We start from the raw sequence: 144,179 nt of genomic DNA on the forward strand, positions 1-144,179 counted from the left end.
CATTCCTCTCTTTCTCTAGAGTTTTCAAATTTCTCTTTCCTCTTTCCCTACCACTACCGCTACCGAAGTTCCAGAAGCCACGACCCTTGGAGCCTACTTTACTTGTTCAAACGTCAGGCTGTTCTAGTTCAGTCATGTTGGATCGCGATCGATCTCCAATTGTCTACATAGTAGAGACAGGCGGCAATGGGCTTGTCTCCGACCATAGGTATTGTTGGGAAGTATTTTGTGAATGACAACACGTGGCAAAAGTGACGCAAATTGTCAACTGAGGTGCCATGTGGCTTGTTCACACTGCCAAGATGATCTCGGCTAGGCCGAAGTATCTGCGGAGATGCCATAATCTGAGATAAGCAGATAAGGGACAAGAGTCCTAGAACAGGGGAGAACCTCAGTCTGGATAAAGATAAGGATCAAGAAGAGTTTATCTCTATCTAGCTGAAGGTCCAGGATGAGTATTGAGCCTAAGTCCATTGAAGTAAGGCTTCTAAAGGGATCAAGTCACTGCTAGTTATAAAAGCAAGGCACTCTCGTGGGTCGAAGGGAAGTTATTTCTTTTGAGTTTAAGAACAATTTGCTATCTTTGAGAGATATCGATTACTAACTTGATCGTTGGAGTGTCCCCGGGTAGACGAACTACCCCCGGATTCTCATCTTCTTCTGCAGGTTGTTGGGTTTAATCTATTCTGCCGATACTCTCCAGCTAAGTTCCCTCTTTGGTTGCGTGGTCGAGAATCAACACCCACAATTTGGCGCCATCTGTGGGAACTTGAGGAGAATAGATGGCCAATGACGGATAGGAAGAAAAGATTGGGGATGACATTAACAGTGGGAGTTGTGAACATGTAGAGTGGGAGTTGTGAACATGCAGATCCAAACGTCGGGAAAGAAAACCGTAATGAAGAAGCACAAGATCCAAATCCTGGGAAGAAGGATGTTGCAAAGAGGGGAATGCCCCGAAGAAAACTAGCTGAGATGAGTACTACAACGAAAGTGACCTCTAGGTATGGAAGGATAGGTGCCTGAGGAAGGACGGCGAGATGAAAGGAATGGCGTCGGTTGTCAACTTCATGATGTAGAACAATGTGATGCAACCACCATTCCCGTTACAAGACACACTATTACCAGCGGCCAAGATAGACGCCCAAAAAGGGGGGCATCAAATAATCCCAGCAGTCCCGCAGCATGGCAAGGAAAATGAGCGCTCACATCGGCCTTCATGGGATATCGGGTGAACAGAGTCAGTATGAGGTGAGTCACAGAAGACACCACGAACTAAAGAGACCTATGCCAAGGAATCTCAGCATATCCAGGGAAGGGCCTTTGCTTTGATATAATGAATAAGGAGAAGTCCAAGAGGATGCACAATGACACTGGAAACAGCGTACAAAAAAGACTAAAATATGTTGATAGTCGAGCTCCCGGTCGAATGAAGGAGGATCTGAGACACGACCTCCAGAGGAAGTGACCTGATGCCAAGGTCACGTCCCCGGTCAAGCCGAGAATGTCGTTCTCAGTGGATCTAGATAGGTCTGAGGCCCCAAAGAGATTCCACATGCCAAGGTTCCAGATTTATGACGGTAAGTCCGATTCGAACTTTCATGTTTGCTTATATTTAAACTTAATGGCTTTATACAGCGAGCATAAGCATTTATTGTGCAAGGTGTTTCCCTCAACCTTTTGGGAGATCGAGTCGGATTGGTTTCATAAGTTGCTAAAAGGAACTGTGAAAAGTTGAGAGGGCCTAGCCGAGATGTTTGTGGTCAGGTTTGTTACAAACAGGTTACAGCCACTGAGGGTAGACTCCCTACTGGCTCTGAACATTAGTGAGGGTGAAAGCCTTAGCACTCATGCCAAAAGGTATTATAAGATGTTCAACCAAATACTAGCATGTAACAAAGAGTTGGCAGTCGTATCTTTCAAAAACGGCTTGGAGGATGAATGGCCGTTTCGAAAATCACTTGCAAAAGCTTTACCAAAACGTATGGAGGAGCTCATGGCATAAATCGAAAAGTATGCCAAAGCCGAAAAGGACACGCCAGAGGCGAAGGCATCAAAATAAGAATAAAAACGGCTCACCAAAGCGAGGCCTAGGTAATACTTGTTTTAATAGGCAATAAACAGGGTTGAGAGTTGCACAGGCAGTCACCACTGTATTCAGAATCCCGGTCTACAATGTTCTGGGAAGGATCAGGAACTAACCATATTACAGAGCACCAGAGAAGATCCCAGGTGAGTTTATGAGAAGGAGCCTTGGGAAGCATTGTGTTTACCATAATGAAGATGGGCACTTGACTCAAGGATGTAGGGCTCTGAAGACACAATTGGAGGATCTGGTCAGACAAGGACACCTAAGAGACCTAGTAGATGAGGCAAGAGCAAGGGAAGAGCAAGCAAGGCTACCCTAGGCACCGGCAACACCACCTACACCACCGCCACCATAGCAAGCAGATGGACCTCGAGTGATCAATGTGATTCACTCGAAGGTCAATGAGAACGATGTACGTGCGGAAACTTAAAGGATAAATCACCTACAGGATGTGTACCAGGTCCAGCAAAAGAAGCCTAGGACAAATGAGTACTAGGGACCAGTGGTTTTTTTTACTGAGGTAGACTTGGATATGGTGTAGCATCCACACAACAATGCCCTGGTGATAACGCTGAAGATTGGAGAGTGCTAGGTGAGGTGCATACTAGTTGATCAAGCCAGTTCTTGTGACATCCTGTATGTTAGATGTTACAAGGAGTTTAGCCTTCACCCAGATAACCTGGAACAATCCAACAGCACAATGGTTGGATTCAACAGAACGCTGACGTGGCCTCTAGGAGCCACAAATTTGAAGGTGCAGACAGGCACGAAGAAGGTAAGTACGGAGTTTACAGTAATTGATACCCCCTTCCCTTATAATGTTATTTTGGGGAGACCATGGTTGCACGCAATGAGGGATGTTCCCTCAACGCTGCATCGGCTGTTGCGGTTCCCAACCAAGCATGGAATTGAGGAGGTTAGAGGGGATCAGGTGCAGGCAAAAAATTGCGCCATGGCAGTAATGATGTCCACCTGCAATGTACGAGAAGTAGAGAAGATTGAAATTGAGGATGAGGACATGAAGGTTTTACATGATGTCGGCAAAGAACCAACCGACAAGAGTGAGGAGGCTTTGAAGAAGATTTTGGTCCAGGAAGATGATGGAGAACTCTTCTTCCTTCTCGACTCAGGCTTAGCCGAGGAAGAGGAAAGGGAGTCAGAAGATTTCTTGTGAGCAAACATAGAAATATTTGCCTGGACGCCCCATGAGATGCTAGGCGTCGACCCTGACATGTTGGCTAAACCTGTCATCCAGCGGGCAAGGAGGCCGACCTTAGTACATATGGAAGTAGTTGAGGAGGAAGTGGATAAGCAGCTGAAAGCCCAAGCCATCCGAGAAGTACACTATCCAAACTAGTTATCCAACACAGTGGTAGTGAAAAAGAAGACCGGTAAGTGAAAGGTTTGTGTGGACTTCACCAGCCTGAATAGGGCTTGCCCCAAAGACAGTTTCCCGCTGCCTAAGATTGATCAGTTAGTAGATGCCACTTCAGGGCATGGGAGGATGAGTTTCTTGGACGCATACAGAGGCTACTATCATATTACAATGTATGCCTCAGATGAAATGAAGACAACATTCATCACCCCGAAAGGACTCTATTACAGAGTAATGCCTTTCGGGTTAGAAAATGCAGAGCAACCTACCGGCGGTTAGTGACCAAGATGTTTAATCATCTGATTGGGAAGACAATAGAGGTTAACATTGATGACATGGTCGTGAAGACCAAGGAACTTGGGAACCATTTGGCCGATTTGAAGGCAATTTTTGATATCCTAAGAACATATCGGCTCCGACTCAATGCTTTGAAATGTGCAATTTGGAGTCGGGTCCAGTAAGTTCCTGAGATACTTGGTCACCAAGAGGTGCATAGAAGCAAGCCCAGATCAGATCAAGGCTATCCTTGATTTGAAAAGCCCAACTTCTGCGAAGCAAGTCCAGATTTTGATTGGCAGGGCAGCAGCCCTGAATAGATTTATCAGCCAAAGTTCTAATGTAAACCATCTTTTCATTGGTTGAAGAAGGCCACAGAATTCTTATGGACAGAAGAGTGCGAAGTTGCTTTAGTTGACTTGAAAAGGTACTTAACAACAGTTCCAGTTTTGTCAAATCCAATACCTGGGAAGGAATTATTCCTATACTTGGCAGTTTTAGACCACGCAGTGAGTGCAGTGGTAATACGAGAAAAGGATGGAGAACAAAAGGTGGTATACTATGTGAGTAAAACCCTAGCAAGTGCAGAAACCAGGTACCTGTCCTTGGAGAAGTTAACACTAGCCCTGGTGATAACTTTCAAAAAGTTAAATCACTACTTCCAAGCCTGCAAGATTGTGGTGCTAACTCAGCATCCCTTGAAGTCCCTATTGCAGCATGGAAGTCTAACAGGCAGAATAGCCTGATGGGTAGTGGTACTGGGCCAATATGACTTGGAATTCAGACCTAGAATAGTAATCAAGGGCTAGGTTCTGGTCGACTTTGTGGCCAAGTTCACTCCTGGCGCAATCTTAATGCAGGCTCTGGTAAGCCGTGGCATAGGATGTTTGGGAGAACAAGAAGAAACTCAACGAGGGCCAAAGAACCCCACACCAACAACACAGAAGGAGGAGGAGAAACCAAAACCGTGCAACATCTACATCAATGACTCATTTCGCCTGTTTGTTAGTGGAAGTTCAAATTGTCAAGGAGCAGGGGCAGGAGTAGTTCTGGTATTGCCAGAGGGGCGAATGATAGAGCAATCAATCCAGTTAGGATTCAAGGCTTCAAACAACAAAGCAAAGTACGAGGCACTGATTGCTGGACTAAGGCTAGCAGCGGCAACGAAAACCGATGAGGTGGTGGTCTTCTGTAACTCCCAACTTATTATGAATCAAGCCACAGACGAGTATGCCGCTCGCGATAAAAGGATGATAGCCTATGTCAAAGAGGTTGTCAGGCTGCTAGCACTATTCCAGGATTACCGACTACAATAGGTCAGCCAAGATGATAACAGTCATGCCAATGCCTTGGCTAACTTGGCTAGTGCAATAAAGTCGGGAGAACCAAGGACAATCATGATTGATTATTTGACAGGACCAAGTGTAGAATCCCTCATCACATAATACGAAGCAATGTGTGTAAAGATGGGTCCAAGCTGGATGGATGCCATAGTTGTGTTCCTCAGAGATAGCAGGATGCCAACAGACAAGAAGAAAGCACACAAAATAAGACTGAAGTTGGCAAGGTTCTGCTTATCTGCAGAAGGCCATCTCTGCAGAAGGTCCTTCACTGAGCCCCTCTTGAGATGTGTGCATCCATCCAAGGTCGAGGACTTTTTATATGAGATCCATGAAGGAAAATGTGGGAGCCATGCCGGGGGCAGACCACTTGCTCATAGGGCCATAACTCAAGGTTACTAGTGGCCCTACATGTAGAACGCTACTGAAGCTTATGTACAAAAGTGTGGAAAATGTCAAAGGTTTGCACCTTTGATATGCCAGCCAGCTGCTGATTTAAATCCCATCTCCAGCCCGTGGCCGTTTGCCCAGTGGGGCATGGATCTTGTTAGGCAATTACCCCAGGCAACTGGACAAAAGAAGTTTCTACTGGTAGTAACTGACTACTTCACAAGGTGGTTAGAGGCTAAACCCCTTGTAAAGATTTGAGATACTGATGTGAAGAGCTTCATCTGGAAGAACATCATTACCAGGTTTGGGATTCCAAGAGCCATTGTGGCAAACAATGGCACCTAATTTGATAGTATGCAAAGTACAAAATTAAAAACTATTACTCTACCCCAGCTTTCCCCAGAGCAATGGACAGACAGAGGCATCCAACATGACCATCTTGGATGGGATCAAGAAGAGGCTGGAAGCAGCAAAGGAAAAGTGGGTGAAAGAGTTGCCCAATGTGCTCTAGGCATATCGGACTATGCCGAGAAGATCAACTGGGGAGTCTTTTTTTTGCCATGGCATATGGCACTGAAATAGTAATCCTACTAGAGGTCGGCATCCCTGGAATCAGAGCCCTGAGAGTGGAGAATAGAACCAATGAGGCATTCCTGGCCTGAGATATGGACCTCTTGGACAAAACAAGGGAGGGAGCAGCAATTAGGCTGCGGGCCTACCAGCAGCAGCAACTTGCTAGAGCGTACAACAAAAAGGTCAACCCAAGAGAGTTCAAGGTTGGAGACCTTGTCTTAAGGAAAGGTTTCAGCAATAAGAAGGATCCTAGGGAGGGCAAACTTGGCCCAAACTAAGAGGGTCCTTATAGAATCATCTCGGTTGCCAGCAATGGGGCATATCAACTTGAAGACACTGATGGAAAAGAGTTTCCACGACCCTGGAACACTTGCAATCTAAAGTTTTTCTATTATTAGTTTTTGTTTTTTTTAGATTTATGTAATATTAGCCAAAGTTTTAATCAAGTACTAGTTTCTATGAATAAATTGTTAAAGTTTGTGCGATAGGACTGAACAGTCTTATAACGATGTTTCCAATTGAAACATGACAAATAACATAGACTTATCATATGGTAGAGTTGAATTATATTTGTCATACGATAGAGTTGAACTAAGTTGGCGATGTTTCTAAATGCAACATGTTGAATAACTTAGACTTATCATATGGTAGAGTTAAATTATACTTGCCATACGATAGAGTTGAATAAGTTTGCACTAGTCAAATTAATAGACGACACCACGGTAAAAAACCTTGGCTAAGATTTGTTTGAATTTGACTTCTGCAAAAAAAAAACATAGATGCGTGCTTAATGTGAACATAAGTGGTACTTAGGTTCACATTAGGGGGCAAGAAGCAGGAATGAGAATTAGGGTTGACATTTGCTGAAATTTTGACAACAATTTACAAGTTGGAGTCAGCCGAGGTAACCAGATAAGGGGATACTCGACCTATTTGTTACCCGAAATAACCAAACAGTTTGTCAAAACTGGGAAGGGTTAAGAGAATGAAGTACTAATTGAAGACAACAAGTAAAAGTAAAGAAACAACACTTGTAAAAATATTTTTATATTTTTAAGTGTTGGCTGAGGAAAACGGTAAAGGTTTTTATTTGAGGAGATATTTGTCTGAGATATTCCAACCTGAAGTGATTACACAGTGAGGGTATACTTAGAAAAAGTTTTCTAATTATAGAAAGCATACAAAATAGTGAAGACAGATAAAACATAAGGAAACAAACATTCAACACTTAGAGAAAAAAAAGATTTACATTGAAAAATGAAGTTTTGGATTATAGCAGAAGGCACATCAGCCAAACAAAAGCAAGCATTGTTCACAAAACAAAAAAGATAACAAGTAATGAAAGTAGAAAAAGTTCAAAGAGAAAAAGGAAAATATCCTAAGTACAAGAGTCTCTAGCATTTTCCTTAGACTGTCTTGCCTCGGCAATCGATGTTGTTTCAGCCTCAACAGCCAGCTGGGCAAATTTTTCAGCCTGAATCTCATCATCAATTTCTAGCAAGGTCTCGTCAAGGATTTTTTCAACCATATGGACCTTGGGCTTAGATGTTGTCTTCTTAGGGGAGGCACTCTTGGAGACCTCGTCCTCTTCATCCTAAGTCAAGTCCAAGACTTTCTTATTCAGAGTGGGGGACTTGGCCCCAACAGCAGCCTCCTCCTCTTCATCAGCAACATTAGCCTCGGCGTCCTTCTCTTTGGCTTCATTTTCAGAGTCCTTTGAAGAGGGGGGGAAGGGTACACTGATCTGGTTAATGTCTCTGAGTGGGGAGTCCATAGGGATAGACAACTGGTTGAGGGTTGTCGTCCAGCCGAGGTAATAACTTTGCTTGCAAGCCAGATTGACTTGCTCTCTGTACTGATCACGGATAGCAGTTTGGCCTTCTTTAAAAGCCTTTTTGTTGGCCGCCTTGACCTTGGCCTCTTTGAGTCATAAGCCTCCTTGAGCTTGGCCTCTAACTCTACTACCTTGGAATTAGAAGCCTCAACATCGGCCTTGGTAGCTTCAACAATGACCTTGGGAGCTTCGGCTTTAGCCTTGGCTTGGCATTGCGTAGCCTTGGCAGCCTTGGCTTGGTCCAGTAGGTTTTGGTTGCTAGCGTCGGCATGGTTCAATGGTGACAGGAGCTTGGTAGCTTCTTGAGTTTTCTTCACCAACTCCTTCCTCGTCATCTCGGTCTTAACTACATACGAGTGTGCATGCGGGATGGCCTGCAAAAAATGAACAAATTAGTAAAAATTTGGCCAAGTGTTGGAAAGCTTAAAAGAACAAAGTAGGAAACTTACCAAGACTAAGTGCTGCATCATCAAGTTGAAGTACTCATACTCGTGGAGGTCGACTATATGATTCATGTCTATTAGTAGAAGCACGACAGTTGATAGGGCGGCGTTGACCTCAACATTCTCGATCGCACTATCGCACAGCTGTCAAAGGTCGGTCTCCAAACATGACCTCGAGCATCCAGGTCTAATTGTTGGGAAAGATGCCGCTACCCTCTGGGCGATCAGACCTTAGCTTCTTTGGTGGTGGGGCATTAGGTGTAGCGGCCTCGGCTGGCCTCTTCTCGACAGGAGTTGAGTTCTTTTCGATCTCGACCAGCTTAGAGATTGGCACAGTGTCCTTAGAGTCAACCTGCGTCACTGTTGCCTTGGCCCTAGCCTTCTTCACTCTCTTTAGCTTCGATTTGGACTAGGATAGAGAAGATGAGGACTGGACAATCACAACCCCATGAATGTTGGAGAGAAAATCTTCAACAATGGCTAGTTTGCGGCCCATCTTGTTGATTGTTGTAGCGATGGTAACCTTGGTGCCAAAATGAATTGCTGGAAGGGCAATAAGCAGGTTTGAGGGGTCAATCTCCGAAAACGCAAGACCTCGGCGTCTTCTACTTTGAGTTTGGCCAGCAGGGACGTTAACAGGAGCTCGGCATCGATGCTAGTGCTGGGCTGGAGAATTAACTGGGGGGCAGAAGTTGATGGCTGGTTTGTAGGATCAGATGTGAAGGCCTGATCTAGTCTTGGGGATGAAGCAGCCAGAGGAGTTATGGTAGATGGAGGAGACTTGCTTTTTCAAGGGACGTCAGCCAACAGGCTTTGATATGCCGGGATGTAGTTGAGGAGGAGTAGAGCCTTACGGACTTCAATTGGTAAGTCGAGAAGAAAAACCAAATCCTTGCTTGGCACATAGGAATGGTGGAAGTTCTTTTTCTGGCTAGGGAAGAGCTGCAAAGCAAAAAAGAGTACATTAGAATAAAAGAACAGAAAGATTGCTAAGTAAAGCAGTACAGAGGGGACTTTTGGAGGGGGGGGAACTAAGTCCTTACCCTTGTCATCCCTAAAAACTTCATGGTGCAAGGGGAAAAGATGGAGCTTATCATCTGACGCGAACTCTCAATTGCCTGAGACAATCAGGTGGTTGTCGGCCGCGCCCTTAGTGGAGTCTGATATATCAGCTATCAGCTTGTACTGTGTAGATCTCGGCTGGAGATAATATGTGTAGCCAGTGTTGGTTTTGAGGCCACACATAGTGTAGCAATACTGGATATCAGATAGGGTAGTTTGGCATTTTGAAGGCGGGCTAGCTCGGCAATGCCATTGATGATCCTAAAGGAATTTACAGCCAGTTGCATGGGGTTGAGTTTGTAATAATGAAGTACCTCTCCAAAAAGGGTGTCAAGGGGAAACCTAACGCTGTCCTCAATGACAAAAACTACTAGGAATGGCATGTAGTCCTGACCAGGCATAATTGAGTCTTCCACCCCGGCCAATCTGATTTGAACGTCAGCTGGGATAGAGAACACTTGCCTAAAATACTCTAATTTGATCGGGGTATCTGTAGCTCACCTATTTCGCGCCCCCTTTCGGAAGGTTTGAAAAGAAGCCCTACAGTTTGGACTCTCGCGATTCTAAATCAAATCTCACAAGTGCAATGTGAAACTAATAATCACCAAAGAGTTGAAATCCGACAAATCGTTTTGGAAAATTGATTTTGAATCAAAAAGTGCCAAAATTGAACTACTTTGGCAGATACAGAGTCGCCACCTAAATATTTTATTTTGGAAAAATTTAGGAAACCCATGACTCGTGCCAAAGGCCATGTGTCCGTCATCACCAAAATTGCCTGGGCTCGAGAACTTAGGTACGAGAGGGGAAGGTTATGAATTGAGCACCCCCGCTCGCTCGATTGAAGATCGGCCTCTACTAATCATGATATGATTTTTTATAAACATTATGTGCTCTTGTTGATTATTAAGCTAGCTTTACTATGTGATGCGCACAAGCAAGTATAGACTAGTTTGCTTAATTTGGAACAATTCAACTCATGTTTGTTTGCGAAAATGGTTTGAATTTGCCAGCTCAAGTGGGCTTAAAGATTGCGGATTTGCCACCAAACATAGTGGGCTTAAACCGTACATTTGTTGAATCGTTCCAATTCAAACAACAAGCATTCATCCACAAGCATTCAAGCAGTTTAGCATTTAAGCACATAGCCTCATGGCAAGCATGTTAGACATGGCAACATTCACAATTATGCAAGTATCCTTTAGCATAAAAACTCACCTAGTACTTCAGGCCAAGAAAATATGAGTTAGAAAATAATGCATGATTCCTAACTATACAAGATACCTAATGCAACACATGCAACATGGAATTTAATAGGCTCGGCCACTAATATGGCATATGGATCGATTTGAACAACATGTGATTTAAACACGTATTCAAAGAAGTATTGAAATGACAATGCAGTTTGAATGATGTGCCAAGCCTCGATGCATGCAATACGAATGAATGGATGCAAGCATAAGGTATGCTAATTGAAACATGTCCTTAATTTAACCATCAAAAGCGGGTAAATAAAAGGGGTGCAGGGTTGGAAAACATACACACATGCAGACACACTTATTACAACATTATGCCTTCGCGAAGGAGGGTCCGAATGAATAAAAGCTAACTAGCTAGCTAAACTAAACTAATTAAGCTAATTACTTCTAATGAATAACAAGCTTACTCTAGGCTAGTTTATTAAAACAACTAAATAATTAACTATCTAAGCTAATTAAATATTACAAATCAAACTAATTAGCTAAATACTTAACTAATTAATTACAAAGCAACTAAGCTAATTAATTACAACATGAATGAATTAACTAATCTACTTAAATAATTACACCATTACTTATTTAGCTACAACAAATTAACTAAGCAAGTTAACTAAAAGGCCTCGGGAAACGAGAGATGCATGCATGCTCGATTTTTCACCCAAAAGGCCACTGTTTTGCTACTGCAAGCCTCTATTACACAGAAGCACTTATGCTTTCTCCTTCTCCAGATCAACTCTGATTTGCCTCAGGAGCACACTGTTGAATTTGCATTGGTGGCCGACAGGGGGGTCGGTCGGCCACTACTGATGGTCGGTCGTCCAACAATGGTGACCGGTTGGTTACTGATGGTGGCCGGTCGGCTACTGGTGGTGGCCACCACTGGCTTGGACTTGTTTGCTGCAACAAAGAGAAAACAGAGCAAAACAGTGTACTTTTTGAAGGTTTGTTTATACTGTTACCCTCCTTATCATCAAACAAGTTCAAAGGAGTGATACATTTGGCACTCAAACTATCAACCAAGAAATTTTATTGCATGATGGCCAAAGAACCAAGTTTGTACAAGTTTAATGAATGCAAAACAAGACTCAAATGACCATCACCCTGTCATACATGATCAATGGCAATGGAGACCTAGGAAATGGCACATTTCATCACTTTTGAGTATGAAATGTTCCATTTTCCTTGTGTTCAAACTAACATCCAATTTGAACACATGCAATGTAACACAAAAGAATGCTTATCTTGCCTCTTTTACCTGCCAATTTTGTTTACACATTTTAGTTACCAAACCATTCATTAATCAATTTGTCCATTGGTGAGTGTCTTCTAAGGTGAAAGAAGTGTCAACCAAGGGATAATTTAAGACATGAGAGAAGCTTCATGCCGTTGGTAACGAACCCTCAAAGGAGGATTAAATCATTAAGCATGAGCCTCAATCTTAAGATTAACAACCCTAAGGTTGAAACAACCCTCAAAGAAAATGAAAAAGAGAAGAAATGAGGGAGATTGCAGAGATTATAAGTGCTGAAATTAGGTGAGAAAAAGCACTAAAACATGCAATCAACTCAAACCAATGGTGGTTAAAGCCTTAAAACACCAAGCTAATGAAAGGACTTACACTACAACAATGCAATACATGACTCAAAAGACTTAACCAACCAAAAATAGAGTTAAAATAATCCAAAAAATAGCCTAAATCATGCTGGAATTAAGCTACAAATTGCTAGAAAGATAGGCTAACAAATAAAGCTAACTAGGATGCAAACAAGACACAAGGAGGGGAGGCTAACCCCTCCAATTTTGAACTTCAAAACGAGTTTTTTGCCACTGAAAACCTCAGAAATTCAGTGGTTAAAAGGCCTAAAAAAGTTGGTTTGAAAGTGGTGAACAAAGGTAGAGAAGCTTTACAAACTAAGAAGCAAGAAAGGTGAGCCACCCCTTCATTGAAAATGGCCTCAAGCCAACACTTTTAGGCCACAAAAATAGATTTTTTGACAGTTCAAAACTAGCCCCAAAACAGTTGAAAAAGATGGCAAAGCAAGTGTGCAAAACAAGTATAAAAGGAGAGTGTTATACCTCTTGAAGGGAAGACAAAATTTGGCCAACAATCCAAGCCAAAACCTCATTCTAAAGCTCAAAGAGGCTCTCAAGGAACCTCAGTCCAAAGAGAAGCAACTTTGATGAATGGTGTATAGACAAAAGTGTAGAATTTGTGAGCAAATGTGTATAAAATTGCAAGGGAGAGAGAGAAATCTAGAGAGAGAGACATAATTTTGTTCCAAAATTGCTAACCCTCAAAAATGGGGGAGGAACCCCACTATATATAGAAAACACAAGCTTGAGCTTAGAAACATCCTACCATACACGTGTAGGGAGATGCTGTTAAATGTGCCAACAACTGACACAACTGTCAACAAATATCTGGAAGAAAACACTAGAGGCCGTCGGCCACCCGTGGTAGCCGGCCGGCCACCATTGGTGGCCGACCGGCCACACCAATAGCCGACAACCATGAGCCATGGCTGACAGCCTATGGTGGTGGCTGACAGGTCACCACAAGTTCCAAGTTCGAAAGAACAAGGTTTTGGTCCAAAACAAAGCGCAAAATGGACAAGCTTTAAAGGCTCAAAGACGGGACGTTCCACCGAGGACTTCGGGCACCCAAAGCGAACAAATGCAATAATAATCATCGAGTGCACAAGCGATGACGTCTAAGTCTTGAGGTCAGTCAAAAATGGGATGTCAACAGTTGCCCCTCTTTGACAAAACTCGGAAGTCATGAGATGACGGAAGTGAATGTCAAAGCCTAGAGACGACCCATTTTTGACAAGGCCGAAGACTTGGACAAGCAAACAAGCAAGAAAAAAACGGTTACGCCCATAGGCTGCATACGTATCCCTTTGCAAGGAATCAAACCAACGTAGTTCTGGGGCAAGATGCAAATGATATGCACAATGCAAGAACATAACTTATGATCATGCAATGAGACTGAACAATGAAGCATTTAAATGCAAATGTGATGCAATGAAAATGCCACATTCAAACAAACCGAAACAAGGTACAACATCCTAAACATGGAAAGAAATAAGTAAACGAACACGCCACGCATGAAAATCATGAGCCAAACCACATTTCATGCAGAAATGATGTAAGAAAATTATGCAAGCTTAACTACGTGATGCACAAGAAAGAGGAAAAGCAACATAATCGTCGGGCACACCGAAGGTTTCAACCAAGATCCTAACGCGTTTCACGCGAGAAGATAAGGTGAATACGTCCAAACGTGTCTCACGCAAGAGGAGAAAGTGAAAACGTACAAATGGGTCTCACACGGAGGAAAAAGAGAATAAATCCAAACGCACCTCATGCGAGAGGATAAAGTGAATACGTCCAAACGCGTCTCACGCGAGAAAAGAAAGTGAAAACGTCCGAATGCGTCTCACATGAGAGGAGAAAGTGAAAACGTCTAAATGTGTCTCACGCGAAAGGAGAAGGTGAATAAATCCAAATGCGTCTCACGTGAGAAGATAAAATGAATACGTCCAAATGCGTCTCACACTCGAGAAGAAAGTGAAAACGTCCAAACGCGTCTCATGCGAGAGGAGAAAGTGAAAACGTCCAAACGTGTCTCATGCGAGAGGATAAAGTGAATACGTCCAAATGTGTCTCACGCGAGAAAAGAAAGTGAAAACGTCCAAACGCGTCTCACGCAAGAGGATAAGTGAAAACGTCCAAACGTGTCTCACGCGAGTGGAGAAAGTGAATACGTCCAAACGCGTCTCATGTGAAAACACGTCTCATGTGAGAGGAGAAAGTGAAAACGTCCAACCGCGTCTCACGCGAGAGGAGAAAGTGAATACGTCCAAACGCGTCTTATTCAAAACCACGTTGATCGGACGTGTTTCCAACGAGATCTCGAAGCAAGTTAACTGGCTACAAGTGTTATCCCTGAAACTCCACTCCATGCCCACACAATGCAACACATAATTTCCTACACTTCATGTTTCCTATATGCAAACGTCCTCACCAAGCGAAGCGAACCCATTATGGTAAAAACCACTTCCTACGAGCTCAAGGTTTTCAAACTCGGTTAGCTCTGATACCAAGTTGTCACGCCCTCAATTTCACTACTCAGATAATTTACCAATTTCCTTATAAAAGTCTATTTCCAAAAATAGTTATACAAGTAACACTAGCTAAATAGAATAAAAGAGGTTCACTCTCGCATAAATACAATGATACTAAAATGTTCACAACGATATTCACAGTACATGCCAAAAAGGCTCACATAAAAGGTTTCAAAATAAATAATAACATAGAAAGAACCGCCTCAACACAATTGTCCCTTAATCTTTCTTTCACAATTTACGTGAGACAGACTCATAATAAAATAAGTAACCTTTTGATCTTCCAAATGTTGTACCTGACTTTGTCCTTGAAAAATGGTTAAACAACATGAGATGAACACGAGATCCAATAAAGATCTATAGTGATTCTCAACAATAATAATCAATAGATAAATGTGATCATGAATGCTATCAAATGATACATATATAAATAATGTGTCCTTTTATATGCAAAATCAATTTCATATATAGATACTCCTTTCAAAAAATCCCACTTCACATTTCATAGATACCTCTTTTATTAACTCTTTATCTTATCAAAATTCATTCGAATAATTTCCTTAAACCTCGTTTCCTTAGATAAAGGTTTTATGCCGACTAATTATTTACTACTTCTAATTCATATTTCACACTCATTAATTTTGCCACAACTCGCCACCTTACCAATACACACAAAACACCAAACACATATACACCACAATAAATTTCGCAAAATTTGAGTATAAGAGTCAACTCATTAACAACACATTCCACATTATACATTTCAAATTTACATCTAACAGTTTTCAAAATTAGATAACGGGATTATCACAAAATTCTCAATGAGCATCCACATACCAACAACCAACTTCACCAAGCTATACCAACAAACCACATGTTTTACTAGGCGCTACTCTAGAGGGAATATGAAACCTCTATCAAGCGTCACGCTTTACCAGTCAAAGGTTGGAAGGAATGCGAAACCTTATGCTTTATTGGTCACAAGCCAGAAGGAACGCGAAACCTCCACATATCTCAACAGACCACACGCTTTTTCGGGTGCTACTCCGGAAGGAATATAGAACCTTTATTACTCTATGATTTACCAGTCACGAGCCGAAACGGACCCTCATTCCAACATCATAATCCATCAATTTCTCATAACATTCATTAATTGCATTTTATAGTTTAAACCAACAACACTCAATTCCTTAATAATAAAAGTAAAAGTTCATCTTTAGAACGAGCACCATTTATTTCCCACAACATTCTTTACCTTTCAACACCAACACTTCTTATTCAATTATATATATATCACAATTTATATCATACTCTTTGCATAACTCATTAATCCAATTCTTATTATCAATTTCTCCAACTTAGCCTTCTTATGCAATAAGCTTTTTCACTACAATTAATAATCATCATTTATACTCATGTTAACAATCATAAACTTAATTTCATGAATCTAAGGTCAATTAAAAACATTCCACATTTCAAAAATAAACTCCATAACTAGAATTAGACATAAATTAGGGCCTTTTACTAGAAAACACAAAACCATGTTCTAATTACTCAAAACTCTCTTAACCCACTTCAATCTTACATTTAACTCCCTTATTTTTAAAACCCTAACTTCCTTTTCATGCTTTTAAGAAAAATCTCATCCACAAGAGGTTTTTATGTAATACAAATATACCACCAATCTATTTATAAGAAAGCATTAAAGAGAAGCAAGGAAATCCCGACCTCAAGCAAGAAGAGGAAAAACCTAGAAAATCCAAAGTCGATGAAAACACGAGTTGCTCAGATTGGTAGAAATTCCTCCGCGTGGTCTTCGTTTTTATAAAAGGAACATGGGTGACAATCTTACTTTAAGGAGATGAAATCCAAGCTTCTACGAGCTTGGAACTCAACTATGGCTGATAGGAGAGAGATGAGAAAGAAAGAATCTGAGAAAATGAAGAAAAATGGACCAAAAATATCTTTTAAAGATACTGAACCCGAACAGACTGTTCGAACAACCTCTCATGTGAGCGTCAGTGACACCACACCGAGTGTGAGAAACACCACATCACTCAAGCGACCAACCTTGCGCTCGAGCGAACATCAACAGCTCCTAGAATCTTAAACCTGCAAAAGTACTAGAAGCTTCGCAAGACCGCTCGAGTGATCATTCCATCGCTCGAGCGATGAGAAAGAAAAGAAATTTTATGGAGTGCTACAATAATGCTATGTTTGATTCTCCTTAATAAAAGTAAAATGGAATGAAATGCTCGCTCATTAGTCTCTTTGATGAATAACCATTAACTTACAATAGTGAATAATGATTTAATTTGTAATATATTTTTTATTATTTTTTTAGGGATACGGTTCCTCTCCAGTTCATCATCGGACTAGATGATTTTGATGGATTGTGGTGGGCCCTAATCTGGGCCCATTGCGATAATCTAAACTGTTCAATGTGTAGAGATCGTCAAGTATATCATCCTTGTAGAAAATCACGTCAATTAGATATTGATAACCACTTGATCAGATCACGTTTCTATCATATTTTTGTCAATGACAAATATAATTTCCAAAATAAAGTGTGATACAAATATAATCTAATTAAGTGACTATCAATATCCAAAACGGTTTGAATCATTGAGATGGGCTCAGATTAGGGCCCACTACAACCCAATGGAACCGTTTATTTGAAATGAAACTGTGGAGGAGCCTAGGCCCCCCCCCCCTTTTTTTTAGTGAACTAAACATGATAATAGGGGTGATTCTATTTGCACCTAAATAATAATTCAGTACGTCCAATTAAAATTTTAAAATTTTAGTTCTTATTATACCGCAATACACATTAAATCCTAAAATAATATATAAATATATTCATAGTACAACTTAATCACTCATACATATTCTTTATATTCAAAACTCTTCATCTTCTTTCCCAAGTTTTAATGTTTTTCTCTTTATATTATTTCTCACCTCAAAATTCCAATCCACCCCACCAAAACTCAATTTAAATTGATTTCTTAGTGTTTAATCATCATTTTTTCTTGTTCTTATCCTTTACATTGAAGAACTTTGAACCGAAACCAAAAAGATTACCAGAAGGAACATTTAACACTGGACTAATTCAAACACCATTGCCATAAGCTCCATAATGCTTCTTTAATGGATGCCTCTGATAACCATTTGAAGAAGATGAAGATGAAGACTGCGATAGTTTCGATGCTCCAACACAGAATTTTTTGCGAATTTTGTTTCTGCAACAACAATCTCTTCACACTCAAACCAGTCAAATTGCTTTGCGAAAGAAGAGGCAAAGGACATAAGCTTTGTAGGTAACCAAAGCCATTGCAATTCAAACTACTACTTCGCTTGAATCACCCAAACGGCTTTGAGTTCGAGCTTTGTTTTTCCTCCTCCAATTTCTCATTGTTTGAACTTTTCTGAATTTCTTGTTGTTGAATTTGTTTTCAAACGACGATCTTCTTTTTGATTTGATCGGTAGGAACAATTTTTTCGTTGGAGAAAAATATTCTTGATTTTATCTATCTTAAAGACTAAGTTGTAAAAAAAAATGATTGTATTGAGAGTAAATTATAAACTTAAATAATTTAATAGAGAATACTGAGAAATTGAACGTAATTAATAATTTTTTGGGTGTAAATAGAATGATAATAGAAATGATAAATAAAATAATAATTCTATTATATATGAAGCAAACAATACCTAAATATTAAAGGGTGATTCTAAATGCACACCACACAAACTCTTAGTACACACCAATCTCTTTTTTTGGGGTGAATAACACACCAATCTCTTAGTTCACACCACACATGTCAAGACCCGAACCCGCCCCTATGGGTTAAGGACATAACCGGCTAGTAATCTTGAGATTACCTACGGCCTCCAACTTTAACAAACATAACTCATCAGAGTAAAGGGGCCAAACGGAAGCAAAAATTTAAAACTTTGTCCATAGAGCCGTGCTTATATGCACTCAAAACAAACCATGCACATATATGTTAATAACCCACAACAAGTACAATATCACAAAATCCTTTACAGACAGGATCATCCAAACTGAGTCGACCTATATCAAAACTATATACAGATGTACACAAAGTCCTTGCCAACAAGACAAGATATAAATACATAACAAAATGGCATGGATGGGTCTCGTACGTGAGACACAAGGCTGACTCTCCAAGACTCATGTTGTTCCTGGCAGACTTCGCTGGGGCTGAGTTTGGACTTCCCTCAGCTCACCTACAAACACATGAATGCGCGTAAGCGATAGCCCAGTGAATAATATCAGATACACAAGTTACATAAGCAATATGAAGAACAACATGCTCCGAACGGCCTTGGGCCCAATGCATATTTCTGCTTAACATATATACACTTATACAAAATTCAGATCAAATGACTGTAGTTCCAAACATACTGGCCTTTGGCCCAATCAGATTTTCATTCATGTCAAAACGGCTTTCGGCCCATTCATTTTTGCCAAAACGGCCTTCGACCCATTCATTTATGTCAAAACGGCCTTCGGCCCATACATTCGTGTCAAAACGACCTTAGGTCCATTCATTTATGTCAAAACGGCCTTCCGCAAAATGACCTTCGGTCCATTCATTTATATCAAAGCGACCTCCGGTCCATTCATTTCTATCATGTCAAACTTTTGTCCACAATCCCAATTAGCAACTCGTAAAGCTTATAAGGGAAATAAACAATTGGACATTGACAAGCTTTCAAATACCGATATTACTCATAGTGATCGGCTTGTGGATTTGCCCTGAAGCTTGACCCTACACATTTCATGAACACAAAAGGGGTCACTAACAGTTCAATCCGTTCTTTGATTCACATATTCCTCTTTAGGCTTTATTCTTATTTCATTAACTCATTTACAATGCTTAACATATGTCTAAGAGTGCTTACAAGTGAAAGAGAACAGAAAACGAAACACAGAACGAGCATACAAAATTTTAGAGAACAGGGTCCCCGCTCGAGCATCAACTTCCCCGCTGGAGCGGACCCTTAAGGCCTGCAATAGTACTGGTTGCATGAAAAATACGCTCGAGTGTGTAATAGAGCGCTCGAGCGGAAGGCCTGTCTACAAAAACTCCTCGCTCGAGCGGATATCCAACTCTACAAAAAGTGCTGGGAGCACGATTTTCCCGCTCGAGCGGACATAAAAAATCTGGGTTTTCCAGATTGAGTTCTTGAGCTCCAATTCGAATTTCAACCAACAAAACATGCATGTTATGGCTCAAATCTCAAATATAGTTATGCTAACATGCCATAAACACCAAAATACATTACAATGGAATTCACCTGCATGCCCCAATCTCCCATCAACTCATTCTAATACAAACAAAATCATACATTCAAAGCTCATATCTTAATTATTCAAACATGCATGCTAATCTTGATTTCATTTCCATCCCAAACAATGCAAATGGTGTTCATTCTCATGGAATACAACAAAATCATGCTTGCATGTAAGATTTAATACCTTTATTTCCATGTTCAACTCAATACATGCTAGATTATGCATTTCTACAACAATTATATACATGCATGCCTTCATTGACCTTCAATTGAACACAAGCAACTCAATTCCCTTACATTCAAACTAATTCATGCTCTTGACCATCTATTAAACTTGAATTCACAAGATGATGACTATAAATGCATGAATCACTCACCAAAGAGCTTTAATCTTCCCAATTTAGCAATACTTGAGCTTAATCTCCAAAAGGTCTAAGTCTTGAACCACAAATGCACAATTCTCTCCTCTCTCTCTCTCTCTCTCTCTAACAGCCGTCTCTCTCTCAATCTCAATTGTATAACTCAGATTTTGAGTTCAATAGAGTTAAAGGAGAGTGTAGTGCTAACATACAACAAGCCCCATTAACATATTATTTTAATATAAAATAATTGGGCACTCAATTCACCAATTTAATCAGTTTAATCTGACCCGAATAAATTTTCAATTAAATTTCACCGTAGGCTCTAAAAATTACGCTAATCACAATGGCGTAATCGATTTCGGATTCTGTGGCCGATAAGGCCCTCAATTTAATTTCCAAAGCAGATTATTCAAACAGATATTCCTTACGGTAAATAGATAGAATTTCAAAATCACATATATTCACATAATGGCACACAAAATCACATAAAAACATATAATCACATACGTATTAGGGACCAATTAACATATTACAGAACAGGGGTATCACAGTCTCCCCCCCTTTAGGAAGTTTGGTCCTCCAAACTTAGGTTACCTTCGTCGGGAAACAAATGTGGATAGCGTAGTCGCATTTCCTCCTCTTTTTCCCACATGGCATTTGTACCATAGTGTTCCTTCCATTCAACTTTCACCATCGGGATGGTGTTGTTTCTCAACTGTTTCACTTGCCGATCAACAACTCTTTCCGGCCATTCGACATATTCTATATTGTCATCAATAGCTACCCCGTGATAATCAATCACATGGAACGGGTCTCGGAGGTAGCCCCTCAACATCAACACGTGAAACACATTATGAATTTGTTCAAATCCCGATGGCAAGGCAACTCTATAAGCAACTGGACCAAGCCTCTCCAGAATCTGAAATGGCCCAATGTAATGGGGCGACAACTTGCCCTTTTTCCCAAATCTGACTTGGCCTTTCATCGGGGAAACACGGATGAACACATGGTCACCAACCTCGTACTCAAGAGGTCTTCTCCGAACATCTGCATAATTCTTTTGTCGGTCTTGAGCTATTTTGAGCCTTTGCTGAATGGTTTTGATTTTCTCAGAGGTGTCTTGCACAATTTCTGACCCAAGCAAAGCTCTATCCCCGACCTCTGTCCAACAAATAGGTGATCTACATCTTCTACCATACAAAGCCTCGTATGGTGCCATATCGATGCTGGAGTGGAAGCTGTTATTATAAGCAAATTCTGCAAGCGGCAAATAATCTTCCCAACTCCCCTGAAAATCCAAAGCACACATGTGAAGCATATCTTCCAAAGTCTGTATCGTTCGTTCTGACTGCCCATCTGTCTGTGGGTGGAATGCAGTACTGAACCTTAGTTCTGTTCCCATAGCTTCCTGCAAACTTTTCCACAATCTAGATATGAATTTCGGATCTCTATCCGACACAATAGATACCATAACTCCGTGTAAATGGACAATTTCATCAACATAAATAGTAGCCAATCTATAAGCGATAAATGTAGTTTTGACAAGTAGAAAACGTGCAGATTTAGTCAGTCTATCAACTACAACCCAAACAGAATCCATACCTCGAGAAGTTCGAGGTAGGCCAACAACGAAATCCATAGTCACATGTTCCCACTTCCATTCAGGAATAGGGAGAGGTTGAAGTAGACCGCTTGGTTTCTGATGTTCAGCCTTAACTTGCTGACACTGAAGGCACTTGGACACATATTCTGCAATCTCTTTCTTCATGTTAGGCCACCAATAGGTTTGTTTCAAATCCCGATACATTTTGTTGTTACCAGGATGCATAGCAACTACGGATCTGTGGGCTTCATCTAGAACCCTCTTCTTTAGTTCCGGGATATCTGGGACACATACTCGGTTCTGGAATTTCAACATTTCATTCTCAATGCTAAATTCTGCTTTTGGACTTGTCTTAAACTCATCAATCACCTTTCTGAGGAACGCATCCTCTTTCTGTTTCTGCATGATTTCATCAACAATTGTCGGCTCGGCTGTAATAGCGGCTATCAATCCGCCCTGTTCACATACTACTACTTCAATTTCAGACTCCTCAAAGTCTTGCAAAATCTCCATTTGTTCGGTAAGCAACCAAGCCATACTCCCTGTTGATTTTCGGCTCAAAGCATCAGCCACTGTATTAGCTTTCGCGGGGTGATACTGAATCTCTAGATCGTAGTCTTTTGCCTAGTGTTATCTGGGTCCACCTTTTCTTGTAGATGTTGAAACCTCAAACCAACTACATCGCTCACATAATGATGGGCCTTGTTGAACAATTTCATTACCCTATAGCAAGTTCGGTTCAGTAACATATCACATTAAGAGCATAAACATCGAAAGAGAAAAAAAGAAAAGAAAAGAAAAGAACAGAACTGAATATTCATTACTTTAATTAGTGTTTGCCTACTTTTTGAAAATTTAAAAGGTAAACAACCATCTAACTGCGGTCAATGTTTCACTTAACCACTTCATAGGGTTTAAAAAAGTTGATAGTCTTTTGAGAAGAAAAGATAACACAAGGTTTGACTTGAGTATTATTTTATACAAGCTTTTGCTTATAAAAATGTTACACAAGCTAATGTTTTTCTGTTTTAATTTGTAAACTTTTTGTTATTATATATGTTAGAAGTGTTATTAAAGGTGCACCTAGGCATGTGCCTAGGCATAAGGCTCATCAACGGGCAGTCAATGCGCTTCAGAACATTTCAAGCTAGGCGATGTAAAACAAGCCCATAAAGGCACATGAAGCGTGCACTTTAGGCTTAGGCTCAAGGCGCACGACTTGTGCACTTTTTAAAAATGTTTGTCTATTATAATTACAACCCTTGATTTCACTTAATCTCATTATTTTTTGTTTACACGTGGCTACAAGGGATTAAATCCCTAAACATACATTGCAACCCAACACTTTTGAGCCCTAATTATACAAGGATGTTAGTTGGATAGAGCTTTCTCTTCGACTAGACTACCAATTGTCATTATTCTTTTTCATCCCCTCAATCTCCTTCACCTTCTACATCTTGATGCTTATCTTGTTCAACACTTCGATTTTGTCGTTATTTTTAAATGTTTATGATTTATGAGTTAGATGTTTAAGTTTATGTGAATCTTGAATTATTTATCTACTATGATAAAATATTGGTGTTTGTTGGTATTTATGTTATAAAATATTTAATATTTCATTTTACATATATAGAACCTTGAATTATTTGCCTATATTAAGTATCTATTTTTTATTGTCATTGCTCCTAGGTCCTAGAAAACCTTGGCATTTCAGTGTGCCTATTGCCTTTAATAACACTATATGTTAGAATGCCGCTCTATGGACTTCTCATTATTAAAATTCGAGGTGGCTCTTTTTGATTAATCATTGTTATTTGTGTTGAATATGGAGAATACTAAATGTTACACATCAAAAACTAAATGTAATGGTCTATAACTATGAAGCACGGACACACCGGAATAGGTGCTGTAGCGGTGTTGGACACGGGACATGTCGGGGACACGTAATGAACACACCATTTGGCGTGCGCCTTTAGTTTTGTTATTTTTTTGAAAAGGGACACACCTGGGGCATGCCAGGACACACTAAGGACACGTGTGTCCAGAATCAACCCATAAAAAGTGCAGAAATTTGGCCCTAAATCTCAAAATCAGAACATAAAGAGAACAGAAGAAGAAGAAGAAGAAGAAGAAGAAGAAGAAGAAGAAATTGCTTATCTGGTTCGTCGAACACTCCAAAAGATGAACAAGAAGCTCTGGCCTCTCGATTCGGTCAAGTGAGTCTTGCCTCGTCGCCTCTCGCTCTCGTCTCTCTTCTCTCTCTCGCCTTTGACCTCTCTCTCTCTCTCTCTCTCTTCCCTCTTCCCTTTTTTTTTATTTTTTTATTTTTATTTCTGCTTACCGGATTTATACACCTCTCTCTCTCTCTCTCTATATATATATATATATATATATTTATGTATTTTATATTTTATATTTTTCTATTAATTTTTTTCCTTATAAGTTTATATATTTTTCTATATTTATAATTATTTTAATATATTTTTTAATTAATTTATTTATTTTTTTTACCTTTATAAATATAAATGTAGTGATTTATATGTATATATATATATATATTAAATTAATGTAAGTTTTTATTAATTTTCATTGTTTGGTAACATAATATTAATTTACGTAGCAAATATATACAAGTAAAAAATAAAAGAATTGCCGCGTCCCTCACCGTGTCTGTGTCCCAATTTTTTTGAAATCATTGTGTCCATGTCTGTGTCCGTATCCGTATCCGTGTCTATGTCCGTGTCCGTGTCCGTGTCCGTGCTTCATAGGTCTATGGCCCTTTTTAAATGATTACTGAGCTTTCATCTCTTTCTATCTTTGTTGAACTTGTACAAGTACAGATGGTTTCATGGAGTAAATCCAGATGATATTTACACGGGGGTGGCACTGGCATCCATTAATTTTAAAGGTGTTCTCTACTTTATGTGCAAATGGTAACCTTATATGGCAATCTAAATAATTTTGACATATCAATTGATTGAGGCCCTCTGTGAATAATTACTCTTTGCAGTTTATACTTAATTAGGATTTGCAATTTGTAGTTCTATTGTCTTGTCTTTCTTCTCAAATGAATGTAAGGCATATACATTTTGGATCAATGCTTGCTTTCATATTAGGGATTTGTCCATTGTAAATGTTATTAGAGATTTACATCTATTTGAATGCCTTGGATTATTACACTCCCCATCAGTAAACTGTATGGATAGTCCGTACATCAATAAATATTTGTCCAGACTCCAGCCATGAGGTTGGTTGTTTTGTTTCTGTTATCTTGTTCGAAGACACTTTGTCTACACAATCGGCAATTGTTTGTTCATGTGTTGTGGAACTGTCATTTCTTCACTTTTCTGAAAATTTAATAGATGATGAGTTGTATGTTATTTTGTATTTTGTGTAATCCATTCCTTCTTGAATTTTCTTCCGAATTTGTTATATTATATAGCTGATCCCAAACTTATGGACATATCCTTTGACATCAACAACCTTCTCAGTTTTCATTTTTCTGCACTTACAGTTTAGAATTATGGTTCATATATACTTGGCTTGGTGTAACCGTATCAACTTTTATTTTCTATTTTATTCAATTAGGGATGGTCCATTATTGGTGGTTGCATCATGCTGGGATACTATCTCTGTTGCAAGTTGCATAAAACGGTTAGCTCCGGAAAAAGTCTTTGTTGTTCAGGTTTGAGAGGAGAACTTAAATTTGAAAGTATGACTCTCGGCATTATGTATGCTAAATATCAATTTATGTGGCATATACATATAAGTTGGTGTTGTCATGATTACATGATTCTAAAATAACTTTCTTATTGGTTTTTTAGATGCTTGTTGCTTATTACCTCCCGTGTGAGTATTTGAGGCATTAGTCTCGAGTTATAGCTTAGGTTATTGAACCAACTTTCATTTTAAACATTGCAAAGAAATTCCATTTTATATTTACTTGCTACTGTTTGCTTTTTGTAAAAGAATGTAATGTTACTGGGCAATGTTGTAGAATTTTGGCAATAAACTCATTATGGCAAAATCATTTTTACATTTTGTTTATCTGCCATTGATTATTTTATTTATGTATGCAATTATTGGTTCATACAGTTAATTCTTTTGCAATATGTTTAGATACAGCATCCCAGATCACAGCTAAATCAGTTCAATCTGGTGATTACTCCTCGCCATGATTATTACCCATTAACACCTGAAGGACAGGAACAGATCCCATGGTTTCTTCGGAGGTGGATAACTCCTCGCGAACCTCCTGACAGACATGTGGTATGTTTCTCGGCTATAAAACATTTGCCTCAGTGAGTTCACTCATTTAAAAACCCTTGGTGGATGTTAATTGTCATTTACATGCAAGTGCTGCAAACATAGAAGAAGCTTACTGCTTTTAAAAATTGAACCTCAGGTCATCACTGTGGGAGCTCTTCATCAGGCTGACTCTACCGCTTTACAGGTTGCTGCTTGTGCCTGGCATGATGAGTTGGCTCCTTTGCTGAAACCCTTGCTCGTGGTTAACATTGGAGGGCCTACAAGTAATTTGTGCAATTAAAACTTTAATAGTTACGACTCATTTATGATTCTATATAAGAGGCTGATCATGTTAGAACTCTATGCTTCCTGATGTTAAATGATTGACGCTTAATAAATTACGAATTGTAAAATATATAATTATCCAAGCTGGAAACATCTGGTGGAAGGAGATTCGCCACATGCTTATAATATAGGGAAAACTTCATTTTACCCCCTGTGGTTTGGATTATGTGTGGTTTACCCCCCTAAGGTTTGGAAATGACCACATAAACCCCACGTGGTTTGTGGACCAAATTGCACTATTGTAGACATCCCCGAACGCCCCGGGAGGAACGAGCTCCCGTTCCGTTCATTTTGGGGTCACTACAGCTCAGGACTCTCAAATTTGTCACGGTTCTAAGTCTGAACCAAAGAGTCCAAATCCGGCAAATCGTTTTGAGAAAAACAGATTTTTGAAAGAAGTGCCAAACATGGACTGCTTTGCCAGATACAGAGTCGCCACCTATATGTTTTTTTAATGGGAAATTTAGAAAACCCTGACTCGGTGCCAAAGGCCACGTGTCCGTCATCACCAAAGTTGCCTCGGCTCGGGAACTTGGGTACGATTGGGGAAGGTCACTTCGTGAGCACCCCCGTTCGCCCGGTCAGAGACCGGCCTCTACTAACCATGGTATCTATTTTTGAAAACATTGTATGTTCTTATTCCGGTTATTAGCCTAGGTTACTATATGATGCACACAGCATATAAGTATAGACTGAGTCGATTGAATTGGGGCAAAACATTTCGTGTTTGTTTTTGAAAGATGGTTTCCTACTCGCAAGTAGGCTTAAAATATAGATTTTGCCACCCTCAGGTGGGCTTAGTAAAGATGGTTTTGCCACTATCTAGTGGGCTTAAAACTCACAGTCAATGATTTGTTCCAATTTAAACAACCCAACCTTCACCCACAGGCATTCAGGCAGATATATCACATAAGCATTTAGCCTCATGGTAAGCATGCTATTCATGGCAGTCACTCACACGCATGCAAGGATGCTAAAGCATAAAACTTACCGAGTACTCCAAGCCAAAACAGAAGTTTACATTAGAAATCATGCATAATCCTAAGTATACAGAAATGCCTAATGCAACACATGCAAAATGCAACTATAGCAGGCTCGGCTATTCTAAACATGGAATATGGAATGCTACAACTAACATGTATTCAACTTGTAATTGAAATACAAATGCAGTTAGTATGATGCGCCGAGCCCGGTGCATGCAAAACAAATGAATGATGCAAACATGCTGTCATACTGTATGCTAATTGAAATATGCCCTAATCTAACCATCATAAGCAGGTAAATAAAAGGGAGAAAGACGTGGGGTTGGAAGACATACAACACACACACGCACACTTATTACAATTATGCCCTCGCACAGAGGGTCCAAATAAATATACAGTCCCGAATAAAAGAATATTGCAGTCCAAATGTTACAGTCCAAATAATGTACAAATTCCTAATTAATTAATCAAATTGACTAAGAAAGCTGTAAAACTGGCGTGCAAGCCAGGGACTGCCTTGCTCCTGATGAATGATGCATGTCTGGGCTGCCTTGCGCGGAAATCCACTGGGATGCCCCAATTAGCCTCTGTTTTGTGATTTTTCTTGGAAAGCGCGCCAAACTCCGGAAGTTTGCTGATTCTTCATTTGCTGCAACAGAGAGCAGGAAAGAGGCATAGCAATGTATTTTCACAGATATATGCATGTCTCGATCCTTGTGCCACCAATCACGCATCTCGAGGCATGATGGCCGAGGAGTCGAATTGCACAATTTAATATGGGATGAATGCACGTATAAACACAACAAGAACCTAACTCCATCATGGATGATCCGGAGTGTTGGTGACTAGGGAATTGAGACACATTCCGTCACTCGGAGTATGAAATGCACCTCGTTTCCCGTGCCCGGGCTAACTTCTATCCCGAACACGATACAATATGCATGATATGCATGAATGCAACTAAGATACAGCTTAGTATGCACAGTGCTATGAAAATGAGATGTCTCGAAATGCGTGCACACGGGCACGCAAACCGAGAAAATGACAGAATGCGATCTAAGATACAACCTAGTATGCACTATGCTGTAAAAAAGAGATGTCTCGAAATGCGTGCACACTGGCATGCAAATCGAGAAAATAACATATGCAATGCAAATGATATGGAAATGTGATATGGGCTTACACTAACATGAGAGAGCCTCAGCCCCACTCACATAGGATGCTGATGGATAAAAATGAAGTGTCTCGAAATGCGTGCACACGGGCACGCAAACCGAGGCAATGGCATACGCAATACAATACGGCTAAAATGGCATATAGAATGCAACGTGGACTTACACTATCATGAGAGAGCCTCAGCCACACTCACATAAGAGGCCGATGGATGAAAACGAAGTGCCTCGAAACGCGTGCACACGGGCACGCAAATCGAGGCAATGGCATATGTAATGCAATAATGGCTAAAATGGCATATAGAATGCAACATGGACTTATACTAACATGAGAGAGCCTCAGCCGCACTCACATAAGAGGCCGATGGATGAAAATGAAGTGCCTCGAAACGCGTGTACACGGGCACGCAAATCGAGGCAATGGCATATGTAATGCAATAATGGCTAAAATGGCATATAGAATGCAACATGGACTTATACTAACATGAGAGAGCCTCAGCCACACTCACATAAGAGGCCGATGGATGAAAATGAAATGCCTCGAAACGCGTGCACACGGGCACGCAAATCGAGGCAATGGCATATGTAATGCAATAATGGCTAAAATGATATGCAAACATGCTAATGGGATTTCAGCACTGAAATGTGGGGGAAAACAGCCCCGAAATGAGGCGAAAGTACACCCGATGCATGGAATAGTCCCGAAACATGAATTTTGGGACCCGAAATGGCCTATAGCTATACCAAACATGCACAATATGGATATGCAATGAATAGACAGTAGCAAGGAAGACCCAAAATAAGCATTTTACCAGTACAAATCATGGCCAATCAGCAAACACAGATAGGGCAACAATGGCATGCAAAAATGGCCCTAAATATGAGGTTATGAAGCAACTCACAGCTGCTGACCCCAAACAGGTTAGGGCCCTTCAACAACATTGAAGAGGGGCCAAAAATAAGCCACTTTACAGAACTGTAAAAACCTCAAAAACAAACATAGATATGGCTAAGCTCTTATGCAAGAAAATGGGCCAAAAGGTGGCCAAAGAAGCAAGTGGTATATGCAAAGCCCAAACTAAAAAATGTCCTTCTACAACATTGAAGAGGGACCAAAAATATGACTATTTTCAGTGCTGTAAAATGACCAAAAACAGAAGCACAATGGGCTGCCAAAGCATGCAATAAAAGGGGACCAAAGGGGGATACAACATGAAGTAGCGTATGGAGGTCCCAAACCATGAAAGGCCCTTAATAAAACATGAAGAATGGACCAAAATAAGACTATTTTCAGTGCTGTAAAATGACCAAAAACCGAAGCATAATAGGCTGCCAAAACATGCAAGAAAATAGCATTCAAGGAAGATATTGAAGCAAGTGCAATATGGAGGGCTCAAACAGGGTTGAGCCCTTAATGAAACAAGAAAATGAGCTCAAAAAAATGACCTTTTCAGTTTTGGTCGGAGCTCAAATCCCTAAGCACATATGGCTAAGAAAAGATACCAAAATAAGCTCAAAAAAGGAAAAAAACTACTTACCCTTGAAGGCTTGACTTTGGTTGCCTCTTGGCTTGAGTTTGTGGCTCCTTAGGCCTTGGAGAACACCTTCAAACTTTTGGAATAGAGGATGGAAGGGTGGGGGTTGGTGGTGTAGAAGAAATGGTGGTGTTGGACTTGGAGGTTTTCAAAGAAATGAGAGAGATGGAGGAGGACTTTTGCATGCAAGCTTGAAGATGATTTTTTCTCACCCCCCATACCAATGCTTGCAGCTGGTTATAAGAACCAAAAGGAGGGGGAGCATGGAAGGAAAGGGTGGGGGAAAAGGACCAAGGCTTTCCCCCCACAAAATATCCCCCGGATACAGATGTTTCTGGGGAACAACAGCTATACAGTTGTAAAGTGCCAATTGAGAGGATCATGGCCGGCCACCTTTTGGACTTGCAGGTGGCCGGCCGGCCACCTCCCCTAGCCGGCCAGCTAGGGGTCAAAAAGGTCAAGTTCAATTAGTGGCCAGCCACCACAAAAAGGTGGCCTCCCAGGTCCCCTCATCACAACCCTGTGGTTCGAATTTGGAAATTGTAAAACAGGAGAGAGAATAGGCCATTTTTAAGAGGGGTTCAAAAGGGTCAAATGGAATTTCTGGCCGGCCATATGATATTAGGATCCTCCTATGTGTGTACAACACAAATATGTGGTTTGGGGTTTGAAGAAAGTGGCCCCAAGGTGTTCAACATTGGCTCTGAAGTGAAGAAAATCGGGCGACGGAGGGCGAAAATGGAATATAACTGGTTGCCAAGATAATTGCTGGCCTCCCACCCTCCAGTGACCTTCCTGGTGATAAAACAGAGGTACCTGCCAAAAATGAACGAAAATCGATGCAAAACGAATGCTCGGGGGCCAAAACACGCAGTTCGGGGTCCCGAAAATGGGCTGCCAAGCACCGAAAGTGGCGTTCGACCACGAAGTGGGTTTCTCAGACCCCAGTGTCCCTCAAAAGGGAGCAAATAGGATGTGTACCAAAAACCGGAGTGATAGGAGATGGTTAAGCGGTCCCGAACTGAGGCACACGGCCTGACGGTTCCGAAAACCGGGAACCGGGCTCCGAAATGGGAAAAATGGCCTATAGCTACAAAATGTAGCCCATGGCCACTAAGAGATGGTCTACGGGACCTCTCCCTCCCCTCAGGAAAAGAAACAGAGAAAATCGAGTCTGGTTCGCAAACCGAGGCAAGGCACAAAAGAGTCCGGAAGTCCGGAGGCAAGGCTCACGGCCAAGACTCTGAAACTTCTGAACGAGCACATTATACAAAATCACCGAGCGCTCAACTGGTGACGTCTGAGTCTTAAGGTCGGTCAAAAATGGGGTGTCTACAGTTGCCCCTCTTTGACAGAACTCGAAAGTCATAAGAATGACGGGAGTGAATGTCAAAGCCCAGAGACGACCCATTTTTCACAAGGCCGAAGACTTAGACAAAGCAGACAAGATAGACAAAGATGTACCCGCAGGCATGCCCGCAGGCGAAGGGGGCAAAATGCAAAGCGATTTGCAAGGAGATTTTGAAGATTGGACTTATACGCTACGCGAAGCCGGTTATCACTCATGATCATGCAAAGAGAGCTGTAATGAAGCAATTTTGCGAAATAAATGCAACATTTTAAGCGAGTGTTAGGCAAGCAAGTAAACTCGAGCCAAACTACACCTCGTGCAGAAAGGATGTAAGAAAATTATGAAATTCTCACTGCAAATACAGTGTGCATGTGTGATAGATACACAGAGCGAACATGTGATTGATACACAAAAAGGTGAGCACAAAGTGTGATAGATGCACTAAGTGAGCAAAGCGAGTGTGTGATAGATACACTATTTGAGCAAAGCGTAATTGATATACAAAGGGTGAAGCGAGCAAGGTGTGATGGATACACTAAAGGTGAACACAAAGTGTGACAGATGCACTTAGTGAACAAAGTATGATTGATATACTAAATGTGAACACGAAGTGTGATAGATGCACTTAGTGAACAAAGTATGATTGATATACTAAAAGGGAACACAAAGTGTAATAGATGCACAATGTGAGCAAAGTATGATTGATATACTAAAGGTGAACACAAAGTGTGATAGATGCACAATGTGAGCAAAGTATGATTGATATACTGAATGTGAACACGAAGTGTGATAGATGCACTTAGTGAACAGAGTATGATTGATATACTGAAAGTGAACACGAAGTGTGATAGATGTACTTAGTGAACAGAGTATGATTGATATACTGAAAATTAACACAAAGTGTGATAGATGCACTTGGTGAACAGAGTATGATTGATATACTAAACGAATGAAGTGTGATTGATACACTAAATGTCAACACGAAGTGTGATAGATGCACTTAGTGAACAAAGTATGATTGATATACTCAAAATTAACACAAAGTGTGATAGATGCACAATGTGAGCAAAGTATGATTGATATACTGAAAGTGAACACAAAGTGTGATAGATGCACAATGTGAGCAAAGTATGATTAATATACTGAAAGTGAACACAAAGTGTGATAGATGCACAATGTGAGCAAAGTATGATTGATATACTAAATGAATGAAGTGTGATTGATACACTGAAAGTGAACACAAAGTGTGATAAATGCACAATGTGAGCAAAGTATGATTGATATACTGAAAGTGAACACAAAGTGTGATAGATGCACAATGTGAGCAGAGTATGATTGATATACTGAAAGTGAACACAAAGTGTGATAGATGCACAATGTGAGTAGAGTATGATTGATATACTAAAAGTGAACACAAAGTGTGATAGATGCACAATGTGAGCAAAGCATGATTGATATACTAAATGAATGAAGTGTGATTGATACACTGAAAGTGAACACAAAGTGTGATAGATACACAATGTGAGCAAAAGTATGATTGATATACTGAAAGTGAACACAAAGTGTGATAGATGCACAATGTGAGCAGAGTATGATTGATATACTGAAAGTGAACACAAAGTGTGATAGATGCACAATGTGTGCAGAGTATGATTGATATACTGAAAGTGAACACAAAGTATGATAGATGCAAAATGTGAGTAAAGTATGATTGATGTACTGAAAGTGAACACAAAGTGTGATAGATGCACAATGTGAGCAGAGTATGATTGATATACTGAAAGTGAACACAAAGTGTGATAGATGCACAATGTGAGCAGAGTATGATTGATATACTAAATGAATGAAGTGTGATTGATACACTAAACGAGAATGTATGTGATAGATACACAAAATGAAATAAGTGTGATTGATACACAAAAGTGAATATGCGCATGGTAGATACACAAAAGTGAATGAAGAAAGTGTGATAGATACACTAAAGAAATGATCTTAAACCGAACTTCTTTGAATGAACCGTACATACAATATCGTGCATGAATGGGAAAGAAACCTGATAGGTACAATGCAATACAATGCATGTGTAACAAGTCCGCGAAGGGGCCTTGCTGCAGGTCGGACTCAATTTTGTTATTGTTCTAAATCTGATACCAAAGAGTCCAAATCTGGCAAATCGTTTTGAGAAACAAATTTTTGAAAAAGTAGTGCCAAACATGGACTGCTTTGCCAGATACAGAGTCGCCACCTAAATATTTTAAAATGGGGGAATTTAGGAAACCCTGACTCGGTGCCGAAGGCCACATGTCCGTCATCACCGGAGTTGTCTCGGCTCGGGAGCTTGGGTACGATCAGGGAAGGTCAGCTATGAGCACCTCCTTTGGCCCGGTCCGAAGACCGGCCTCTACTAAACATGATATCCAATTTTGAAAACATTACGTGTTCTTATTCCAGTTATTAGCCTAGAATTACTATGTTATGCGCTCAGCAAACAAGTATAGACTAGATTGCCTAATTTGGAAATAAGCATTGCATATCCGTTTGTTTTGGAAAATGTTTTGGTTTTGCTACTCGCAAGTACGCTAAAATGCGGATTTCAATGAGTTTTTCCAACTCAAACAATCCAACCTCCACCCATAGGCATTCAAACAGTTTAACACATAAGAATTTAGCCGCATGGCAAACATACTGTCATGTTAACATTCACACACATGCGAGATGCTAAAGCATAAATACTTACATCGTACTCCGTGCCAAAACAGTAAACTAGTTAGCAAAACGTGCGTGTCCTAGTTCATGTTAAATTGGCTAATGCAACACATACAGGATGCAATTTAGATAGGCTCGGTTAACCTAAGCATGGCATATGTAATGCGATCAATTATCACATATTCGATTTGTAAATTGAAGTACAAATGCAGTTAGCGTGATGTACCGAACCTAATGCATGCAGTACAAATACATGAATGCACGCATGCATAGCATAAGGTATGCTAAATTAAACATGCCCTTATCTACCATCATAAGCAGGTAAATAAAAGGGAAGAAAGACGTGAGGTTGGAAGACATACACACACTCACGCACACTTATTACATAATTGCCCTCACTCGGAGGGCCCAAATAAATATTACAGTCCCAAATAATAAACAAATAAAATTATTACAGAATTTCTAATTAATTAAAAGAAAGGATGCAAAAGAAAGAAGAGGGTAGCCGCAGCCTCTGCCTCGGGATGCGCAAATGATGCATGCTCGGAACTCGGTTCGCCCGAAAAACCTGTACCGTACCCTGCCACCTCTGTTTGTACTGCCCTGTCTCTCTGAAAATCGCCAAAACTCCAGAACAGGTTCCTTGCATGCTGCAGAGCACCACCGGCCAGGCAGAATTCCCACCGGCAATCCAAGATTTCCATCGGCACTGTTTTGATTTATCGGCCATTCAAATAATGCCGGCCGACACTAAATTCTGCCAGTCGGCAGAAACTTCCTGCAGAAGACAGTTTTGACAGCAAACAGAGAACAGACAGTGCATGGCATGGGGTTTTCAGGTACATGTGAGCATGGTCATGCTTCCTATCATGTTTTGAACTCAAGGAAGTAAGACCTTCGATCCTCGAGCCATCAATGGTGTATGATGACCCAAGGGATCAAATTTGCCACTTAATGTAAAGATGCATGCAACATACAAATGAGATCCGAAGCCTTATCATGTAGAAGTCAAAGGCCCCGGTGACCGAGAATCAAGGTACATTACATCACTTGAAGTATGAATGTCCCTTGATCCCCACACTTGGTTTGACACCCCAAACCAAATAATGCAATGCATGTTATGCAAACATGGCTCAAATGCAACATGACACCAATCATGCAAGACATAGCAAATGTTATGCAACTACCATGACAAATATGCAATGCTAAGCATGCAAGGTGCAAATGTGATGCAAACATGGACCAATTTGTCACAAAGTTAGCATGGGACTACACATTAATGAAACAATCATGCAACAAACATGAGACAAGCATGTAAGAGGGCCTCAAAGTGATAAAGGTGCAGGCCTTAATTCACCTCAAAACAGCACCAAAAGTGCCCAAAATGATGGACAAACTCTCATGTCAACATGCAAGCCAATAGACCCAAGGCTAAGGCATAAAAAGAAGGCATTTCACCCCCACCAACATGACTGCTCATGGCATGACTAAGACAAATAAAGACAGAATTTTTACATGCAAAATGGGACTCCAAAGCCTCCTAATATGGCAGCTAAAATGCCTCCCATGAAATGCTACCACCAAGACTCATTTCTAGGCGTAAGAGGGCACACCCTCAAGGCATAAAAGAGATCATACATGCCCACATACAAACATGATTCTTGGGCTGAAATAGGATCCTAAATGATGCCAAATCATAAGGATGATCACAACCATGCATGCTAGAGGTCAACATGCTCAAAGTTTTCAAGCCAAAGTGCAAAGCAACTATAACAAACATGTCAATCATGACCAAATTGATAACCAATAGACTTTAAGCATGGGGAAAACAATGCTAAAAACTTCATGGAACTAAGCCAACACGTGCAAGAATCATGGCCTAATCATGAGATGCATTTCTAAGCTAAGTGGAGCAATGCAAAGCAAGTACTACAAGCATACAAGGAGGCACAAATCCGGCCAAAACAGAGGTTACATATGACCTAAAACATCCAAAAATCTTCTGAAATAAGGCTCAAGATGATCAAGCATACATGCTACCCTTTTAGGCCAAAATGTAAGGAAACAAGACAATGAAGGGAGAAGGGTGTCCCTCCCCTATGCAAGACTTCAAACCACCTTCTTTACTACTAAAAATACACTGGTTTTCAATGGTAAAGAGATCAAAACACTGAAGTAAACAAAACCCTACCAAAAAGGCAACAAAAGGGGCCAAACAAGGCCTAATATGGTGAGTTTGCACTCAAAACACAAAACAACCTTAATGAAAGTTCTAAAGCATGAAAATATAAGCCTTTTTTATGTTATACACAAAAGCTAAATCAACAAGCAAGATAGGTAAAAGACTATTGCAAGTTTGGGGAATATAAAGCAAGATGCTCACCCTTGAAGAACCCTTGAAGAACAAATGGTCTAGCCCTCTTCTTTTGATCAAAATCAGTCCAAAAACTCAAGAATCAACCCCCCAAGTCCCTCAATCTCGGAGCAAGGTGTAATAGTGTGTGTAATGGTGCAAAAGTAAGGTAAAAACACACTTTTGGGCCAAAAATCACACACAAAGGAGGAGAGAGAGGGAGATATAGAGATAGGATATATCTATATCTCTAAGCTCTGGTTTTTGCTCCTAACTTTCTAACCTAGATCAAAGAGGAGAGCCCTTCCTCTTATAAGACTCCCTCTTGCAAAGCTTATACAACAAGCTTGCTTAGAGGGAGATCCCTCCATACACGTGTATGGAGGGAGGCAGAGTTGGTGCCAGCTATCACAGCTGGCACAAAATATCTCCATAAAGTAGATGAACAGTGGTCGGCTGCCCAAAAAAGTTATTTCGACAAAAAAGAGTGCCGACCGGCAACAAACTATGCCGACCGGCAATAAAATGTGCCGACCGGCAACAAATAGTGCCGATGGAAGCAAAAGACCAGCCGGTGGCCTCTAGCCACTGCCGGTGGTGTATGGGGATGCCTCACAAGGCATTCCCTGCCCTTCCAAGGCAAAACACAAGTGTTTGGTATGAAACCAGACACTAAACGGTCAAGTTCGGAGATCCTGAGGCAAGGCGCGCGAGCCGAGACCTTCTGGAACTCCAAACGAACACAAACATGGATAATCACCGAGTGTTCCAAGCGGTGACGTCCAAGTCTCGAGGACGGTCAAAAATGGGGTGTCTAAAGTTGCCCCTCTTTGACAGAACTCGAAAGTCATAACAATGACGGGAGTGAATGTCAAAGCCCAGAGACGACCCATTTTTGACAAGGCCGAAGACTTAGACAAACATGCAAGACAATCAAGATATGCGCCCGAAGGCAGGAGGAAAATGCAAGACAATGCAGAGAGCTAGACATAACTTATGATCATGCCAAGAAAGCCGTAATGAAGCAAACATGTGACAGTTTTAAGCTAGTATACACCAAACTGCACTACAATGTAGAAAGGAGGTAAGAGAATTATGCAATTCTCAATACTTCTCACTCGGAGGATACAATACCTGTGCGGCTCGCCTGGTTGCACCAGCCTCAAATGAACCGTACATACAATATCGTGCCTGAAAAGAAAACAAACTTAACAGGTACAATATCATTAGCAACATGTATAGTAGTATACTCGAGATGCGTGACAGCGCAAAGCAAGTGGGGAGCATAACAATGCCGTGGAAATACAAACATGTAAGTGGAGCATGCGATCTATGCCGGCAACGAAATTGATCATAAGCATGCGGTCTACGCAGGTAATGAAATCAACAAATTATGCGGTCTACGCAAGCAAAACATGCGGTCTACGCAAGCAATGAAATTAATATGGGGTCTACCCCAAACGAAACATGCGGTCTACGCAGGTAATGATGTAATGCGGTCTACACAATCAAAACATGCGGTCTACGCAAGTAAAGAAATTAATAAAGATGCGGTCTACGCAATCAAAACATGCGGTCTACGCAGGTAATGAAATTAATAAAGATGCGGTCTACGCAATCAAAACATACGGTCTACGCAGGTAATGAAATTAATAAAGATGCGGTCTATGCAATCAAAACATGCGGTCTACGCAGGTAATGAATTTAATAAAGATGCGGTCTACGCAATCAAGACATGCGGTCTACGCAGGTAATGAAATTAATAAAGATGCGGTCTACGCAATCAAAACATGCGGTCTACGCAGGTAATGAAATTAATAAAGATGCGGCCTACGCAATCAAAACATGCGGTCTACGCAGGTAATGAAATTAATAAAGATGCGGCCTACGCAATCAAAATATGCGGTCTACGCAGGTAATGAAATTAATAAAGATGCGGTCTACGCAATCAAAACATGCGGTCTACGCAGGTAATGAAATTAATAAAGATGCGGTCTACGCAATCAAAACATGCGGTCTACGCAGGTGATGAAATGTACTGTTACTCAGCATAACTGAAACAATTTGTGGAATTCACAAGACATGAAAAGGATATGGGGTGGGATATTCTTCGCAGGCATCGAGCATTGCTCGCAGAAGTTATGGCCTGAGGTCAACTCGAAGGTTTACATTTCAAAAGTGCGCGTCCTCGCACGGTTTAAAGTAACGAAGGCGCGAAAACACGTCGTTGACCCGAACAAAGGTACGGAAGGTGCGTTGACCGCAAAGGGAGTTTCACTGTTATCAATTCTGATACTTTGCTTCCTTGTCACTCTATGCTTTACTTTCCTTTTTACTAGTAGTTTAAGCACATTGGACTGCCTCGGGCAGGTTTTATTCTTTTTCAAAGTTACACATTTTGCAAAACACGTGATGGGAATGAAACAATCCATTTTGTTCAAAAGGTGTTGCATTTGTGGACTTTCTGTGCATCGCATCGCAAGGTATCACACCATAATATGAACGAATCTTACTTTGGAAATTTGCATCGTAATAATCAGGTAGTGAATCGACTTACAACTCGATAAGCAAATGTACAAAGGCATAATAGGACCAAACAAGCGTGAGTTACAACTTGATAAACAAATCAAGAGTTCAAAGAAGGTGAAATACAACTCGATAAGAAAATGCATAATAACTTGTCAATCGGACAGGCGTGCCTTCGCAAGAATCGATTGCCGGGGAGGGGTTGGAGGTGGTGAAATTCCCCAATGCCTAGCATAAACAGCTTAGGAAACCAGAAGGAAGCCCATCGGCTTGGGGTAGAGACCACCGGCTACAAGGAATGGCTACCGGCCATAAAATTGCCTTGTCGGCAAACTATTATGGCCGGTCGGCAAAAAGTTTGGCCGGCCGGCACTCAATGAGGGGATCACTAGAATGTTGACACCTGTCCCCCACTCAACCTTATCTCCTACAAAAGATCCCAGCTTCGTAGTTTTTCTCATTTTCACACTGATTTGCTCCAATGGAAGAGTTTCTTGCTCAAAATCTCACAGCTTGGATTGCTAGCTTGGATGGCTCGGAAAAAGTGAATTTCTGGGGTTTTGGCATAAATGCACTATTCACTCTGGGCCGCACCCCATTGCACCTCCCGTTTCTTCATGCCGCGACAAGGTTTTGGAATCCGGTGACGCATGTCTTTAGCTTCGCCGGGCAAGAGATATGTCCTACCTTTGAAGATTTCCGAGCCTTAATGGAGTCCGAGCGCGAAGAGGAGCTCCTGCCCCAACTTAATTTTGGTCATGCCCAATCCTTAGGGTGCATGTGCGGACTCAGCATGCGTGACGCTCGGTCCTTAATTTGTGACGGGATGTTGGACATTCCGAGTTTGGCCAATCGATTTTCTGATGCTGGTGATCGCAACAACCATCACTGGCAAGGCTTCCGGCGACACGCCCTCTGTTTGTGCATACTATCCCATTTTCTATTTGTCTCAGGCTCTGGAGGGGCTAGTGTTCAGCTGATCGAGGTTGCTCAAGGCTTGAGGGAGGGCAAGAGCTGTATTGCTATGACTCTGACCGAAACGTTAATGGGCTTCGACGCCTTTTATCGCCATGAGACGACCAGATTAGTAGGGAGTCCACTACTACTACAGGTAATGTTTCCCACCCAATCTCGCATTTATGTTTTGCTCACATCACTCGACCCTCCAGCTCGGTCTTTTCTCACAAAACCCCATCCTCACTTTTCTTTCATCGTGCATCTCTCTATTCTTACTCTCTCATTTTTCATCTCTTCCCAGGTATGGTTGATGGACAAACTGCAGGTTGTGGACTCTTGCCCAGCATATTCAGCTCGCGGCTACTTCTTCCGGCACCGTCTAGTCAATGCCTTGGATAAGGGATGGTGGTTCGCTTGGATGTGTCATTTGTCCGCAGACCGTATTGCTTGGCGGTGCCCTTGGCTGAGCCTTCCGGCAATGAGTTATAACATGCCCCGGCAGACTGGGATTCAATTGGTTGGTCTCACTCACTGTGTATTCTATTTCCCATTTCGGATTCGACGCCAATTCGGCCATGATCAGACCTGCCCGCCAGAGGGGATAGAGTATCCTGCTGCATCCCAGTCCGAGGCGCACAGCTTGCTTGGCAGGCCACCGCGTGGAGGATGAGAGAACTCCTGGCCCCCGCTCTTACTTTCAGTTGCACTTTGTCTGACGAGTGCGTGGATTGGCTCAACGAAGAAGCACAGATTGGGCCCAGCTTGGCATCAGAGGCTTCGACCAGCTCTGGAAGGGGGCGCAGGAACACCTGACTTGACTATGCCCCAGATTTATTGCTTTATTAGTACCTTCAAGTTTTCTTTATGAATGTAATAAAAAAGCAACTTCAATTGTATGCAAGAGCAGGAGAACTCTGTTTTGAAATCAGTGAAATTGAAAGTTGTGGTACTGAAAATTTTCCGTTTGGTCCAAAAATGGTCAAAGTTGTAAAAAGATTATTTGAACGAAATCAGCTTTATTAAAACTTCTCAAAAACATTTTTGATGTGGATCAGGACTGGACACGCCTGAGATCTGTCACTGAGATGCACAACCCCAGATCTCCGCAACTAGAAAGTTGCCCCTAGTCTGAAGAGTGCCGCAGCACTGCACAGCAACAGAAAGTTGCCCCTAGTCTGAGTAGCACTGTACTGGGGATTCCAACGAATGCTGATAGGATAAAGATGACTGAGATGATCAAATGGACAAAATTGATCGGGGAAGTGTTATGGCTGGGCTTTAGGATGAAGCTGCCTACGTATCCCAAGGATGGGAATCAAGCCTTACGTAGTTCCGGTTTAGGTTCGCTCGAGTATTTTCACTCTCCTTTTGCGCTCTAACTTTGCCAAGGCCGCCCTTTGCGGGTTTTCAGCCTTGCGAGCTCAGTTTTTATATTTTCTAATTTTTTGTGCTCTGACTTTTGCCTAGGTCGCCCTTTCGAGTTTTCGGCCTAGCGAGCCTCTCAAGGGTAGTATTTCTTCAATTTGTCCATGTTGATCGGTTGGGAGAATTCCAAGCCATCTAAGTCCATCAGAGCCACAGCTCCACCTGACTAGATAGCTTTGATGATGTAGGGACCAGTCCAATTGGGTCTGAACTTGCCCCTCAGGTCGTGGATGGGAGCTCGGTTGTCCTTGAGCACCAAATCCCCTTCCTTTAGATTTCTGGACTTAACCTTCTTGGTAAAAGCCCGCGCAATTCTGCGTTGATAACTTTGGACGTGGTACAGTGCTTTCAGCCTTCTCTCGTCAAAGACCATGAGTTCCTCAAACCTGCTCTGCTGCCAATCTGCCTCAGCTATCTGACACTCAGCCAATACCCGTAAAGACGGAACTTCAATTTCAATAGGTAGGACGGCCTCCATTCCATAAACTAACGAATACGTAGTCGCTCCGGTAGAAGTTCTAATTGAAGTCCTGTAGCCCCACAGAGCAAACGGCAACTTATCTGGCCAATCTCGGTAGGTTTCTACCATCTTCCGCAGTATATGCTTGATGTTCTTGTTGGCGGCCTCAACTGCTCCATTGGTTTGCGGCCGGTATGTAGATGACTTATGAAATGCCACGTTATACTTCTCCAACAAGTCAACCACTTCTTTCTTAAAGTGGGATCCATTATCCGAAATAATCTCGTTTGGCACCCCGTAGCGACAAATGATGTTGTTTCTGATGAACTTTGCGACGTGCGACGCCTTCAACACCGCGTATGATTGGGCCTCGACCCACTTTGTGAAATAATCTATCGCTACCAGGATATACTCATGTCCGTTCGACCCCTTCGGGGTAACAGCTCCGATCACATCAATTCCCTAAACGGAAAATGGCCACGGGGACGTCATGTTGTATAGCTTGGACGGTGGGATGTTCATACGGTTTGCATGGATCTGGCATTTGTGGCATCGCCGAACAAAGTCGATACAATCCTCCTCCATGGTTGACCAGTAGTAACCCTGTCTGAGGATCTTTCTGGCCAGCATTACTCCATTCATGTGCGCACCGCACTCCCCTCCATGGATGGCCTCCATTAGGCGCTTCGACTCTTCAGCTTCTACACAGAGCTTATGCATTCCCAGATGACCCCTCTTGTACAGCTTACCCCCGCAGATGATGAACTGAACAGCCATTCTTCTGATTGCCCTCTTATCCTTGGCATTTGCCCCTAGTGGATACGTCTCCTTTTCCAAGAAGTTCCAAATATCGTAATACCAGGGGTTGTCGTCTTGAGCCTCATCTATGGTGGAAATTGACTCGTATGCTGGCGTAAACTTCTGATCAATAATGACCAGACGCATCCGGACTCCGGACGGGATGTCTATCATGGAAGATAGAGTTGCTAGTGAATCGGCGAACCTGTTGTTCTCTCTTACTAGGTGGGTGAAACTTAACTTCTCAAATCGAGGAATTAACAAATCCAAGTTTTGGTGGTAAATTATCATCCTTTCCTCTTTGACTTTCCAGTCTCCTTTTGCTTGAGATACAACAAGGTTCGAGTCCCTAATGACGTCCAACCGTCTTGCCCCTAGTTCTAGGGCCGCTTCTAGGCCAGCAATACATGCCTTATACTCTGCCTCATTGTTCGAGACTTTGAACTGGAGCTTGAATGCTAAAGGGATACGGGAATCGTCAGGCGCTATCAGCAACACCCTATCCCATACCCATACTGGTTTGACGCTCCGTCAAAGTACATCGTCCAAGTTTCATCCTCGATGTACAGAATGGCTTCATCTGGGAATAGGTACTCAACCGCTTCATTCCCCTCAACCGGGTGGTCGGCAAGGAACTCCGCTACTGCTCTTTCTTTCACTGACTTGCGTGTCACATACTTCAAATCAAATTCAGAAAGCAATAGCAGCCAACGGGCTAGCCTACCCGTAAGTGCTGGTTTCTCGAAAAGATATTTGATGGCATCCAAACGTGAAACCAACATTACAGAGTGAGCTAACAGGTAGTGCCGCAGCTTCCTGGTAGCCCATACCAAGGCCAAACAAGCCTTCTCCAGTGGTGTATAGCGGGTCTCGTAATCCAGCATCTTCTTGCTCAAATAGTAGATGGCCCTTTCCACTCTGTCCTCTGACTCTTGCGCGAGCATGCAGCCCATGGTGGTCTCAGTTACCGAGAGATACAATATCAACGGTCTCCCCGGCTCTGGTGGTGACAACACGGGCGGGTTCTGTAGATACTCTTTGATCTGTTCAAAAGCTGCTTGACATCGGCCGTCCCATTTGGAACTTCTTTCCTTTCTTCAGGAGACCAAAAAGTGGTTCACAAGTCAAGGTTAATTTAGAGATAAACCGTCTTATGAATTGCACTTTGCCTAGAAAGCCTCGCACCTCCTTTTCAGTCCTCGGTGGTGGCATTTCTAAGATGGCCTTGATTTTGGAAGGGTCGACCTCGATGCCCCTTTGTGTTATTAGAAACCCTAGCATCTTCCCTGCTGTAACACCAAAAGTACACTTCTGGGGATTCAACCGCAGCCGAAACTCTCTGATCCTTTGGAAGAATTTTTGTAAGGCGGTGTAGTGGCCTTCTCTTTCTTTGGACTTGACAATCATGTCGTCCACATACACCTCGACCTCTTTATGGATCATATCATGCAATATTGTAGTTGCTGCCCGTTGATAAGTAGCTCCAGCATTTTTCAACCCAAATGGCATCACTCTATAACAATATGTACCCCACGGGGTAGTGAATGCAGTCTTCTCCCGGTCTTCGGGTGCCATTACTATCTGATTATAGCCTGAAAAGCCATCCATAAACGAAAGCAAGGCGTGTCCTTCCGTGAAATCTACCAATTCATCAATGTGCGGCAAGGGAAAGTCGTCCTTCGGACTGGCCCTGTTCAAATCTCTTAAGTCTACACAGACCCGAATTTTGCCGTCCTTCTTCGGCACCGGAACAATGTTGGCCAACCAAGTCGGGTATTCAGATACCAGCAGGAAGCCTGCATCAATTTGCTTGGTGACCTCTTCCTTGATCTTAAGGGCCCAATCAGGGCGGATCCTTCTGAGCTTCTGTTTGACAGGTCGGGCCTCGGGATCAAGAGGGATCCAGTGCTGTACAATCTCAGGATCGATTCCAGGCATGTCTTCGTAGGACCACGCGAAAACATCTTTGAAATTTTTTAATAAAGAGACTAAACGCTCGCGTTCCTCAGAAGACAACGTGGACCCGATCTGGACCAGCCGCGGGTCCTTCTCAGTACCAACATTCACAGTAGTGATTTCATCCATTAAGGGTTTAACAAATCTTTCCTGCTCTTGATCAATTAACCGTTGCAAAACCGGAGGAATTTCTTCCTTGTCGTTTTCATCAAAAATTTGAAAATCCTGATTTAAGCAATAAATCAAAGGCACAGAAAAATACTCCAAAACCACATCCACGCCGTTCTCATTAAATACTTCCGAGCCGTCGGATTTCTCTGTTACAACAGACTCAAAAGAAAATGAAAATGACGACCTAGACAGGACTGTGGCATCCGGGTTATCACCCCCGGGAATACCGGACTCAGACTCAGTTGAGCTGGAACCTGATTCCGACACACAAGATTCGGTGGAATCAGATTCCGGCTCACTACCTGACCCGGTGCTGCTAGATAAAAAGCCTTCTTCATATTGCCAGATGAGAGCAGGTGCGATGGATGCATCCAAAATAGCTGATGGTAGGTCCGCAGCCGCTTCATTCCCAATCACACATACCGAGGAGCTATCCCCCAAGCACCTCTGTTCGATCGGAGGATCTGAAAGCAGACACGCCAGTGCTACCCCCATTTCATTTTCAGCGTCCTCAGACTGCACTTCCTTACTTTGCTCAGCCTCAGCCGATAGATCTGCCTGCCCTTCGGCGATGTCATCCTCAGGTAACTGTAAATCAAAGAAGTTCTCAAACCCCAGTACGCGCTTCTTCTCCGCGTTGAGCCACGGCTCTGGGAAGCCACAGAACGGAAAGTCCTCCCCCTCCCGGACGAAACGTCCGTTTAGGGTCCCCCGAATGGGCTGGTGCATTAAGTCAAAGGGCTTCCCCATCTGTTTCGTTCTGGCCCTTCCGGCCATTTCCTTTCCTTTCCTTATCCAATCCTCTTTGGTGGGTAGGTAGCCCAAACCAAAGGTATGAGGGTTATGCGGCACTTCGGCCAATGCTGCGACACCTTTCCGGCCGCTCATGCCCAATCCCATCCCGGGGATGTGCTGGAGTTTGTTCATGAGATAGACTGCTTAGGCACTGACATATACCCCTTCATTAGCTGCCATGATGTCCTGTACAACCCGAGCCTCAGCCAAGGTAAAACCTGATATGAACACATCTTCCATACCGTGTTCAATTTCTAGAACAGGCGTGGATACTTCTGGCGGCGGATGAATTGATGAATTTCCGAAGACAATGGCTACTCCCTTCCCATAGGGCTATTTCACCACTTGATGCAGGGTAGAGGAGACCGCCTTTACCTGATGCAGCCACGACCGCCCCAAAAGCAGGTTGAATGTTGCAGGAACCTCCAAGACATGGAAATCTATCTCGTGCTGTCCCGGCCCAACCTTTGTTTGAATCTTAACTGTTCACATTACTTCCCGGCTTGTGTTGTCATATGCCCGAATTACCTGGGCCGTTGGCACGAAATCCGCGACTTTCAAACCAATCGCATAAGCTGTCCTTGCCGGGCAAACGTTAATGGCGGACCCCGTGTCGACAAGCACCACAGGTATCCATTTATCCCTGCACTCCACAGAGATGTAGAGTGGCTTGTTATGGTTCACACCCACGGGTGGCAGTTCTTTGTCAGAAAAACTCAATGCTGGGGAACTTCCTCCCGAAAAGACTAAGCCCACCAACTGTTCGGGCGTGGTGTCTATGGAAAGCTTGGCTTTGTCCATGGCTGTAAGGACGGCTTGTCTATGTACTCGAGAAGCCATAAGCAGTCCCCAGATGGAGATGTCTACTTGTATCTTTTTCAATTGTCTCAATACGGCCTCATCTTCGAGTTGCTTTTCCTTTTGCTTCTCTGCCTCCTTATCTTTTCCCGACGCTTCAGGTTGATCTAGGTGTGGAGGCTTGAAGTACCGTCCACTCCTAGTCATGTGATCGACTTCGCCGAGATACCAGGTATCATCTGGTTGGTTACTTTCCCAATCCTCGTCCGTGTGGGCAAGACATAGATCGTCGTCTTCCCACCACATACCATCTGCAGCCGACAGGCATCCGTCTGGTTCTGGCATAACTGTCCCGATACTTGCAGTACCTTTTATCCCTATGCTCGCAGCAATCTCCATTTCTGTACTTGTGGCAGTCTCAACCCCCACGTGGCCTTTTGCCTTCCTGATCCTCTCAGAATCTTCGGATCTTCCCTGTTCTGACTGTGTCAATGCAGTAGATTGCTCAATGATCCCTGTACTCAAAATGCTCCATTCCCGAGCGAAACTCTCGACACCGACGCTCTCCGGCGATGTATTCTGTTCTTCGACCTTCCCAGCTGTTATTGACGCTTCTGCCCCTGCCGGGCCTTGTTCTGACTGAAACCCTCCTACCACATCTGGCTGATCGTCCAACCATCCCATGGCCTCAGCCGATTCCTCATAATCGAACCAGTTGACGGTTGGGTCTTCTGGATCTTGGTTATCGTAAAACTGGAACTTGGCAAGATCCTGTTCCACAGCTGTCAAATCATTCGTTCCCTGTCCTGGACTGTTCCCTTGGATTGCACACAGCTCTCCCTCGGCTGGAAATTCGACATCTGGTCTATTCTGGCCCATTGGTGAAATGTAGTCACTTGGACTATAAGCGTTCCCAACATCACTTCCAGATTCCGTAGACTCTGGCTCGACAATCTCTTTCCTGTTCTCTGTGGTCACCACCACTGGCTTGGGTTGGGTTATGGAGACGTCCATCATGCACAAATCGGTACTATCAGGAAGGAAAACCTCCGGCTTAGGCAGGTAGGAGGGTGTGATATAGATACTAGGATCGTAGGGTGCGACCCCAGTGTGGATGAAATTGACTCTTTTGGGTGGTGGAACTTGGTTATGTGTGGGGAGAGGATTTGTAGTAACATTGGGTTTTTCAGGGGGTAAAATCACCCCATTATCAATGAGATCTTGGATCTCATGACGCAATCGAAAGCACAGGTCGATGTCGTGACCATGCTGCTGGTGGAACGCACAATACTTGGCTGGATTGTGGGCGGCGGGGAGTCTTTCGGGTAAGGGCCGCGGCTCTAGGGGCTTCAGATGCCCTTTTCTGATCAAAACCCCCAAAGCTTTGGATAGGGGCATATAAAGCGGGGCGAAGGTTCTGGTATTTCTGGGAGGGTATTTGGCTGTTTGAGGGTTGCTTCCGGACGCACCGGAGAATGGTGTGGCTGCCGTAGTTCTTGGGGAAGGGTTGGTGGTGACCATACTCACTTCGGAGGTCCTGGTAGTTGTAGCGCCACTCGGGCCTGCAGTAGTATTTCGATTGAAAGTTCTGCGTGGTTGCTCCCGATCATTATCAATCAGGCCTTGTTTTAAGGCATCCTCGATCTGCACCCCCATTTCATGTAGATCAGCAAAAGTAGGGAAGGGGATTACAATCATCTTCTGCATTAGCTTCGGCTGAAGATTGGGCACAATCATCCGAATCTGGTCCTTGTTCGTGGGTCTTAAGGTCATCATCGAAGCCTTAGCCCGCCATCTGGTTACAAATTCTGAGAAACTCTCCTTGGTTTCTTGTCTCGTTGTCTCAAGATCCCGGGTCGTGATCTTGATTTGTGTGTTATACGAGTACTGCAGGATGAAGGCCTCAGCCATCTCGTCCCAACTTCTCTTGACGTCATCTTCCAATTTTGCATACCATGCGGCCGCCACACCCGACAGGGTCCGGCCGAATAAAGACAGCTTCTGCAATCTAGTGAGGCCCATTGGCCTTAGGACGTCTGAAAATAGTCGCAGGTGTACTATGAGATCCTCAGATCCGTCAAAACGATCGATTTGCGGCATCTTAAACTGATCTGGCAGCGTCACGGCTACATCAGTGTATCCGTCTCCAATGTCCGGAATGGACTTCGCACCCTGAGATTTCTTGAACAGCTTTTCAAGTTTGTGCATTTTCAATGCCACAGGGTCCACCTCGGACTCGAAGGGGGAATCCGATAGATTGATAGGAGTGGGCGCCTTGGATTGTTGAGGCAGAATCGGGGTGGAGCTGGCCCCGTTGGGATGTCCGTATCTTCTTGGACGTTCCGGGCGTTTGGAGTCTCTTCGGGTATCGGAACCCTTAGTGGGGGAGGGACTTGCTGTGACGCTGACGTTCCAGTTTGCTGCTGCAATCTCACAATTAACTCCGCTTGCTCACCCATAACTGTGGCTTGTTGTTTGGCGAATTCTGCCTGTCGGACAGCATCCTGCTGCATCATTTTCATGCTTTCCTGAAGTTGGTGCACCATCTCCTCTAAGCTAGCCATACTATTCTGCTCTGGTTGAATTACTGGTATGCGTTCCCTCTCTGTGGGTGAAATAGGACCCTGATCCCTACTGAACTCAGGTGGGGTAGATAAGGCCCTCTGAACTGACTGTTGAACCGATGCCCTCTGCCTAGTTGCCTTCCGTTTAGTAACCGGGGGTAGAGAGTGGTACACCGGTTGTCCTGCTATCAGATCCTCAGATCGATGGAGTCGGCGACCTCTGATCCAGAGTGCTTGGGGAATGTCTACTGGGTTGGAAGCAATGATGTTAAACTACCTACCAAAAAGATAAATAAAACAATAAATAAACCAACAACCGGACAACACAACGGCATAAAATAAACATATAATACACAGTTGGATATCCATAATACATAGTCAGTAAGCCGAACAAACTGTCCCTCAATACTGATCACTGTTCCCCAAAAATCTCTGTTCCCAAAACTGAGCCTGATACCCGCAGATAACTGATTCATAAACTGATACCGATGCCCTCAGGCCTACTACTCAGTCCTGCAAACTGACATGCACGTTCCTGTAGAGCCACACTCTAAAAGCACATAGCAAGTAAAGAGAGCTAAAACACCCCTATATTGGGGTAGGGTTTCCCTGTCATATTTTGTCAGGAGCTAGGGTTTCACTATGCACGCAGCAGTTTTCAAACAACCTAACATCGGGTAAGCAGCCTGTCCTAATTTGGAATGGTCACTATGGATCCGAATGTGCACTAGGTCGAATGGTCGAAAAGGGTGCCCCGGTAAACCGGGGTTTGGGTTCCCATGCTGTCAGAGCCCATAACCGGTCAGCCTTACGGACATGCCTTGACAAGACAAGCCTCCGGCAAACCGTTCAGGAATGGCAGATGGCAAACACTGTGTTCCTAGGCGCACCAATGCACATGCAATGCAAAGAAACACATAAATGAAATCAAAACAAGATATCATGAGTTCGTGTCAAGCTCTCTAAAATCCCCAGCGGAGTCGCCAGAAATTGTAACAAGTCCGCGAAGGGGCCTTGCGGCAGGTCGGACTCAATTTTGTTACGGTTCTAAATCTGATACCGAAGAGTCCAAATCTGGCAAATCGTTTTGAGAAACAGATTTTTGAAAAAGTAGTGCCAAACATGGGCTGCTTTGCCAGATACAGAGTCGCCACCTAAATATTTTAAAATTGGTGAATTTAGGATACCCTGACTCGGTGCCAAAGGCCACATGTCCGTCATCACCGGAGTTGTCTCGGCTCGGGAGCTTGGGTACGATCGGGGAAGGTCAGCTATGAGCAACCCTTTTCGCCCGGTCCGAAAACCGGCCTCTACTAAACATGATATCCGATTTTGAAACCATTACGTGTTCTTATTCCGGTTATTAGCTTAGAATTACTATGTTATGAGCTCAGCAAACAAATATAGACTAGATTGTCTAATTTGGAAATAAGCATTGCATATCCGTTTGTTTTGTAAAATGTTTTGGTTTTGCTACTCGCAAGTAGGCTAAAATGCGGATTTCAATGAGTTTTTCCAACTCAAACAATCCAACATCCACCCATAGGCATTCAAACAGTTTAACACATAAGCATTTAGCCGCATGGCAAGCATACTGTCATGTTAACATTCACACACATGCGAGATGCTAAAGCATAAATACTTACATCGTACTCCGTGCCAAAACAGTAAACTAGTTAGCAAAACATGCGTGTCCTAGTTCATGTTAAATTGCCTAATGCAACACATACATGATGCAATTTAGATAGGCTCGGTTAACCTAAGCATGGCATATGTAATGCGATCAATTATCACATATTCGATTTGTAAATTGAAGTACAAATGCAGTTAGCGTGATGTACCGAGCCTAATGCATGCAGTACAAATACATGAATGCACGCATGCATAGCATAAGGTATGCTAAATTAAACATGCCCTTATCTACCATCATAAGCAGGTAAATAAAAGGGAAGAAAGACGTGAGGTTGGAAGACATACAAACACTCACGCACACTTATTACATAATTGCCCTCACTCGAAGGGCCCAAATAAATATTACAATCCCAAATAATAAACAAATAAAATTATTACAGAATTTCTAATTAATTAAAAGAAAGGATGCAAAAGAAAGAAGAGGGTAACCGCAGCCTCTGCCTCGGGATGCGCAAATGATGCATGCTCGGAACTCGGCTCGCCTGAAAAACCTGTACCGTACCCTGCCACCTCTGTTTGTACTGCCCTGTCCCTCTGAAAATCACCAAAACTCCAGAACAGGTTCCTTGCATGCTGCAGAGCACCACCGACCAGGCAGAATTCCCACCGGCAATCCAGGATTTCCATCGGCACTGTTTTGATTTATCGGCCATTCAAATAATGCCGGCCGGCACTAAATTCTGCCGGTCGGCAGAAACTTCCTGCAGAAGACAGTTTTGATAGCAAATAGAGAACAGACAGTGCATGGCATGGGGTTTTCAGGTACATGTGAGCATGGTCATGCTTCCTATCATGTTTTGAACTCAAGGAAGTAAGACCTTCGATCCTCGAGCCATCAATGGTGCATGATGACCCAAGGGATCAAATTTGCCACTTAATGTAAAGATGCATGCAACATACAAATGAGATCCGAAGCCTTATCATGTAGAAGTCAAAGGCCCCGGTGACCGAGAATCAAGGTACATTACATCACTTGAAGTATGAATGTCCCTTGATCCCCACACTTGGTTTGACACCTCAAACCAAGTAATGCAATGCATGTTATGCAAACATGGCTCAAATGCAACATGACACCAATCATGCAAGACATAGCAAATGTTATGCAACTACCATGACAAATATGCAATGCTAAGCATGCAAGGTGCAAATGTGATGCAAACATGGACCAATTTGTCACAAAGTTAGCATGGGACTACACATTAATGAAACAATCATGCAACAAACATGAGACAAGCATGGGGAAAACAATGCTAAAAACTTCATGGAACTAAGCCAACACATGCAAGAATCATGGCCTAATCATGAGATGCATTTCTAAGCTAAGTGGAGCAATGCAAAGCAAGTACTACAAGCATACAAGCAGGCACAAATCCGGCCAAAACAGAGGTTACATATGACCTAAAACATCCAAAAATCTTCTGAAATAAGGCTCAAGATGATCAAGCATACATGCTACCCTTTTAGGCCAAAATGTAAGGAAACAAGACAATGAAGGGAGAGGGGTGTCCCTCCCCTATGCAAGACTTCAAACCACCTTCTTTACTACTAAAAATACACTGGTTTTCATTGGTAAAGAGATCAAAACACTGAAGTAAACAAAACCCTACCAAAAAGGCAACAAAAGGGGCCAAACAAGGCCTAGTAGGGTGAGTTTGCACTCAAAACACAAAACAACCTTAATGAAAGTTCTAAAGTATGAAAATATAAGCCTTTTTTATGTTATACACAAAAGCTAAATCAACAAGCAAGATAGGTAAAAGACTATTGCAAGTTTGGGGAATATAAAGCAAGATGCTCACCCTTGAAGAACCCTTGAAGAACAAATGGTCTAGCCCTCTTCTTTTGATCAAAATCAGTCCAAAAACTCAAGAATCAACCCCCCAAGTCCCTCAATCTCGGAGCAAGGTGTAATAGTGTGTGTAATGGTGCAAAAGTAAGGTAAAAACACACTTTTGGGCCAAAAATCACACACAAAGGAGGAGAGAGGGGAAGATATAGAGATAGGATATATCTATATCTCTAAGCTCTGGTTTTTGCTCCTAACTTTCTAACCTAGATCAAAGAGGAGAGCCCTTCCTCTTATAAGACTCCCTCTTGCAAAGCTTATACAACAAGCTTGCTTAGAGGGAGATCCCTCCATACACGTGTATGGAGGGAGGCAGAGTTGGTGCCAGCTATCACAGCTGGCACAAAATATCTCCATAAAGTAGATGAACAGTGGTCGGCTGCCCAAAAAAGTTATTTCGACAAAAAAGAGTGTCGACCGGCAACAAACTATGCCGACCGGCAATAAAATGTGGCGACCGGCAACAAATTGTGCCGATGGAAGCAAAAGACCAGCCGGTGGCCTCTAGCCACTGCCGGTGGTGTATAGGGATGCCTCACAAGGCATTCCCTGCCCTTCCAAGGCAAAACACAAGTGTTTGGTATGAAACCAGACACTAAACGGTCAAGTTCGGAGATCCTGAGGCAGGGCGCGCGAGCCGAGACCTACGGGAACTCCAAACGAACACAAACATGGATAATCACCGAGTGTTCCAAGCGGTGACGTCCAAGTCTCGAGGACGGTCAAAAATGGGGTGTCTACAGCATGATGTTTAAGGAACGCAATAAACAAGCGTAGCGGTGCTTTTTGAAAGCACCTCATGGGGTGAGTGGCGATGAACCGCTCTACTCTGACGGGGATCTCCCCCTGTGCTCTTCGAACACTTACCTTCAACTCACAATACAAAGGCTCTGAAATACTGACAAGGATTCTTCATGTAGAACACTTGGGATGCCACTTTTCTTCCTGATCATATTCACAACTTTCCCTATTCTCCAACGGGGTGACAGACTAGGTTGGTTCAGTATCCAGAATTGAGGTGCATACACGCTATCTCAACCTATGGGGCTTCCATACAGATTTCAAGCCGAGGACACGCCTCTGGGTATTTAAACCAGACTTTAGTCCTGGAAATCCCGAACCTTTACGTTCTAGGCATCACCCATTCGAACTCTAGTTTCCACCGTCGCAGTTGGTCTCCTAGGAACTCATTGCGAACACAGCCAAGATGCCTCTAGCGGGGAATGGTACTCAGGGAGAGCACTTTTGATTGCCATTTTGGCTTGAAGCAGCCTTGATGTTGAGCTTGAGGTAGAGGCGCACTTATACTTCGGAGCTTTGGCAAGACTTGAAGAGGTACACACGGAATGTAGTCTCGGAACTTACTGAAGTTGGAACAAACTCAGATACTCGACATTTCCTCTTTTCTTTTGCTTTGTAGCCTGGAACCCATATAATTTCAAATAGGTCCTAGTTTTGCTGTTCTGACATGACCTGGGTTGAACCCTGCGGTTTTATGAAAGAACGAATCTTGTTTTGCACAGATGTGGAGAACGACACGGCACTCAGAGTGCAAAATGATTTTATTTTTGAAATTGGGAGATGAGTTTTCGACCAAGTATTGAGCCTACGACTGAACACAGCAAAACGACTCAACAAGGAAATAAAAGGCACACAACCTAGACACATCGAGTAACACTCGAAACGACTTGAAATAAGAATCGAGATAAAACAAAACAAAAGACACGACACTCAGACGTGCACAGGGAGCTTGTTTCACCGGGTAGTGTTTCCCACCCTTTCTCATTTGTGGTTCTCACATCACTCGGCCCTCAAGCTCTGTTTTTCTGAAAAAAGCCCTCTTCTCACTTTTCGTCTCATCGCACGTCTCTCTATTCTTCAATCTCTCATTTTTCATCCCTCCCCTGGGTGGTTGATGGATAAACAGCAAATTGTGGGCTCGTGCCCCTAGCATTCTGCTAGATTCTCTTTCTTCCACTCACAGCTAGTGAATTCCTCCCACGGAAAGGTTGTGCTACAACTGGGTGTGTAGCAAGTCTGCAGCTAACATCAGTTGATGATGCTTTGCTGGGGAGCTTGGACGTGATAAGATCTGTCCAGATGATGGAGTGGAATATCTTGCCCCATTCTAGTTCATGCTTCGCACTTGGCTTGATACCTCGTTGGTTTGGAGGATGTGAGAGCTTTCTGCCCTTTGTTGTGCCCTTTTCTGGCGAATACGGTGTCCTTTCCGACAAATAGAGTGCCCTTTCTGGCAAGTATTTTGACAAAGGGGAAAAGACAGAACACCTGATTCAACTGTGCCCCTAGTTCATCATTTTGACCATTTTTTGTTTTTGCTTTCTACTAAAACAGTTTTGACCAACATGAGAGTTAGATTAACATGCTTGTTCAATTTTCTGATTTAAAATCATGCAAGTTAGGCTGTGAGCACTGAAAATTTTCCTCTTTTGGGTCCAAGAAATGGTCCAGTTTTGAAAATTGAATACTTTTCGAAAAGGTTAGTCAATCTTAGTAAAAATTCTCAAAAACTATTTTTGCAAACGACCACTGCTCAACGAGCACGGAACCTACTCTTGAGATGCACAACTTCAGATTCGAAGGAAGATTGCCCCTTGCTTGAGGGGAACTGCATGGCAACGGAAAGTTGCCCCTTGTTTGAACGGCACCGCGGCGCATTGAATGGCAACGGGAAGTTGCCCCTTGTTTGAATAGCACCGCAGCACATTGAATGGCAACGAAAAGTTGCCCCTTGTTTGAATGACACCGCAGTGCATTGAATGGCAACGGAAAGTTGCCCCTTGTCTGAATGGCACCGTAGTGTATTATAATCAGCCCTTAGAGCGATGATTGCAACCGAACTCCCGGATACAGAAAAGACAAAGATGACCAGAACCATCGCATGGACATAATAGAATTGTTTTACGGCTGGACTTCAGAATGAAGTTGCCTACGTATCCCAAAGATGGGAATCAAGCCTCACGTAGTTCGGGGTTAAGGTACACTCGGGTATTAACCTCTCCTTTTTATGCTCTAACTTTTGCCAAGGCGCCTGTTGCGGGTTTTCGACCTTACGAGCTTTGTTTTTCTTTTCAATTCTTTTCATTTCTTTTCTTTTTTTGATTTTCTTTTTTTGTTCTTTTCTTTGCATTTTTCTTCATTTTGTTCTTTTGTTTTTTTCTCTTCTTTTCATGCTCTAACTTTTGCCTGGGTCGCCCTTTCCGGGTTTTCGGCCCAGCGAGCCTCTCAAAGGTAAAAGTGTAGCTTTGTCCATGTCAAATGGTTTTGAGATCCTGAAGTCATCTGAATCCAGGAGAATGGCTGCTGTTTTGCTTTGTAAGCTTCTTCTGATGAGATCTGATCTTCTTGAGCTGACTTTCCTAGCCTCTTGTTCGAGGGCTGCTTCAAATCCGGCCACGCAGGCCTCACATCATAGTTGACCGTTGAACCTTCTGAATTCAAGTTTCAAGGTTTGGAAGCGAAGGGGTTGAGTCTCGAGGCTGAGAGCGATCCTAGGCTGCACAATCTCAAGAGTGATTCCACACAGGTCTTCGCAGGACCGCGCAAAACATTTTGTTTTTGAAAGTTTTTAAGAAAGCGACAAATCACTCGTGCTGAAGATAGTGTGAAACCAGTCTGGATCAAGCCAGGATCCTTCTCAGTACTCACGCTAACAAGCATGATTCCATTCGTTAAAGGCTTAGCACGCCTCTCTTTCTCTCAAATGATCAAATTTTTGCAAAACCCGAGGAATTACTTCCTCTTCGTTTTCACCGCAGTGTTAAAAAAGTTTTGAAAAACTTAGGTCAATGCAATGATTTTGGGGTGCAGAAGAGTAGGCGAAAAGTACCGCCGTTTCATTCAAACTTTCTGGCACAATTGGCACACGGCCGAGGCAAACACAAGAGCGTGAAAATCACTGCTGTTTCAATCAGAATCTGTTGGCACAACTGGCTCCCTGACAGAAACAAACTCAAAACAAAACGAAAAGACAAACACAAAACAAAATGGTGATGCATGAGGCAACACCCCCTGGAATCACCTGACTCCTATACAACAGGACTGACTCGATACAACAAGATAGACCCAAAACAAAAAGAGACTGACTCAAAGAAAAAAGACAGACTCAAAATAAAACAACAAGACTGACCCAATACCCAAGTCAGAAACTGGCATTCGCAAATGCTCAAAACAGTGCCAGTACTTCCCCCATCTGGAGTAAATCGAGTGCCACCCGCAGCCGGTTCAATCTCTGATCAGATCACATTATCCCCCCACAAATTCACTGATCGAGTGCCGATAGACTTTGCTGGACTGGCGCGGGAATGACCCCGTTGTCAAACAGATCTTGTACATCATGGCGCAGACAAAAGCAACTGTCGGTGTCATGACCGGTTTGTTGATGGTAGGCGCAGTATTTGGTATGATCATGCTTTGTAGGGATAGGATCGGGTAAGGGCCGTTGTTCCAATGGTTTCAGATGTCTTTTCCGGATTAAGACCTCTAGGGCCTTTGACAAAGGCATATGAAGTGGGGGTGAAAACCCTCTTGACTCGAGGTGGGTACTTGGTTCCTTGTGGGCTACTTCCGGATGCACCGGTGAATGGGGTAGCTGTTTTTGATACGGTGGTAGTAACCATGCCCACATCAAAAGATCTTGCAGCTGCATCACCACTGGTGGTCGCATTCGAACTGCGGGAAAACGCCCTCCTGGGCTGCTCCTTCTCCTCATCAAAAAGGCCCTGCTTCATAGCGTCCTCGATCTGTACTCCCATCTCATGCAAATCTGAAAAGGTAGGGAAGGGGAGCACGATCATTTTCTGCATTAGTTTGGGCTGGAGGTTGCGCACAACCATCCGTATTTGATCCTTATCCGTTGGCCTAATGGTCATCATTGAGGCTTTGGCTCTCCAGCGGGCCACGAATTCTGAGAAGTTCTCCTTAGGCTCCTGTCTCGTCATCTCAAGATCACGGGTCGTAATCTCGATTTGGGTATTGTATGAATATTGTGCGACGAAGGCCTCGGCCATCTCCTCCCAGCTTCGTTTCACTGAATCCTCCAATTTGGCGTACCAGGTGACTGCAATGCCCGACAGGGTCCTACCAAAAAGGGAGATCTTCTGTAATCTTGTCAAGCCCATCGGGCGCAAAACATCTGAAAACAAACTCAGGTGGACCATGGGATCTCCTGACCCATCAAAACGGTCGATGTGAGGCATCTTGAACCTGTCCGGCAGAGTTACAGCTGCGTCGGTGTACCCGTCCTCAATGCCCGGGATGGACTTTACCCCCTGGGATTTCTTGAACAACTTTTCCAGCTTGCTCAACTTCAACGCTGTGGGGTCGACCTCGAACTCGGAGGGGGAGTCCGGTAAATTGGTAGGTGTTTTGAATAGTTGAGGTAAAATTGGGGGCGGAGCCGGCCCGCTTGGAACGTCCGTATAATCCTGGACATTTGGCGTCTCCCCAGGTGTTGGAGCTCCTGCTGGGGGAGGAACTTGTTGTGAAGCGGACGCGCCGCTTTGCTGTTATAGCTTGGTGATGAGCTCGGCCTGCTGAGCCATGATCACAGCCTGCTGTTTGGCAAATTCCTCCTGACGAGCAGCATCCTGCTGCATGAGTTTCATACTTTCTTGCATCTGGCGCATCATTGCCTCCATCCCTGACGTGTTCTGCTGATCCATCTGACTGGTTGGTATCTATCCCTGCAGTAGAAACTGAGACCTCAGCCTGACTGTTCACTGGTGGGGTGGATAAGGGCCGCTGACCTGGTAACTGCTGAACCGGTGATTTGTGCCCGACTAGCCCTTTTTACCTTGCCTCTGGTAAAGGAACACTGATTGCCCTTGAACTGAATCCCTGACCTAGCAAAGTCTATCAGCACAAGTTCGATGAACCTTGGGGGATATCGGAGCCTTCTGAAGCTATGGTTCCCAGACTACCTAGCAAAAGAGAAAACAGACAGCATCTTAGCCTGATTCCATCTGAACAGATACGAGCATAGTTGAATGAGTGTGCCCTCTACTGAATTCTGTCCCAAAATTCTGCCCCAAATCTGAGTCTGATACCCATAGGTAAAGCTGACTCCCAAATACTGATAGTAATGCTCGCAGGCCTGATGCCCAAACTCATACACTGATACATGCATTCCTGTAGAGATGTACTCTAAAGCACATAACAGATAAGTGAGAGCCAAAACACCCCTATGTTGGGGTAGGGTTTCCCTGTCCTATTTTGTCAGGAGCTAGGGTTTCACTACACACACAGCGGTTTCAAACAACCTATAAACGGGTAAGCAACCTGTCCTAGTTCGGAATGGTCACTATGGATCCGAATATGCACTAGGTCGAATGGTCAAAGAGGGTGCCCCGGTAAAACCGGGGTTCGTGTTCCCATACTGGCAGAGCCCACAACCGGTCAGCCTTATGGTCATGCCTTGACAAGACAAGCCTCCGGCAAACCGTTCAGGAATAGCAGATGGCAAACACGATGTCCTAGGCGCACCAATGCAAATGCAATGCAAAGAAACACACAAGTGTAATAAAAAACAGATATCAAGAGTTCGAGTCAAGTTCTCTAAATCCCCAGCAGAGTCGCCAGAAACTATAGACGTCCCCGAACGCCCCGGGAGGAACGAGCTCCCGTTCCGTTCATTTTGGGGTCACTACAGCTGAGGACTCTCAAATTTGTCACGGTTCTAAGTCTGAACCAAAGAGTCCAAATCCGGCAAATCATTTTGAGAAAAACAGATTTTTGAAAGAAGTGCCAAACATGGACTGCTTTGCCAGATACACAGTCGCCACCTAAATGTTTTTTTAATGGGAAATTTAGGAAACCCTGACTCGGTGCCAAAGGCCACATGTCCGTCATCACCAAAGTTGCCTCGGCTCGGGAACTTGGGTACGATTGGGGAAGGTCACTTCGTGAGCACCCCCGCTCGCCCGGTCAGAGACCGGCCTCTACTAACCATGATATCTATTTTTGAAAACATTGTATGTTCTTATTCCGGTTATTAGCCTAGGTTACTATATGATGCACACAGCATATAAGTATAGACTGAGTCGATTGAATTGGGGCAAAACATTTCGTGTTTGTTTTTGAAAGATGGTTTGCTACTCGCAAGTAGGCTTAAAATACAGATTTTGCCACCCTCAGGTGGGCTTAGTAAAGATGGTTTTGCCACTATCTAGTGGGCTTAAAACTCACAGTCAATGATTTGTTCCAATTTAAACAACCCAACCTTCACCCACAGGCATTCAGGCAGATATATCACATAAGCATTTAGCCTCATGGTAAGCATGCTATTCATGGCAGTCACTCACACGCATGCAAGGATGCTAAAGCATAAAACTTACCGAGTACTCCAAGCCAAAACAGAAGTTTACATTAGAAATCATGCATGATCCTAAGTATACAGAAATGCCTAATGCAACACATGCAAAATGCAACTATAGCAGGCTCGGCTATTCTAAACATGGCATATGGAATGCTACAACTAACATGTATTCAACTTGTAATTGAAATACAAATGCAGTTAGTATGATGCGCCGAGCCCGGTGCATGCAAAACTAATGAATGATGCAAACATGATGTCATACTGTATGCTAATTGAAATATGCCCTAATCTAACCATCATAAGCAGGTAAATAAAAGGGAGAAAGATGTGGGGTTGGAAGACATACAACACACACACGCACACTTATTACAATTATGCCCTCGCACAGAGGGTCCGAATAAATATACAGTCCCGAATAAAAGAATATTACAGTCCAAATGTTACAGTCCAAATAATGTACAAATTCCTAATTAATTAATCAAATTGACTAAGAAAGCTGTAAAACTGGCGTGCAAGCCAGGGACTGCCTTGCTCCTGATGAATGATGCATGTCTGGGCTGCCTTGCGCGGAAATCCACTGGGATGCCCCAATTAGCCTCTGTTTTGTGATTTTTCTTGGAAAGCGCGCCAAACTCCAGAAGTTTGCTGATTCTTCATTTGCTGCAACAGAGAGCAGGAAAGGGGCATAGCAATGTATTTTCACAGATATATGCATGTCTCGATCCTCGTGCCACCAATCACGCATCTCGAGGCATGATGGCCGAGGAGTCGAATTGCACAATTTAATATGGGATGAATGCACGTATAAACACAACAAGAACCTAACTCCATCATGGATGATCCGGAGTGTCGGTGACTAGGGAATTGAGACACATTCCGTCACACGGAGTACGAAATGCACCTCGTTTCCCGTGCCCGGGCTAACTTCTATCCCGAACACGATACAATATGCATGATATGCATGAATGCAACTAAGATACAGCCTAGTATACACAATGCTATGAAAATGAGATGTCTCGAAATGCGTGCACACGGGCACGCAAACTGAGAAAATGACAAAATGCGATCTAAGATACAACCTGGTATGCACTATGCTGTAAAAAAGAGATGCCTCGAAATGCGTGCACACGGGCACGCAAACTGAGAAAATGACATACGCAATGCAAATGATATGAAAATGTGATATGGGCTTACACTAACATGAGAGAGCCTCAGCCCCACTCACATAGGATGCCGATGGATAAAAATGAAGTGCCTCGAAATGCGTGCACACGGGCACGCAAACTGAGGCAATGGCATACGCAATGCAATACGGCTAAAATGGCATATAGAATGCAATGTGGACTTACACTAACATGAGAGAGCCTCAGCCACACTCACATAAGAGGCCGATGGATGAAAATGAAGTGCCTCGAAACGCGTGCACACGGGCACGCAAATCGAGGCAATGGCATATGTAATGCAATAATGGCTAAAATGGCATATAGAATGCAACATGGACTTATACTAACATGTGAGAGCCTCAGCCGCACTCACATAAGAGGCCGATGGATAAAAATGAAGTGCCTCGAAACGTGTGCACACGGGCACGCAAATCGAGGCAATGGCATATGTAACGCAATAATGGCTAAAATGGCATATAGAATGCAACATGGACTTATACTAACATGAGAGAGCCTCAGCCACACTCACATAAGAGGCCGATGGATGAAAATGAAGTGCCTCGAAACGCGTGCACACGGGCACGCAAATCGAGGCAATGGCATATGTAATGCAATAATGGCTAAAATGATATGCAAACATGCTAATGGGATTTCAGCACTGAAATGTGGGGGAAAACAGCCCCGAAATGAGGCGAAAGTACACCCGATGCATGGAATAGTCCCGAAACATGAATTTTGGGACCCGAAATGGCCTATAGCTATACCAAACATGCACAATATGGATATGCAATGAATAGAAAGTAGCAAGACAGCCCCAAAATAAGCATTTTACCAGTACAAATCATGGCCAGTCAGCAAACACAGATAGGGCAACAATGGCATGCAAAAATGGCCCTAAATATGAGGTTATGAAGCAACTCACAGCTGCTGACCCCAAACAGGTTAGGGCCCTTCAACAACATTGAAGAGGGGTCAAAAATAAGCCACTTTACAGAACTATAAAAACCTCAAAAACAAACATAGATATGGCTAAGCTCTTATGCAAGAAAATGGGCCAAAATGTGGCCAAAGAAGCAAGTGGTATATACAAAGCCCAAACTGAAAAATGCCATTCTACAACATTAAAGAGGGACCAAAAATATGACTATTTTCAGTGCTGTAAAATGACCAAAAACAGAAGCACAATGGGCTGCCAAAGCATGCAAGAAAAGGGGACCAAAGGGGGATACAACATGAAGTAGCATATGGAGGTCCCAAACCATGAAAGGCCCTTAATAAAACATGAAGAATGGACCAAAATAAGACTATTTTCAGTGCTGTAAAATGACCAAAAACCGAAGCATAATAGGCTGCCAAAACATGCAAGAAAATAGCATTCAAGGAACATATTGAAGCAAGTGAAATATGGGGGGCTCAAACAGGGTTGAGCCCTTAATGAAACAAGAAAATGAGCTCAAAAAAATGACCTTTTCAGTTTTGGTCGGAGCTCAAATCCGTAAGCACATATGGCTAAGAAAAGCTACCAAAATAAGCTCAAAAAAGGAAAAAAACTACTTACCCTTGAAGGCTTGACTTTGGTTGCCTCTTGGCTTGAGTTTGTGGCTCCTTAGGCCTTGGAGAACACCTTCAAACTTCTGGAATGGAGGATGGAAGGGTGGGGGTTGGTGGTGTAGAAGAAATGGTGGTGTTGGACTTGGAGGTTTTCAAGGAAATGAGAGAGATGGAGGAGGACTTTTGCATGCAAGCCTGAAGATGATTTTTTCTCACCCCCCATACCAATGCTTGCAGCTGGTTATAAGAACCAAAAGGAGGGAGAGCATGGAAGGAAGGGGTGGGGGAAAAGGACCAAGGCTTTCCCCCCACAAAATATCCCCCGGATACAGATGTTTCTGGGGAACAACAGCTATACAGCTGTAAAGTGCCAATTGAGAGGATCATGGCCGGCCACCTTTTGGACTTGCAGGTGGCCGGCCGGCCACCTCCCCTAGCCGGCCGGCTAGGGGTCAAAAAGGTCAAGTTCAATTAGTGGCCGGCCACCACAAAAAGGTGGCCTCCCATGTCCCCTCATCACAACCCTGTGGTTCGAATTTGGAAATTGTAAAACAGGAGAGAGAATAGGCCATTTTTAAGAGGGGTTCAAAAGGGTCAAATGGAATTTCTGGCCGGCCATATGATATTAGGATCCTCCCATGTGTGTACAACACAAATATGTGGTTTGGGGTTTGAAGAAAGTGGCCCCAAGGTGTTCAACATTGGCTCTGAAGTGAAGAAAATCGGGCGACGGAGGGCGAAAATGGAATATAACTGGTTGCCAAGATAATTGCTGGCCTCCCACCCTCCAGTGACCTTCCTGGTGATAAAACAGAGGTACCTGCCAAAAATGAATGAAAATCGATGCAAAACGAATGCTCGGGGGCCAAAACACGCAGTTCGGGGTCCCGAAAATGGGCTGCCAAGCACCGAAAGTGGCGTTCGACCACGAAGTGGGTTTCTCAGACCCCAGTGTCCCTCAAAAGGGAGCAAATAGGATGTGTACCAAAAACCGGAGTGATAGGAGATGGTTAAGCGGTCCCGAACTGAGGCACACGGCCTGACGGTTCCAAAAACCGGGAACCGGGCTCCGAAATGGGAAAAATGGCCTATAGCCACAAAATGTAGCCCACGGCCACTGAGAGATGGTCTATGGGACCTCTCCCTCCCCTCAGGAAAAGAAACAGAGAAAACTGAGTCTGGTTCGCAAACCGAGGCAAGGCACAAAAGAGTCCGGAAGTTCGGAGGCAGGGCTCAAGGCCAAGACTCTGAAACTTCTGAACGAGCACCTTATGCAATATCACCAAGCGCTCAACTGGTGACGTCTGAGTCTTAAGGTCGGTCAAAAATGGGGTGTCTACAACTATCCACTTTTCCATCTAAGTTAACTGAATGTGAGGTTCACATGCTCATGAAGAGAGTGAACTATATTTTAAGATCATAATACCCCTTGCATATCTTTAAATTTTCAAAAGCATGCTGTGAGTGCCGTGCCTTTTTTGAGTCTAAGGCATGCATTCCACACTGACAACAAAGAGTCGTCACTTAATTTTTAAAGGGGAATTAAGAAACCTTTAAAAATGAAAATTAAGTTAAGGACCAGTCCATCACAGCCAAGAATAATTCGGATTTAGGAGCTTATGTACAAGAGGAGAAGGTTATTGAATGATAGCATCCCCTCTTGCCCAATCCGAAGATTGGCCTCTACTCACTTTCTAATTTATGATTTTAGTAGTTAATTATTCACACAAGTTCATTTTAAGCCTAAAAACCTTTAACACGAGTTCATTTTAAGCCTACAAACCTTTAACTAATCCTAAAACTATGTGATCTGAATAAAAAGTGAATGTCACCCATCTTAGATTGAAAGAACAATGCCATACTTAAAAGTGAAGATTTTCCATTAAAAAGGATATTTTAATTTATTTTATGGCAATGAACTCAAACTAAGATAGGCAATATTCACAAAAACATTCAAAACATACAGGTGACGCGTTTAAATGCTAGGTCGTTTCTCTCAAGTGACGCGTTGCGACTGCCTCCAGGTGTTTTGAAAAGTGAGCAAGGGGCGCCGCATCGACGCCTGGGTGCGGTGAAAAATGGGCAATGGTTTCCGCGCTTTTCTGGACGAGCGCGGGTAAAGAAGCTAGTCCAAGACTATAGGTTTAAGGTAGCCACTTGGAACATAGGAACCTTAACTGGTAAGACGATAAAATTGGTAGATGTTATGATTATGAGGAGAGTTAGTATAGCTTGCATACAAGAAACTAAGTGGACGGGAGAGAAAGCTAGGGAAATTGAGGATACCGGTTTTAAACTATATTATATTGGTAAGGATAGACGCCAGAATGGGGTAGGAATCATAATTGCCAAGGGTCTTGTGAAAAGTGTAGTGGCGGTCACTTAGAAATGAGATAAGATTATGCTAGTTAAACTAGTTATTGGAGGGAATATAGTGAACATTATTAGCGCTTACGTCCCTCAAGTAAGGTTAGATGATTAGACTAAGAGGGATTTTTGGGAGCAAATGGATAAGATCTTACAGGAGATACCTGTAGGAGAGAACTTGGTTATAGGTGGAGATTTTAATGGCCACGTGGGCATAGATAAACTAGGTTATGAAAGGGTGCATGGTGGATACGATTTTGGTGACAGAAATGAGGCTGGAGAGAGTATCTTAGATTTTACGTTGGCTTCTGACCTGGTGGTGGCCAATACTATGTATAAGAAGATGGAGGAGCATTTGATAATCTTTAAGAGTGGATTAGTTACGAGTCAAATAGATTACTTCTTAGTGAGAAAAGTGGACCGCCTAAAATGCAATGATTGTAAGGTGATTCCTAGAGAGAGTCTGGTCTCTCAACATAGGATTTTGGTACTAGATTTATGTTTTAGAGGGCAATACCAAGCTAAGAAGGATGGTGGGTGTCGTAGGACGAGATGGTGGGACCTAAAAGGGGATAAACTAGAAATATTTAAAAATCGAATGGATAAGGAAGGTATTTGGGACTCGATGGCCAATTGTATAAGGAGAATCTCAAGGGAAGTGCTTGGAGAGTCGAAAGGAACGGGACCCAGCTCTAGGAAAACTTGGTGGTGGAGGGAAAAGGTTCAAGCGGTAGTTAAGGCAAAAAAAGAATGCTTTAAAAAGTGGCAGAAGGATAGGACTGAAGAAAACCTTAAGAGCTATAGATTGGCTAATAATGAGGTCAAGAAAGTAGTGAGAGAGACCAAGTTGAAAGTATATGATGACCTATACACTAGACTAGATAGTAAGGAGGGAGAGAAGAGGGTATACAAACTTGCTAAGATAGGAGGGAGGAAAACAAGAGATTTTAATCAAATAAAGTGCATCAAGGGTGAGGATTCTAAGGTATTGGTGAAGGATGATGAGATTAAGGAAAGATGGAAGAATTATTTTGAGAAACTATTAAATGAGGAATATGGAGGTACGACAATAAGGGAAGAAATAGCCAGTAATACGATAAACCAAGACTATAGATTCTATCGAAGGATTATGAACTTTGAAGTGGAAATTGCACTTAAGAAGATGAAATCAAATAAGGTTTTAGGACTCAATGATATCCCTATTGAAGCTTGGAAGTGCTTGGGTAAAAAGGGAGTTGGTTGGTTGACTAGGTTGTTTAGCAAAATTTTGTTGACTAAGAACATACCAAATGAGTGGAGGAAGAGTATTTTAGTGTCAATTTATGAGAATAAAGGTGATGTCTAGAATTGTAACAACTATAGAGGAATCAAGCTAATGTGTCATATAATGAAAGTGTGGGAGAAGGTGATGGAACGCTGATTGCGAGATATAACAGAGGTGTCAGAGAATCAATTTGGATTTATACGTGGTAGGTCAACAATGGAAGTGATCTATCTTTTGAGGAGAGTAATAGAAAAGTATAAAGAAAAGAAAAGAGACATTCATATGGTGTTTATCAACCTTGAGAAAGCATATGACAGAGTGCCCCGGGATATAATATGGTGGGTGTTGGAGAAGAAAGTGGTGACAAAAGATTACATTGACGTGATTAGGGACATGTATGAAGGGGTGGTGACCATTATTATATCGCCAGCTGGAGAGACAAATGAATTTCCTATCACTGTAAGGTTACACCAAGGATCTACCTTAAGTCCTTTTCTTTTTGCTTTAGTTATGGGCGAGTTTACGATAAATATTCAGGATGATGTGCCATGGTGCATGCTTTTTGCAGACGATATTGTGCTAGTGGATGAGACTAGAGAAGGAGTTAACACAAAGTTAGAGATTTGGAGAAAAGCTCTTGAATCTAAAGGATTCCGGATAAGTAGAACTAAGACAGAATACATGGAGTGTAAATTTAGTAACAGTAACAATGAAAGTAGAGAAGTGAAGATTGAGAACTAAGAATTGCCTAAGAGTGAACATTTTCGTTATTTAGGGTCGATTATCACAATAGCGGGAGAGATTGATGTAGATGTGGCTCATTGGATTAAGGCGAGATGGTGTAAGTGGAGAAGTGCGTCTGGGATATTGTGCGATAAACAAATACCCACTAGACTAAAAGGTAAGCTTTATAGAACGACTATTAGACCAGCTATGTTGTATGGGACGGAGTGTTGGGTAACCAAGAAACAACATGTAGATAAGATAAGTGTGGCTGAGATGATGATGCTAAGGTGGATGTGTGGTAAAACTAGACAAGACAGGATTAGGAATGAGTGTATTCGAGAATGGGTAGGAGTAGCACTGATAGAAGCTAAGTTGAGAGAAAATCGTTTGAGATGGTTTGGTCATATTCAACGGAGACCAACAGAGGCAGTAGTGAAGAGATGCGATGTTGTAATGGTAGATGGAAGTGTTAGGGAACGTGGTAGGCCTAGATTAACGTTGACTAGCGTTTTAAATAGAGATATGAATCTACTTAATTTGACTAATGAAATGGTCTTTGATAGGGCCGCGTGGAGAAAGAATCGTTTGAGATGGTTTGGTCATATTCAACGGAGACCAACAAAGGCAGTAGTGAAGAGATGCAATGCTGTAACGGTAGATGGAAGTGTTAGGGGACGGGATAGGCGTAGATTAACGTTGACTAGCGTTTTAAATAAAGATATGAATCTACTTAATTTGACTAATGAAATGGCCTTTGATAGGGCCACTTGGAGAAGAAGGATTCATGTAGCCGACCCCATTTGATGGGACTTAAGGCTTGGTTTGGTTTGGTTTGGTTTGGTTATTTAAAAAATGATGCAAGAAGCAAACACATGCTAAGGAGAGAGAGAGGACTTACCCGATTGTCCACTTTCAGCGTCTTTCATGCAATACATAAAGTAAATATGATCTGCAATACAACTAACACATACAAGATACAACCTAGGCCCGGTTTGAAGTTACTATATGATGAATATGCACAAAAGGAGCAACTAAAAAATGAAAACAAAATATAAACTAAACTACATAATGATTCAAACCGGGTCATGCATGCTGATTATATGATTACAATAGATTTAAGAACATGTTGTTCTAACAAGATAAATAAAGCATGCAAGAGAGAGGTGAGAAAGTGAATAAACCAAATGACTACATGATGAGATGATGGCCTAACACCTAGCATGAAGGAATACTAAAAAGTAAAGCCTACAGATACTGAAATATAAAAGGTAAAAGTGTTTTTACTTGCTAGTTTCCTTAAACTGAAGAAAACACGAAGAAGGTAGCTAGAAAAGCTGAGTTCCTTGCTTGCAAGCCTCCCTCAAGCTTGGATTCTGAGTTAGGGTTCAAGTTCTTCTGTCCTTGGGGGTGTTTTTCAGAGGTTTAGAGTTGCTATAGGGGTGTGTGTTTCAAAGCTAAGGAAAAGGGGGCGAGAAAGTGGGTGGTTTTGGTCTCAAAAGCTCACAAAAGTTCAAATTTCTTAACCCCCTTGAAAGGAAGGGGGAGGGGCTCCTTATATAGGTTTGAGGGGGAGTGGAGAGCAAGCTAGGGCAACCCCCATCGCTTCCTCTGCCGCCTCCCTTAAAAAATGTACAAAGATTGAGTTTTTAAAAATAACTTTGTCATGCTTGGATATGCACATGCACCATTCTTGTGCGCAAGCACGAGAAAAGTGCGCACGTACCCTTTGCCATGGTACACGTGTCATCCCTGTATGCATTCCATGATCTTGGCTTGCTTGTGGCCCAAGTAAGTCCGTAGTGCCTTCTGATTAATTTTTTTGATAAAATGAGTTACTAATTTTGAAAAATACATTTGATCAAAGGAAAACCAGGCTTTCCTCTTTTTCTCAGGGTTAAGAAATTAATTTTTTTGGCTCAAAATGGGTTTAGGGGCAAAATAGTCATTTTTGTAAAAAGGTCAATTTTTGGCCAAAACGGGTTTATATAGCAATTCTAGACATCCTTAATCATTCTAAAGATGAAGTTAAGTACCATTTCATCATCGAGAGGCTTGCAAGCATCCGAAGTCTTAGAGTCAGTCAAAATGGGATGTCTACACATGCCATTCTTCTTCCTCCTCTCTTTCTATTGCTTAATTCCAACCCATTGTACCACACCGACTTCCTCTTCCCTATTAACTCTCTAAAATTACTAACTTACCATTCCTCTACCTCTCATCATTTCTTCCACTTCCACTTGTGCCCTCCATTTTTAGATGAAAAATACAAAAAAATCCAAAGAAAGCCTCGCTCTTTATTTCATCTTCTTCCCCCAACTCAACAATTCACAGGTCAACCACTTTTCCCGCCATCAATACGACCTTATCTTCATCATCCCTCTCTTTCTCTCTCTCTCCATTTGTCATCACTGTACAGTGCTCTTCCAATCCCTTCAATTTTTGCTTCAGCGAAGCTTTCATGAGATCTCCAACTTGATGCCTCTGTACAATGGTCTGGAAATACAATTCAAATAATGTATTTATCAATTGTTTACCATGCTCTATTATGGTTTTCCATTAACAATTATTATCTTAGCTTAGGCTCTCCTTTTTCTGGTGTTCTGTTGACCAATTTTTATGCTCTAATTTGGTTTTAAAAATTCGTACTTTTGGAAAAAAATCTTGATACATACAAATATATATACATCAAGATTGAATCCGCTGTATTTTTCTTTGGAGGCTGGAGTTTTACGATGCTCCAAGAAGCTATGACAGCATGGGTTGATCGTTGGTGTCACCGACATCGTCGGAAACAGCTTGGTCAAAATCCTCTCTTTCTCCGACACCCCTGGCGGCCCATAATAATTTCTAAGTATATACTAGTGGATAATATATATGCATTTACTGTTGATGAATGGTGAGAATGGGTCACTGATTTTTTTGGTGCGGAGATGTGTGTGCCGCTTGGGTTTCTTGCAGAAGTTGGAATGAAATTTGTTGGAGTTGATAGCATAGAAGGAAGAAAAAAGAAAATAGGCGTGTGTGTATTGCAGGTTTAATTCGAAAGAGAGAAGAGGAAGAAGACTACCGCATAAAGGTCAATTCACATGTTCAGTTAATAGAAGTTAGTGTGCTCTTTGGTCCACAAACCATATGGGGATTATGTGGTCATTTCTAAACGTTAGGGGGTAAACTGCACACGACCCTTTAGCACCATTGTTTTCCCACATTGGGTTTTTAGTTTGTTTTGTTGGGGGGGAGATTACAGTGAAGTTTTCCTTATAATATATAAAATTTCCCCACTAGCACCACTGTTTTCCCACATTGGGTATTCAGTTTTGTAAGGGTTTTTTAAGTTGATGCCTCTCACGTTTGCATCAAATGATGGAAGAGAGTTTTGGGTTTTAGCCTTTTATAGGGTATAATTGGCCTAATGTGGGTATTAGTCTTTGTTTTAGCTAGACAATATTCAAGGTGTATTTTGCATCTCAATTTTGATACCGTGTCCTTTTTTCCTCCTTCCACAACTTTTGTTTGCTTCTGATATTGGGTTAGCCCTGTTAATGGGAATTTTTGGTCCTGACGACAGAAAAGAGTGTAAAAGTAACTCAGAGTGGATGAGGTTGTTCAAACTCTTAAGTCTGTTTTGTTGCATAGAACTAACTTCTCTGATGCAGTTGGCATTTAAGATTGTTCAAGGTTTTCTTTTTCTTTTTTTAGATGGTAAGATTGTTCAAGCTATAGGGTTTTGTTTTTGGGATCACATTGTTCAAACTTTAGGGTCTGTTCACTTTTTTATTGCATGTATTAGTTTATAATTTAAATTTATTAGTATATTTATATCCATAAATGAGTGCCTTTATGAATTATTCAAAATCTTTTTTGTGTGTTACTACTTTGGTCTTTGCACAACCTGAAAAAAGAAAAAGCGATAGAATTGCAGTAATTGATGTTCAAAGATCCTAAAATTTTCATTCTCCTATATTTATTTATTTAGGTTAAATCTTGCAAGGTGCATGACTAGAAAATCTAACGTAGTTCCTTTTAACTTGAAATTGCTTATATTGGCGCTGTTTGGGAAACGGTGGTTGAGGCTATTATAGCCTCGTTTGAGTTATTAGCCAAAAAGCCTCCAAATCAAATTTTTTCAAAAAAAAAAAATAGGCTCAGCGTCGGACAGTGTAGGTTGTGCCTACACTGTCATAGCCTCAACTTGTTGCATCAATGGCTAAATTACCATTTTGCCCCTTTACATCAATTTAAAAAATTATAATTTTAGGGACAAATTTGTCATTTTACATTCAAACATCATTTCAACACACTTTTCAATACAACAACTCAACTAAAAATTCATCTCATCTTCTCAAACACAAAAACTAAAATAGCCTACTGAAATAGTCAAAAAGTCAAAAAGCCTCTAAAAGAGCCACTTCCCAAACGAGGCCATTATCATATAGGATCCCCTCTCACGCTTGTACATAATTACATTAGTGTTTAAAAATTATATTGTAACATCGCTATTGCAAATCTGCTTCTATGATGACTTTACTCATGGCTTGCCTGAAAAAGCTTCAATTTTAGTTAAAACTGGTTTGCTGTGTTAGTGCTTATCATTCTCTAAGTCAAATATGATTTCATACTTGCAATAGTTTATTCTTTATCGGAAGAAAAATCATAAGTATTCTTTTTTATTCACTTCTCCTTGTTGATGCTGCATCATTGGTTAACACTTCCCATAATTTATGTCATATTTATGTTGTTATTGTAGAACATTGTCAATATGGTGCAGACCTTGCAAAACAGTTGACAGCATCCCTGAAGAATGTTCGTTGGAGTTTTGGAAGCCTCAGAATATCTTTCTCGAGAAGAACTCCACTGGAGGTGTGCATATTTATAGTAATTTCTTTTATCTTAATGGAAATTGGGGCTATTGTTTGTGCATTTTGTGATCAACAGGTATTTGATATCTTAGAGAATCATCCTAAAGTTTACATTTGGGATGGCAAAGGTATATTCAATTCTTATTATCATCTGAAGGATTTTTGGAGCGCATATTTCTGAATTTCGAAGTTCATACAATGTTTGCATAATTTACACTGGTTAGATCCAAATCCTCACATGGGCATCTCACTTGGGCCGATGCTTTCATAATCACAGCTAATTCAGTTAGTATGTTCAGTGAGGCTTGCAGTACTGGGTATGTTTGAACTAGTGGTACTTCTTCAACATTTTTAATTTGATTTTCCTTCCAATTGAAATGTTAATAATTTATGCTGCAGAAAGCCTGTTTATGTTACTGGAGCAGGACGATGTACATGGAAGTTTGCGGAGTTCCACAAATCTCTGCAGGAACGAGGAGTGGTGCGACCATTCACGGGTAAAGAAGATGTGAGTTCCATACAAAGTCCAAAGTCTTTCTCTATTTATCTTGTAATGCAATTATAATAATTGCTGCACAATCAAATTATGCCATTGGTACTGCGGTGGTTGATGTTGAACAAAATCAATCTCTCCATTAAAATATCATATTGTGGTTTGATTGTGCAGATATCAGAAAGATGGAGCTATCCTCCACTGAATGACACTGCAGAGGCATCTTTTTGGGTGATTGAAGCACTTTCTGAGCATGGATGGACATTGGAACCTTGATAAGTCAGTTCCACTTCAGGTCTATACGGTGTTTGAAACTACTCCCTTTGTCTCATTTTAAGTTTGTAAGGTGTGCTTGGTTCATTTGGTTTGGTTTTCACATAGTTGCTTGGTTTGGTGTTACTTGGCATTTGATTTCTTCATAATTCCCCCCTCCCCCTCCCTTTTTTTTTCATTTTTCAGAAAAGAAAAGGTTGGGAAAAAGGTTGGTAGGGCACACCAAGGATCCTCTAGAGTATTTTTTTCCTAAAGTTTCCTAAAGTAGTGTATTGTGTGGTTGAGATTTAATGCTGAAAAATTGATGTGAGTTGTCATTAAATCTTAACCACACAATGCACCACTCTAGGAAACTTTAGGAAAAAAAAAACTCTAGATGATCCTTGCTCGGTAGGGCAGCCTTGCATGCAAAATGGAAGTGTATAACTCTCATATTACATTCCTATATATTTATCTTGGCGAGGGGGATTAACGCAATCAATAAGAAATGAATTGATATTTGTAAAACAAAATAGCGAGAAAACACAATAATTTTGTTTCTTTTCTATCTCGACGAGCTGTTACACCCTAACTCCAGGCATGACCGGCTATGGCCCACAGGGATTTAGCCTAAGGCACATATAAGCCTAAACATGAACCCAAAGTTACAAAGAATAAATGTGACGATAGCTCATAAATAAATAAATCAAAACCCAAAATCAGTGACAAGTGACAAGTCACAAGTATAAATGGTAAAACCAGTTATAATCAACTTTTGAAAATATATATTAAATGTAATACAAACCATCCATAAAATAAAATAATTTTCAATAAATCCAACCACAATATATGCACAAAATCGACATAGCAAGCTAAAACAAAATAACGAATGTCTTAGAGGTTCATGCAATTGAGTCCCGCTACGCCATGAGTCCACTCTAAGTCCTTATAATACCTGAAAGTGATAAACAACTAAGTTACTTGATAGCTCAGTGAGTAGCAACATGGATAGTAAATATAGTTATGAAAACAGGGTTCAATTCCAAAATAAGATATATCACATAACTAGATTGGCATACACTTTTGATTAAAATAATTTGTTTAAAAAAGAAGGTTCCACAGTTCGATAGTTAAAATACTCATGTCTTTCAAGAATATGATAAATGACATTTTCCACTTAAAATAGATTACAACATGAACACCAATAATTTGCTGAGTACTAAGAATAACAAGTAACATGCAATAAAGTTCTCAAGGCAATAAGCCCCTTAGATCCAATATCGAATCAAGGGTCATCCTCGAGATGGCAACCCGGGCCTTTTCTCTAAGACGATTCGATTGAAGGTCACCTAGCCTAGTCTAGGTCTTTTCCTTACAATCGTTGAGCACTAGGATCATCACGACCCAACCCGAATCTATTTCCTAGTGGCCAGAGTCACCACACACAATGGAATAATTTCTTTGGACTAAAATATACAGATGGTCCCGACAATCAATACAATTCAATTTCGCAAAATATGGTAGTTCACCATTATAAACATGAGACCATAATAAATAGTTTACAGTATACCAAGTTTACACATGTTTCGGAAATAATTTAATTTCATTGATAATATAATAATTTATCAAAATAGTTTAATCCTGAAATAACAATTTAATTTTCCAACAGTTCAAGGTAGGGGAATATTTATAAAAATATGTAGCATGCAACTACTCACCTGAACATGGTACAATATAATCCTCGAATAAAGTATGAAAGTCCAACTAGTGTCCTGAACAAAGTATTAAAATTACATGTCACTACTAATTCAAACATACTAAAAGGAATAATAAACTAAGTAACCCCAAACTAAAGTGCACTAACATAGTTCAACCCCACTCACCGTTATTCTTAAATAATACCTAAGTTCATGTTCTTCAAGGTCTCAAATTAACAATGACATGGGTTTAGATCGAAACTTAATTAAATGTGACTTTGAGATAAAACAGAATTTTAAACAAGTTTTCGCAATCCATTCGCTAACTTTGAAAATTAAAAACCCACTCCACACTGTTCAAAAAATTCCAAAACCCTCTAGATAGCAACTAATATCCTCTAAGCTTCAAACCCAATTGGTTTCACTTGATTTGCTTATCAAAATAATTATTTACAATTAATTATTTCCAAATATGTCGCTTTCTGCAGCACTTTAAAAAAATTAATGGTTCTCTTAGTATACAAGAGCAATCAACGCAAGGCCAAAAATTTTAGAAACTAGATTCATAACTGGTTCTAATGATGTTGATTTGAAAATTTTCAGATTCATACCCAAAGAGAACGCACTTTCGAAATTACTGTTTTAAACCAGTTTTCTAGACAGATTTGAACGCACTAGTTAATAGATTTTGACTCTAAAAAATTATGAGAAAATTATGATATGCAATTCAATATGTAATTAATCTACTGTAAAAATGTCAGTTTAAAATTCATCCGTTTGATATGATTCCCCTATTTTTAAAGTTTGTGATTCTGTACAAAATTTTTAAACTAAAAATTACACACATTCATTACACATAATTTATTTCCTCAAGTTTTTTAACAATGTATATATATACAAAATGTATAAAGGTACAACCTTTCCATCAATGAACTAAATCATAAAATAGAATAAGGATAAAGAACAAAAATAAAAGAAAGAAAAAAGTTAGAAACTTACCACACACTCAAAAATTATTCGTTGATTGCAACTTTTTTTTTCCTTCTCTCTCAATCTCTCTCCTGTGGTAGTGTGGCTGCTGCTATTATATGTGGTGAACAAATAAGAAAGTAGGGTTTGTGTTTATTTTATTTTATACTAGTTGGGGGTACACATAATGCTTGTGCAGGTCAAATAAATAGATAAATATACAATATATATATATATATATATATAAGTTATATGCAACTAAAATGGTAAAAGTCTTATTTATTAATTTTGTGGTATAGAGTTCAAGTCACACCCTCTTCTCTATTTTATTTATTTATTTTTAATAATAAATCTTGCCTCTAAATTAAAAACTTTCACCATAAATTTATTTTAGGTTTAAAATTAATTAAAAGACCCTCCAAATATTTTAATTTGTACTTAAAGATTTACAAGTAAAATATTTAAAATTTGTAAAATAATTATTATTTAATTATTTTATTTTATTTTTATATTTGGATTCTCATATGAACAATGGCGGACACATAAATTTGGGTAAGAGGGGGCCAAACTATGTACAACAAAAATTGATTACAAAATTTATTTTATCACATTATTATAAAAGTTTTGCACATATATGTTGTACTAAAATATTTATTTTTATAAGTATATAAATTAAATATCATTTTTAAATTTGCAAATAATATTTTCAATCAATAGACATTTACAAAACAAAAAGTACGAAAACAAAATTATAAATTTTTGTTACACGTTACACAAAATATAAGATAAAAAACTAATAATAGATAAGTACTTTTCACATTGATTGTGGTCGTAACTAACTTTAATTAAAGCCATAATTGAAGGTGTCATTTTGGGACATAACCAAAATCACCACAATAAATCATATCAAATATTATTTTGCAACATAATCAAATATTAGAATGAGATGAAATTAATTTTAATTTTATAATTTGTTAGCTCCATCAGCATAATGGTTTATAATCAAACAATATAATAATTCGTAATATTAATTCACTACAACAAAAGTAACCTATGGTGACGAAAAGTAGTGAAGAAAATAAATTTTGTCACTGAATAAGAATAATCTGTGACGAATTATAAAATTTTGTCAGGTATAATAAAAAAATAAAAATAATAGGTGACGAAATTTATTTTTGTCAACAAATACTTCTTTTTAGGTGAGGAAAAATTAAGTTTCGTCACCGAAGGTTTACCCGCTAATATTTTTTGAGTGGCGCCAAAAATTTAGACTTTTGGTGAGAAAAAAAATTATCACCAGTTATAAAATTATTAGCGAGGAATACATTTTCGTCACCAATAATTTTACATATATATTTTTTGAGAAACTTGATTTTAAATGTTTTAAGACCATTTGGTGAGAAATATATTTTTATCACTAATAATTTTTAATATTTTGAGACATTTTAGTGAGGAAATTATTTTGTCATCAATTTTAGAAGAAAAATTTTAACATATTGGGCGGTAATGGAAAAAATAGATTACTAACTTTTTTCCCCCTTTTATTTTTGTTTATCAATTTCTCTCTCTCTCTCTCTCTCTCTCTCTCTCTCTCTCTCTCTCAAAACAAAAACACAAGTTAATTAGCTCTCTAAACCTATGGTGACGGAAAGTAGCGAAAAAAATATTTCGTCACTAAATAAGAATAATCCGTGACGAATTATAAAATTTTGTCACATATAATAAAAAATAAAAATAATAGGTGACGGAATTTATTTTTGTCAATAATTACTTATTTTTAGGTGAGGAAAAATTAAATTTCGTCACCAAAGATTTTTCCTCTAATTTTTTTTGGGTGACGCCAAAATTTTGAGATTTTTAGTAAGAAAAAAAATTTGTCACAAATTATAAAATCATCAGTAAGGAATATATTTTCGTTACAAATAATTTTAAATATTTTTTTAAAGAAATTAATTTTAAATATTTTAAAACTATTTAATGAGAAATATATTTTTATCGTCAATAATTTTAATATTTTAAAATTTTTAATGACAAAATTATTTTATCACCAACCAATCTTGAGGGGGAACTTTGAGATTTGGCAGTAATGAAAAAAAAGAACCCTATTGATTAGGGATGGCAATGAAAATCTTACCCTATGGGTATCATGGAGATCCAATCTAAATATATGAATTTTCCCCTCTTTTTCAACCCATAGGATTAATTAAGTGGGTTTTTAAAATATGCATAGGAGATGGGTCGGGAATGGGTACCCGCCCATTTCCCCACAAGTTAGGGTTCTCTTTCTCAATCTCACTCAATCTCACTCAATCTCACTCTCACGGTTTCTCATTCTCATTCTCACATAGCAGCGAAGGCAACAATCTCCATAGGTTTTGCGAAGGCAACGATCTAGCGGCGGCGATCTCCGTCGGCGTTACCACGGTGATTCTCCGTCGTGGTGAGTTTCTCTCTTTCGTTCTCTCGTTCTCTCTTTCTCTCTTGTTCTGTGTGTGTTTACAAATTCATCTATTCGTCACTTTCTCAACTTCCAAACAGAGTTGTTGCTTCACAGAGTTTTTGGCACTCTTTTGCAATTGGCGAAACCTGTCTAAGAGACTTACGCATCAATCAGCAGAAAATACGGTTAGCTTCACAGAGTTGTTGCTTTGATTCATGGAAATTTTAACTCAATGTTGTTTAAAGCTATGGATTTAAATCAGTTGTGAATTCTGATGCATTTGGAAATTGTTTGGTTTGATTTCTCATGTGGAAGATGAAATTGATTTACTGTCTATTTATTTTCTTGGGACTTTGCTATGTTATGTTATGTTATGTTATGTTAAAAGGGTTTAAGGTCAAAATGGATAGCATAAAAGCTTTGTTACAAAAATGGCAATTGCCTCTGCAAATGATCAAGATCAATATAGCTACTCCTTAAGTTTTTAGGCAAATAGGTTATCTCCGTTTTGATGATTGGTTGCTTTATATAGTCAAAATAAAATGAGTGTTTTAACATTTCCATTGAATAAGAAGAGAAAGAGAAGAGAATGTTGAGTGGAAAGTTGATCCCTTTTAGCTTGTAGAGACAGAAATAGGGGTTTTTAGAGAGAGAGAGAGAGAGAGAGAGAGAGAGAGTCTTGGGATTTTAGGGATTGTTTCAGGTACTAATCCAATCTTTCAATTTTACTTTCATCAATTATTGATCAATACTGTTGAATTTTCACTTTGTTGTGTTGATCAGCTATTGAATTGGCTAATGCTCCTCTGTTCATGTAAAACTAATAAAAGAATGGATCCATTCTCCTAAGATCTGAAAAAATAAAATAAAATAATGAAAGAAAAGAAATAATAAGCCCCATATTTTTAGTGTAATTACATCGACATCTCTTTTAGTAAGGTAAAGTGATTGGAATTAATGGACATAATGGTGTGAAGACACAAATAAACAAAGTAAAGAGGGAATTTGACATCACTACCTCAGACTATGATGATCAAGAAATTGCAGAGAACATAGCTCATAATTGTAGAGTTAATGGAATTTCTCCCGTCCTTCCTCACATTAAGCGTGAGTTCTTTTTCTCTTTCATACGATAAGGAAGATAGATCCAAGAAAATATTGGTGAGGACTATCAATAAGATTTGATGCTTTTGTCCTTCATTCTCATGATTGGTGGAATTTTTTTATTTTTTTTTTCATTGTAAAATTAGACTTAGGGAATGAACAATATGACATGATAGGTATAGTAGATCCCTCGTTTGTATGTCTTCTAACTTTGCTCAATTGTTTGATGGATTGGGATCTGGTTTTTGCTAGCGATATTTTATTGTGTAAGTTCCTGATCTGAAATTGGCTTCTAAACATTTGGAAATGTACTTTACTATGAATAGGAAATCTGACTTTGACTCAATACACCACTATGTCAGACATATTTTCATCACTCTATTGTTAATGGAAAGACATTAAAGAATATAGGAAGTCCGGAGAAATGAGCTATAACTTTAGAAACAACATCGTGTATATATTTTTCTCTCAATCTTGCTGTCATTAGGAAGGTGGATTCTCCATCTCCATCTGAAATTGACTTCTAAACATTTGTATATATTTTTCTCTCAATCTGTTCTTTTCTCTCAGGTACAGTGGTCCCAAAGAGTGCCAATTCTCAAGCCAAAGGAAGGTGGATTCTCCATTGCCAATTACTTTCTTAATTAGGGGTATAGCTTCTCTTCTTAAACTGAAATGTTTCCTCACTGTCAAAGACACATTAGAAGGGACTTGCATAGTCCTGAAGCATCTAGATTTGATAATATATGTGTGAATCCACTTTACCCATAGGATATTTGACTTTTTGCATATAACCCAAAGAAGTTTCATAGTTGTAGCTTGATTCTAATGAATGATTGATTTAATTCACAGAACTCCTCCATTTTTTGGACAGAAAACTTGTTCCCAACTTACTTTAGCATATGTTAAGTGGTTTTCAACCCCTAACCAAAGGAAGTCTCTCATAATGGCTTCTATTTCTTTCAAGATTTGCTAAGGAAGGATAAAAACGAAGGACCAATAAACTTATATGCTGCTGAAAAGAACAGATTGATCAAGTTGGAGCCTACCACCATAAGACAGAAATTTAGTTGTCCAACTGTTGATTCTATTCATCATTCTTTTATTAAGTTGCTCACACTCTGCAGCTTTTAGTTTATAGGAAATCAGAGGAAACAGTAAATAATTAACCGTCAATTTCCCTTATGGTATTGGCAAAATGGATAAAAGATCAGACTTAGTTAGATTCATTACTAACTCCACAGAGGAAGGGAAAAAGAAAACTTATGTTTCTGAAGATTAGGTTGTAGGCCAGATAGAAGATGGAACTGAGATAACATACTCTTAATGATTTGGAAAGAGCCCCTGTTAACTTCACATAGAATGAATAGATCATCAGCAAATGCCAATTGAACCTAACATTTCCAATGGAAAGTAAAACCACCTTCTCTCACTCTTTGCTGCAGCATTCTATAGAAACACTCCATCACAATTGAGAAACAAGTAGGGGGACATAGGATCACCTTGCCTTGGACCCCATTTTTGCCGGGAAATAATCAACTAATTCTCCATTTATTACTACTGAGTACATAACAGTGGAAATGCACACCTTAATCCAGCCAACAAACTGAGCAGGGAAGAATCGCATGTGTCATAGATACCAATAACAAATTCCAATCTACAGAGCCATAGGCCTTGATTAAATCAATTTTGAACACACACCTTGTTGGTCCTTCATTTCTGTGATAAACTCTAACCACCTCTTGCATCAATAAAATGTTATCAAGTGAGTAGAAAGCTTATCCAGAACATAACTTTGGTTGCTGCTCTAATCTTACACCTCATCCAGGGTGGAATGGAAAAAAACACATATATAGACATGGGAGATTTTGTTTCTTGTTTTTCCTCAAAGTTGTTTCTCCCCTTTTCCACAAACCTTGTCCCAGTTATTTATTTTGGTTGAGTCACAAAGTTGATTGTCTTTTAGCCAAGCTAGAAATTAGACAAATTTGGGATGCAAGGAAGTGATACGTATGGCTGCATTTCTTTAAAATTATTGATATATTTTTAGCTCTTCTCCTTTCTGTCTAAATTGGAGAGGGGTTGTTGAAAATTGGATTGGCAACAAAACTGCAAGAGCCTCTATAGCTTGTAAATACCAATGTAATTCTTTTTCTAGTTTTCTTCTTTTTCTAAAAGTCAAAGTCAAGTCTCTAAAAGTATAGTTTTCATTTTGCATTTCAAGAAGGTGATTCTATTTCTTTCAGGTTTCTGTCTGGTGGGTTTTGTGCTTTTTTTTTCTTCTTCTTTTTGTTTATTTTTTTTAAGTTACTACAGAAATCTATCTATAGATTCTGTAAGTGTTTGATGCCATGTCTTTATGTCTGTTTTATTTTATTTTATTTTTGTTTCTTTCAATATTATTCATTTTGTGGAGTATCAAAGACTCATGTGTGCTGATTTGGATGACTACTGAGCTTGTAGATCTGTGATGATTCTCCTGATCAACATAGAAGCTTTGATGGAACTAGTAACTCTTTGGTAAGTTACTATAAATATTTTCTTTCATATCAGTAATTTCGGTTAAAAAAAAATATATAAATATATATTTGCAGTGCTGGTCATGGGTAGAGGATATTCTTGAGAGAGAGAGAGTAGCTGATGATGATGCATAAATTACTACATAAAGGTAATTTCTCTTACCCTTAATGTATGCACTTATTGCTATTGTGTAGTGAAAGATCCACCAGTGAACTCTCACCTATCTTTATTTTTAAGAGCCAAAAAAATCATGAACATGTTTATAAATAAAAAATAAAAAAATATTCCTTATCAAAGAGGATTTGATCAAGGTTTTTGTTGGGTACAAATTCATAAACAAGGCGGTCTGGACCTTCAATGGTGTAGACACCCCATTTTTGACCGACCTTAAGACTCAGACGTCACCAATTGAGCGCTTGGTGATGTTGCATGATGTGCTCGTTCAGAAGTTTCGGAGTTGCGGCCGTGAGCCCTGCCTCCGGACTCCCGAACCCTTTTCTATGCCTTGTCTCGGTTTGCGAACCAGACTCGGTTTTCTCTGTTTCTTTTCCTGAGGGGAGGGAGAGGTCCTGTAGACCATCTCTCAATGTCCGTAGGCTACATTTGGTGGCCGTAGGCCATTTTTCCCATTTCGGAGTCCGGTTCCCGGTTTTCGGAGCCGTCAGGCCGTGTGCCTCGGTTCGGGACCGCTTAACCATCTCCTATTGCTCTGATTTTTGGCATACTTCCTATTTGCTCCCTTTTGAGGGACACTGGGGGCTGAGAAACCTACTTCGAGGTCGAATGCCACTTTCGGTGCTTAACAGCCCATTTTCGGGACCTCGAACTGCGTGTTTTGGCCCCGGAACATTCGTTTTGCAATGGTTTTCGTTCATTTTTGGCAGGTACCTCTGTTTTATCACAGGGAAGGTCACTGAAGGGTGGGAGGCCAGCAATTGTTGCAGCAACCAGTTATCTCTACTCCGGAGCCTCCCGGCGCCTGTTTTCCCAACTTCCGGGCTAATGTTGAACACCTTGGAGTTAGTGTTGCCAACTTTCGACCACATATCTGTGATCTACACACTTGGGAGGACCCTAAAAGTTCATGGCCGGCCATTAAGGTCACCTGACCCTTTTGACCCCTTTCTTCCGGGCTAATGTTGAACCCCTTGGACCTTTTTTCTTGAACTTTGAACCACATATCTGTGATGTACACACATAAGAGGCCCCTAAAAGTTCATGGCCGGCCATTAAGGTCACCTGACCGTTTTGACCCCCTCTTTCCGAGCCATTGTTGAACCCCTTGGGCCCACTTTCTTGGAATTTCAACTACATGGTTGTGTTGTACACACATAGGGGTACCTCCCCAGTAGCTGACCGGCCAGAAAATCACCTTGACCCTTTTGACCCCTAGCCGGCCGGCCACCTCCAGCAAAAGTATGAGGCCGGCCTGCTTCCTTGCACTGTACCCTTTCCAGCTGTGGGGCAATATCCCCCAGATATTTTCTGTATCCGGGGGATATTTTGTGGGGGAGTTTTGCCCTCCTTCTCCCCCACCTTTACACCCCATTTTTGATCTTTATAACCAGCTGGTGGCCTTCTTCATAGGGGTTAGAAAAATTATCCTTCAAAGCTCCATAGCCAACTCCATCTTCTTCCCTCTCAATTCTTCAAAAAACCCTAAGTCCCTAACCTTCATTCCTTCTACACCACCAAGCTCTACCACCACCACCTCACCTCCAGCAGCAAGGAAGGTTTCTAGAAGGCAAAAGAAGCTGCAAATCCATCCAAGAAGCAACAAAAGCTTGAATCTTCAAGGGTAAGTTACTCTTTTAACCTTTTGACCCTTTTCCTTGATCTATTTCTAAGCCCCATTTCTTTTTGGTTTCAAGCTCCGGCCCTAACTGAAAAGGGCCATATTTTGAGCTCATCTTCACTTCTCATTAAGGGCTCAACCTTGTTTGAGCCCTCCATAATATACTTGCTTCATTGATCATCTTGTATGTCATGATTTTGCATGCTATCTTTGGCCCATGAGAAATCTGTTTTTGAGCATGTTATAAACTGATATAAGGCTTATTTTGAGCCCCTCTTCAACATTGAGGAAGGGCTCAACCTTGTTTAGTGTTTCCATATGTCACTTGTAGTTATATCCCCTATTTGGCCCCTTTTTTGCATAAATTAGTAGCCCTCTTTGCTTCTGTTTTTGGACCTTGGTTCGAACTGAAAGTGGTCTTATTTTGGCCTATACTTCATGTTTCATTCACACTTTTTTTCTGTTTGGTGATTATTTTATATACTTCATGTTATAGCACCTTTTGAGCCTTGTTTTGCATCACATTTTTAGCATGTTTGTATACTGATTTGAGGTCTGCCATATACTGTAAATGTTCATATTTTTGGTCCATATTCAGTGTTGTAGAAGGAAATTTTTCAGTTTGAGCTTTGCTTATACCACTTGCTTCATTACCCCTCTTTTGGCCCCTATTCTTACATGCTATTTTTCCCTTACTTATACTTGCTGTTTGGCCATGTTTATAACTGTTAAAGTACATCTTTTGGGACTGTCTAGCTTCTGTGTTTGCATTGCATGTCCATATTGTACATGTTTGGCATAGCTATAGGCCATTTCGGGTGCCTAATGTCGCATTTCGGGACATTTCCTTGCATTTCATGTCATTTCGCTTCATTTCGGGACTATTTTCCCCCATATCTTAGTGCTGAAATTCCATTAGTTTGCTTGCATATCACTTTTGCCATATTTCATCACATTTTAGCATCGCCTCGGTTTGCGTGCCCGTGTGCACGCATTTCGAGGCACTTCATTTTCTGCCATCGGCATCCGATGTGAGTGTGGCTGAGGCTCTCCCATGTTGGTATAAGCCCATTTGTCATTTCCATGTCATTTTCATATCATTCTATCATCGCCTCGGTTTGCGTGCCCGTGTGCACGCATTTCGAGGCACTTCATTTTCTGCCATCGGCATCCGATGTGAGTGTGGCTGAGGCTCTCTCATGTTGGTATAAGCCCATTTGTCATTTCCATGTCATTTTCATATCATTCTATCATCGCCTCGGTTTGCGTGCCTGTGTGCACGCATTTCGAGGCACTTTATTTTCTGCCATCGGCATTCGATGTGAGTGTGGCTGAGGCTCTCTCATGTTGGTATAAGCCCATTTGTCATCTCCATGTCATTTTCATATCATTCTATCATCGCCTCGATTTGCGTGCCCGTGTGCACGCATTTCGAGACACATATCATCGCCTCGGTTTGCGTGCCCGCGTGCACGCATTTCGAGACACATATCATTTTCTCGGTTTGCGTGCCCGTGTGCGCGCACTTCCAGGTACCTCATTTTCATAGCATTCTGCCATTTTCTCGGTTTGTGTGCCCGTGTTCACGCACTCCGAGGCATCTCATTTTCATAGCATTGTGTATGTTAGGATTGCATCTTAAGTTGCATATCGCATCATGTCCGGAATAGGAGTTAGCCCGGGCACGGGAAGCGAGATACATTTCGTACTCCGAGTGACGGAATGTGTCTCAATTCCCCAGTCACCGACACTCCGGATTATCCATGATGGAGTTAGGTTTTAGCTGTAGTTTCATGTGCATTCATCCTATATTGTGTTGTGCATTTCGACTCCTCGGCCATCATGCCTCGGTATGCGTGATTAGTGGTACGAGGATCGAGACATGCATATATTTGTGCAAATACATTGCTATGCCCCTTTCCTGCTCTCTGTTGCAGCAAAACCAGGAATCAGTAACTTTCCGGGACTTGGCACGCTTTTCAAGAATAACAGGTGTAAACAGAGGCTAATTGGGGCATTCCGGTGGATTTCCGCGCAAGACAATCCGGACATGCATCATCCATCAGAAGCAAGGCGGTCCCTGGCTTGCACGCCAGTTTTATTTGCTTTCTTAGTTAATTCTTTAATTAATTAGAATTCTGTAATATTTTGGACCGTAATATTCTTTTATTTGGGGACTGTAATATTTGGACTGTATTATTTATTTGGACCCTCCGAGTGAGGGCATAACTGTAATAAGTGTGGGTGAGTGTGATGTATGTCTTCCAACCCCACGTCTTTCTCCCTTTTATTTATCCGCTTTTGATGGTTAGATTAGGGCATATTTCAATTAGCATACAGTATGACAGCATGTTTGCATCATTCATCTATATTGCATGCATCGGGCTCAGCGCATCATACTAACTGCATTGTACTTTCAATTCCAAATTGAATACATGGTAGTCGTAGCATTTCATATGCCATCTTAGAATAGCCGAGCCTACTATAGTTGCATTTTGCATGTGTTGCATTAAGCATTTTTGTATATTTAGGATCATGCTTGATTTCTAATGTAGTTTCTTTTTTTTTGGCTTGGAGTACTCGGTAAGCTTTATGCTTTAGCATCCTTGCATGGGTGTGAGTGAATGCCATGATAGCATGCTTACCATGAGGCTATGTGCTTATCTGATATATCTGCCTGAATGCCTGTGGGTGAAGGTTGGGTTGTCTAAATTGGAATAAATCATCAAAATGTTTCAAGCCTACCTACGGGTAGCAAACCATTTTCAAAAACAAACATGAAATGTTTTGTTCCAATTCGGGCGACCCGGTCTATACTTATATGCTGTGAGCATCACATAGTAACCTAGGCTAATAACCGGTATAAGAACTCACAATGTTTTCAAAAATTGATATCATGGTTAGTAGAGGCCGGTCTATGACCAGGCGAGCGGGGGTGCTCACGAAGTGACCTTCCCCAATCGTACCCAAGTTCCCGAGCCGAGGCAACTTTGGTGATGACGGACACGTGGCCTTTTGGCACCGAGTCAGGGTTTCCCAAATTTCCCAAAATAAAATATTTAGGTGGCGACTCTGTATCTGGCAAAGCAGTCCATGTTTGGCACTTCTTTCAAAAATCAGTTTTCCTAAAACGATTTGCCGGATTTGGACTCTTTGGTTCAGATTTAGAACCGTGACTACGAAAAGTCGAGTCCGAGCTGTAGCGAGGTCCCCCCGCGGGCTTGTTACAAATGGTACAACCCAAAAGTCTTACAAGGTTCTTGTGTTGAATTCCACTTATCAAATTTACTTCATTGAAGAAGTCATCGACCCATTGTCATGAATCAAATGTATCTCAATGCTATATTGTATTTTCAAGCTATTAAATATATTTTGGCATTAGTGATAGTGATATATGATATTCCTGCAATCTTTTGGCATCTTCTGTTATCCGTGTTGCTTCATTTTGGAATTTGTTATGATGGTTTTTTTTATTATACTTAATGGATTATTATTAAATTTGTTTGATGGATATATTTTCATTTATGATATAAATTGTTTAGTGAATTATTTTGTGGAGTGGTGTATAATAGTTAGTGGATTTTTTAGTACATTTAAAAGGCTATTGAGATATGAGTAGGGATATTTGTGAAATAATAATTTAAATTGAAATATAAAATATGGAACAAGTTCAGTGATGAATTTTTTTCGTCATTTGTACTTGTTATTATGACAAAATGATTATTCATCGCTAATAAACATTTTTTGTGACAAAATTTATTGTAGTTTATATATGAAATATTTCATTGATTTTGTTGTTTGGTGACTAAAAAGTTCGTCACGTATATATATTTGTGGCGAAATATATTTCGTTACCCATGTATGATTTTTGAAGACAAAAAATTTCGTCACCTTTACATTTTACTGTGACGAAATTATTTCCTCATCAATGATCAACATGTGTGACAAATTTATTCGTCAACTAAAGTTAAAAATATGGTACTGAATAACTATTTGGTGACGAAAATGAGAATTTTTTATGACAAAATGTTGTTTTATTGGTGATAAAAAATTTCGTCACTGAAGTAATTTCATTGGTGACGAAATTATTTTTTGTCACGGTGGTTTTTAGTGACAAACATTCAATGACGAAACCGGTAACGAAAATATTTCCTCACAAATATCTATAGTGACGAAATTAGCTCTTTGGAGACAAAAAAATTTCGTCATTTAAGACCCAACTTGTTGTGGTGATTCAAATAATAAATTATATATGATATATATTATGTATTATAGCATGACTTTAACTCAATACTTTAAATAAATTGACAAAGTTAAGACTTGAGTGGAGGAGTCGACTCTTTATCATTTACAAATTAATGACATATCCACGTCTGGTAATTGAGGTTTTATAGATGGATGCAGGGGTGATGCTCTTGCATCCGCCAATGTCCACGGGAGAAATCACAACTTTATTTTCTTTTTTCTCATTCTTATCTAATTGCCTCTAATTGATAACGGTGGCGTTACATGCACTAATTAATATACATACTAGTATATCAACTAGTGTTATGTTATTATTATTGACCCTGTGGGGATATATTTTCTGAGTACCAACACGTGGCAAGGTGATGCCGACGTGTCAGCCGAGGTACCACGTGTCCTGGTCGTGACGCCGAGGTGATCTCGGCAAGGCCGAGGTTATCTCCGAAGATATCGGAATTCGAGATAAGTGGATAAGGGACAAGAGTCCTAGAATGAAAAGGGAACTCAACCTAGATAAGGGACAAGAGTCCTAGAATAAGAGAAAACTTCAGTTTGTATTAAGATAAGACTCTTAGAGAGTTTATCCTAATCTTACTGGGAGTCTAAGATTAGCAGTAATCCTAAGTCCATTAGGGCCAAGCTCCTATTGGGACTAGAATTGTATTGGCTATAAAAGAGATGCACCCCCATGGGTCTAAGGTATGCTTTTGATGCCCAAGCTTGTGAGTTTAGTACTTGATTTATCTTTGAGAGATATACTGACTTGATCGTCAGAGTGCCCCCGGGTGGTCGAAACCACCGCGAGATTCTTATATTTCTGTTGCAGGTCAATCACGTGCCATCTATTCTGCTAGTGCTCTCCAGCTGGTTACTAAGCGGGCAGTGTGGTCGGAAAATCACCCACATAATTTGGCGCCGTCTGCGGGAAAGAAAGTAGAATAGATGGCCAATGACGAACAAAAGGATCAGATTAGAGACAACGCTCCTGCTGGGAGTCGGAGACCTATCGATCTCGACGTTGAAGGGGACAATAGCAACACAGAAACTCGTGACCAGAGTCACGGAGTGAAAGAAGCCGACAAGGAAGGTGACGCACCAAAGACAACAGATCGAAGCAACGAAGAAGACCTCCAGGTATGGAAGGATAGATACCTGCGGAGGAACGAAGACCCTTCCAGAAGGGATGCAAAGACAGGGGGCATGAGTGCTCCCAAGGAGATAACATTTAAGTATAGAAGAACTCATCCTGAGTGAGCAGATCCCGGATTTCAGATCCTGGATCCCAAATTCGAGAAGACATGATCTCAGCCTAGACAAGTAGGCCCGAGAAGATGAGAGCTCAACCTAAGTGAGCAGATCTCGAATTCCAGATCCCGGATTCTAGAAGACATGATTTCGGCCTAGATGAGTAGGTTTGAGAAGAGAAAAGCTCAACCTAAGTGAGCAAATCCAAGATTCCAGAAGATAAGATCTCGGCACTTGAGTCCGAGAAGAGAAGAGCACAATGAGTAGATCTCAGATCCCAGAAGATAAAAAGAAAACACACAAGATCAGACTAAAGTTGGCCAGAATTGAGAAGTATACTAGGGCCGAGGAGGACATGCTAGGAACAAAGGCGTCTGAACGATAAAAGAGAAACGGCTCGCCGATGCGAGGCCGAAAATCAAACTCAGGTTGGAGCCAAGTAAGATCAATAGAGAAACCAAGGCCGACAACCTCGGCTTGAATTAAACCTCGGCGACAAGGTCGAAGCTACATGTATGATGAGAGCCCAAGTGGATTTTAAGTTCACACTGGGGGGGCAGAGAGAAGAAGAATGCGTTTACCACTTGTTGAAATTTGTAGCAATTTACAAGTTGGTTAAACCAATATGATGCTTAACCGAAGTTAAGCCGAGATGATACTTAACCGAAGTTAAGCCGAAATAATGCTTAACCGAAGTTAAACAGAGACGATGCTTAACCGAAGTTAAACCGAGATGATGCTTAACCGAAGTTAAGCCGAGATGACGCTTAACTGAAGTTAAGCCCAAATGATGTTTAACCGAAGAGAAACCAAGACGATGCTTAACCAAAAGTTAAGCCGAGGTGATGCTTAACTGAAGTTAAGCCGAGATTATTCCTTAATTCACTTGTTAAAATTTGTAGCAATTTACAAGTTGGAGTTAAGCTGATTCCTTATCTTCACTTGTTGAAATTTGTAACAATTTACAAGTCGAAGTTAAGCCGAGATTATTCCTTAATTCACTTGTTGAAATTTGTAGCAATTTACAAGTTGGAATTAAGTTGATTCCTTATCTTCACTTGTTGAAATTTGTAGCAATTTACAAGTTGGAGTTAAGTTGATTCCTTATCTTCACTTGTTGAAATTTGTAGCAATTTACAAGTTGAAGTTAAGCCGAGATTACCGTTTCTCTTCACTTGTTGAAATTTGTAGCAATTTACAAGTCGAAGTGAAGCCGATGTTATAGTTTGCACACTTGTAGCAATCTACAGGTTGGTCCAACCAAAGAAGATGCTTAACACTTGTTGAAATTTGTAGCAATTTACAAGATAATGTTAAGCCGACATATGATCATCTGTTGAAATTTGCAGCAATTTACAGGTTGAGGTAAAAGCTAAGTACATTGTTTAAACACTTGTTGAAATTTGTAGCAATTTACAAGTAGGTCATTGTTATAACTTGAGAAAAATTTACAGTATATGTTAATACTTGTTGAAATTTGTAGTAATTTACAAATAGGTTAGACCGAGATCACTGTTTAAACACTTGTTGAAACTTGAGAAAAAGCTTGCAAAGTTAACATTGAGTAGTATATGTTTCACACTTGTTAGGATTTATGAAAAGTTTGCAGGTCAGTATCTTGCCGAAGTAAAAGTTTTGTAGCTATTATACCCGAGGTATGTAACCCCGAGAAGATTGCACAAAGGAGGCAAAGTATGAAAGGCATGCAAAATATTCTAAGTATAGAATCATGCAAGAGCAGATAGAAGAAGATCAAAATAGAATTCGTCGTGATTGACAGGCCTTCACCTTACAACATCATCTTGGGAAGACCATGGTTGCATGCAATGGGGGCAGTTCCCTCAATGTTGCATCAACTATTGCGGTTCCCCACAGAACATGGGATTGAAGAAGTTAGAAGAGACCAACTGCAGGCAAAGAATTGTCCCATGGCAGCAATGAAAACTACCCGCAATATTCGGGAACTAGGGAAGGCAGAGATTGAAGACGAGGACATGGAGGTCCTAGATGATGTCGACAAGGAGCCAGCCGAAAAGAGTGAAGAGACACTGAAGAAAATCCTCGTCCAGGAGGGTGACGAAGAGCGCTTCTTTCTTCTCGGCTCAGGCTTAGCCGAAGAACAAGAAAGAGAATTGAAAACAAAACTACTCGGCATCAATGGCTGGATTTAGAAGACAGTTGGGAAGACTTCTCAGCAGCCTTCTCGGCCTCGAGCTCAGCATCGATCTCCCGAAGAGTTTGATCAAGGGTCTTCTCGGCGATTGGCACCTCGGAGTTTGAAGGCAAGGATTGAAAGCAAGAATCTAGAAAAAGACACAGAAAACAGAAACAAGAATGTAATTCGTAATCAAGAATGGTGATGAAGCTATCAGGAAATCAAGACAAAAAGATTGCACAAGTGTGTCAAGCCAAGAACAGTGGCAGAAATCAACAGATGTGTATTCAAGAAGATAATTTGGAAAAACAATGAAACAGAGCTTCTTGGAAAGCAACAAGAAATAAAACCAGGAGGAAAAGTGGCTTACCAGAAAGAGGGAAGCTTGAATGAGAATTGCCGAAGTCTGACGACGGATGCGAAAATAACAGAATCACATAAGCTTCACCGGAGAAAATGAACGAAGACAGTTGCAGAGCATTTTTTGAAAAGAACTAGAAAGAGAAGAAGCCAGAGGATTAAATGAAAAAAGAGAAAAATAGTCAAGAAGATGACAAAGTTCAAATAATAAAGCCAAGTACACAGGCACTAAGTAAGTATGTGAAGAACAAGAAAGTAATGAACCAGACATGATGCTAGCAACAGAAAACGGATATGACAAAGAACAGTTCCAGGCATTTTAGCAATAAGAAATCAAAAACTTGAAGACAGACGAGAACAGAAGGCAACAGATAGCAAATAAACAGATTCAAAGTGGATCAGAAGAGTTATGAAAGATTAAGCTTAAATAGCAAGTAAAATAGTTTATAAACCTACCAAGTGAAATGAACGCCGATATGAAAATCGCCGGAGTCAAATAGATGACTAGAAATCGGGAACTCACCAGAGAGTGTGAGTGGAGCAGTTGCAAAGCTTTTGGAGTTTACGAATTAATGAAACCAAAACCTCGGCAAGGAGGTGCGATTTCAAGCAGCTTGAAAGGCATGAATCTTGATACTTGACACAGGTGGACAGTAAGGTCCAGGGAACTTTGAGGTCGGCGAGTTTGATCTCGGACAGAGGGACACAAATGAACGAACAGTGTAGGTTCCATCACCTCAGAATGCCGAGGTAATAGAACCTAGGGGGCAGTTGTGGGGATATATTTTTTGAGTACCAACACGTGGCAAGGTGACGCCGACGTGTCAGCCGAGGTACCACGTGTCCTGGTCGTGACGCTGAGGTGATCTTGGCAAGGCCGAGGTTATCTCCGAATATATCGGAATCCGAGATAAGTGGATAAGGGACAAGAGTCCTAGAATGAAAAGGGAACTCAACCTGGATAAGGGACAAGAGTCCTAGAATAAGAGAAGACTTCAGTTTGTATTAAGATAAGACTCTTAGAGAGTTTATCCTAATCTTACTGGGAGTCTAAGATTAGCAGTAATCCTAAGTCCATTAGGGCCAAGCTCCTATTGGGGCTAGGATTGTATTGGCTATAAAAGAGAGGCACCCCCATGGGTCTAAGGTATGCTTTTGATGCCCAAGCTTGTGAGTTTAGTACTTGATTTATCTTTGAGAGATATACTGACTTGATCGTCGGAGTGCCCCCAGGTGGTCGAAACCACCGCGGGATTCTTATATTTCTGTTGCAGGTCAGTCACGTGCCATCTATTCTGCTAGTGCTCTCCAGCTGGTTACTAAGCGGGCAGTGTGGTCGGAAAATCACCCACACAGACCCTATTTTTTATATAAAATATAAATATTCAAAATTTCTAAAATTATATCACATCATCTATTAGTATATTAATTAATATACTAATTGATATATATATATATAATATTATTCAATTGATAAAGTGACATAATGTATACAATATTATTAATGTTCCGTTTGAGTAGATATAAAGAAATTTGAAGTTTAACTTTCAACACAAAAACAACTTACCTGAACCCCTACAATGACGTGGCACAATATTCGTGCAAATTAGACCTCCTCTCTCTCTCTCTCTCTCTCTCTCTCTCTCTCCTAAACACCCTAGTAGTTAGCAGTTGTTGAGTCCAGATCATCTCCAACCCTCCCTCCGGTCAACGGCCAGGATTTGGTCACGTCACCTCTAACCAAATCTATGGCTCAAACCTAATTAGTTAAAAAAAAAAAAAAAAAAAGAAGAAAAAACTGAATTTCATTTAACATAACAAAACAGAGCTTCCCTCCAACATCGACGGCAGCGAACATCGATGGCTTCTTCTCGATTTCTCTCCTCTCTCTCTCTCTCTCTCTCTCTCAACAATATATATTTTGCGACATATATTCATTGAAAAATAAACGGCGCAATCCTAGAAATACTTGCCCTTCAAATATCCACTTCCTCCATTCCTTCTCATCTTATATATATATATATATATATTCATATAATTTCTTTGTTTTGTTCATACTCTCTTTCTCTTAATACACAGAAATAGAGCAATCCCAAAAACACCTTCTTTCAAACAATCCACAAATACCCTCTCTCAATGGTGCATGATCAGACATATCACCCATTGAAGAAGGGTCTAAAGTCTATTGTGTAGAAGAGGAGTTATAGAGTAGCCTTGTGGTTTTAATTTAAGAGTAGCCTTATGAAGGCAAATGCTAAAGATAAACGGGGAATACGGCGTCTGGCTGTCCAATTTATCATCTATGGAAACAAGCTGTATAAAAGAGGTTATCCGAGAATGCAAAAGCTGTGTGTGGAGGAAGAGGAATCGAAGCGGCTCATAGAGGCTATCCACAGAGGAGAATGTGGAGCGCACATGAATGGTGTGATGCTGGCCCAGAAGATCCTCAGACAAGGCTACTATTGGTCAACTATGGAGGAGGATTGTATTGGTTTTGTACGGCGATGCCACAAATGTCAGATCCATGCCAATTGTATGAACATACCACCGTCAAAGCTTTACAACATGACTTCGCCATGGCCTTTCTTAGTCTGGGGAATCGATGTAATTGGGGTAGTCTCGCCAAAGGGCTCAAATGGACATGAGTTCATTCTGGTGGCGCTAGACTATTTCATGATGTGGGTGGAAGCTCAGTCTTCTGCTGTGTTGAAAGTATCGCATGTAGCCAAGTTTATCAGAAACAATATCATCTACCGGTATGAAGTTCCGAACGAGATCATATCAGATAATGGCTCACAATATAATGTGGCCTTTTCACAAGTCATTGACATATAGACCACAGACCAACGAAGTTGTTGAGGCTACTAACAAGAATATCAAGAATTTCCTAAAGAAGATAGTGGAGACCTACAAGGACTGGCCGAATAAACTGCCGTTTGCTCTTTGGGGCTATAGAACGTCGATTCGGACATCCACAGGAGCAACCCCCTATTCTCTGGTATATGGGATGGAAGCTATTTTGCCAATAGAGATTGAAGTACTGTCGCTGCAAATTATGGTTGAGTGTCAGATAACAGAGGCGGATTGGCAGTAGAACAAGTTCGAAGAGCTGATGTTGTTTGATGAGAGGGGGCTGAAGGCATTGTATCACATCCAGGGCTACCAACGCAGAATTGCTAGGGCTTGTAACAAGAAGGTTAAGTCTAGGAATCTCAAAGAAGGGGAGATGGTGCTCAAGGACAACCGAGCTCCCATCCATGACCCTAAAAGAAAATTCCAACCTAATTGGACTGGCCCTTATATTATAAAATCTATCAAGTTAGGAGGGGCGATTATTCTCATGAACCTAGATGGCCTGGAGTTTTCACAACTGATCAATATGGACAAGTTGAAGAAATATTATCCTTGAGAGGCTTGATAGGTCGAAAACCCAGAAGGACGACCTAGGCAAAAGTTAGAGCATGAAAATTTAGAAATAAAGAAAAACTGAGCTCGCAAGGTTGAAAACCCGGAAGGGCGGCTTTAGCAAAAGTTAGAGTGCAAAAGGAAAATGTTAATACTCGAGTGAACCTGAACTGAACTACGTAAGATCTGGTTCCCATCTTTGGGATACGTAGACAACTTTATCCTGGAGTTCGGCTGTAACCATCTCCAACTCAACTGTCCTATCCTTTTGTCTGATCAGGCCATCTTTGTCTGTCATTTGTGCTTGGTTGTGTTATCTTCATTTTAGCAGAAGGGCTAGTTGGAATGAAGTGCAGTAACCGTGTTACGATTTTTTGATTTGGGGCTGTGCATCTTGAGGGCTGATTCCATGTGTGTCAGGTAGTGATCATTCCCTAAAATGGTTTTGAAAAGTTTTAATAAAAGTTGATTTTTGCCAAAATTTTACCTTTTACAACTTAGACCATTTTAGGACCAAAAGGAAAATTTTTTTGCTCACAACTTTAATTCCATTGATTTTAACACAAGTACATTCTCTGAATCTTTGATTAAATCAAAGTTGTTTTTACATCATAAAACTTGAAAATAAAAGTCAAAGCAATAAATTAGTGGCCTAGATAAGTCAAGTGATTTTGCATCCTCTGCTTGTGCTTATGGAGGTCTCTGCCGCCAAAGTTGGCCCAACGTGTGGCTCGTCCTTAAGCCAGGTCAAGCACTCATCGGAAAGGGCATAACTAAAGCTAGGGGCAGGAGCCAGAAGCTCTCTCGTCCTCTAAGCAGTGCAATACCAATTCAGCTTTGAAGTACGAATTAGGAATAGAGTCGGGTATTCTACCCCCTCTTTTGGCCGAGTCTGATCATGTCCAAAATGACGTCTGAACTGAAAGGGAAAATAGAACACGCAATGTGTAAGGCCAATCAGCTAGACAAGTTGTAGCTCATCTCAGTCAAATTAAGCCAAGGGCAACGCCAAGTTATGTCAGCTGCAGATTTGCTGCACATCCAGTTGCACTACCATCCCTCTAAGGGAAAGTCCACCAGTTGCTGGCGAAAGAAATAAGCTCTAGCTGAATACTCGGGGCAAGGGTCCACTACTTTCAACTTATCCATTAGCCATACCTGGGAAGGGATGAAAAATAAGAGAGATTAAAGAATAAAGAGATGTACATTGAGAGAAAAGTAAAGAAAAGGGCCTTGAGAGAAAAATAGAGCATGAGTGCCAAGTGATGTGAGCATAAATGAGAACGTGTGAGAAATAATACCTAGAGAAGTAGCGGACTCCTTGCGAACCAAGTAGTCTCTCGCCGATGAAAAGTGCCCAAAACGATCAGGGTCTAGGCCAACGCCAAACCAATGTAGCTTTTACCCTCTTTCAGGCATTGGGCCACTTTGATCAGCTTAATGTTGGCTCTGCCATAACTAGGGGCAAGAAGGAAGTACGCGAATATACATAAACATAGGGCATATTGCCGATAACCTCGCTAAAGGAGGTCACCTCTATCGCCAATGTTGGAAAATTGATGAATCAAGCCGGGTATATCTATCTCCCCGCCGTGAGCTAAAGATCGAGCTTCGTGCAAAGTGAGCCCACACATCCATCCCAAAGCCTGGACATGGCCAAAGTGGGGCTGAGGTATGATCTCCTCATCTCGCCGGCACTCCATCAATGCTTGAAACTCTTCAAGAGTTGGACGCATTTCTTGTGCGCCGAAGCAAAATACATGTGTAATTGGGTCCCAACATCGAACCACAGCATGGAGGAACAGAAAACAAACTGAAGTACGGCTTAACGAAAAAAGTGTGTTTATGCCGAAACCTCAGAAATTTACCTTTTCCATGCTGTCCAAAGTGGCTATCCAATCTTTGAGCTTCTCGGCAAGAAATATCTCCATTTATGGAAGAAACAGCAGCAAAAATGAGGTCCTGATGAAGAAATTACGGAGGAAGACCTTTTGTAGAAGATAAGGCTGTGAGTGGATGCCAACTGTCAGCCAGTTGATGGATCACCACAACTGGTCGGCCGGCCACCTTTAGTGGCCGATCGTCCATTTTTGTGGACCTGGTAGTTTCGGCAGTTTGTTTGTATCCTGGTCTTTGTATTTTGGGGTCTTGTTTTGAGTCTTTTGGTTTTAGCGAGTGTTAATAGTTGTGTTTAGGTTGCTTTTACTTTGTTTTCTGTTTATCGAGTTAGTTTTTGTATTTTGGTTGTTGGTCGGCTCATGATCCGATTGAGAACATCATTCCAACACGAGCAGTTTGGTTTCAAATTCAACTCCATTTTCATTTTATGCAAGTGTGGTGCTCATCATGCAAAAACAAAGTTCTTTTCATAAAACTGCAGGGTTTTACCCTGATCATAGTTTTCACAAAAGAGAGAATACAAGTCTTTTCGAAGATAAAAGTAAAACCTAGCTGAAGCTATACATGTGCTAAGCTATCAAAACAAAAGAAACTAAGCAAAAGAGTACAAAAATTTGTGCCAGTCGCATCAAGCTCGGGAGGCCCTCTTCATCCTCTTCTTCAGAGGAAACTCAAGGGCACTGTCTCCATTAGCACTGCTATCAGAATCAGAATCCGACCCAGAGCTAGCATCTCTATCTCCGCTCAGAGCCGGCCTCGGCATCCTCCTCGCTACCCGACCCCGAGCTGGTATCATCATCCTCGCTCTCGAACTCAGAGCGTTTGCTCACTACCTCCTCAATGCCGCTAGTCTCAATGTCGCCATCACTCAAAATCAGCTCCGAGGAAGGGGAGGTCTCTTCTGTCTGGGACTCGCCACTCTGACTTTGAGCACCACTGCTCTTGCCTCAACCTCAACGCTCATCTTAGCCGTGTGTTGGGGCCTGTCTACCTCTCTTCCCTATCGTCGAAGGAGGTGTCGCTGATGCTGCCGCTATCATTGGTGCCCTCGGTGTAGGTGGGATCTGACAAAACAAGTATCAGAGGATCAAACATAGTATGTAAATTGCAGAATGTAGTATGCAGCATGAGTATGGTGCAGGAGGCAGATTCAGCATAGGTCTAGTGCATCAGTGCGGTGTGAGGCAGTGCCATAATGCATGTCAGTTTACAGTATGAGTATCGTGTATCAGTGGGAGTATGGCATATTAGTGCAGTGTGAGTCAATAATGTAATGCACGAGAGGAAGAAAAATATACCTGGATACCGTGAAGAGCGAGCAACGTCTCTCTCCTCTGCACCATGTGGACTAGAGAAGTAACCAGCTGAAGAAGGCCCTCCGTGTACTCTGTGGCGCCTGCAAGTGAATTTGACTAATCAGTATCTGAAAGGGAAAATGTGAGATGCAAGTTGTCAAGTGTAGTCCATACCTGAGGTGCGCCCAGGGCTCTAATATACCCGTGCCCCACCTCCGGTGGCGCTATTGATATCTGATAGGCCGTCCCCCTCAGCCGCCAACAAAGAATCATGGTAGGAATTGCTGGCCAGCCGGTTGCATGTATAATGGGAGAGGCCTCTCCAACATCAGCCGAGGCCTCATAGCTAGCCTTTTCAGCAAGAGGGGCACTTGTAGCATCGCCAACGCGAACTTCGATTAGGAGTGGCATGAGGTGAGTCCTGATGAAGGCTGTGTAGTCTCCGTCTCGTCGGAAGTAGTCCGCATCCTGGCCCTCCATGAACTGAATAATAGCCTTAACTAGGAGGCTATCGATTGACCTCATCGATACTAGAGCTGGAGTAAGAATAACTGAGGCAGGTAGGCCCATGGTCTGGCGTACGAAACACTCACCCAGAAACCAAGCCTGGTAGAATGGGCCCTCCAGCATGATCCGGTACCGGGAGGTAACCCAAGCCCCGACGTACTGGTCCCTAACTCCGGCCAGCATCATCGCCTATGGCTGCCACGTGATCTATAAATGGAGAATTTACAAGTTGTTAGTTGCTGTCAGTTGTTAGAGTATGAATCAGAACAATAGTAATGGAAATAAAGAAAAAATGACTGTAAGTTTCGAATGACCTCACGGGGCCACCACCGTGTCAAAATATTGGTGAAAGTAAGCAAATATCATGTCATCATGGCGCCGGCACAGGCACCTACCATCATACCACCGCGAGTAGGGCACGACTGGTGCTATCTCCGCTATCGTCATCGGGGCAAGGGTCAAAAAATAAGCATAAGCCCAGAGCTGCAAGGAAATACTAGTTATGAATCACTATGTGTGAACAGATATTAATAGAAAGTGAAAAGCAGAAGGCACAGTGTGTGACCGGTGTTAAATAAAAAGTGCAAAGCAGAAAACACAATACATGGACAGATATAAAGTAGAAAATGCAAAGCAGAAAGCATAAGAAGGAAACAAAAACTAAACGTGCAATGTGTACCTCCCAGGCTCTCCAATAGCCTTCAACCTTGTTCCCCTTTATGCGGGAACCGGAGCTCATGTATCTATAGAGAGTGGAAAGCCCAGTGCCACTCCGGTCATAAAACTGAACTCGGGGCAAGGTCACAAGGGTGCTCAACAGATACAAGCCTATGGTATTCCACCTGTTCGCAAACAAGGTGCTACCGAGAAGGTATATCAAGAAACCCGAGTGTATTGCTCTACCTTCTCTTGAGTCTCGGGTTGACTTCCGCGAAAGTGCTCGAGGAACCAGCTATATCTGACCATAGCTGGCCTGTATTGCGGTGGGCTCGCTCCAAGCAGGTAGATCCAGGCCGCCTCCCACTGGCCCATATCCATATCAAAGGGGATTGGATTACCCTTTACGCCCAAGCCAGTGATCATTGAGAAATCATAGGGAGTCATTGTCATCTCCCTGGTGGAAGATAAGTGGAAAGAGTTGGTGGTGTCCCACTGCCTCTCCACCAATGCTCCGAGCAGGGCTCGACTGGCCATTTGGCGTGAGAGCCCAGTGCAGAATAGGCCAAAGCCCGCCTCATCGACAAGATCATGGACCTGAGCGGGAATCTTGTGATACTAGTCCCTGGCCGTCACCGTTCCGTAACCTCTCTAGGAGCGAGAGTCCTTCTGTGACAAGGAAAGAGTGAGTCAAATGAAAGGCAGTAATGAAATGGCTAAACAGATGAAAGTGCATGAAAGCAAAGTTGGTACCTCAGAAGCGCCGTGAGAAAGGTGGGAGGTCCGCTCTTCGAGCAAAACATCATTCGGCACACCACCGATAAAATATCAAACCGCAACATGTTGCTAGAGGCTATCGCTTCATCTGTGGGTGGTAAGTGGCCAGATCAAGTGGTCTTAGTCTTAGTGGCCACAGCTTGGGCTCGACCCCTAGTGGAAAGACTGCATCTGTCTCGGCCTCAAAATCAATGACGATATCCTCTGCCGCCCCACCGGCCTCAGCAACTGCTGGCCCTTCTACTTCGGCTATAGGTAGAAGCACAGGTACCTCGGGAGGGGCACCGTCATGTGGGGTATCATTCGCCATCTAGAAAGTGGGTGAAAAATGGAGAAAATGAGGAAAAAGAGGGAAAACTTAAAAAAAAGTTAACCAAGGAGAGAAAAAATGGAAGAAAAAGTCAAAACCCGGGAAAGTTTGCAAAACCTAAAAAAAACCTGAGGGAAATGAGCCCAAAGTGATGAAAACTCAAAAAATCAATGAAAACAAAATCTGATCGATTTAAAGTGTAGAGGACCAAAGCGGTTTTACAAATAAAGTTTGAGTGGGGCATTAGAAAACGTGTACAAAGCACAAATCTAGAGAGAGGAAGCACCAATAGAGAGGGAGAGTGTTTTCAGTGGTGTGGGTGTGTGCAAAATGATGTTTGGGTCATGTATTTAAAAGACCTGAGCTAAAATGTCCAAACTACCCTCGAATCTGGCACAAGTGACTGGCCGTACACCTATTAGTGGCCTGCCGGCGCCATGTGTAGCCCAGGGTTGGTTTTTGCTACCCTTTTGCGTAATCAGTGTATGGGAGGTCTTGTTTTGGGCCTGGGAAGAAGGATTAAGGTACTTGAAGTGGATTTGGTTTCCGAAGATCTCGAACTTATGTTCCAGTTACATCGTTCCGAATCCCGTTGTGTCTCCGGTGCATGGATGTGCCCCAATTTCAAATGTGAGTAAGTTGTATCCTTTTTGAGCATTTTGTAGAACGTCCGAGTGGTAAGTTGGTGGTTGTTAGCGAACATCATTTTTGTCCATCTTTTCAATTCATATGTCTTTTGCATAGAATTCTCATATACCTCTTACGTTACATGTGCGCATTGCATCGTAACTCATATGCTTCTCCTGTTTACATGAACATGCATTACATCTTATGTCGGTTGTCTATTATGTTGCATGGAACATGCGTTGTCATCATACTGGTTTTCAATTAACGTCGCTTCATGTCGTATTCATGTGCGTCGTGCGTATCCACCCTTGTCATATGAATGTGATTTGGGTTTTCTTCCCTTTAACCTCACTACGTGGAAGTGTGGCTTGGTTTGTTTTGTCCTCTCTACGCGGAAGTGTAGTTAGGATCACCTCGTCGCGCGGAAGTGTGGTTTGGTTTGTTTTGTTCTCCTCTCTACGCAGTAGTGTAGTTAGGATCACCTTGTCACGCGGTAGTGTAGCTTGGTTTGCTCTTGTACCGTTCCATGCAGTAGTGTGCCTTGGTTTGCTTTTTATCCTCTCTACACGGTAGTGTAGTTAGGATCGCATTGCTACGCGGAAGTGTAGCTCGGTTTGCTTTGTTTCCCTTGCAACATGGAAGTGTGGCTTGATTCGTTCTTTTACCTTTCCACGCGGTGGTGTGGCTTGGTTCAGTCTTTTACCATGCTACGCGGTAGTGTAACTTGGTTAGTGTTTTTTATCCTCTCTACGCGGAAGTGTAGTTAGGATTAGCTTGCTATGCGGAAGTGTAGCTTGGTTGTTCATAGCTTGGTTTGTTATTGTACCTTACTGCGCAGTAGTGTAGTTTGGTTTGCTTGTGTCCTCTGTATACAGAAGTGTAGGTAGGATCACCTTGCTACACGAAAGTGTAGCTTGGTTCTGCTTGTCCCCCTTCTACGTGGAAGTGTAGTTTGGTTTGTTTTTGTTATCCTCTCTACAAGAAAGTGTAGTTAGGATCTTGTTACTACACGAAAGTGAAGCTCGGTTTGCTTTGTTTTCCTCTCTACGTGGTAGTGTAGTTTTGGTTATTTTGTTCCCTTCTACGCGGTAGTGTTGTTTGGTGTCACGACCCCATCCCGCCCCTAGTAGAATGGTGCCATGATGGCCAATAATCCAAGATTACCGAAGGCTAACTTACAAAGATTCACACACAATCAGAGTATACACATAGGGCTTACAAGTGCGAAAGTAATAAATTTAAAACTAAATAGTCCACAAGAGCTGTGCATAGATCAAATGAAATGACATACATCTAAATATAGCTTACAACTTGGATACAATAAAATAAAGTACAAAATACATCTTGATCAAAAGGCTTCTCAAGCCGACATAAACAAAAGAAGTATCTACAAGCCAAGAAGCATGATCTTCAAGATGCTACAAAAATGCAAATCCAAAACAAGTTCCAAATAATCATCTAGGCGTCGCCGCCTTCTTGCTCATCACCTACATATATATAAGAGATGGTGAGCTTGTATACTCAGTGAATGATACCAGTAATAAAGGTTTTTGCATGAATGATATCCAAGATCCCTTTCTAAACAATACATAGCATATAATACAAAATCAAGGGATGAACCAAGTCCATCAATCTAGTCTTTCAAAATCTTCAAGGGATGCTTACTAGCATCAATATAATACAAGGGATGACATTAAACAAAGGTGCCACAAAAGCTTAGAGTCCTCTAGCACGTAAGGACTTGTGCTACAAAGGTTTAGAGTCCCCTAGCACGTACAGACTTGTGCTACAAAGGTTTAGAGTCGCCTAGCACGTACGGACTTTCCAAGAATGTCATCCAAAACGAGGCTAATACTTGATACACAAAATAGGGGTATTCATTCATGTTTAACAAATACTTTTTCCAAAACAAAGCAAAGCAAAGCTTTATCAAAACTTTATAACATAACTTTATTAAAAATGCCACTCACATAATTCTTCAGGTGTAGAAATTACAAGCAAGGATCCAAGGCCTACAAGAACATAATAAATCCTATTGGATGCGATTCAAGAAGACAAGAAGAGATGCTCAAAGATGGATATGAAATGCATCCTTACAACAAGCTTTACATGACAGGAAGAGATCTCGGCATTTCTTTCAAAATCAAGTCAAAACAAAGCAAAACATGCTGGGAGTTATCAAAATCAAGTCAAAACAAAGCAAAACATGCTTTGATCAAAGACATTTTTCAAAATTACGGATTTATCAAAAGCATCGATCAGAGAGCAATTGAGACTTACTTGGGCCATAAGCAAACCAAGAGCATGGGACCCCACACTTATGCATGCATGGATGGCACGTGTGCCAAGGGAAGTTGTGCATGTAAGTTGTGCATGCACACATCCATGCATGGCAGATCCGTTTTTGGTAACTCCATCTTGGTGCAATACTGGAGAGGGACGGTAAGGGAAAGCGATGAAAACTCTAGAGGGGCTCCAGAACCTTCACCATTGTCTATAAAAAGGCTCTCTCCTCCTTCCTCTCAAGACATTAACAACTTGAGAAATTTTGTGATTTTGATAGAGCAAAAATACCTATCTTCTTCCCCCCATTGCCTTAGCTTCGAAAATAATCCACCCTAACCAACTGTAAAACACTGAAAACATTCAAAACTTGAAGAATTTGGACCCTTACTTAGAGCCCTTGATTGAGAAAGGCTTGGAAGCAAGAAAACCTCGAGTTTTCTTGCACTTCTATTCACGTGCTCTTCGGTTCTTGAAAACCATAAGGTAAGACACTTCTCTTTTGTCTATTTTAGTAGGTTTTCTAATTTGCTTTCAGTTGTTAGTCGTTGTTAGGCTTTTAGTTCATCCATACGTCATGTAGTTTGCATATTTATTAATCTTTTCTCTCTTTTCACCATGTTTCTTCTAATTTCATTAGAACAACATGTTTAGGTTCATCTAATCATTTAAAAATCATGTTTTAGGCTTGATTTGAATCATCATATAGTCAGTTTATATTCTTACTCTTATTTGCTATAACCTTTTTGTGCATATTCATAATTTAATAGCCTTAAACTAGGCCTAGGTTCATATTTTGCATCTTTAGATGTATATTAGGATGATGTTTAATTTATGTACCGCATGTAAGATGCTGAAAGAAAGTGGGCATCTAGGTAAGTTCTCTATTCCTCCATAGCATGTGCTTGATATTTGCATTGTTTTTTAAATAATGCAAGTTTCTATGCCTTCCTATGCAAAATTGTGTGTTTTCATGATTATTACTTGATTTAGTTCATGACAATGATTATGTCCTTGAAAAATCTATTTTTGGCAACAAATTTTTATTTATGGAAAGGATATGATTTTATTCATAGAATCTAAGCTATGTGATATTCATTTTTCAAATCACATAGTTTTAGGTTTGTGTAGACACGCCAGTTTTGACTGCTCGTATGACTTAGGCGCTTTATTCGAAGCACTCGATGATGAAGGTTACATTGCATAAGTGGTTTGAATTCTCAACAAAAGAAATCCAATTTCAAGCTTTAAACAATCCCAACTTGCCATACCCACTGTATTTCTGCCCTAGAAACTCAGTTTTGAACATTGTACCAACCTGCATTGAACCTGAAAGTGAGAAACAGTGGAACTACACTGAAGCCCAGCCGTGCCTCAGTGAAGCCCGGTCGGGCCTTTGACTATTCTGGGCAGATTGAGCAGTAATATGCCAGCTGTCTAATGCTGAAGATATTTGTGTTTTGCGTCTCGAATTCTATAAATAGGAGGCTTAGACCTGTGTTTTAGAGGTTAGAAAATATCAAGGAGAGGAAATATCAAAGGGTTAGGAAAGATCAAAGGGTTAGAAAAAAATATCAAAGAGGTTAGAAAATATTAAAAAGTTTATAGTTCATCTTTATACTCTCATAACCTTTGAGCTCCCATATCATCCATACATACCATACCCACTATAAAAGCTTGGACTTGGAGCTTTGATTTGGACTTTGAAACTACAACTTAAACTTGAGAGTGCGTTGGAATCAAGTTTGGTTTACAACAAGAACACCTTCTCTACAAGAGGTATAAGCTTACTACCTTCTCCTTTACTTTCATTTCAATCTTTGCCCATCTTTTTCTTCTGTTTTCATACTATTCTTGGACTGTTTTGGGGCTAAAACACGTGATTAGAAATTGCAAAAGAGTGAAGGGGTTAGCTACCCCTTCTTATGTTTTGTTCCATAGCTTTTTCTCTACTCTTTTTACTTCCTTTGTTTTGATTTTAGCCACTGTTTTTAGCATATTAGGGGCTATTTTAGGGCTCTCCTAATTTATCTAATTAGTGTATGCATTGAATATATATAGCTTGTTGTGTTGTAAGACCTCCGATCTACCTTGTCGCGTTGTGTTACCCTTGCTTTAATTGCTTTTCTTTGGTTAATTCTCATATCAAGAGTCTCATTCTAATAAATGAATTCATGTGTTCATTTCTACAGCCTCCCTCTTTTCTTTGAGAGTTATTTCAATCGATCAATAGTTATTCAAAGCATGAAAATGAGACCTATGTGTAGACACCCCATTTTTGACCGTCCTCAAGACTTGGATGTCATCGTTTGAACACTCGATGATCATCCATGCTCGTGTTCGTTTTGAGTTCTCGGAGGTCTCGGTCGCGCGTCTTGCCTCAAGATCTCTCAACTTGTCTGTTTTGTGCTTGGTTGTGGACCAAACACTTGTGTTTTTGCTTCTGAGGGAAGAGGGTGGCTTGTTGGCCATTCCCTCAACCCATCGGCCAAGGCTTGAAGCCATCGGCCTTGTTTCCTTGTCATTGGCCAAAAGTGTTGGCCGATCGGCACTCTTTTTGGTCGGCTGGCACTTATGTTGGTCGATCGGCCATGTTTTCTGGCTGAGCCGTGTTCATCTGCTTTATGCAGATATTTTATGCCAGTTGGCACAGCTGGCATGCACAATTGACCCCCTCCATACATGTGTATGGAGGGATTTGCACCCTTTGCTTAGCATCTCCTAGAAGCCTTGGATTTGAATTCCTATAAGAAGGGAGCTCCTCCTCCCTTCTCAAGGGTTCAGAAAAATTAGGTTAGAGTGATAGATTTAGTTTTGTATCTATCTTACCTTGTTTGATCTTGTTTTGTACTCTAAAGTGTAGTATTGTCTTACTATTGCACACAAACACCTAGCAATACACCATCCTCTTGGAGCTGAGGTCTCTTGAGGTTGATTTCAGGGTTCTTGGGTTGGTTTGAACTTTGAAAAGTTGCTGGAGCCTTGTTCTTGAAGAGGTTCTATAAGGGTGAGCATTCTTGCTTTTAATACCCCATTATTGCTTAAGCTTTTAGCCCTTCTTGCTTATTGTTTTAAGCTTAGCTCTTAACTGATAAAAGTTCTGATTTTTGATTCTTTAGATCTTTGTTTCAGGTCTCTTCTTGGATTGGGGTTGTTTACCCCCTCCAAGGCCTTGTTAGGCCTTGTTTTAGGCCATACCTTTTTGCCCTTGTTCTTAGCTTTGCATGACCTTTCTACCACTGAAATCCAAAGGATTTTTAGTGGTGGAAAGGTGATCTTGGAGTCTTAAATAGGAGAGGGTCATCCCCTCTCCTTGTTGTCTTGTATGCTTGCATAAATGGCTTATATTGGTAGCATGTTTGCTTAGCTTGTTTTAACTCCATTTCAGCAAGTATTCGATCTTATTTTGCCATGTTTTACCTCTGTCTAAGGTTGGTTTAATGGCTTCTTGCATGCACCATGTACTTGTCTTGTAATCCTCTCTATTGCCTTAACATGCATCTTGTGTTTAGACCATCATGCTTGCATATTTTGGCTTAACTCGAACGAGTTTTTAGTCTTGTTGTAACATGCTTAAGCTCTGATTTGAGTTGTTTTGACCATATATTCCATGCTTTGTATAGCCATAAGGCATTCCAGCTAGTTAGCCTTAAGTGTCCAAGTCACTAGCATGCTTTACTTGGACCATTTCAATGATTTGGCATCATTTTTTATACTATTTCAGTCCATGTTTCATGCTCAAACACTTGCACTTGTCACTCCTTTAATACTTTAAAGAGTTGATGTTTTATGCCTCATGAATAGGTCATTGTGTATGCCATCATGTTTAGGCCTTTAGGATGCCATCTAAGTGGGTTTTTGGTCTTGTATTATCATGCCATAACTCTGATTTTGGTTGCTTAAGTGATGCCATGTTTGGTTTTGATAGGTGTAGTGTAACACCCCTTTTGTGGCCTTGCATGCCTCATGCTTTTGGTCCTTCATTCTAGCTTATTTTAGCTTTGGTCCTTGCATGTTTTAGGCACATTTGGACATGCGTTAGGACTGTTTTAGGTCCCCTTGGCCCTATGGGGCTTGCTTTGTGTGGCCATGGTTTGAGTCCTTTGGCTAGCTTCAAGCTTTAAGCTTTCTCGTATGCTTTCCTTGCCTTAGTTGATTAATTTAGCTTCATTCCTAGCATGATTTCAGAGTTTAAAATGTTTGTCACATGAGCATATTTGTCTCCTTTTAAGTGTTTTTGAAAGTTGCTCTCCTATGCTTAAGTGTTAGGCCATCAAATGTGCATGTTTGTATATGTACTTCATGCTTTTGTTTCCTCACTTCGGCCACTGATTTTGGCATGTTTAAGAGCTGTCCACTTTAGTTTAAGGCCATCCTTTCGCATGTTGTTGCAAGTTTACCTCGCATGTTGTCGCATGCTTGTTGCATACTTGGTACATTATATGTTGTTGCATATTAGCTCCCTTGGATATTATGGCATGCTAGTCCTATTACATTATGCTTACATGCTTGTTGCATGCTTGTTAATTGACATGTTATTGCATGCTCACCCATCTTGCATACTTGTTAGATTACATGTTGTTGCATGTTTGTTATTGGTATTGTTGTTGCATGCCTACTACATTGTATGCATGCATATTTGCATGCTTAGGTTGCATATCGCTTGCTTGCATGCTCATGTTGCATTAGCTTGCTTCCATGCTTAGGTTGCATTGCATTATGTGTGCATCCCTTGCCTCTTGATCAAGCATGATAGAGGTTGGGGCCCCTTATGTGTTTTTGTGCATTTCATTCCATATTGAATTGTACACTTGGCCTCTTTGGCCATCATGCATTGAAATGCGTGATTGGTGGTCCGAGGGTCGAAAACTACACACCTTTGAGTCTTAAACATGATAAGGGGTGTAGTTGTGCAGACATTGTCTTGTAAATGTGTTGTCATGCTCTGTTTGTCCTCTGCTGCAGCAACATGAGCTTTTCACAGGAAGAGATGGTCAATCGACCACTTTCAGTGCCGATCGGCAACAAACATTTGGCCGAGAGCCTTATATTTGGTCGGTGACCAATTTCCCATGGCCGATGGCCTCTCAGCATGCCTACAAGGTGGTTCAGAAGTGTCACAGAAGTTGACAAAGTTTTCAGAGGTACAGAGCAGTGCAAACAGAGGCAACATGAAGCATGGCGATGGATTTCCAAGCGAAGCCGTCCGAGCATGCATTCATCCCTCGTCTCGAGGCCATTTCAGTGTTTTAATAACTTAGAATAGTTATTTATTTTGATTTGGTTGTGTAATTAATTAATTTGCTTGTTAGTTAGTTAATTAGTTAATTTGTATTATTGTTTTGGCCGCTGCGTCGAGAGGGCGTAATTATGTAATAAGCGTGCGTGTGTGTGATGCATGTATTCCAACCTCCATTTTTTCCTCCCTTTTACTTAACCGCTTGCGATGGTTAGTTTCACGGCATACTTCATTTAGCATACGTTATGCTCGCATGCGTGCATCCATTCATCTGTATTGCATGCATCGGGCTCGGCGCATCATACTAACTGCATTGTATTTCAATTCCAAGTTGAATACATGTATCAAGTATTGCATCTCACATGCCATTTTAGAATAGCCTTGTAGTTGCACTTTGCATGCGATGCATTAGCCATTTTAACATGAACTAGGATCATGCATGATTTCTAACTAGTTTCTTATTTTGGCTCAGAGTACAGTGTAAGTGTTTATGCTTTTGCATCTTTCATATGTGTGAGTGTTAACATGACAACATGCTTGCCATGAGGCTAATTGCTTATATGATATAACGGTCTGAATGCCTGTGGGTGAAGGTTGGATTACTTGAATTGGAACGATTTATTGAAATCCGTGTTTTAGCCTACTTGCGAGTAGCAAACTTCAAACCATTTCCAAACAAATGGATATGCGATGCTTTGTTCCAAATTAGGCGATCTAGTCTATACTTATGTGTTGTGCGCATTATATAGTAATTCTAGCTAATTAGCCGGAATAAGAACGCATGTGTTTTCAAAAATAAGATATCATGCTTAGTACAGACCGATCTTTGATCGGGCGAGCGGGGGTGCTCATAGATGACCTTCCCCTCTCGTACCCAAGTTCCCGAGCTGAGGCAACTTTGGTGATGACGAACACGTGGCCTTCGGCACGAGTCAGGGTTTCCTAAATTCTCCCAAAACAAAATATTTAGGTGGCGACTCTGTATCTGGCAAAGCAGTCCATGTTTGGCACTTCTTTTTTAAAAATCAGTTTTCCAAAATGATTTGCCGGATTTGGACTCTTTGGTGATTTATCGGTCTCTCATTACACTTTGCGGGATTAGATTCAGAACCGTGACATTTGAGTCCGAACTGTAGTAGCAAAGCCCAAGGGCACGTCTACAGTTTCTGGCGACTCCGCTGGGGAGTTAGAGGACTTGACTCGAACTCATGATATCTTGTTTGATCACACTTATGTGTTTCTTTGAATTGCATTTTCATTATTGTGCCTAGGACACCGTGTTCGCCGTATGCTATTCCTGAACGGTTTGCCGGAGGCTTGCTTTGAGAAGCGTGCCATAAAGCTGACCGGTTGCGGGCTCTGCAACGATGGGAACACAAACCCCAGTTTTTACCGGGGCACCCTTTTTGACCATTCGACCTAGTGCATATTCGGAATCCATAGTGACTATTTCAAATTAGGACAAGTTGCTACCCGATTATAGGTTGTTTGAAACCGCTGCGTGCGTAGTGAAACCCTAGCGCCTGACAAAATAGGACAGGGAAACCCTACCCCAACATACGGGTGTTTTGGCTCTCATTTGCTTGCTATGTGCTTGTTTGAGTTGGCCTCTACAGGAATGCACATATCAGTTTGAAAGTCTGGGTATCAGGCCTGCGGGCATCAATACTTTGAGAATCAGTTATATCGGCAGATATTAGATTCAGATCTAGGGCAGTAATTTTGGGAACAATGATCAGTGGTTGAGAACAGTTCATTCAGCGTGTGTTTGCCAACTGTGTGTTGTCTTTATTTAAGCTGTTATGCTGTCCATTTTTCTATTCATTATTTCCTTATTATGCTTTATTTATCTTTTTGCAAGGTAGTTTAGCACCATTGCATCCGACTAGTTAGATATCCCCCGAGCACTCTGGGTCAGAGGTCGTAGAATTAATCGATCTAGCGATCTGATAGACGGACAAGTAGTGTTCCTTTCTTTACCCTCGGTTACCCGACAAAGGTCAAGAGGATGCAGTGTATCGGTGCAGCGGTCGCCAGATCAGTGGTTTACCCCACCAGTGAACAGTCAGACTGAGGTCTCAATTTCTATTATAGGGACAGATACACCGGGTATTCAGCTAGAATAGCACAATATGGTAGGCTTAGAGGAGATGATGCGTCAGCTCTAGGAGAGTATGAAAACCAGGCAGCAGGATGCCGCCCGTCAAGCAGAATTTGCCAAATAACAGGCCGGGGTCATGACCCAACAGGCAGAGTTAATTGCCAAGCTACAGTAGCAAATTGGAGCATCAGCTTCACACCAAGTTCCTCCCCTACCAAGAGTTCCCATACTCGGGGAGACAGCACCCGTCTAGGATGATACGGACGTTCCAATAGGGCCGGCTCCGCCCTCGATTCTACCCCAGCTATCCAAAGTACAGACTAACCTGCCAGATTCTCCCTTTGAGTTCGAGGTGGACCCCACAGCGTTAAAAGTAAGCAAGCTTGAAAAGCTGTTCAAGAAATCTTAGGGTGTGAAGCCCATTCCAGATATTGAGGATGGGTACACTGACTCGGCCATGACGCTGCCAGACCGATTTAAAATGCCACACATAGATCGTTTCGGTGGGTCTGGAGATCCTATGGTGCATTTGCGGCTGTTTTCAGACATACTAAGGCCAATGGGCCTCACCAGATTGCAGAAGCTTTCCTTGTTTGGCCGGACCTTGTCGGGTGTAGCGGCTATTTGGTATGCAAAATTGGAAGACTCTGTCAAGAGGAGTTGGGAGGAGATGGCCGAGGCCTTTATAGCTCAATATTCCTATAATACACAAATCGAGGTCACAACCCGTGATCTTGAGACAACTAGGCAAGAGCCGAAGGAGAGTTTCTCCGATTTTGTGACTCAGTGGAGGGCCAAGGCCTCGATGATGACCATCAGGCCTGTTGACAAAGATCAGATTCGGATGGTTGTGCGCAACCTCCAGCCCAAGCTTATGTAGAAGATGATTGTTCTCCCCCTCCCCACCTTTGCAGACCTACATGAGATAGGGGTGCAGATCGAGGACGCTATGAAACAGGGTCTAATTGACCAGGATAGAGAGCAGCCCAAAAGGGCATTCAATCATAGTACAAATGCAGGCACAAGCAGTGCTGCAGCTGGTAGATCTCCAGATGTGGGAATGGTCACCACCGTCACCCCGAGAACCCTTGCAGCTACACCATTCACCGGCGCGTCCGGAAGTAGTTCGCAAACAACCAAGTATTCTCCCCGAGGCCAAAGAACTTTCACTCCACTATACATGCCCCTGTCCAAAGCTCTAGAGGTTTTGATCAAGAAAGGGCACTTGAAGCCCCTAGAGCTGCGGCCACTACCAGATAACCTTCTCGCTTCCCATAACCTGGCCAAGTTCTGCGCTTTTCACCAACAGCATGGTCACGACACTGACCAGTGCTTTAGATTGCGTCATGGCATTCAGGATCTCATTGATAACAGGGTGATCCTGCCTTCAGAGAAACCGAATGTCACAACCAATCCTCTCCCACCACATAACCAAGCTCCACCTCCCAAACACATCAATTTGATCCAAACTGGGGTTGTGTCATACGACCCTAGCGTATATATCACCCCTTCTCACCTACCCAAGCTGGAAGTGTTCATTCCTGACAGCACTGACTTGTGCGTATTGGACATCTCCCAAACCCAACCGGAGACAGTGGTAGCTATTGAAGATAGAAGTGGGTCGATTGCAGAGGCAGATGAGATGGATGATACAGAGCCTGAGGGGTCTGCGAGCTTCATGTACAACCCGAGTGGTTACATTATATCAGTAGGACAGGCTAGGCCAAGAGTGGAATTGCCAATAGGGGGCAGAGATTTGTGTAGTACAGGAAGATGGACTTAATCAGGGGCTGGATGACCTAGCAGAACTAGAGGAGGACATCGCAAACCTTCAATTCTTCAACGAACAGGACTCAGGAGACGTGACTGTCAACTGGTTTGGTTTGGATGGGTCAGCAGAGTCTACTGGGTGGCTTGACGACCAGCCGGATATTATTGAACAACCTCAGCTAGAACAGGGTCTGTCAGGGACGGAGACATCCATAGTGGTCGGAAGAACTGAAGATCAAAGTACATCACCGGAGAGCACAGGTGTAAAGAATTTTGCTCAGAATATGGGCAGTTTGGAAACAGAAGATACTAAACAATAGGCTGCACTGAAGCAGTTTAAACAAGAAAGGATCGAAGATTCCGAAAGGGTTAGAAAAGCCAAGGCCCCTGCGGGGACAGAGCATGCTGCAAGCACAGGAATGGAAGGTGTTGTGGGCACAGGAATAGTTGTAACGGAGCCGGACAGGTGTCTGTCGGCTGCCGATGGTATGCGGTGGGAAGACGATGATCTATGTCTTGCCCATACGGATGAGGACTGGGGGCATAACCAGCCGGATGATACCTGGTACATTGGTGAAGTTGACCACATGACTAGGAGCGGGCGTTATTTCAAGCCCCTACACTTAGATTAACAGAGGCGTCCGGGAAGGACAAGGATGCGAACAAGCAAAAAGATAAGCTGTTCGAGAAGAGGCTGTGCTGAAACAGTTGGAAAAGATACAGGCAGACATCTCCATCGGGGGACTGCTTATGGTTTCAAGAGTGCATAGACATGTTGTCCTTTTTGCAATGGACAAAGCCAAATTTTCAATAGACACCACGCCTGAGTAGCTGGTAGGATTGGTTTTTCTGGAAGGGGCTTCCCCGACGTTGAACTTTTCCGACAAGGAACTACCGCCTGAGGACGCAAATCACAACAAACCTCTCTACATCTCTGTGGAATGTAGAGACAAATGGATACCGATGGTTCTTGTCGACATGGGATCCGCCATTAACGTATGCCCGTCAAGGACAGCATATGCAATTGGGTTAAAGCCTGCAGACTTTGTGCCAATTGCCCAATTAATACGGGCGTATGACAATACTAGCAGAGAAGTGATGGGGACTGTGCAAATTCAGACCAAGGTTGGCCCAGGACAACCCGAGATTGACTTTCATGTTTTGGACGTTCCCACAACCTCTAATTTACTCCTAGGGCGGCCGTGGCTGCACCAAGTAAAAGCAGTCTCTTCCACCCTACATCAGATGTTGAAATACCCCCATGGGAAGGGGGTGGCTATAGTTTTCGGGAATTCGTCAATTCATCCACCGCTAGAGGTGTCTACACCGGTTCTGGAAATCGAGCATGGCACGGAGGATGCGTTCCTGTCAAGATTTACCCTAGCCAAGGCCCGGGTCGTTCAGAATATTTTGGCTGTTGATGAAGGGTTGTATGTCAGCGCACAGTCGGTGTACCTCATGAACAAACTTCGGCACATCCTTGGGATGGGACTAGAAAAAAGTGGTCGGAAGGGCATTGCAGTATCGGCTGAAGTACCGCACAAGTCGCATACCTTTGGCTTGGGTTATTTGCCCACCAAAGAGGACTGGGTAAGAAAAGGTAAAGAAATGGCTGGGAGAGCCAAAGCCAAGCAGACCGGGAGGCATTTTGATTTGATGCATCGGCCTATTCAGGGCACCCTGAACAGACGCTTCGTCCGGGAGGGGGAAGACTTTCCATTCTATGGCTTCCCAAAGCCATGGTTGAACGCAGAGGAAAGGCGCCTGCCGGGATTTGAGATCTTCTTCGACTTGCAGTTATTCGGGGATGATGTTGCTGAGGAGCAGATAGACCCATTAGATGAGGTTGAGCAGTGTAAGGAAGTGGATTCCAAGAGCACCGAGATTGAAATGAGGGTAGCACTAGCTTGTCTACTATCAGATCCTCCAATCGTACATGAGTGCTTAGGGGATAATCTCTCAGTGTCTATGATTGGAAATGAAACGGCTGCGAACCCACCTTCAAACGTTTTTGATGCATCCATCGCACCCTCCCTTGTCTGGCAGTACGAGAAGGAATTCTTATCGAGCAGCACCGGGTCAGGTAGTGAGTCGGAATCTAATTCCACTGAGTCTGTAGAGTCGGAATCAGATTCCAGCTCGTCTGAGTCTGAGTCCGGTATTCCTAGGGGTGACAACCCGGATGCCACAGTCCTGTCTAGGTCGTCTTTTTCTTTCTCTTTTGAGTCTGTTGTAATAGAAGAATCAGATGGACTGGATGAAGTGTTTAATGAGAATTGTGTGGCTGTGGCCTTCGATTACTTTTCTGTACCGTTGATTTATTGCATTAATTCAGACTTTCAAAACTTCGATGAAAACGATGAGGAAGAAATTTCTCCACTTTTGAAATATTTGCTAGAACAAGAGCAGGAGAGGTTCATAAAACTGCTAGTTGATGAAATCCCCAAATTAATGTTGGTATTGAGAAGGACCCGTGGCTAGTCCAGATCGGGTCTGCGTTGTCTTCAGAGGAGCGCGAGCGCTTAGTCGCTTTATTAAAAGATTTCAAAGGTGTTTTCGCGTGGTCCTACGAAGACATGCCTGGAATCGATCCTGAGATTGTACAGCACCGGAACCCTCTTGACCCAGAGGCCCGACCTATTAAACAGAAGCTCAGAAGGATCCGCCCAGATTAGGCTATCAAGATCAAAGAAGAGGTCACCAAGTAAATTGACGTAGGGTTCCTGCTGGTATCTGAATACCCAACTTGGTTGGCCAACATAGTTCCAATGCCGAAGAAGGATGTCAGAATCCGAGTATGTGTGGATTTCAGAGATTTGAACAAAGCCAGTCCGAATGACGACTTTCCTCTGCCACATATCGACGAGTTAGTGGATTTTACTGTGGGGCATGCATTGCTCTCGTTCATGGATGGCTTTTCAGGCTACAACCAGATTGTAATGGCACCCGAAGACCGGGAGAAAACTGCTTTTACCACCCCGTGGGGGACCTATTGTTATAGGGTGATGTGGTTTGGGCTGAAGAATGCTAGAGCTACATATCAACGGGCTGCGACCACAATATTGGACGACATGATCCACAAAGAGGTTGAGGTGTACGTGGACGACATGATTGTCATGTCCAAGGAAAGAGAGGGCCACTACACCGCCTTGCAAAAGTTCTTCCAATGGATCAGAGAGTTTCGATTGCGGCTGAATCCTCAGAAATGTACGTTTGGTATTACAACATGGAAAATGCTGGGGTTCTTGATTACACAAAGAGGTATAGAAGTCGACCCTTCCAAAATCAAGGCCATCTTAGAAATGCCACCACCAAGGACTGAAAAGGAGGTGCGAGGCCTTCTGGGTAAAGTGCAATTCATAAGACGGTTTATTGCTAAATTAACCTTGACTTGTGAACCACTGTTTAGTCTCCTGAAGAAAGGAACGAAGCTCCAATGGGACGGCCAATGCCAAGATGCTTTTGAACAGATTAAGCAATACTTAGAGAACCCACCCGTGTTGTCACCGTCTGAGCCGGGAAAACCGTTGATTTTGTATCTTTCAGTGACTGCAACTACAATGGGCTGCATGCTTGCACAAGAGTCCGAGGACAAGGTGGAGAGAGCTATCTACTACTTGAGCAAGAAGATGCTGGGTTACGAGACCCGCTACACTCCGCTCGAGAAGGCTTGTTTGGCCTTGGTATGGGCTACCAGGAAGCTGTGGCACTACCTGTTAGCTCACTCTGTAATACTGGTTTCAAGATTAGATCCCATCAAATATCTCTTCGAGAAACCGGCACTTACGGGTAGGCTAGCCCGTTGGTTGCTTTTGCTTTCCAAATTCGATCTGAAGTATGTGACGCACAAGTTAGTAAAAGGGAGAGTGGTAGCAGAGTTCCTAGCCGACCACCCTGTGGAAGGGGATGAAGCAGTTGAGTACCTATTCCCAGACGAGGCCATTTTGCATGTCGAAGACGAAACTTGGACGATGTACTTTGATGGAGCGTCAAACCAATACGGGTATGGGATAGGGGTGTTGCTGATAGCACCCGACAGTTCCCGTATCCCTCTAGCATTCAAACTCCAGTTCAAAGTCTCAAACAATGAGGCAGAATATGAGGCATGTATTGCTGGTTTAGAAACCGCCCTAGAACTAGGGACAAAACGGTTGGACGTCATTGGGGACTCGAACCTTGTTGTATCTCAAGCTAAAGGAGATTGGAAAGTCAAAGAAGAAAAGATGAGAATATACCACCAGACCTTGGACTTGCAGATTCCTCGGCTTGAGAAGCTGAACTTCGCTCATCTGTTAAGAGAGAACAACAGGTTCGCAAATTCACTAGCAACTCTATCTTCTATGATAGACATCCATTTTGGAGTCCGGAAGCGTCCGATCATCATTGACCAAAAAATTGTGCCGGCCTACGAGTTGATTGCTGCCATAGATGAGGTTCGAGATAAGAACCCTTGGTATTACAATGTCTGGAACTTCTTGGAAAAAGAGGCATATCCACCAGGGGCAAATGCCAAAGATAAGAGGGCAATTCGAAGAATGGCAGCTCAGTTCATCGTCTGTAGGGGTAAACTATGCAAGAGAGGTCATCTGGGAATGCATAAGCTGTGTGTTGATGCTAAAAAGTTGAAGCGCCTAATGGTGGCCATCCATGGGGGAGAGTGCAGAGCGCACATGAACGGGGTGATGCTAGGCCGAAAAATCCTTAGACAAGGTTACTACTGGTCCACTATGGAGGAGGATTGTATTCGCTTTGTCCGGTGATGCCAGAAATGCCAGATCCATGCTAACCGCATGAACATTCCGTTGTCGAAGCTATACAACATGACTTCGCCATGACCATTTTCAGTCTGGGGGATTGATGTGATTGGAGCTGTCAATCTGAAGGGGTCCAATGGGCATGAGTTCATCTGGTCGCGATAGACTATTTCACAAAGTGGGTTGAGGCCCAATCTTATGCGGTGTTGAAGGCTTCGCATGTTGCAAAGTTCATCATGAACAACGTCATCTGTTGCTACGAGGTCCCGAATGAGATCATTTCAGATAATGGTTCCCACTTCAAGAAAGAAGTGATCGACTTGTTAGACAAATACAACGTGGCTTTTCATAAGTCATCCACATATCGGCCACAGACCAACGGAGCAGTTGAGGCCGCCAACAAGAACATTAAACACATTTTGTAGAAAATGGTGGAAACCTACCGGGACTAGCCAGATAAGTTGCCGTTTGCTTTGTGGGGCTACCGGACGTCAATTAGAACTTCTACTGGGGTGACTTCGTATTCATTGGTTTATGGGATGGAGGCCATTCTACCCATTGAAATTGAGGTTCCATCTTTGCGAGTACTGACTGAGTGTCAGATAGCTGAAGTAGATTGGCAGCAGAGCAGGTTCGAAGAACTCATGCTGTTTGATGAGCGAAGGCTGAAAGCACCATACCACATTCAGGATTATCAACGCAGAATTTCCAGGGCTTTGAACAAGAAGGTTAAGTCCAAGAATTTGAAAGAAGGAGATTTAGTGCTCAAAGACAACCGAGCTCCCATCCACGACCCTAGGGGCAAGTTCAGACCTAATTGGACTGGTCCTTATATCATCAAGTTTATCTGGTCAGGTGGAGCAGTCGTTCTAATGGATCTAGATGGCCTAGAGTTCTCCCAACCGATCAATATGGACAAGTTGAAGAAATATTTTCCCTGAGAGGCTCGCTAGGCCGAAAACCCGAAAGGGCGACCTAGGCAAAAGTTAGAGCACAAAAAATTTGAAGTTATAAAAACTGAGCTCGCAAGGTTGAAAACCCGCAAAGGTTGGCCTTGGCAAAAGTTAGAGCGTAAAATGTGAGGGTTAATACACGAGTGAACCTGAGCCGAACTACATAAGGCTTGATTCCCATCTTTGGGATACGTAGGTAACTTCATCCTAAAGTCCAGCCATAAACACTTCCCCGATCAACTTTGTCCATGTGATCGCCTTGGTCATCTTTGTCTAATCAGCATTCAAGAGCTCGGTTATGATCTCCGGTGCAGTGCTACTCAGACTAGGGGCAACTTTCTAGTTGCTGGAATCCGGGGTTGTGCATCTCAGTGACAGATCTCAGGCATGTCCAGTTCTGATCCATATCGAAAATGGTTTTGAAAAGTTTTAATAAAAGTTGATTTTGCTCAAATTAATCTTTTTACAACTTAGACCATTTTTGGACCAAACGAAAAATTTTCAGTACACATAACCTTCAATTTCATTGATTTCAATACAGAGTTCTCTTGCTCTTGAATACAAAATTGAAGTTGCTTTTCATTACATTCATAAAGAAAACTTGAAAGTTCTGATTAAAGCAAATAAATCCGAGGCATAGTCAGGTGTTCCTGTGTCCTCTCCCAGAGCTGGTCGAAGCCTATGATGCCAAAGTGGGCCCTATCTGTGCCTCTTCATTGAGCCAATCTAAGCACTCATCAGAGAGGGTGCAGCTGAAAGTAGGAGCGGGGGCTAGAAGCTCTCTCGTCCTCCAGGCTGTCCATACCGAGCTAGCTACGCGCCTCGGACCGAAAATGTAGCAGGGTACTCAATCCCCTCTTCTAGGCAAGCCTGACCATGTCCGAACTGGCGCCGGAACCAGAACGAAAAATAGAACACGCAGTGTGTCAAGCCAATCAACTAGATCCCGGGCTGATGGGTCATGCTGTAACTCATTGCCGGCAAGTTAACCCAAGGGCAACGCCAAGCAATGTGGTCCGTGGACAAACTGCACATCCAGTTGTACCACCATTCCTCATCCGGAGCATCGACTAGACGTCGCCGGAAGGAATAGCTGCGAGCTGAATATGCCGAACATGAGTCCACCACTCTCAACTTGTCCATCAACCACACCTGGGGAGGGATGAAAAATGAGAGATTAAAGTATAGAGAGGTGCACGTTGAGAGAAAAAGTGAGCAAAGGATTTTGAGAGAAAAATCGAGCTTGTGGGCCGAGTGATGTGAGCAATACATATGTGAGATGAGGTGGGAATCATTACCTGCAATAGTAGTGGACTCCCCGCAAACCTAGCCGTCGCCCGACGATGAAAAGCGTCCAAACCCATCAATGTTTCTGCTAGTGTCATGACGATGTAGCTTTCGCCCCCTTTCAAGCCCTCGGCGACCTCAATCAAACGAGTGCTAAACCCACCGGAGCCTGGGGCAAGTAAGAAATGAGATAACATGCACAAGCAAAGCGCATGTCGCCGATAACTTTGCCAATGATGGTCGTCGTGATCACCAGCATCAGAAAACCGGCAAACCAAGCTTAGAATGTCCAGCTCTCCGCCGTGAATCAATGACCGAGTGTCGTGCAAAGTAAGGCCACACATCCTTCCTAAAGCTTGGACGTGGCCAAACCGGAGTTGAGGCAAGATTTCTTCATCACGCTAGGATTCCATTAAAGCTTGGAAATCCTCGAAAGTGGGACACAACTCTTGTCCGCTAAAGCTAAAGACATGTGTCACCGGATTCCAAAAACTTGCCGCGGCATATAGGAATGGAAAACGCAGCGGGGTGCGACCCACAGTGAATAGTGCATTTATGCCGAAGCCCCGAAAATTCAGTTTTTCCGAGCCATCCAAGTTGGCAATCCAATTTGTGAGATTTTGGACAACAAACTCTTTCATTTGGTGCAAATCAGTGTTGAAATGAGGAAAACTACGAAGTTGAGGATTTTGCAGAAGATAAGGTGTTGAGTGGAAGACAGGTGTCAACATTCTGGAGGTGCTTGCCATTATTGGCCGATCGGCCAAAAATAGTGCCGACCGACCATTCTTTTTGGCCGATCGGCTAAAAATGCTGGCCGATGGCCATTTATTGTGGCCGATGGCCCCTCCCTTTGGCCGATGGCCTTTTCCCTTGTTCTATGAGCAGTCTATGTGTTGAACATGCTGAGAACTTGTGATTGGTTCCACTTCCAGTGCTTTCCGGTGTTGATTTTGTGAAGTCGCGCTTATTTGCTTATCGAGTTGTTGTACATTTGTTTATCGAGTTGTATTTCGTATTCTTTAAGTCTTGGTTTTGCTTATTGACTCGTATTTACACTTGGTTAGCTTGTCGAGTTCTTTGTTTTGCTTATCGAGATGTTTTGTCGTTAGTTGGTTCACTACCTTATTAATTGCAATTCGAGTGTTTGGTTTTCAAAGCAAAAGTTCAATCTCATTTACATTGTTATGTAATGTGATGCGATGCATAGAATGTATAAACGTAACACTTTTTGAACGAAATAGCTGTTTCATTTCATCATGTCTTTTACAAAAGTACATAGTTTTGAGAAAATAAAACCTGCCCGAGGCAGTACAATGTGCTTAAACTACTACCAAAAAGAAAAGTAAAGCAAAAAAGGAAAAAAGCAACAAAATGTCTGAACAAAGCAAAAAGAAAAGCAGCAAGTGTCTGGATCAGTATCAGTCATCTCGAGCACGGGAATCCGTCCTGGTCCTCTTCCTGGACGAAGGTCCAGGATCACCATCGTCGGCTCCACAGTAAGAGTCTGAGCTGTCTCCGGCCTCACCCTGGGACGACGCCGTCTCCTCATCATAATCATCCAGGGAGGGCTCTCGTGAACTGCTCTCAGCATGGGTGCGCCTGTATCTACCTCGGCTGTGGATAGTCATCCTCCGCCTGACTCCCCCTCCTCCTCAGGCAGGTACGGATGGTCCAGCTGGAGCACCTCCCACGGCCGAAATCTGGAATGGGGCCTGAAAGGAACAAATGGAAAATGCATCAGCTATGCTACGCAAAGTAAGGTATGAATACCGAATACAATGTGTGAGTACAGTGTATGAATGCTGTGGGCAATGTGTGAGTACAGTGTATGAATGTTGTGAGCAATGTGTGAGTACAGTGTATGAATGCTGTGAGCAGTGTCCGAGTACAGTGTATGAATGCCGTGAGCAATGTTGTAAGCAGTATGTGAGTTCAAGTGTATCAGTGCCGTGAGTGCTGTATATCAAGTGCTGTATCGACAAGGTAGTATATCATATCAGTATGAAACAAATTACGCAAAGTTTGAGATTGCAGTTGAAGGAACTTACCGGGATACTGTAGATGGTCAACAGATCGATGCTCCGCTACAACATCCACATCACGGAGGCAGTCAGCTCCAGAGGCTAGCGAGTGTACTCGACAGAAGCCTGCAAAAGTGTTAAAGTCATTAGTATTCTGCGGAATATCAAATGAAATGAAATAACTGTGCGGAATGCAAAGTCTAGTAGTACATACCGGGGTCGATTCGTAGACTTTGATAAGCTCATGCTCAACCGGAGGAGGAGCGATGGGTATCTGGTATGTCTCCCCACCCTGTCCTCGGCATGTCATCGTCGTAGGCAGCTCTAGCCATCCAACTCCCTGTCCTCTCCGGGATCCACTCCCCTCACGGGCCTGAGTCGCCCTCGATGCTCCTACTCTTGCCGCTGGCACCGCAGTTCTCTGTCTCTTAACTCAGCGAGCACTGGTCAAAGGCTGCATGAGATAAGCCTGAATAAACTCGGTGTAGTCGCCCTCGTCCCTGAAGAACTCGAAGTCCCAGCCGATCGTGTAGTCAATCATCTCCTTTCGAGTGTATCTCTCCGTGTGCCTCATGTGGATAAGAGGTGGCCGAGGAACTATCTGCTCCGGTAAGCCCAAAGTCTGACGCAGGAAGCGCTCGCCCAGGTACCAAGCCCGACAGACCGGGCCCTCCAGCAAAACTCTGAATCGTGCAGTCTCCCGAGCGCCCGCATACTGGTCTTTGACTGCCTTCGGCAACAGGGCCCAAGGTTGCCAGGTGATCTGCAAATGATATACAGTTTGTTATCCACTGTTGAAAGTACAATGTAAAGCGAAGCTTAAATGAACTCTAAAGTTTGACATACCTCTACGGCAGTAATGGTATCGAAATATCGACGGAAGAACACAAAAGACTCCCATGGCCTCCGCTCGCATCTCACATCGAAGCGGTGAGAAAATGGAACGCCAAGGGAGATCTCAACATCTGGCACTGGGGCAAGCCTAGGAAAGTAGACATACACCCACAACTACAGAGTATGACAAGGTAAACATCAGTATGCTTATCAAATAAAGCAAATATGCAGAATAAAGCAGAAATCACAGAATAATGTATTGTGCAGTATATTGCGCAAAGTATTGTGCAGTGTACAGATAGTATAAAGCAGAACTGTAAAGCAGAAAGGGAAAGTGTACCTCTCAGGCTCGCTAGTATCCTCCGAGCAGGTGTCCGTTACGGCGGGAAGATGAGCTCATATATCCATAGAGAGTGGCCAAGCCTGCGCCACCCCAGTCATAGCGGCGGATCCTGGTCAAGTCCACCAGTGCGCTCAGCAAGTATAGGGTGACAGTGTTCGCCTGGTCAGCGAAGAGTGTGGTCCCCAGTAGGAACATGATAAAGTCGCGGACATACTGCTCCGCCTCCTCTCGGGTCGTGGGCGCCTGAATCCGAAAGTGGTCCTCGAACCATGAGTACCACACAAACCCTGGACGAGCAAGAGGTGGCTGAGCGCTGAGCAAGTGCATCTGGGCGGTGTCCCACTCGTCCATATCAGTATCGAAGGGGATCGGATCACCCCCTACCCCGAAGTCGGTGAGCATCGAGAAGTCGAAGGGACTCATCGTCATCTCCCCGGCAGTAGAAAGGTGGAAGAAGTCGGTGGTGTCCCACCACCTCTCCACCAAAGCAGCAAGAAGGGGCCTACTCGCAGTGAGGCGCGAGAGTCCCATGCAGAAAAGGCCGAAGCCGGCCTGGTCGACGATATGGCCGACCGCATCGGGCAGCTTCATGTACCAACCGCGAGCGATGATATTCCCATACCCCCGGAAGGCATTGTAGACACCCCATTTTTGACAGACCTTAAGACTCAGACGTCACCGATTGAGCGCTTGGTGATGTTGCATATTGTGCTTGTTCGGAAGTTTCAGAGTCTTAGCTGCGAGCCTTGCCTCTGAACTTCCAGACTCTTTTGTGCTTTGCCTCGATTTTCAAACCAGGCCCTATTTTCTCTATTTTCTCTTCCCGAAGGGAGGGAGAGGTCTCGTAGATCTTCTCTCAGTGGCTGTAGGCTACGTTTCGTCGTCGTAGGCTATTTTGCCCGTTTGGAGTTCGGTTCCCGATTTTTCGGAGCCGTTGGCCGTGTGCCTCTGTTCGGGACCGCTTAACCATCTCCGTTTTCTCTGGTCTTTGGCATACATCTTATTTACTCCCTTTTGAGGGACACTGTGGTCCGAGAGACCAACTTCGTGGTCGAACACCACTTCCAGTGCCTAACAGTCAGTTTTCGGGGCCTCGGGCTGCGCGTTTCGGCCCCCGAACCTTCATTTTGCATCGGTTTGGGCTCATTTTTGGTGGAGACCTTATTTTCACTGTTAGAAAGCTTGTAGGAGGGTGGGAGGCCAGCAATTTTGCTGAAAAGCCAACTTCTTTTTGGTCAAAAGTGGTTCAGCATGAATCCAGAAAGGAGAAAAATCTGCGCGGCTTCACCGAAACGGGCGTAACTCTTTGCACAAGAGGAATTAAGATATGAGGCCACCACCATTGGAAAGCTTACTTCCGGGGCTTCATTTTTCACTTAAGAATCTCCTAAGTCCAAGTCCGGGAGGGGAGATGTGGTTGGTTGAAGTTTGGTTGGACCGAATCTGCGCGGCTTCACGGAAAAGGGCATAACTTTTTCTACAGGAGGAATTTTAATGCAAGGTTTGTGCCATTGGAAAGCTAACTTCTGGGGCTTCATCCTAGCTAGTGACCGGCCACTTTTCCCCTTTGACCTGGCCGGCCGGCCATCTTTTTCTGGCCGGCCGGCCACTTACTTGGTGGATGACCTTTTTTCCCCTTTTAAACTGGCCGGCCATTTTTGCCCCTATGAGTGCATTCCAGCCATGTATTTTTTTTTACACTTCACCCATGTCCGAGGGTTTGGCACTTTTGGAGGGAAACTTGACTCATTTTCCCTCCATTTCCCCCCCCCTTTTTTCCCCCTCTTTGGCCTATATATCAGCAGCTCCAGCTGCTGGTTTAGGGTTACAAAATTCCCCCCTAAGCCCTTGCCTTGTATCTCTCTTCCTCTATACTCCCAAGCTCAAAACCTTCAAGTCCAACACCCTTCTCTACACCACCACCTAGCACCATACCTCCAACCTCCATTGCAGCCACTTGAAGCTGATTTCCAGAGCTAAGGAGGCATCTTTTCTCAAGCCAAGAAGTGTTGAAGTTTGGTCTACAAGGGTGAGCAACACTTCCCCTCTTTTTAAGCTTATTTTTGCATCCTATCTAAGCCATTCTTGCTTGCTGTTTTGGGCTCCGACCCTAACGGGAACTAGGCTTATTTTGAGCCATTATTCATGTTTGTTTAAGGGCCTCACACTTTTTGAGGCCTTCTTGTTGCACTTGCTTCATTATCCCTTTTGTATGCCTATTCCTTGTGTAGTATTTTTGGCCTACGTGTAGACTGTTTTGAGGCATGTCATAAACTGTAAAGTTGCTTATTTTGAGCCATTCTTCAACATTGTTGAAGGGCTCATCACTTTTTGTGGCCTTCATTTGCTACTTTCCTTTATATCTCTCTTTTGGCCATATTTTTGCATGATTTATTAGCCTCTTTTGCTTCTGTTTTTGGACTCTGGTCCGAACTGAAAATGACCTTATTTTGACCCCCTATTCATGTTTCATTAAGGGTCTTTCATGTTTTGAGGCATCCTTTATACACTTTGTGTTATATCTCTCTTTTTGGCCTCATTTTGCATAGTAGCTTAGGCTTGCATGCATACTGTTTTGGATCCGGCCATCAACTGTAAAGTGAAATATTTTTGGCCCCTCTTCAACATTGTTGAAGGGCCCCTTTGTGTTTGAGGCCAGAAACCGCCACTTGCTTCTTTGCCCCTCTTTTGGCCCATTTCTTGCATGAGAGCTTAGCCATACCTGTGCTGGTTTTTGTGGTTTTCCATAAACTGTAAAAGGTCATATTTTGGGACCCTCTTCAACATTTTTGAAGGGCCCTAATCTGTTTGGGGTCAGAAGCTGTGAGTTGCTTCTTTATCTCACATTTAGGGCCATTTTTGCATGCTAGTTTTACCCTATTTGTGTTTGCTGTTTGGCCTTTCTTAAAACTGTAAATGTGCTTATTTTTGGACTTCCTTGAATCTATATTCATATGTCATAAGCAAATAGTGCATGTTTTGTATAACTATAGGCCAATGCATAGGCCTAGTTTTGCATTTCGGTTTCATTTCATGCATCGGGTGTCATTTTGCCATCTTTCGGGGCTGTTTTGCATCACTTATTGCCTCTGAAATTTGTATGCTTGTATTCCATATTCCATGCCTTGCCATGTCTTGTTAGAGTGGCATTTTGTGCCTTAGGGTCGGTCCTCGGTTTGCGTGCATGTGTGCACGCATCTCGAGTGTCTCATTTTCATCTTATGGCCTCTTATGCGAGTGTGACTGAGGTCCACTTGTGTTAGTGTAAGTCCATTTATGCATTGTGTATGCCATTTTATTTCATAGCATTGCGTATGCTAGGTTGTATGTTAGCGCATTGTGTATGCCATGTTATCTCGCGCATCGTGTATGCCATTTCATATGCATTGTGCATGCTAGGTTGTATATTAGTTGCATTTCATGCATATCATGCACATTGCATCATGTTTGGGATAGGAGTTAGCCCGAGCACGGGAAACGAGGGACGTTTCGTACTCCGAGTGACGGAACGTGTCTCAATTCCCGGTCGCTGACACTTCGGATTATCCATGCTGGAGTTTAGGCCCTGTTGTGTTTTTCATGTGCATTCATTCTATATTGAGTTGCACAATTCGACTCCTCGGCCATCATGCATCGAGATGCGTGATTGGTGGCACGAGGATCGAGACATGCATACATTTGTGAAAATACATTGCCAAGCCCCTTTCTTGCTCTCTGTTGCAGCAAATCAAGAATCAGCAGCCTTCCAGAGCTTGGCATGCATTCCAAGACGAAATTGCAAACAGAGGCTAATCAGGGCATCGCCATGGATTTCCGCGCAAGGCAACTCGAGCATGCATCATTCATCATCCGGGGCGGAGTCAAGGCAGTCCCTGGCTTGCATGCTAGTTTATTGTTTTCTTAGTTAATTTGGTAATTAATTAGGGTTTTGTACATATTTGGACTGTATTATTTATTCGGACTGTATTTATTCGGGACTGTACTTATTTATTCGGACCCTCCGTGCGAGGGCACAACTGTAATAAGTGTGCGTGTGTGTGATGCATGTCTTCGAACCCCACGTCTTTCTCCCTTTTATTTACCTGCTTACGATGGTTAGATTAGGGCATGTTTCAATTAGCATACAGTATGATAGCATGTTTGCATTCATTCATCTGTTTTGCATGCACCGGGCTCGGCGCATCATACTAACTGCATTGTTTTTTCAATTCCAAATTGAATACATGTTAGCTGTAGCATTTCATATGCCATGTTTAGAATAGCCGAGCCTGCTATAGTTGCACTTTTACATGTGTTGCATTAGGCATCTCTATATAATTAGGATCATGCATGGATTTCTAATGAGCTTCTGTTTTGGTTTGGAGTACTTGGTAAGTTTTATGTTTTAGCATCCTTGCATGCGTGTGAGTGACTGCCATGAATAGCATGCTTCTCATGAGGCTATTTGCTTATGTGATATAACTGCCTAAATGCCTGTGGGTGAAGGTTAGGTTATTCGAATTGGAACAAATCATCAACTGTGAGTTTTAAGCCCACTAGATAATGGCAAAACCATCTTTTCTAAGCCCACCCGAGGGTGGCAAAATCTGCATTTTAAGCCTACTTGCGAGTTGCAAACCATCTTTCAAAAAATAAACATAAAATGTTTTGTTCCAATTCTGGCGACCCAGTCTATACTTGTATGCTGTGCGCATCACATAGTAATCTAGGCTAATAACTGGAATAAGAACACATAAAGTTTTCAAAAATAGATATCATGGTTAGTAGAGGCCGATCTTTGATCGGGCGAGCGGGGGTGCTCACGAAGTGACCTTCCCTAATCGTACCCAAGTTCCCGAGCCGAGGCAACTTTGGTGATGACGGACACGTGGCCTTAGGCAAACGAGTCAGGGTTTCCTAAATTTCCCCAAAATAAAATATTTAGGTGGCGACTCTGTATCTGGCAAAGCAGTCCATGTTTGGCACTTCTTTTCTAAAAATCTGTTTTCTCAAAACGATTTGCTAGATTTGGACTCTTTGGTTCAGATTACGAACCGTGACATTTGAGAGTCCTGAGCTGTAGTGAGCCCAATATCGAACGGAACGGGGGGACTCGTTCCTCCCCGGGGCGTTCGGGGACGTCTACAGGCATGGGAATCTCCCTGTGATCAAAACAGACAGATGCGAAGCAATGTCAGAAATACAGCATGTTTGAATGCATTCAGAATCGATGAATATGCAGTGTGTGTGCATGTGTTCAAAATTACACAGATATCGGGTGCGGGTGTGCCCTAGGTGAACTACACATATGATGCATCAGTGTGTCCGGGTTATTCAGTTGAAAATTCAGTGTCTATGCATGTGTTCAAATTTATACAGATATCGGATATGGGTGTGCTCCCGGTGAACTACGCATATGATGTGTCAGTGTGTCTGAGTTAAGCAGTTAAAGAGCAGAATCGACTATCGCAGTTATATGTTCTACATTGCAGAAAATGAAACAGAGAAGGAGTATACCTCAGAAGCGTCGTAGGACAGATGTGACTCTAGCTCGCGTAGCAAAAGCTCCAGTGGCGCACCCCGTGCATAGCTCCTGGAGTGACGGATGCCATCGGGAGACAACACGTGTATCGTCGGTCTATAGGTCGCCGGGTCGAATGGTCGAACGTAAAGAGGCAAGAGCTCGACCTCAGGATTCACGTCCATCTCTGGGGGACTCCTACCCCGTGGAATGTCATATGCCATCTTAAGAAGAGTGCGAAAATGACCGAGAATGTGAAAAATGAGCAAGAATACGAAAAGTCAACCCAAAAGTCAACCCCAAGGGGGTGAAAAATGGGAGAAAAGGTCAGAGTGTGGAAAAGGCACGAAAATCAAGGTGTAACTCGGGGGAAACAGACCCCAAGTGGTGGAAACCAAGAAAGAGACACCGAAAACAAATTTTGATCGGTTTAAAGTGTGCGAAACGGGAAGGGTTTCACGAATCGAACGATGGAAAAGGCTCGAAAACAAGAGAAAAATGAGGATCGAAGCGAAGAAAATCACCTAAGGAGATAGAGGAAGGATTTTCGAGCTAGGGTGAAGTGAAAATATAAGGTTTGGAACCTTATATTTAAAGACCTGGGGCCAAAAGACAAAATTGCCCCGAAACTGCCATTTTTGGCCGATGAGCTCATTTTGTGGCCGATGGACTCCCCTTGTGGTCGATGCACCTCCCACACCCTTGGTTGGGTCAGTTATGTGGTTTGGGACCTTCATCTCTCAAGAAGTGCAAGAAAGTACATTTTCGAAGCTTAGCCGGCCTTCGTGCTGACCTCGAACCCTGTCTTCCGTGTGCGATGCTCGATGCGTGCAAGGAGTATCCTTTTCCGTATCCTTTTGTCTCTTGCGTGATTCGAAAATTGCTTTAAATACGTTGCATTACAACGTTTTGTCGTGTTTATAATGAGCGCACATTGGTTATACGTCATTTCGCTCTTGCATTGTTATGCACATCTCTATATGCGTTGTAGCGCACACCGTGCTTGCATTGTTATGCACATCTCTATATGCGTTGTCGCACACACCCTGCTTACATTGTTATGCACATCTCTTACCCGATGCTTGCATTGTTATGCACATCTCTTATGCGTTGTCGCGTACGCCATGCTTGCATTGTCATGCACATTCCTTAGGTCGCATTGTCTTGCGCCCCTCCATCCGCGTTGTTTCGCATATCTCATTTGCATTATCATACATCTTATTATGTTACATGCATTTTCATGCATTTCAGTACATGCATTGTCATGCACACGTCATCTACATTGTCATGCATTTCAGTACATGCATTGTCATGCACACGTCATCTGCATTGTCATGCATTTTCTCATCTGCATTGTCATGCACACCTCATTTGCATTGTCATGCATTTCCCCATCTGCATTGCCATGCATACGTCATCGGCATTGTCATGTATTTCAGTACATGCATTGTCATGCACACGTCATCTGCATTGTCATGCATTTCCTCATCTGCATTGTCATGCACATCTCATTTGCATTGTCATGCATTTCCTCATCTGCATTGTCATGCACACCTCATTTGCATTGCCATGCATTTCCCCATCTGCATTGCCATGCATTTTAGTACATGCATTGTTATGCATACGTCATCTGCATTGTCATGAATTTCCTCATCTGCATTGTCATGCACATCTCATTTGCATTGTCATGCATTTCCTCATCTGCATTGTCATGCACACCTCATTTGCATTGTCATGCATTTCCCCATCTGCATTGTCATGCACATCTAATTTGCATTGTCATGCATTTTCTCATCTGCATTGTCATGCATATCTAATTTGCATTGTCATGCATTTCCCCATCTGCATTGTCATGCACGCCTCTTTCGCATTGTCTTCCATTTTCCTTATAACTTGCATTGTCTTGCTCGTTATGTGCATTGTTTTGCACCACCTATAACTGGCATTGTCTTGCTCGTAATGTGCATTGTCTTGCACCCCTTATAACTGGCATTGTCTTGCTCGTTATGTGCATTGTCTTGCACCCCCTATAACTTGCATTGTCTTGCTTGTTATGTGTATTGTCTTGCACCCCCTTTAACTTGCATTGTCTTGCACTCCTACTAACTCGTGCATTGTCTTGCACGCCTACTAACTCGTGCATCATCTTGCACCCCTACTAACTCGTGCATTGTTTTGCACCCCCCACTAACTCGTGCATTGTTTTGCACCCCCTAATAACTCGTGCATTGTTTTGCACCCTCACTAACTTGCATTGTTTTGCAAACTCACTAACTTGCATTGTTTTGCAAACTTATCTAACTTGCATTGTTTTGCAAACCTATCTAACATGTATTGTTTTACAAACTTATCTAACTTGCATTGCTTTGCAAACCTATCTAACTTGCATTGTTTTGCAAACCCATCTAACTTGCATTGTCTTTTAACTTCACTAACTTGCGTTGTTTCGCACTTTCTCTAACTTGCGTTGTTTTGCACGTTCTACTTGTATTGTTTCGCATCCTTTCTAACTTACATTGTTTCACATGTTCTATTTGCATTGTCATGCACTTCACACTTCACTTGCATTATCACTCACTTTTCACTTGCATTACTATGCATGTTTCTAACGATATTGTACCTGTTAAGTTTCTTTCTTTGACAGGCATGATATTGTATGTACAGTTCATTTGAAGCTAGCGAGACCAGACGAACCGGACGGTATGGTATTCTCCACGTGAGACGTAGCGAGAATTGTATAATTCTCTTACATCCTTTCTGTATGTAATGTAGCTAGATTTGTGTTCGCCTGCTTAAAACTGTTGCATGTTATGCTTCGTTACAGCTCCCTTTGCATGATCATAAGTTATGTTCGGCACCGTGCATGGCATCTGCATTTTGCCCCCGCCTTCGGGCACATATCTTGTTATCTTGTTTGCCTGTCTAAGTCTTCGGCCTTGTCAAAAATGGGTCGTCTCTGGGCTTTGACATTCACTCCCGTCATTTTTATCACTTTCGAGTTCTGTCAAAGAGGGCAACTATAGACACCCCATTTTTGACCGTCATCAAGACTTGGACGTCATCGTTTGAACACTCGATGATCATCCGTGCTCGTGTTCGTTTTGAGTTCTCGGAGGTCTCGGTCGCGCGCCTTGCCTCAAGATCTCTCAACTTGTCTGTTTTGTGCTTGGTTGTGGACCAAACACTTGTGTTTTTGCTTCTGAGGGAAGGGGGTGGCTTGTTGGCCATTCCCTCAATCCATCGGCCAAGGCTTGAAGCCATCGGCCTTGTTTCCTTGCCATCGGCCAAAAGTGTTGGCCGATCGACACTCTTTTTGGTTGCCCGGCACTTATGTTGGTTGATCGGCCATGTTTTCTGGCTGAGCCATGTTTATCTGCTTTATGCAGATATTTTATGCCAGTTGGCACAGCTGACATGCACAATTGACCCCCTCCATACACGTGTATGGAGGGATTTGCACCCTTTACTTAGCTTCTCCTAGAAGCCTGGGATTTGAATTCCTATAAGAAGGGAGCTCCTCCTCCCTTCTCAAGGGTTCAGAAAAATTAGGTTAGAGTGATAGATTTAGTTTTGTATCTATCTTACCTTGTTTGATCTTATTTTGTACTCTAAAGTGTAGTATTGTCTTACTATTGCACACAAACACCTAGCAATACACTATCCTCTTGGAGTTGAGGTCTCTTGAGGTTGATTTTAGAGTTCTTGGGTTGGTTTGAACTCAGAAAAGTTGCTGGAGCCTTGTTCTTGAAGAGGTTCTACAAGGGTGAGCATTCTTGCTTTTAATACCCCATTATTGCTTAAGCTTTTAGCCCTTCTTGCTTATTGTTTTAAGCTTAGCTCTTAACTGATAAAAGTTCTGATTTTTTATGCTTTAGATCTTTGTTTCAGGTCTTTTCTTGGTTTGGGGTTGTTTACCCCTCTAACGCCTTGTTAGGCCTTGTTTTAGGCCATACCTTTTTGCCCTTGTTCTTAGCTTTGCATGACCTTTCTACCACTGAAATCCAGAGGATTTTTAGTGGTGGAAAGGTGGTTTTGGATTCTTAAATAGGAGAGGGCCATCCCCTCTCCTTGTTGTCTTATATGCTTGCATAAATGGCTTATATTGGTAGCATGTTTGCTTAGCTTGTTTTAGCTCCATTTCAGCAAGTATTCAGTGTTATTTTGCCATGTTTTACCTCTGTCTAAGGTTGGTTTAATGGCTTCTTGCATGCACCATGTACTTGTCTTGTAATCCTCTCTATTGCCTTCACATGCATCTTGTGTTTAGACCATCATGCTTGCATATTTTGGCTCAAATCAAAGGAGTTTTTAGTCTTGTTGTAACATGCTTAAGCTCTTATTTGAGTTATTTTGACCATATATGCCATGCTTTGTATATCCATAAGGCATTCTAGCTTGTTAGCCTTAAGTGTCCAAGTCACTAGCATGTTTTACTTGGGCCATTTCAATGATTTGGCATCATTTTTTGTACTATTTCAGTCCATGTTTCATGTTCAAACACTTGCACCTGTGACTCCTTTAATGCTTTAAAGAGTTGATGTTTTATGCCTCATGAATGGGTCATTGTGTATGCCATCATGTTTAGGCCTTTAGGATGCCATCTAAGTGGGTTTTTGGTCTTGTATTATCATGCCATAACTCTGATTTTTGTTGCTTAAGTCATGCCATGTTTGGTTTTGATAGGTGTAGTGTAGCACCCCTTTTGTGGCCTTACAAGCCTCATGCTTTTGGTCCTTCGTTCTAGCTTATTTTAGCTTTGGTCCTTGCATGTTTTAGGCTCATTTGGACCTGCCTTAGGACTGTTTTAGGTCCCCTTGGCCCTATGGGGCTTGCTTTGTGTGGCCATGGTTTGAGTCCTTTGGCTAGCTTCAAGCTTTAAGCTTTCTTGGATGCTTTGTTTGCCTTAGTTGCTTAATTTGGCATCATTCCTTGCATGATTTCAGAGTTTAAAATGTTTGTCACATGTGCATATTTGTCTCATTTTAAGTGTTCTTGAAAGTTGCTCTCCTATGCCTAAGTATTAGGCCATCAAATGTGCCTGTTTGTATATGTACTTCATGCTTTTGTTTCCTCACTTCGGCCACTGATTTGGGCATGTTTAAGAGCTGTCCACTTTAGTTTAAGTCTATCCTTTCGCATGTTGTTGCATGTTTACCTCGCATGTTGTCGCATGCTTGTTGCATACTTGGTACATTATATGTTCTTGCATATTAGCACCCTTGCATATTGTGGCATGCTAGTCCTATTACATTATGCTTACATGCTTGTTGCATGCTTGCTAATTGACATGTTATTGCATGCTCATCCATCTTGCATACTTATTAGATTACATGTTGTTGCATGTTTGTTATTGGTATTGTTGTTGCATGCCTACTACATTGTATGCATGCATATTTGCATGCTTAGGTTGCATATCGCTTGCTTGCATGCTCATGTTGCATTAGCTTGCTTCCATGCTTAGGTTGCATTGCATTATGTGTGCATCCCTTGCCTTTTGATCAAGCATGATAGAGGTTGGGGCCCCTAATGTGTTTTTGTGCATTTTATTCCATATTGAATTGTACACTTGGCCTCTTTGGTCATCATGCATTGAAATGTGTGATTGGTGGTCCGAGGGTCGAAAACTACACACCTTTGAGTCTTAAACATGATAAGGGGTGTAGTTGTGCAGACATTGACTTGTAAATGTGTTGCCATGCTCTGTTTGTCCTCTACTGCAGCAACATGAGCTCTTCACAGGAAGAGATGGTCGATCGACCACTTTCAGTGCTAATTAGCAACAAACATTTGGCCAAGAGCCTTATATTTGGTCGGTGACCAATTTCCCATGGCCGATGGCCCTATCTCTTGGCCGATGGCCTCTCAGCATGCCCACGAGGTGGTTCAGAAGTGTCACAGAAGTTGACAAAGTTTTCAGAGGTACAAAGCAGTGCAAACAGAGGCAACATGAAGCATGGCGATGGATTTCCAAGTGAAGCCGTCCAAGCATGCATTCATCCCTCGTCTCGAGGCCATTTCACTGTTTTAATAACTTTGAATAGTTATTTATTTCGATTTGGTTGTGTAATTAATTAATTAGCTTGTTAGTTAGTTAATTAGTTAATTTATATTATTCTTTTGGTCCCTCCGTTGAGAGGGCATAATTATGTAATAAGCGTGCATGTGTGTGATGCATGTCTTCTAACCTCTATTTCTTTCTCCCTTTTACTTAACCGCTTACGATGGTTAGTTTTAGGGCATACTTCATTTAGCATACCTTATGCTCGCATGTGTGCATCCATTCATCTGTATTGCATGCACCGGGCTCGGCTCATCATACTAACTGCATTGTATTTCAATTCCAAGTTAAATACATGTATCAAGTATTGCGTCTCACATGCCATTTTAGAATAGCCTTGTAGTTGCAGTTTGCATGGGATGCATTAGCCATTTTAACATGAACTAGGATCATGTATGATTTCTAACTAGTTTCTTATTTTGGCTCGGAGTACAGTGTAAGTGTTTACGCTTTAGCATCTTGCATGTGTGTGAGTGTTAACATGACAACATGCTTGCCATGAGGCTAATTGCTTATGCGATATAACTGCTTAAATGCCTGTGGGTGAAGGTTGGATTACTTGAATTGGAACGATTCATTGAAATCCGTATTTTAGCCTACTTACAAGTAGCAAACTTCAAACCATTTCCAAACAAACGGATATGCGATGCTTTGTTCCAAATTAGGCAATCTAGTCTATACTTATGTGTTGTGCGCATCACATAGTAATTCTAGCTAATTAACCGGAATAAGAACGCATTTGTTTTCAAAAACAAGATATTATGCTTAGTACAGGCCGATCTTTGATCGGGTGAGCGAGGGTGCTCATAGATGACCTTCCCCTCTCGTACCCAATTTCCCGAGCCGAGGTAACTTTGGTGATGACGAACACGTGGCCTTTGGCACGAGTCAGGGTTTCCTAAATTCCCCCAAAACAAAATATTTAGGTGGCGACTCTGTATCTGGCAAAGCAGTCCATGTTTGGCACTTCTTTCTTAAAAATCAGTTTTCCAAAACGATTTGCCGAATTTGGACTCTTTGGTGATTTATCGGTCTCGCATTGCACTTTGCGGGATTAGATTTAGAACCGCATTTGAGTCCGAACTGTAGTAGCAAAGCCCAAGGGCGCGTCTAGACTATGCTCAATGGCTTAATCTTTACGGAGGTTCATCGTCAACAGCATAATCTCCTTTTCATGTTTAGGATCACCTCACGTTTGACGTTTCTTCTCGTTTAGCGGACTTAATTATCACTTTGGACAAATGGACTAAAGAATGGAATGAACTAAGAACAAATGGACTAAAGAATGGAATGAACTAAGAAAATTGGTAAAATGAACCAACCCACATAAAGAAAATGAAGTATCTTGTTTTGGTTCGGCCGGATGTTATGCCAAGTCCATTGTGTCAAGGGTTGTCTTACATCAATTCATGATATTTTGATAAACCTTGAAGTGTCTCTACCTCTCTCTTTGAGTCCACTCCATGATAGGAGGGAGCGGTGGTTATTGATTCATTACATTCATTTATTTTTGTCCAACATCATGCCCTAACTCATCAAGCAATCAATTTGCTCATTGATGATTTTGGAAATGACTTCACTCATCTCTTGAGTATCTCCATGAGAGAGAAGAGTAGAAGGGACAAACATGGCTTAGGAACACCCTGTCTGCACTGTTTTTACCTCAGGCACAAAAAATAGTCTTCTGCAAAGAAATAAAGCATAGTTAGATTTATTTGAGCTCGACTGAGTTTCATTGTGGGGCCGGCTAGACCCCAATATATGGAAAATTGTACACTTTTGATTAGCAGTTGTGACTGAGGGTGAAACAGAACAGTTCCCAGCAAAGCAGACAGAGTTGTTTCTGAGGAACAACACGCGATCATTGCATATATACTATTGTTGTAATAAATTAGATAGCCCCTTAGTTATTATTCATTTGGATTTGTAATAAGTAGTTAATTCGGACCCTCTTGGGTGAGGGCGAAAATGTTGTAATGATGTGTATGTTTTCCAACCCCACGTCTTTCTCGCTTTTATTTAACTGCTTATGATGGGTAGTTTAGGTCATCGTGTTTCTTTTAGCATACTTCATGTTTGCATCCACTTGTATTGCATGCACCGAGACTTGGTTCATCATGCTAACTGACATTGTTAGTTTAATATTTCTTTGAATATGTGCTTAGACCGCATGCTATCAAATTGTTTCATATATCAGCAGCCGAGCCTAATAAATTGCATATCGCATGTATTACATTAGCCATATTGCATAGTTAGGACTTATGCATTTTTTTAACGAGTTTCTCTTTTGGCTTGGAGTACTAGGTAAGCTTTTATTTGCTTGAGCATAATTACACGAATGTGATTGTTGCCATGTTAAAGCGTGAATACCATGAGGCTAAGTGCTTAAATGATATAACTGATTGAATACCTGTGGACGAAGGCTAGTTGCTTGAATTGGGATGGTTTGATTAAATGTATATTTTAGCCCACTTTTTTTAAGTAGCATATTCACAAAATCAATTTTTAAACAAAAACATGAAATCAAATGTTCCAATTCTCGCAAGTTAGTCTATATTTGTGTGTGCGTCACATAATAATGATAACTTTAATAATTGGAACAAAAGCATATAATGTTAAATGAAAATCACATCATGATTAGTAGAGGCCGATCTTTGATCGGACAAGTGGGGTGCTCAATTCATGACCTTCTCCTCTCGTACTTAAGTTCCCGAACCGAGACACTTTGGTGATGACTGACTAATGGCCTTTGGCACGAGTCTCGGGTTTCCTAAATTTCCTAAAACAAAATATTTAGGTGGTGACTCTAAAATTTGGCAAAGTAGTCCATTTTTTTGCATTTCATTCAAAACATCGATTTTTTGAAATAGAATTGTCAGATTTAGACTCTTTTTGTGTTTATCTATTTCACATTGCACTTGTAAAATCAGATTCAGAACCACAAGTAGAGTCCGAACTGTAGGGCTTATTCGTCTTCTGAAAGGGGGTACGAAAAGTCGAGCTACAGTTTGTTAAGGGTTTTAGGTCTAATAATAAATTTTGTGAATAATTAACCACGAAAATCATAAAATAGAAATTAGTAAATACCAATATTCAGATTGGACAAAATAGGGTGCTATTATTCAATGACCTTCTCCTTTTGTACCTTAACTCCTAAACTGGTAATCTCTGGTTATGACGGATTAGGTCCTTAACTTAGTTTTCATTGTTAAAGATTTCTTAATTCCCCATAAAATAAAGTGGCGACTCTATTAATGTGGGACAAACCAAGTTGGCACAACATAGTGTGGAAACAGGCCAAATAACCAAAAAGGCACGGCGTCCACAACTGGTCATTGAGTATTTGGCCAATTTGGATACCATTTACCAAACTTCACGTTCTAATACACTTGCTCATAATGGTATGGCTAAATGTAAACACTGTCATCTTCCTGAGATTGGTCAGTCTCTTCTTATCTCTATCTATGCTTAAGCCCTATTTTTTGGGTGAGATAATTCTTACTGTTGCTTTTCTTTTCAACTGTATGCCTACTTCTCTACTTCCTGGTCATTTTCTTTATGAGGTTCTATTTTTCGAAGTATCTAATTACTTCCCCCCCTTTGAGTCTTTGGTTCTGCTTGTTTTTTTTTTTTCTTTCTTTCCCATTAGTGTTTGGTCTTATCTTATGTGTCTTTTTCGGTTATAGTCTTACTCGGAAAGATTACCGTTGTTATAATCATATCTTCGTTGCATTTATGTCTCCCGCCATGTTTCCATTCTCGAATGTCTGTCTTACTTTCAATTTCCTCCTATCACTGCCCTAGTTTCCAAAGAGGATTTGGTTTATATTGATCCATTTCCTGTTTCAGTTTTCTCCTATCACTGCCTCCGTTTCCAAAGAGGATTTGGTTTACATTGATCCATTTCCTTCTGAGGTTCCTCCTGATGAGTACATCTCTATTGTCCCCCATGAGCTTGTTCCCACTTCTCCTCATGCTCTCTCTCTCTCTCTCTCTCTCTCTCTCTCTCTCTCTTGCTCCTTTCTTCTTCCATTATTAGTTTATTCTTGTCACAAGGCTCTTCCACCACCGGTTCTTTCTGCCCCTACTGCTGAACCTTTTGCTTCTAATGACACTAATCCTTATGCTTGTCGGTATCTCTCTTATCAACGTATGACTGTGGTAAAACTTATTTTTTCTAACACATGTTTTTCTCCTATATACTACACCCTTGTCTGCTATTCATTCCTTTTCAAAACCCCAGTCTTACAATGAAACCTATCAATATCCTAATTAGGGATGGAAATCGGCCCGTTGGCCCGCTTGACCCGGCTCTTATTTTTAGGGTTTAAGAAGGTTGTTTTAGCCTATAGGGCCGAGTTGGATTAATATTTTCAGCCTGATATATTAATAGGTTGAGCTTAGGATTTATACTTTTAACCCAGCCCAGCCCATCATGCTATTAAATCAATTAATTAATTAAATATAATATATTAAAAAATATGTTTTTCGTTAGAATCTAGACTTTATCTTTATTGATTTTATTCAAACTCACATTTGTGGTAATATGTGACTGAATTTATTTAAGAAATCCTTTAATTTATATACAAAATCCTTCAATTTATAACGGTGTCAGTATATTTATTTAAGAAATATAACGTGTGATTGAATTTAATTATGGAATGTTTTAAAAAAGGATTTAACATATAGGCTACTAGGTGGGCTTGAGATTTATAATTATTTTTTAGGACAAGCTTGGGCAGATGTAGAAGCCCGACATTAGGGTTGGGCCGGGCAGATGCAAAGTCCCTTATTATGTAGTGTTGGCCTCGTCTGGCCCAGCCCGATAAATGCCTACCCTGAATCCTAATCGGGTTCAAACTACAGAGAATGAGTTGTCTGCATTGCAACAAACTACTGGTAGCAAGAATATAGCTGGTTGCAAATGGGTCTATAAAGTCAGCACTCGTTCTGGTAGTTCTTTCGAGCACTGCAAGGCTTGCCTGATTGTCAAAGGTTTCTCACAGAAGTATGGTCTTGATTATAAGAAGACCTTTGCCCCAGTCACCAAAATGACTATTGTCTGTACTTTGATTTTTGTCCCTGTTATTCGTCATTAGCCTCTCTATCAAATGGGTGTTAAAAATGGTTTTTTTTTTTTTTTATAATTTTTTTTAATGGCCATCTCATTGAGGAAGTCTACGTGCGTCATCTCCTTAGCTTTCTCCATTCCTCTAGACAGGTTTGTCATCTTCGGTACGCTTTTTATGGTTTGAAACAATCTGTACGTGCTTGGAATGACTGCTTTCAGACGGCTATTACTTAGCTTAGGTTTCATCATTGTGAGGGATTGTATATATATTCTATTTCGTTTTTAATTTTAGGTTTAGAAGTGAAATATAATCAGATATATTCTTTGTAATTATACACAATTAAATATACAAGTTATTCAAAAATCTTATAGATGTGTCACATGTGGAACTGCGGAACTTCTAATTTACTTGTAACTTGTGGAATGTTTGATGGTTTGAGGCAGTATATTTGAGATGTTGAGGGAATGCATTACATTTGGTTCTGTTCCTGTCTGGATTTTTTTTTTTTTTTTTTTTGTTTTTTTTGGGAGTGATTATTTATTTATTTATTTATTATTTTTTGAAGTGATTTTGGAATAATTTTTTGTATGGCTAGGATTTTTGTAAAAGTGAATATATGTAACATTGTATCTTTAATTTTTGTAGAATTAAATTTCAGTCATATAAAAAATTACTCTAAGATTATTTTAGGAAAGATTACTTCAGAGAATTTGGATTTTGTTCTATAGGTGTATCCGCTGTTCAATTGCTAGCAAAAAGAATGGCAGTGTCACATACTTGAAAAATTCAAATAAAACTTTTCGGTGTTAAATAAGCTGTTTTTTTTTTATATATATATATATATATATTTAATTTTATTATTTAAAAAACCAGTGTGTTGTGAATAATTACTCTATAGGAGTTGTTTTCAACTATTTAGCTTCTTTTACCTGCAAATTAATTATATCTTCTGTCACTGAATGACACTTGTTGCTAAACTTCTTTGAGCAGACATCAATTTACATCATTATTAATTCCACTATGTTGTGAATATTTACTCCTTTTTCCTTCCTCTCTACATCATTATTAACTCTCTTCTTGTTGCTAAACTTCATTGGGCAGACATCAATTTACATCATTATTAATTCCACTATGTTGTGAATAATTACTCTTTTTTATGCATTTGGAGAGAAACCAAAGTGACGAGGAAGGAAATTAAAGAGGAAGTATGTGGTTGTGTGAAAAAAAAAAGAAAAAAAAAAAAAACCGTCATTCTCATAATTCAATAATCTTTTTTAGGAGATGCACATAAGTAAATTATGTGGGGAAAAAAATACATTAGAGAAACATTAAATGTTGGGTAAATTATAAATGCATCGTTTGAAATTTATTTAAAATATAAATTATTCTTTATGATTTGAAAAATTATAAATATCTCTTTATTAAAAAAATTTATTTAACAAAATTAACTGAAAAACTGAATTCCTAATTGCTCTCTGATACACTGATAAAATTACTTGAATTATTAATTAAAATAAATTTTTGATATCATTAAAAAAAAATTGATTTGATAATTTATTAATATAATAGGCCATTTGTTATAGAATTAAAAAAACTTCAAAGAGCGGAATATAATTTCCAAAATCACAGGGGACAAATTACATTTTAAGCAAATCCTAAGAGGTGTATTTCTAATTTACCCTTAATTTTTTTTTTATTTAATCTTTTGTAAAAATTTATTTTAAAAAATTGTATTTTTTTTTTAAAAAAAATCTTTGCGTAAAACTCATCTATATGTGTATCACAATTGAAATTAGGCTATTTACGTGTATGTCCTAATAAATAGTCTTATTGTCTAATATGTTCTATAATAATTAATGACATTTTCATTAAGAAGTATTAAAAATTGTCACTAATTGTTAATTTTCAACGACAGTTTAAAAATTATTATAAAAAATATCACTAATTATAAGTTTAACGACAATTTAATTCACAAAAAAATGTTACTATTTTTCAACTTTCAGCAATAGCTTAAAAATTTGACACACAAAAACGTCACTAATTGTAAATTTTAGAGATAATTTATAAAAACCGTGATAAAAAAAAAATAGATTACTAATTGTCAATTTTTAGCGACATGCAAAAAATCGTTACAAAAAATTATTTTTAACAATAATTTTATTAAAAATTATTTTTAATAGAATTTGATGAAAATTAAGTTTAACTATTAGAACATATTAATAATTTAAGTATTTTGGTGATCCTCACACACGTGACTATTCTTCTAACCTTGAAGAATAATGTAAACCCGCTCTTTGATTATTTTTAATAATAAAAAATACCAAGTATACAGGAAACATATTTATCAAAACCACCAATTGCATTATATATATATATATATATACATTTTTGAGCAAATTGCATTATATGATTATCATCAAAGTACAAGAAAATGTTTTATATATGTATAGTAATGTTGAGCTCTTGTAGCCCTCCATGATACCTCTGTTTTTAAGTTCATTGTCTAATCAATCAAGGCTAGTTATTTGGGAGTGTGTGGTGGAATTGACCCCTTAGTTAAACAAAAAGAGAAAAAAAATTATATATATATATATACTTTCTCTGGTTAACTATTGTATATGTTGGTCCTATGATCTCCTTTTTACAACAAAATTCAAGAAAAGTTGGTGTATATTGTGGAAAGATAAAGACTCTTTTTGAACAGTTTGATTGATGTATTTTGTCTTGTCTGTAAATTTCTATTCCATCTTTTTTCTTGTTTGTGGAACCGTTTTAGTGAATAGAGGATAAGATAATGACATAAAAATACACAGCTGGTAAAATTTTCCTTCCAAAAAAAAATTACAACCACGATGATCACATAAATTAGTGTATTTTGTATTGTCTCCCTCTCTCAGAAGGTGGCATAGTGGCTTATATTCTACATATTGTGGGGGCGTCAGTGAAAGAGAAAATTAAAAATGCAACCATAACCATAAATAAATATGTATATGATATCTGTAACAGTGTCCGTTGCACAGATGGGGGACACTCACAAGGAGAGCTTTGTGTGAATAGAAAGTGTGGGGATATATTTTCTGAGTACCAACACGTGGCCAAGGTGACGCCGACGTGTCAGCCGAGGCGTCACATGTCCTAATTGTTATGCCGAGGTCATCTCGGATAGGCCGAGGTTACCTCCGAAGATATCGGAATTCGAGATAAGCGGATGAGGGGCAAGAGTCCTAGAATGAGAGAAGACTTCAGTTTGTATTATGATAAGACTCTTAGAGAGTTTATCCTAATCTTACTGGAAGTCCAAGATTAGCAGTAATCCTGAGTCCATAGAAGTTAGGCTTCTATTGGAACTAGGTTTATGTTGGCTATAAAAGAGAGGCACCCCCATGGGTCTAAGGGATGCTTTTAATACTCAAGCTTGTGAGTTTAGCACTTGATGTATCTTTGAGATATACTGACTTGATCGTTGGAGTGCCCCCGGGTGGACGAACCACCGCCGGAATCTTCTCTTTCTGTTGCAGGTCAACCAGGTGCCATCTATTCTGCCGGTGCTCTCCAGCTGGTTACTAAGCGGATAGTGTGGTCAGAAAATCACTCACACAATTTGGCGTCGTCTGTGAGAAAGAAAGGAGAATAGATGGCCATCATCGTACAAGATCAACGTAGTGAAAACGACGAGTTTAGCAAAGATGGAGAATGTGTCGACATAAACAGAATGAAGACCCTTCCAGAAGGGACGCAAAGACAGGGGGCATGAGCGTTCCCAAGGAGATGACATTCGAGTATAGAAGAGCTCAGCCTAAGTGAGCAAATCCCGGATCCCAAATCCCAGAAGACATGATCTCGGCCTAGATGAATAGATCCGAGAAGAGAATAGCTCAACCTGAGTGAGCAGATCCAAGATTCCAGAAGACAAGAGCTCGACACTTAAATCCGAGAAGAGAAGAGTTCAGTGAGCAAAATCTTAGATCCTAGAAGATAAAAAAGAAACACACAATTAGGGGGCAGAGAGAAGACAAAGATGTTTAACACTTGTTGAAATTTGTGGACAATTTACAAGTTGAAGTTAAACCGAGATCATTGTTTAACACTTGTTGAAATTTGTGGACAATTTAAGAGTTGAAGTTAAACCGAAATCATTGTTTAACACTTGTTGAAACTTGAGAAAAGTTTACAAGTTGAAGTTAAACCGAAATCATTGTTTAACACTTGTTGAAATTTGTGGACAATTTACAAGTTGAAGTTAAACCAAGATCATTGTTTAACACTTGTTGAAATTTGTGGACAATTTACAAGTTGAAGTGAAACCGAAATCATTGTTTAACACTTGTTGAAATTTGTGGACAATTTACAAGTTGAAGTTAAACCGAGATGATATTTAACACTTGTTGAAATTCTGTGTGAATTTACAAGTTGAAGTTAAACTGAGATCATTGTTTAACACTTGTTGAAATTTGTGGACAATTTACAAGTTGAAGTTAAACCGAAATCATTGTTTAACACTTGTTGAAATTTGTGGACAATCTACAAGTCGAAGTTAAACTGAGATCACTGTTTAACACTTGTTGAAATTCTGTGTGAATTTACAAGTTGAAGTTAAACCGAGATGATAAACCGATGTGATATTTAACACTTGTTGAAATTTGTAGCAATTTACAAGTTGGTTAAACCGATATGATGTTTAACATTTGTTAAAATTCTGTGTGAATTTACAAGTTGAAGTTAAACCGATATGATGTTTAACACCTGTTGAAATTCTGTGGGAATTTACAAGTTGAAGTTAAACCGATATGATGTTTAACACTTGTTGAAATTCTGTGTGAATTTACAAGTTGAAGTTAAACCGAGGTCATATTTAACACTTGTTGAAATTCCGTGTGAATTTACAAGTTGAAGTTAAACCGATGTGATATTTAACACTTGTTGAAATTCTGTGTGAATTTGCAAGTTGAAGTTAAACCGAGGTCGTATCAGAAGAAGATTGGTTTAAATACTTGTTGAAATTCTGTGTGAATTTACAAGTTATAGTTAAACCGAGGTCGTATCGAAAGGAATATGGTTTAACACTTGTTGAAATTTTTGAGAAAAATTTACAAGCTGAAGTTAAACCGAGGTTATGATAAAGGATGATGGTTAAAACACTTGTTGAAATTTTTGAGAAAAATTTACAAGTTAAAGTCAAGCTCAAGCAATATTTGTGTACTTGCCGAGAC

General features: G+C 41.5%; 1 protein-coding gene, 1 long non-coding RNA gene and 1 pseudogene across 3 annotated transcripts; all 3 read left to right on the forward strand.

Annotated features, from left to right (window-relative positions):
* Positions 1–3,371: 3,371 nt before the first annotated feature.
* Positions 3,372–5,056, forward strand: LOC145800592 (uncharacterized). Its single transcript, XM_082890297.1, has 3 exons — positions 3,372–3,428; positions 4,109–4,303; positions 4,601–5,056. Exons 1-3 carry the CDS (start codon positions 3,372–3,374, stop codon positions 5,054–5,056), a joined length of 708 nt encoding a protein of 235 aa, XP_082746423.1.
* Positions 5,057–16,629: 11,573 nt separating this feature from the next.
* Positions 16,630–72,865, forward strand: LOC145800593 (mitochondrial fission protein ELM1-like; annotated as a pseudogene). Its single transcript, XR_014341489.1, has 10 exons — positions 16,630–16,779; positions 24,147–24,234; positions 25,643–25,737; positions 26,172–26,321; positions 26,458–26,584; positions 71,888–72,000; positions 72,076–72,127; positions 72,224–72,316; positions 72,399–72,507; positions 72,667–72,865. The product of XR_014341489.1 is annotated as a mitochondrial fission protein ELM1-like (transcript).
* Positions 72,866–77,845: 4,980 nt separating this feature from the next.
* LOC145801242 (uncharacterized) lies at positions 77,846–81,704 on the forward strand. The gene is made up of 3 exons (XR_014342423.1): positions 77,846–78,035; positions 79,525–81,474; positions 81,549–81,704. It is a non-coding gene; the product is annotated as an uncharacterized LOC145801242 (long non-coding RNA).
* The last annotated feature ends 62,475 nt before the right edge of the window (positions 81,705–144,179 follow it).

Source organism: Camellia sinensis, chromosome 10, assembly GCF_055761805.1.
Source record: "Camellia sinensis isolate YWXY chromosome 10, ASM5576180v1, whole genome shotgun sequence".
Lineage (NCBI taxonomy): Eukaryota > Viridiplantae > Streptophyta > Magnoliopsida > Ericales > Theaceae > Camellia > Camellia sinensis.

Excerpts from the sequence above, each read along its gene's own strand:
- LOC145800592 (XM_082890297.1), top strand. The coding sequence starts at position 3,372 with ATGGAAGTAGTTGAGGAGGAAGTGGATAAGCAGCTGAAAGCCCAAGCC. Across the intron at positions 3,429-4,108 it reads AAGCCCAAGCCATCCGAGAA|AAGGCCACAGAATTCTTATG; the intron begins GTACACTATCCA and ends CATTGGTTGAAG. Across the intron at positions 4,304-4,600 it reads AACAAAAGGTGGTATACTAT|GCTCTGGTAAGCCGTGGCAT; the intron begins GTGAGTAAAACC and ends ATCTTAATGCAG.